This window comes from Pleurodeles waltl, chromosome 9 (assembly GCF_031143425.1).
Source record: "Pleurodeles waltl isolate 20211129_DDA chromosome 9, aPleWal1.hap1.20221129, whole genome shotgun sequence".
In the NCBI taxonomy this organism is placed as follows: Eukaryota; Metazoa; Chordata; class Amphibia; order Caudata; family Salamandridae; genus Pleurodeles; species Pleurodeles waltl.
The window spans coordinates 305,886,133-306,030,311 of NC_090448.1; the positions used below are offsets into that span (position 1 = coordinate 305,886,133).

At 43.1% G+C, this 144,179-nt stretch overlaps 2 protein-coding genes across 2 annotated transcripts; one reads left to right on the forward strand and one right to left on the reverse strand.

Annotated features, from left to right (window-relative positions):
- Positions 1-23,122: 23,122 nt before the first annotated feature.
- On the reverse strand, positions 23,123-67,428 carry LOC138259206 (zinc finger protein 271-like). The gene is made up of 5 exons (XM_069206779.1): positions 67,233-67,428; positions 51,621-51,825; positions 37,738-37,872; positions 34,211-34,418; positions 23,123-25,399 (listed from the first exon to the last, which is right to left on the reverse strand). Exons 1-5 carry the CDS (start codon positions 67,319-67,321, stop codon positions 23,559-23,561), a joined length of 2,478 nt encoding a protein of 825 aa, XP_069062880.1. The 5' UTR covers positions 67,322-67,428; the 3' UTR covers positions 23,123-23,558.
- A 470-nt stretch (positions 67,429-67,898) lies between these two features.
- MPG (N-methylpurine DNA glycosylase) lies at positions 67,899-68,913 on the forward strand. The gene has a single exon (XM_069206780.1). The coding sequence runs from the start codon at positions 67,920-67,922 to the stop codon at positions 68,754-68,756; it is 837 nt and encodes a 278-aa protein (XP_069062881.1). The 5' UTR covers positions 67,899-67,919; the 3' UTR covers positions 68,757-68,913.
- Positions 68,914-144,179: the final 75,266 nt, after the last annotated feature.

Sequence of the window (144,179 nt, forward strand, 5' to 3'; positions counted from 1 at the left end):
TCAATAGATAACCTCACAGACTCTAATGTATCAATTCAAAGGGCAAATTAGGCTAGATTGAATAATCGCAGGTTCAAATTAAAAAAAGTGTATTAATTTGGTAATGGAACCCAATCGAATTGTCCCCGTTAAATATAAAGGAAACAAATGAACCTCAGGCGACTTTGTTGGAGGATTTTGATTAATAACTCAAATAATGCAAACCTATTATCAACAAAGAAAATGGAAGATAAATATATAACATACAACACATTCAATTGAAACAAAGAAAACAAATGACAATAATAATGACTGGTTAAGTTTACCTAAAATAACCTCGATGCATAGGTAACCTTTTTTTTGGTTATCCTACAAGGAAAAATTCCAACTCCCTATCAGTGTTAAGACCAGACTCCACGGCCTTCAGTCTCATAATCCAGAGTGCCTCTCTTTATCGCAGGGCTAGTTCCCTATTACCACCCCTCGGATCTTTGGGGATGTGTTCTAACCCAAAAAATTCAAAACTCTTATGATTAGTCTGTGAGTCACAATTCATTATATGTGTCACTAATGGATATTTCATATCAATATTCTTAACCGCTCTCATGTGTTCACCAATTCTAATCTTAAGTGCACGAATTGTACTACCTACATAAATCTTCAGGCATTTACACCGTATAATATACACAACAAAGGTGGTGGAATAATTAATCATTGAGCAAATCTTAATTTGTGTTTTCCCATCCGAAAACTCTTTCACATTGTGGCAGGCCCAGCGGCATACTCCGCAACCTCCGCATCTGAAAAAACCGACCATTTTCGTGGAAAGCCATGTTGTCTCAGGAGGATTAACAGTAAAACTGGGACTCAATATGCTTTTTAGGTTCCGACCCCTCCGAAATGCTACTGATATTCTTTCCGGCAAAATATCCTTCAGTGATTCATCCTGGGACAATGAAGTCCAATGTTTGTTCATGCATTTTTGTAAACTGAATGAAGCATCATTATAATCTGTAATGAATCAAATTGTATTAGATTGATCTGTCCTCTTAGTGGTGCTGATCTTCTTTAATATATCATCTCTCTTTAAGCTTTTAGCTCTACGATTGGCCTTCTTAACCAATTTATGCGAGTAGCCCCGTGCTAGAAATCTTCCACCCATGTTATCTAACTAATGGAAAAAATCTTCATCTAAGCTACAGTTAGTCTTACCATATTTTCCACAGTTGAAAAGATGTGGAAGAAACAATGTATTGACTTCAATTCCTGACCATACTGGCTCCTCTTCTGAGATTAACGAAAAGAGGAAGCAATTGAATTATTGTTTAAGAGACCACGACAAATTGTACAGAAGCTTCCCGTGTTCCTAGGAATCTAATCAACTAGTCGGCGGGCATATCAACCATACCTATAGCTGGTCTCCCACCATGGTCAAAAAAGGAAAAAGAAGTATAAATATGGCATGGCTGGCACCTAGTGCGTGAGGCTGTTCAGTTTTAAGAGTAGTCAGAACCATCAGCCCTCTAAAACTTCAGGGTCAGAAGTAAGCTTCTATTCTGTGTAGGAAGGCAGCCTCTTTCTAGCCTTGTTACCCCAACTTTTGGCCTATTTGTGAGTATATGTCAGGGTGTTTTTACTGTCTCACTGGGATCCTGCTAGCCAGGGCCCACTGCTCATAGTGAAAATCCTATGTTGTCAGTGTGTTTGATATGTGTCACTGGGATCCTGCTACCCAGGACCCCAGTGCTCATAAGTTGGTGGCCTGTATGTGTTCCCTGTGTGGTGCCTAACTGTATCACTGAGGCTCTGCTAACCAGAACCTCAGTGTTTATGCTCTATCTGCTTTTAAAATTGTCACTGCAGGCAAGTGACTGATTCTACCAATTCTGATTGGCACACTGGGACACCCTTATAATTCCCTAGATTATGGTACCTAGGTACCCAGGGTATTGGGGTTCCAGGAGATCCCTATGGGCTGCAGCATTTCTTTTTCCACCCATAGGGAGCTCAGACAATTCTTACACAGGACTGCCACTGCAGCCTGAGTGAAATAACGTCCACGTTATTTCACAGCCATATTACACCGCACTTAAGTAACTCATAAGTCATAAGTCACCTATATGTCTAATCCACACTTAGTCAAGGCTAGGTGCAAAGTTAATAAGTGTGAGGGCACGCTGGCACTATCCAAGGTGCCCCAACATTGTTCGGGGCAAATTCCCTGGACTTTGTGAGTGCGAGGACACCATTACACGCTTGAACTACATATAGGTCAACACCTATGTGTAGCTTCACAATGGTAACTTCGAACATGGCCATGTAATATGTGTAGGATCATGGAATTGTAACCCCAATACCATTCTGGTATTGGGGTTACAATTCAATGCATCCCCGGGGCTCCAGCATGGACCCCTGGTACTGCCAAACTAGCTCTCTGGGGTTTTCTCTGCAGCTACCGCTGCTGCCAACCCCCCAGACAGGTTTCTGCCCTCCAGGGGTTTGGTCAGCCCAGTCCCAGGAAGGCAGAACAAAGGATTTCCTCTGAGAGAGGGTGTTACACCCTCTCCCTTTGGAAATAGGTGTTAAGGGCTCGGGAGGAGTAGCCTCCCCCAGCCTCTGGAAATGCTTTGAAGGGCACAGATGGTGCCCTCCTTGCATACACCGGTTCAGGGAGCCCCCAGCCCCTGCTCTGGCGTGACAAAGAAAAGGGGAGTGACCACTCCCCTGTCCATCACCACCCCAGGGGTGGTGCCCAGAGCTCCTCCAGTGTGTCCCAGACCTCTGCCATCTTGAATGCAGAGGCGTCAAAGCACAATGGAGACCTCTGAGTGGCCAGTGTCAGCAGGTGACGTCAGAGACCCCTCCTGATAGGCTCTTACCTGGTTAGGTAGCCAATCCTCCTCTGAGGGCTATTTAGGGTCTCTCCTGTGGGTTTCTCAGTAGATAACGAAGGCAAGAGCTCACCAGAGTTCCTCTGCACTTCTCTCTTCGACTTCTGCCAAGGATCGACCGCTGACTGCTCCAAGACGCCTGCATAACCGCAACAAAGTAGCAAGAAGACTACCAGCAACATTGTAGCGCCTCATCCTGACGGTCCCCTCTCACCTTGACGAGCGTGGTCCCTGGAACACAGGAGCTGCATCCAAGTGTCCCTGACAGTCCAGTGGCCCTTCTGTTCAAATTTGGTGGAGGTAAGTCCTTGCCTCCCCCACGCCAGACAGTAATCCTGTGTACTGCGTGAACTGCAGCTGCTAGGGCTTTTGTGCACTTTTGCAAGACTTCCTTTGTGCACAGCATAGCCCAGGTCTCCAGGACTCCGTCCTGCATTGCCCAACTCGCTGAGTTGGACTCCAACTTTGTGGGACCCTCTTTTGCTGTGCTGAGACAACTGTCGTGCTCAGATCTTCTGAACACCTGTTCAGGTGCTTCTGCTGGTGCTGCCTGCTTCTGCATGGGCTCTCTGTGTTTCTGAACCCACCCCCCTATGTCTCCTCCTCCAATGGGTGACCTCCTAGTCCTTCCTGGGCCCTGGCAGCACCCAAAATCCTCAACCGCCACTCTTGCAGCTAGCAAGACTTGTTTGCGGTCTTTCTGCGTGGAAACAACTCTGCATCCACCAGCATTCCGTGGGACATCTTCTGACCAAAGGAGAAGTTCCTGGCACCTTCCGTTGTTGCAGAATCTTTGGCTTCTTCCACCCGGAGGCAGCCCTTTTGCACCTTCATCGGGGGTTTAGTGGGCTCCTGCCCCCCCTGGACACTTGCGTGACTCTTGGACTTGGTCCCCTTCCTTTGCAGGTCCTCAGGTCCAGGAATCCGTCTTCAGTGCTTTGCAGTCAGTTGTTGTCTTCGCAGAATCCCCTATCTCGACTTTACTGTCTTTCTGGGGTAGTAGGGTAACTTTACTCCTACTTTTCAGGGTCTTGGGGTGGGGTATCTTGGACACCATTAGTGTTTTCTTACACTCCCAGCGACCCTCTACACACTACACTAGACCTGGGGTCCATTAGTGGTTCGCATTCCACTTTTGGAGTATATGGTTAGTGCTGCCCTTAGGCCTATTGTCTCCTATTGCATTCTATTGTGTCCTACAGTTTTGCACTACTTTTCTAACTGTTTACTTACCTAAATTTGGTTTGTGTGTATATATTGTGTATTTTACTTACCTCCTAAGGGAGTATATCCTCTGAGATATTTTTGGCATATTGTCACTAAAATAAAGTACCTTTATTTTTAGTAACTCTTGAGTATTGTGTTTCTTATGATATAGTGCTAAGTGATATATGTGGTATAGTAGGAGCTTTGCATGTCTCCTAGTTCAGCCTAAGCTGCTCTGCTATAGCTACCTAAGCTGCTAGAACACTTCTAATCTACTAATAAGGGATAACTGGACATGGCACAAGGTGCACGTACCACTAGGTACCCACTATAAGCCAGGCCAGCCCCCTACATTCTGTAACACACCATAGTTTCCCTATGACAACTTTGACTAGTAGATCGATATTTCTTGAAGGGGCAATTGATGAAAGGAGGCATTTCCAACCGCTTCTACAACTTATGTTATCAAGCATATTTTTTTCATTTGGTTCATATACAAAAAAAGTAAAACAATTTACTTTTTTTATTGGTTAAGTAATTGGAAAATGTTTTTGACCATTACTGTGTAGACCCTCTGTATACGACAACATGCCTTGTTGTAACACCAAATATTAAGGTTTTATATTGCCAGGGCATACATACAATACAGCAAAACAAAATAGAAAGCACATAAGTGATCCTGTTAGTTCAATTCAAAGTTATTTGAACACAATATTAACATTGCAGCACAAACATTCTCAGGAAAGCAAGATTTGTGAATTTTATATTGATTCACATTTGCAGACATTAGGGTCATGATATGAATGGTGCAGCAGGTGCAGTGACACTGGGGCCAAAAGTTGTCAGAAGTCCTCTATACCGCAAATATTGCAATATTTTACTACTAAACAGGTAGAAACAATTGCGGTTACCTTGCAGTTAAAAGGGGAATGATTTGAATGGTGCAGCAGGGGCACTTTACTAACTCCACATTACTATACTCTAATACAATGCCATATTGAATAAGGAACAAATTATGAGTTAGGAACCCTTGGATATTAATTCATTATATATCTCAACATAAACAACTATTAACGGTTTATCAAATTCAAAACAAACATTATTATAACTTTTTTCTAAGATTTATAATCCAATAAGATAGAATGCAAAAGAAAGAAACAAAGGCATAACCTATTGGCTATGCCAATGCTTGTTGCAATATGTTATGGGGCAAGTAAGTTTTCAGCACCTCTGAACAAATTACTAATATGTGTTCCATATAGGAAAAATCTATTTATTTCTAGTACATATTTTTACTAGGTATGTTGACTTACAAATTTGCAAGTGTTGACAAAGTTTAATTGAAATGACTAGAACTACAATGATGCCTTATTTTTTTTTCTAATAATATTGCAATGTAATTTTGATCAATCTCTTTTATCTTACATACGTAATCAAATAGGCTAAAGTGTAATGTTTTTATTAATATCTATATTACACTATGTTGTGAAATGTGATGTTTAATTTTGTATGTTCTCATTTACATGATATTTAATTGATTTGATGGTTTCTATCTCACTATTACATTTTTTTCTCTTTAAATGTTTAATATATGTTAATATATGTGCTGAATAGAAGATCGTTTGAAAAAAATGAACTCTGCAATGTTCATATGATGACTAATGCTATTATTACTACAAAGTTATTTAATTTTCAACTCATTACCAGGCTAGGCCTTTGAATGGTTTACTCACATTTCTCAACTCCATTGTGTTGAGCAGAAAGTTTGGTATATTTCATGTCTGTTCCATTGTTTTTTTAATATTTCAGAACAACATTTTACTTGGTATTTTGAAGACATTTTGTGTGTGTATTAAACAGTTAAGTAACTTATTAACAAGCAACTGAAAGGTAAAATCATGATATCAATTGTCTTTCACCTTTTAGGTTGCTTCATTGTTTCACTCAAAATCATTTGATTTACAATCAAGTTTCTAAAATAAATCATATGTTGCATCAATCATAGGCCCAACACCGAGAGCAGGTGGACCTTATCTGGCCTAACACCAGTAGACACCTTCACTGCAGACCAGGAACAAGCCTTCAGTGAGAATTCTACTCCAAGTCCAGATGATGAGGAGCAGCTTGGTCTATCTGGTCTACCGGGGCAGACAGCTCCAGCGAGTTACACTCATCCCACACCTCCACCTCCGACCCCAGCTATTACATCTTGGTCCTTGGATACCTCCACTTCCTGTGTCCAAAGGTCCACCACCCAATCTTTTTTCTCCAATCCCTGGTTGCTGTTAAGCCAACATTACCACCACCTCCAGCTCAACCAGGACCCAGTGAGATGGGGCACACTGGGTCAAGGGCACAGCGTCGTGTGGGTAGGGGCCATGGGAGGGAAATATGTGGGCCAGCAAGATCTTCACTGTCACCCAGGCCGCCATCGACCAAGTCTTGGGAGCTATCAATCAGTCCTAAGACATGATGGGCCAGGTCCCTCAGGGTCTACAAGAGGCGCAAGATACACTGCTGAAAGCAATGGGAGGACCTATGACACCAGACTACGAAGTCACTCCAAGTCCAGCTCAGCCAGTCCTCCCAACATGTGAAGCGTGTACGCTGCATGCATAATTGTGGTGGCCTATCCCCACCTTGACGAGGGGATAAGTTTACTATTTAAATTCCATTTTATTTAACTAATTCTTGTTACAGCAATAAAATGTGGCTTCATCATTAAGGTTGACAAATAACCAACGCACAAAAATTGTTCTTGAAGGTGTACGTTTTTGCAAAAAAGTGTTTCATGAGGTGTTTTTTTGCACTGATTTGTTGAAAAGATAACATTATGTATTTTTTCTTTCATAAAGGTCTGTTCTGAGCAGATACATGCCTGCTCAAAATAAATGTAACGTTTTTTGTGACATTTAATGTGGGACATTTGTACCAATGAAGGCAAAAAAATCTATTTAGTGTCAGGTGCGATATTCCTTCCAAATTGTGAACGTTATTACTTTCCCCCTATTACAAGTGACATAGCATCAAACCTATGATACAGTGAATGTTTCAGAAATTACAAATGAGATTCAGTATTTTGAACAATATGTATCAAACAAGTGAGCCAAAAAGTCAAAACACATCAGTAAAAATGGTTTATAAATTGTTACCATATTGCAAATATGTTACTAATGATGTAGACATGTCTATTTCTGTAAATGTGTCAATTTTACATGATGTCTTGACTGTTCAAAATTTTACAATGCACTTTGAGAAAGGGTTATTCCATTACATGCATGCAGGAGTATCCCATCTGCAAAAATCCAAATCAGGCAAAAAAGCTCATTGTGAATTTTTTAAAACACATTCAGAAGTGTGAAACAGTTCCTGGGAATAATAGGAAATAGATTAGTTATGCTCAAGTTTAAAAGGCTTGAAGCAGGTGAAAATAAGAAAGATGTTGAAAGATTTTGATGACACGTCATGATCAGTTATATTTACACAGATACACTAAAATTATAGTATAAGTCTTTATAGCATCTTCAAGAGCAGACAAAGGGGACATTGGTCAAGAAGGGGAGAAGCAGCTGGCCAATGTGTTTCAACTGGAGAAACGTCTGAGACCAATGGACACACTGACATGGAGGGTGAGGGGACTGGAATGGAGGCTACCAGCTCATCATCATCTTTGGAGGCCTCCACAAGTGACCAGTCCCTAGTGGTGGTAGACCCTACAGGAACTGTACCAACATCATCATTGTCCTCAACCCAGAAACCCATCTCCACCCTCCCTCTTACTCTCCACCAAGTTGGCCAAACCCAACCCCCTAAAAGGGCTCGGGCCTCCTTCACCACAGGTACCTCACATCCGGCCTCTGTCATCCCGACTGCGCTGAGTGAGGAGGCTATTGATCTCTTATGCAGCATCTCTGTTTATATCAAATTAATGAGTGAATAAATAAACAGATATGCATTACACCTTACAAAAAATAAGTTAATTCAAACGTAATTGAGTACAGAAATTGCACTAGACAAGGAGAAATGTTACATTGTGTCAACACCAGAGCAGTATGCGCTCTATTGCCGACAAAAATGCAAAAAACCCAGCATTCTCAAAACAACGTAATTTATGCATTGTGCTGATATGTTGTGGTTTAACCTTTTGCATTGCAGAGTTCAATCCTGAAAACTTATTTTTAATATGCTTACAAATACTGTTCCTTTGCAATGTATTGCTGCAGGTTTTCAGAGTGTGTTAGGGTGTGGCCCCTTTCCAGGGCCTTCCAGAGACTTTCCCTGCAACATGCCTGGGCGTAGTTCTGGGCAGGGCCAAGACTCTATAAAAGAGAGCCAGCCCAACTCCCAGTGCTCACTATTCGGAGGTCCCAGTGCAGAGCAGCAGCTTCTTCCTGAGCTCCTGTCCCGGCGGCCTATTTGGATGTTCCAGTCTTCTGCCCTTCATCCTTCATTGGTGATCATTGTTCCAGGCGGTAAGACGGTGGTTGGACTATTCCGACACCGTTATTGAGAATTTTCATATTCTTGGTTTAATTCTTAAATGAGGAACAGACTACTTGCGTGCTACCATTTCTTGACATTTATATGGTAGTTTACAAATAGGCAAGACGTGCGATTTGTTTCACAAAGGTTTGACTTTGTTATTCATTGAGTGCTACCATTTCTTGACATTGACATGGTGGCTTAAGAATCGGCAAGACGCGCGATTCGTTTTATGGTGTTTAAACATTGTTGTCCATTGCGCGCTACTATTTCTTGACATTTACATGATGTTTTACGAATTGGCAAGACGCGCAACTCGTTTCATGAGGATTTAACTTTGTTGTTCATTGCATGCTACCATTTCTTGACATTTACATGGTGGCTTAAGAATCGGCAAAAGAAGCGCGATTCGTTTCATTGTACTTTGATCTTGTTATTTATTGTGAGCTGTTATTTCTTGACATTTACATCGTGTTTTACGAATCGGCAAGACGCGTGATTCGATTAATGATGATTTGACTTTGATATTCATTGCGTGCTACCATTTCTTGGTATTTTACATGGTGACACTCAAATCGGCAAGACGCACGATTCTCTCCTCGAGTTTATTTCATATTGCTTATTGTGTGCTACTATTCTAAGATATTTATTATGTAATATTCGAGTTGACAAGTTATGTGGTTTGTTTCCTGAATCCATATTGTGTTATTCATGATGCACAATCCTTTTATGGTGTTTACTATATATATATATATATATATATATATATATATATATATATCTGCAATATGCGCAATTTGTGTTGAAACATTTTAAGAGTACACAGAAGGCCAGAGTTCCTAGATGCAATATTGTATGGTCCTAGTATACATTCTTAAAACAGAATTTATATGACTGGTTTAAAATTTAGTCAGAATGTTTTTTCTGATTCTCATGTAAAGGAAAGTACTTGAATAGGAAAGTTTTCATTTAATTCATCTTGATTCCCTTACACGTATCCGGCCATCTTGAAACTTAGTCATTTTAAACTTAACTCTTAGATTGTTCATGTTTTCAGAGTGACTAGGCTTAGAATCATAGTCTAGTATTGATTTCAGGAGATATAATTTTCATATTGTGTGTTCTAACCTTTCTCTTACTACAGGTCTCCTTCCCAGCTGTTCCCTTCCTAATCCCCTCTTCCCCTCTTGAACTCTCTCAGTCTCTGTGATTTATCTATCAGAGTATTGGAGCTGTTCAGTGGTGGACGTGTTGGGAACGTGCACAGACCCCGAGGATCTGGTGACTCTGACAGAATAGTGAGCCCACAAATTATTATCCTCCTGGCTTGTGTATGTTCTCAGCGTGGCCAGGCTAGACGAGTTAGTCAAGGTTATCACCCAGCTCCAAGCAGAGGTGGTATCATCCAAAGAATTGACAACTAGTTTAGCAGAGAAAGTGAGTCAGTTGCAAGATAAGGTAGAGAACAAGGAACAAAGTCCCACAGGTGTGTCTTGGCCAGGTACTTCTTCTCACGCTTCTGGAAGTAATCCGATTTCCCTAAATGTTCCTTCTGCAATTCCAATAGCTCCCCCAGAACGTTTCTCAGGTGACCCTTTGGAAGCGCAATCTTTCCTGGTTCAAGTGGAACTACACTTCACCTGCAGACCAAATACTTTCCCTGATGCCCAGTCCAAAGTAGCTTTCTTGTTATCATATCTGTCTGGGGATGCAGCTACTTGGGCAATTCCTCTTGTGCGTAAAAATAGTCCCTTGTTGTACAACTGGAGAAATTTTGTTCGTGAATTTGAGAGAGTTTTTGATCGTAGAACTGTAACACAGTCAGCAGATCGTGAATTATTAGATTTACGCCAAGGGAATCAAGACCTAGTGTCGTATTTAGCCAACTTTAACTGGCTGGTTGCCGAGACATCCTGGCCTGAAGAAAAACAAGTGGTCTTGTTTTACAAGGGACTCAAAGAGGAACTAAAAGATATCTTAGCGCAAATCGACCCACAACCTATAGACTGTCAAGAATTAATAAATCTTGTCTTGAGACTTGATCATCGTTTAGCAGAACGTAAAGGAACGTGCAAAAAGATTGAAAAATATTCATGGCGCGTTCATGATAACAGAGACTCAAGAACTCTGAAAGAAAGAAAGCCAGAACCGATGGAAATTGGAACCATCAGAAGACCTTTGACCAAAGATGAAAAGGACCTACGCAGAAAAAATGGACAATGTCTTTATTGTGGGCGAAAAGGTCATTTTGCCAAAGATTGTCCAATCAAACCAAAGAACAAGCAAGGTCCAGGTCAGAAGGTCGCAGCCAATGCACCAGTTGAGTTGGAAAACTAAAACACCCGAGGTGCAGAGAAGGGTTGCTCTTGGGTATCACCGTGGACCCTTCACAATCTAGACATCTTAAACTGGAAATAAGAGTTCAGGTCAAGAAAAAGATCTATTTAAAAAAAGCTCTAGTCGATTCTGGGGCTACTGGGAACTTTGTTGATGTCCAATTGGTTTGTGCATGGGGGATCCCATGTATTGAAAAGAAGACCACAGAAATCATCCAGGCAGTCGATGGAAAACTCTAGACTGGAGGTCCGGTAACTCTTCAGACTATCCCCTTGTCGATGATTTGTGAAGGTAAGAATCAAAGAAAGAAATATAAAGAGAAAATCATCCTTGACGTGATCCATGCTCCCCAATATGGGATTATCCTCTGCTTGCCATGGTTAACTCATCACAATCCGGAGATCAATTGGGCAGAACGAAAAATCGTGTTCTCATCTGCGCTATGTAACGAACAATGGGGGTTATTCCAACTTTGGAGGAAGTGGTAATCCGTCCCAAAAGTGACGGTAAAGTGACGGATATACCACCAGCCGTATTACGAGTCCATTATATCCTATGGAACTCGTAATACGGCTGGTGGTAAATCCGTCACATTTGGGACGGATTACCACCTCCTCCAAAGCTGGAATAACCCCCAATGTCTCCAAAAGATTCAAGTACCAAAAGTTTGCAACTCTTACATAGCTACTGCCGCGGAGAAAGAAATTCAGCTGCCCAAACAGTATTCATCTTACAAAGATGTATTTGATGAGAAAGGAGCAGAGACTCTACCTCCTTATAGATCTTATGACTGTCAAATTGATCTAGCCCCAGGTGCGATACTTCCCAACTGTCATGTATATGCCCTGTCAGAACATGAAAATCAACATTTACGAAAATACCTAAATACATTTTTGGAGAATGGCTTCATTCGCCCCTCTAAGTCTCCTGCAGCTTCGCCTTTGTTTTTTGTTCAAAAAGCTAATGGAGAACTTCGAACTTGCATCGACTATAGGGGTTTGAACAAAGTCACCATCAAGAATAAATATCCTTTACCTCTAATTCCGGTCTTATTGGAACAAGTAAAGAGAGCAAAAATCTACACGAAGCTTGACCTTCGAGGTGCTTATCATTTGGTCAGAATGAGAGAGGGTGACAAATGGAAAACATCGTTCAAGACAAGATATGGCCTTTTTGAATACACCGTCATGCCTTTTGCTCTATGTAATTCAATTTTTCTTGAATGACGTTCTTAGAGAGTACCTCGACATATTTGCCATAGTCTACATCAATGACATTTTGATCTACTCAGACAATGAAAACGAACATGTCCAACATGTCAAGAAAATTCTTGCAGCCCTTTGAAAACACCATTTATATTGCAAACTAACCAAGTGTGAGTTTCATGTTACCACAGTTGAGTTTTTAGGGGTTATTCTTACCCCTCGAGGTATGGTGGTGGCAGAAAAGAAAGTAAAAGCCATATCTGATTGGCCCACCCCAAAGACTGTTCGTGATATTACAATGTTTCCTGGGGTTTGCTAATTTTTACCGGAGGTTCATAAATCATTTCTTCCAGACAGTGGCTCCAATCACTAAGCTATTAAGAAAGAAAGAAAAGTTTGTATGGTCCCCAGAAGCTTATCAAGCCTTCTCGACTTTGAAGGAAGCTTTCTCCACTGACCCAGTCTTGACTCATCCTGATGCGAATCAACCTTTCATAGTGGAAGCTGATGCTTCAGATGTAGCAATAGGAGCCGTCTTATCACAACGAAATAAAGACACTGGTCAACTTCATCCTGTAGCTTATATGTCTCGGAAGTTGAACGAAGCTGAACAGAACTATGTCATTGCTGAAAAAGAGCTTCTGGCGATTTGTGACGCCTTTAAAGAATGGAGACATCATTTGTTGGGTGCCAAATACACTGTCACAGTATATACTGATCATCGTAATCTTCAATTCATGAGTTCCGCCAGACTTTTGACCCCTCGGCAATTATGCTGGATGCTTTTTTTTGCCGAATTTGATTTTGATTTTACCGGCCTGGTAAAGATTATCGCAAGGCTGACGCCTTGTCCCGTCAAGAGTCTACCACGTTGCCTGCATTTCAAGCCTCCAGAGCTATCATTGCTCCTGACAAGGTTCTATGTATCATAAAAACTGAAGATTTCTTTGAAGAAATTCACAACTCTTTCACTGTTGAAAAATGGCAAACATGGGCCCAAGCAGATCCCAAAAGGTCAATCAAGCAAGGTTTACCCTTTCATGACGAATGTTTGTTCGTACCCACTACCAAACTTCGCAAGATAGTGTTTCATTGGTTGCATGTTATACCTACGGCAGGTCACCCAGGTACTCCTAAAACTCTTGAACTGATCCAACGCTATTTTTGGTGGCCTACCCTAACAAAAGATATAAAAGCAATGGTAAACAACTGTGAAGTTTGTGCTCACATTAAAACAAGTCATTCAAAACCAAAAGGGTTGTTACATCCACTTCCAACCCCAAGTCGTCCCTGGGAGCTCATTTGTTTAGACTTTATTACCGGTCTGACAGTGGTTCAACAGCATTCAGTAATTCTGGTGGTAGTAGATAGTCTCACGAAATATGGACATTTCATCGCCTGTAAAAAATTGCCCACTTCTAGTGAATTGGCAACTATTTTACTGGACAGAGTGGTTCGTTATCATGGACTGCCAAAGGTTATCCTCTCCGATCGGGGGTCACAATTTTCCTCCAATTTCTGAAAGACATTGTGTAAAACACTCCAAGTGACATCTACGCTATCTACTAGTCACCATCCTCAAACAGATGGTCAAACAGAGAGACTAAATCAGACTTTGAAACAATACCTACGTGCCTACGCTGAAAAGGCACTTTATTCTTGGAGATCTATGCTTTGGTTAGCTGAGTTACCTTACAATAACTCATTCCACACTTCTATAGGCGTTACACCCTTTTTTGGTTTATTTGGCTATCATCCTGACACCCTGCCCATCACAATTCCTCAAGAAAGTTCTCTTACTCCAGCTGTGTCAGAAACCATTCAGCATTTACATCAAACCCAGAAACTGATTCAACAGCATTCAGAAAAAGCCAAACAAAAAGGCATTATGACAAGAAACACTGTGAGGGACCGCAATATCAACCAGGTGACAAAGTGTGGCTTTCCACAAAACATATAGACTTCAAGAAGAAGCACATGTTTAACCCCAAATTCATAGGTCCTTATACTGTCCTTCAGCAAATCAATCCAGTGACCTATAAACTACAATTGCCCAGATCCTTACGGATTCATCCAGTGTTCCACACTTCCCGCTTGAAAAAGGCAGTCCAATAGGTCCACCCTCATGCAGCTCCTGTTCTAGTACAAGGGGAAGAAGAATACGAAGTCAAGAAAGTGTTGGATTCTAAACTGAGAGGGCGTAATCTATGGTACTTAATCTCATGGAAAGGTTATGGTCCTGAAAGTAACTCATGGGTTTTCCGCATCTGATGTTCATGCTCCAGTACTTGTGAGACGCTTTCATCGTCTTAATCCAAGCAATCCAGGCCCTAGAGCGCGTCTGGGAGAGGGGAGTACTGTCAACACCAGAGCAGTACGCGCTCTATTGGCGACAAAAATGCAAAAACCCAGCACTCTCAAAACAACGTAATTTACGCATTGTGCTGATATGTTGTTGTTTAACCTTTTGCATTGCAGAGTTCAATCCTGAAAACTTATTTTTAATATGCTTACAAATACTGTTCCTTTGCAATGTATTGCTGCAGGTTTTCAGAGTGTATTAGGGTGTGGCACCTTTCCAGGGCCTTCCAGAGACTTTCCCTGCAACATGCCTGGGCGTGGTTCTGGGCTGGGCCAAGACTCTATAAAAGAAAGCCAAACCAACTCCCAGTGCTCACTATTCAGAGGTCCCGGTGCAGAGCAGCAGCTTCTTCCTGAGCTCCTGTCTCAGCGGCCTATTTGGATCTTCCAGTCTTCTGCCCATCATCCTTCATTGGTGATCATTGTTCCAGGCGGTAAGACGGTGGTTGGACTGTTCCGACACCGTTATTGAGAATATTCATATTCTTGGTTTAATTCTTAAATGAGTAACAGATTACTTGCGTGCTACCATTTCTTGACATTGGCATGGTGGCTTAAGAATCGGCAAGACGCGCAATTCGTTTTATGGTGTTTAAACATTGTTGTCTATTGCGCGCTACTCTTTCTTGACATTTACATGATGTTTTACGAATTGGCAAGACGCGCAACTCGTTTCATGAGGATTTAACTTTGTTGATCATTGCGCTCTACCATTTTCTTGACATTTACATGGTGGCTTAAGAATCGGCAAAAGAAGCGCAATTCGTTTCATTGTACTTTGATCTTGTTATTTATTGTGAGCTGTTATTTCTTGACATTTACATCGTGTTTTACGAATCGGCAAGACGCGCGATTCGATTAATGATGATTTGACTTTGATATTCATTGCGTGCTACCATTTCTTGGTATTTTACATGGTGACACTCGAATCGGCAAGACGCACGATTCTCTCCTCGAGTTTATTTCATGTTGTTTATTGTATGCCACTATTCTAAGATATTTATTATGTAATATTCGAGTTGACAAGTTATGTGGTTTGTTTCCTGAATCCATATTGTGTTATTCATGGTGCACAATCCTTTTATGGTGTTTACTAAATATATATATCTGCAATATGCGCAATTTGTGTTGAAACATTTTAAGAGTACACAGAAAGCCAGAGTTTCTAGATGCAATATTGTATGGTCCTAGTATACATTCTCAAAACAGGATTTATATGACTGGTTTAAAATTTAGTCAGAATGTTTTTTCTGATTCTCATGTAAAGGAAAGTACTTGAATAAGAACGTTTTCATTTAATTCATCTTGATTCCCTTACAGGTATCCGGCCATCTTGAAACTTAGTCATTTTAAACTTAATTCTTAGATTGTTCATGGGGCAAGGTGATGCTTATATGCCTTATAAAATTCAACAGGGAGCCCATCCATTCCTGGTGTTTTATGGGTGGCTGCACCTAGGATTGCTCCCTTAATTTCATCTGTCAGGAGGGGGGTATTAAGGTCTTCTCTCTTAGCAGGCGTTAATGTATGGAGAACAACCCCCTTTAGGAACCACTTATGTTTTCCTGCCAGGGCAGTTGGGGAAGATTGTAGACCAATGCCATTGTTAAGCATAAGAAGCACATCACTGAGGGAGAGTGCTGCATCTCTCAGCCGGAAGATAATACCACTAGCTTTACCAAGAAACTCCTGGTTATGGGGAATGTGCTCAGCCTCATCCAGGTGAAAACAAAGACTTGGAGGCCAGATGTTGCAGAAATAACTTATGCATACTGGGTCTCCCTAAATCCATGGTAGACTATATGAAGATCTTAGTTAAGATGTTCTGGGAGTAGACCAATTCTCACCCTTTTTCACAGTGGAGTGAGTGCATCAGTCCCTGGGCCCTAGGGTCCCGCCTGCTACACCACCAAGCCTAATAATTGCCCTGATGTTCAACCTTCGTGACCGAGATGCCACCCTGAGAATCACCTGAAAAAAACCAGGACCTTAATTACAAGGGCTCGAAGATTTCGATCTTACCTGACTGCACCCTTGCGATGCAAGAGGCACTCCACTAATAGGTGTCCTTAAAACAAAAGATGCACCTGGCTGGAATCCAATATACCATGTTCTACTCTGCACACTTAGGACTTACATATGGTGGGAAAACCCACCTTTTCACTAAGTCTCAAAATGTTGAGCCGTTCATCAAGAAACTATTCAAGGATCCACATACACCTTCATGAAAAGGAATGCAGGTGAAGGGCATCAAGGACTGTGAGCTCATCACGACAGAGACCACAGCAAGCTTTGGTTTTGTTTTGCATCAACAGATCCGAACTGCATGCTGAGACTAGCTTACTGTACCGGACATTGATGACTGCCTCTACTTCTCATTCCAATGCTTTAGCTGGCAGTGTACTCCCATGATGGTGGTGTCGTATGGCCGGCACTTCAGTCTCCCCCATCAGGCTCACCCCACGTTTGTAGGCATGTCTTATGTTTGAGATTTTTTTATTGTTTGTTGGGTTTGACGATGGGTTTGACTGGTGGTTCTTTTTGGGTGTATTCACTGGCAGGTTGGAGTGGATGGTGGAGGGGTGGTTATGTTTTTCATGGCAGACATACCAACTGGCACTTAGTCACTGCACTTATGGGGCATTTGGAAATCTGTGACTCTTGCATGCAGCTGACTTAACTCCCACATGGGACACAGGGTCTTCATCACCTCACTTATACACTACTTATCCCGCTGTCTGAGTGCATGTCTTAACCAACTCCCTTCCTCTCCGTCTATTGAGCTGGAATGTGAGGTGTATACAGAGGTGGGGGCTGAAATCCAGCAGTACTTTCGAGTTAGTGCAGTCTACTGGTATAGTATGGGAAAAGTTCAATAGTTACATATGTGGTATATATGCTTAGCAAAGTGGATTGTACTGCAATATACGAGGGCCCTGATATATTACTGGAACCAGCTAACTATTACACTGCACTGTATGCGTCCCGTACCCTTCCCACCATTCGGCGAGGAATACACACAATACTTTCACTGGGTCGCTTTGGCCTGGATGGACAGGCCGTACAGACGCATCCTTGAGGAGTCCATTTCCCTAGAAGAGGTCCAATCACCTATACCTGGGCTTCCTACAGGCAAAGCACCAAGAGGAGAAGGTTTTCCGTCTGAGATTTATAACTTTTACACAGTGTTACTGGCCCTGCAACTCCTGCAGGTGTATAACAAAGCAGTCAAGCAGGGAGAACTCCCCTGCACGATGAGGGAATCTATCCTAATCATGTTACTAAAACTCGGCAAACCGCCAGATTACCCTGACTCTTATCGACACTACCACTTATAAATCTAGGTGCCACAATTCTGGACAAAATATTGGCTAACAGACTCACTCTTCTGATAACCGGTATGGTCCTCCAAGACTAGGTGAGGTTTATACCAGGCAGGTCTACGGAAAATACATTGGGAACTCTATTCGCTCTATGCACCAGCACAGCCCGATGCAGGAGGCGTTGTCAGTCTTCTTGGACGCAACCAAAAGCTTTGACTCACTATGGTGGCCATACCTCTTAGTGGTACTGTCGAGGCTAGGCACCCCACAGCAATTCATACACTGGGTGAAATTATTATATACCTCCCAACTACTTGCATATACATGGGAGCCCTTCCCCCAATGCACGTGGCACCTGACAAAGCTGTCTGTTGTCCCCTCTTCTCTACTCTCTAGCTTCAGAGCCCCTGGCCTGCACCATACGGCAACTGCAGAGGTGTTTGGCATTCTCTCCCCAGAACCTCGTAGTGTCCCTATAGGCACAGGACATCACGCTATACTTGACAGACCCAGCTGGCAACCTCACCTCAGTTATCAGAAAATGTACTCTCTTTCTTGATGTTTCAGGGGTATCCATAAATTGGAATAAGTCCATGATATTTCCATTCACACCAGCTATGACCCACGTACTTGGGCAACAAAATTTGTGAAGTATTTGGGAGTCTGGGTACACTGAGACAAAGATGTTGTGGTCCTGGGAAAACTACGGGACCACGATGACTTTCACTAAGGAGAGTGTATCTCACTGGAAATCCCTTCTGCTCTCGCTGATGGGACGGACTGAGTTAATAAAAATGGTTATTGTACCTAAACTCCTTCATCTATTCACCAATATCCCTGTTCCCCTCACCAAACATTTCTTTTGCAACCTCAAACCACACATACCACACATAATTACATTGTTCTGGAAGGGATGGCAACCCGTGGTGATGTCGGAAACATTGACTTTGTCATATGATAAAGGAGGGCTGAAAGCTCCGGACTTTGAGTTATACTATTTGTGTACGCATGCACACTTAAAACTACTTTTGATATAAACCCCCACAACGTATGCCACACATCACGATTGAGATGGACATTGCTCATCCCCACCCTCTTGAGGGGCTGATGGGCTAGGCCCCCCGCTGCAGCTGGGTGGAAATGCACATGATTACCAGCACTCAGCTTGGACTGGGATCCCTGACCCGGTTCCCGCTCTTATCACTCACCTCTAATTTCACACTCCTACATTGCTTACGGGCGTAGGGCCGGGTAACACTGTGGGACGTCTTCCTCTGTCATACTGTCAAACTGAAGTTGGCGAGGTCAACCAACCCCACTTGATATCTTTGTGTATCGTGCTCTGTGCAAGTGTATTATCCCACCTTCCCTCTGGACCCCCCAGCGTCAGCTACATTCTCCATGTTTCTGACAGCTGCCTCAGTTAGGCATATGAGGATTAACCCATATTCTTCCGTTCAGAAGGAGACCCCATTGCCACATTGTAGGAAAGTATCCTCTTTCTTGGTATGGTTACCCCCATATTCTGCCTGCTGTCAGTGTGTTTGACTGTGTTCACTTGGATCCTGTTATCCAGGACCACAGTGATTATGCTCTCTCCCTTCTAGCTTGGTAACTTGTACCATTTTCAACCCACATTTGGCATACTGGTACCCACATGTAAGTCCCTAGCATATGCTACACAGGTACGCAGGGCAGTGGGGTACCAGGTGATCCCCATGGGCTGCAGCATGTATTATGCCACCCATAGGGAGCCCATGCAAAGTGTTCTGCAGCCCTGCCATTGCAGCCTGCGTGAAAGAGTGCATGCACCCTTTTTCACCTTAGGTCACTGCACCAGGTCACCCTGCCCTCTGGGCCCTTATAGCCCAGAGGGTAGGGTGCAACTACCTGTGTGTGAAGGGAACCCTGCACTAGCAGAGATGCCCTCACGAACTCCAGTTCCATTTTCCTGGACTTCGTGAGAGCGGGGATGCCATTTTATGTGTGCACAGGACATGGGTCACTACCTATGTCCAGCTACGTTATGGTAACTCCAAACCTAGGCATGTTTGGTATCATACTTGTTGGAATCATACCTCAATACTGTTGCAAATATTAGAAGTATGATCCCATGCATTCTAGGGGCTCCTTAGAGGACGCCCAGCATTGATACCACCAGTTTAATTTTCTGAGGTTTCCTGGGCAGCGCAAGCTGCTGCCACCACTCAGACAGGTTTCTGCATTCCTGCTGCTTGACCTGACCAAGCCCAGGAAGGCAGAACAAAGGATTTCCTTTGTGAGAGGGAGGTAACACCCTCTTCCCTTTGGAAATAGATGTCATATGGATTTGGAGAGGTAGTCTCCCCAAGCCACTGGTATGCTTTGAAGGGCACATTTGGTGCCCTCTGTGCATAAATCAGTTCACACCGGTTCAGGGACCCCTCCAGTCTCTGTTCTGGCACGAAACTGGACCATGGAAAGGGGAGTGACCACTCCCTTGTCCATCACCACCCCAAGGGTGGTGCCCAGAGCTCCTCTAGAGGTTTCCAGGGTTCTGCCATCTTGAATCCAAGGTTGGCAGGGACCTCTGGGAACATCTGAGTGACCAGGCCAGGCAGGTGACGTCAGAGCCCCTTCCTGATAGGTGGTCACCTGGCTATCTAGGGTCTATTTAGGGTCTCCCTCTTGGGTGGTTCCTCAGATTCGGCTTGCAAGATTCCAGCAGGACTCCTCAGCAAACTCCACATCGATTTCTAGCCACTGGAACCATCACTGGACCCTCCAGGAACCAACAATCTAGATCCTCGTAGAAGACTCTAGCAATATTGTTTCCACAGCTCCTTCCAGCTTCTGCAACATTTCCCCGGCTGTGTATCCTCTGAGGGCGGTAAGTCTTCAGTCTGCACGAGAAGGAAGAAGGAATCTCCCTTGGGGTGAAGGAGTCTCTCGTCCGCATCCGCAGGAACCTGCTGAAACGACAACCTGCTGCGTGGATCTCCTCTCATCCTGAGCTGAGGGGATCCTGGTCCTCTCTGCTAGCTGTCCATCTTTGATGGAGGTAAGCCCTTGCTTTCCAACGCAGGACTGTACCCTTGTGCACCACATCTCTTTTAGCTGCAACGGCTTGTTTGCAGCTCCTCCAAGGGATCTTCAGGCTACATATAGCGCCAGTCCCCAGCACACCTTCCTGCGACGCACAGCCCTTTGCATGGTTCTCCTGTGGCGTGGGACCCTTCTTCAGTTGTGCTTGCTGGGTTCTTCTACAACCTCTGTGTCCCCTTCCTGTGGGACTCTTGTGAGTGCCGCCTTTGCTCCTGTGGGCTCCCTGAGTTGCTGAGGGTCCCCTCTAGCTTCCCTTCCTGGGCTGAGCCCTCCTGGGTCTTGCTGGTCCCAAGCAACACCGCTTTGCGCAAACCACTATATTTGCCTCTGCCAAGGCTTGTTGGTGGAATTCCCACACCGACACCTGTCTGCAATCTTCCTTCCAGCGTGGGACATCTTCTCTGGCTCCAGGGCTGCAGTGCTACCTTCTCTTCATCACCGTCGACCAAGTACGGTTGGGTGGGTAGTAGCTCCTAATCCTCCTGGACTCCACTGTGAACCTTGGACTGCATGTCTCCTAGATAAGCCTTGGCTGCTCATCCACAGCTACCTCTAGACAGCCTGGCTCCTAGACACAGTCTACACTTCACTATGAGGGGGGTAGCTGGACCTGGTATAAGGTGAAAGTACCTTAGGTACCCACCACACACCAGGTCGGCTTCCTACACACATCTTAGGGCCAGGCGCCAATGGGATTCAGATCTTGGGGAGACCCTCTCAGATGAAGATTGGACACACAATCAAATGTATCCAAATGAAGCATAATACAACTGCAGTTTGGCAGGTGTGTCCCTTAGCAGTCCTCAATAATAGGTGTTGCAATAATCTAGGTCCAAAGGTATGCAAAAGTCAACCACTGTGGAATGTCAGTACTTTGGAAAAAAAGATAGGACATTCCTAATCAGATTAAAGTGAGGCAAGCAAGAACTGCACACTGCACTGACCTGGGTCATCATGGCATAAACTTAATTCAGAATGCCCATAACGCACATCACCTTCTGCAGTAGAGCTGGAGGAGAGCTCCTAATAGTAGATAACAGGGCACAGTTCCAGAAAACTTACATGCATTGAACAGCTTAGTCTTACATTTAATTTGACAATGGTGTGGCACATCCATTGCTAGGAGTCTTAAAAAAACACTTTTGCCCAGTGGGAAATAGCATGCCTTTAAGGTTGGGTAATGAGCTGTGCACCACTGATATACAACAGGGCCCTGCAGTCAAAAGGGCTGATTAGCTGGCAGAGTGGCGCTAAACAACATTCTTGAACTGGAGGAGCCAGGAGGAACCCAGCATTGCACTGCCATCCTCTTGGACTTGAAAAGCAGAAAGGGATAACATTGGGATGTGTCTTTACAAGAAGGGATTGAGCCATTTCTATACAGCACCTTTGAATCCAATGCTGGCTAGTCTTAGGGATGGTAAAGCATGGGCCACTGGATCATCATCACCCAAGATAAGTTGTTCCATCACTAACCCTGGCCAAACCCCCAATTGGTAATAATCAAAGGCTGAGTAGGTTCAGAAAATTCCGAAACCTTCCTGGCTATCAGTTTGTCTTGAACTTTACAAAAGGCCAGTAGTAGTGCAATTTAGAGCTATTCGATAGTGAGTCTACCTCCTCACTACTAGGCCTCTTGAAGTCGGTTACCAGGACAAGTGCCCTGCACAGAAAAGAGATGCAAAAGGACTTACATAGCTCAAATTGTCTTTTTTTCAGATTTTTGTTTTTCCATGCTAAAGGGGCAATGTTGTCAGATCATGTTTGCTTTGAATGCAGTGTTTTTCCTGCTTTCAGTGAGCTGTTTCCTGACACACTACATTCAAGGTGCTCTCCCTCTTTAGAGTCTATATTTATATTTTCCTAGAAAACGCAATGGTTGGCGCCTCTATTCTCAACTAGATTAACTAACTTGCTCTTGAGGAGTCTGCCATTTAAATATTTGCTAACTTCACATTTTAATATTTGACGATCAATTTGTAGTGAAAATATTCATTTGACACTGTTTGCTTTCAATGTCTTTGTTCTATCATTACTTCAATGTATTTAGGCTTACCATTTTTCTACCGGTGTTCCAAAACACATACTGTTCTCTTTCATACCATCTTCAGATCTCTCCGTTTGGTAGATCAAGAATAATGTTTACATTCTTTTGCAGTTTTGGAAGCTTTTGAATTACTTCATTACTGTTTTATTGCTGAATCTCTGCAATATTTTTTTTTCCTTAAAAGTTCAAGTCATGGTAATTTTACACGTGTTATTCTATTTACTTTATTTTACACATTCTGTAATTATATTATTTCTTTTACCAGACTTCTACTTAGATGCATAAAAAGTAAAACTTTCTGCATGTACAGATTGTATTCACATGTCCATTCTGTGTTAGTCTTTTAAATAAGGTTATATTTTTACATATACTTTATGGCACAAAAGAACGTCATTGTTCAGAAGGTGCACGTTAGAACAACGTTATGTAGGATTACAACGGAACACCAAATCTCTCTACTAGCAAATGTTCACTTAATTCATTCCAGCTCCAACACGTAGCTTGTGGATTTTTTTCACTGGCTGATGTTTTCCGGTCATTAAGAGGATCTCCATTGTCAAACATCATAGCAGAAGGTCTGACACGGTTACAACCATTCACAGACAGGTTAGTGCAATGATCAGTCGATGGTTCCTCAACGCAATCAACGTGGGTTTATTGCTTTCATAGTTTTGCTTCTCCTCATACAATATTTTCTCTGATGCATAATCAGATTATTCCTATGACTGAAGCATTTCTTACATACCGTACAGATCAACATCTCTCCAGAATGGATTTTCTGGTGTCTGACCAGTTGTGACTTGTGAATGAAGCCTTTATTGCATTCAGAGCACCAATTACGTTCAGATGTATGCCTACTATGGTGAACAACATCGGAATTCGGCGAGCATCTTTTTTTATAATCATTGTAGTTATTCGAGCTCTCTCCCATATGCATTCTGAGATGTCCAGCAAGAACTGACTTTCTCCAAAATCTTTTATCGCATGCAGTGCACTGATAAGCCCTTTCTCTGAAATGTGTCCGTAGATGCCCAGTAAGAAAAGACTTCTTCCAGAAGCTCATATGACATTCAGTACACTGATATGGTTTATTTCCCAAATGTTTTCTGTGGTGTACAGTAAGAATTGACTTCTTCATGAAGATTTTTTCACACTCAGTACATGAGTATAATTTCTGATTTTTCAGCAAGTTTGACCTTAGTGAATGCCGTTTTACATTATTTATATTGCGGGAGTAATTATCACTTTTATCAGATTGTCTTTCTTCCAGGATTACCTGATCTACATTAAACTGTTCTGTATTCACAAAACTACTGTTCAATCGACCAGTCTTTTGTCTCTGGATTAGATTACCTTGTCCCCATTGCTGGCTTCTATCGTCCATTTGCTCAGAAGAGTTGTGTTGCTTCTTTAACCATACCTCTCCAGTTGGAGGCTTATCCAGCAGTCTTCCTTGTTTGTTTATTATTCTTTTGACACCCTTTACAGATAATCCATCTTCACTTTTTATGAATTTGTCACACAAGGGAGTTCTTTGAGATTCCATCTGACCAATGAAGTTTGTCTCTGTGTCTAAATTTAGACTTTGGGCCAAAATGGGTGTGACACTTAGATCTCCACGTGCAGCTTCTGCCAAGTCTCCTAAACACTGAGGCTCCATTTCTATAAATGTGGCTTCACCTTGCTGATTTACACTAACCAGAAACACAGCTGCCACAACTGGGTGATCTGTGAGACTTCTAATAGTTTCCCTCTCTTCAAAATCATGAAGATCCATCAAATAGGTCACACCCTCTTGATTAATGCTGAATGGAACTTTAGGTGTGGTTCGAGCAAGCCCTGGGTTGGGACTGGTACTAAATGCTCCTTCTGAGACAGGATGATCCGGAGTTGCCTCTAAGTCTTCTTCTTTTACCAAAGAAACAGTCTCATGTCTGGTAAGATTTGAGCTCTGGCTGAAGGTCTGCCCACATTTCATGCAAGGATATTGCTTTTCTTTTAAATGCACACGCTGATGTACAATCAAGCTTGCAAGCATGCTGAAACCTTTCCCACATTCACCACATACATATAGTTTCTCTTTTGTAGGGATCCACTGTCTTCTTGGTATGGTTCCTGACTGTCTGGAATTGTACCTACTTTCATGACCTGGATTTATAAGCCTTCCAGTCTCGGTCCTCGGATTACTGATAATATTATTGCCACATTCACTGCAAGTGTCCATGTTTTCGTCTTTGTGTATAACTTGTTGCTTAGTTGAGGATATTATTTTGTGAGTACTTTTTTCATGCTTAACAGACTGGTTGAGTACTATTTTAGCAGTGCTTCTAGACTTTCTTTGCAATTTACCACTTTGCTTGTTTAGTTTTTCAAGCTCTAAATAGGAGAAGACCTCCTCGTCTTTTCCTGAGGTCTTGCCTAAATCCAATTCAACAGGATTCGCTGTATCACTTGTATCGACATCTACGCACCCTAGTGCTCGCTCTGTGGGATAAAAATAATGTTCATATATTAGTTCATGAGTAGATGAAGAAAATGTTAAACTATAGTCATAAGTGCCGAAAAGTTACCAAACAAACAATTTTTCGAAAACAAAATATGCACATTCGAGGAATAGGACATACTTCAATCTACAGATCACAAAGAACACAGACAGTGGAAATACACACTGCTAAATGATCTGTTTCATTCATGTTCTGTCATCTACTAGAGGCAATTGCTTAGTGTACACATTGCTTAATGCCTTATTTGTGTACTGGTCTCTAGTGTTAGGGACTTCTATGCCTCTTTAAACATGTGAGAATACATCAAAAACTGCTGGAATTATGATCAGTTTGCTCAAATCAACCAATTCTTTTTTAATCAAAGTAGATTCATACCTTCTGAAGATTGGGATGAAGTCAACCCCTCAAAACAGTTAGGCTACTCACATTTTACACATGATATAAAATATACAAGATATATAGCCTTTGTTACCCTCGTTAATGAATTTATTAATTAATCTAACAGTTGCATTTTTTTAAAACTTCTTATAAAGTGGATAAGCACAGCATATGTAAGATCTCTAACTATGCTGATATTTCGTAACATATTCATTCATAATACCAAGAACATGCAACCAGTGATTTGTTCTTGTTCTCTGAGCTCAACGTGAGGCGCCCATGCACCTTCTACATACATGACCTGGCAAGAATTTAGTACAATATCCAAGAAGGTACAGAAAAGGTCATGCAGCTATTGTGCTAGGACGTTTTTAGACAATTAGGAAGAGAGCCGGCAACGGCTTATTAGTTTTCTCCACCATGCAGGTGATTGGTTAACTGATAACACAAATCAGCTAGCTAAGTCCATCTATCATGGCTGATAATCATGAACTAATATGCTTAACCCCTGAAAAGTCTTTGACACACTGAAGGACCTGTTCAGTTCCGAGCATCTCAAGGATATCCCCTGCGTTCAAGAGAAAGCCATCAAAATGGGCTAGTTTGTGTCTACACCTAAAACTCTTAACATGTCTCTCCTATTATGTATTTAGCAAATATGCGAAGGTAAAGCACTGAATTAGACTCAATTAGAACCAAAATTTGCAATGCTGGACAGCTGCTACTACTAAAGACGAGATCCCTAAAGAACACAAGTGTCTTTTAAGATAAACCTAAGCTGTTTACAGATCAACAGCATTAAGACAAACCGTAGTATTGTACCCCGATCTTGTCTCTTCAAACAAGGTCAATCACTTTTCTGATAAAAAAGCATTTAGGAACCATCACTCCAGTGTAAAAAGGTTAAAGCGTGGTGTTGTCCTTCAATCAATCTCTCTCTAGGGGGTTAAAGTTTAATTCTGTTCCGTAAAATAACATGTTCCATCTGACTATGGATAATGATAATATGAATGCATTATATCAAAACAGTCATAAAATATGTGACAAAACTGCAAATGGCATAAAATGCCTGGTACTACTTCCAGTAGGCCTTAGCTACTGAATCGCATGACCAACACTAGGAAGAGTTTGCAATGAATCCTTCTGGAAGCTCTGACTAAATTCAAATGTATGTGCTTCATGGTAGCACTTAGGGCCAGCTGTACAAAGCATTTTTCTAGTCGCAAACAGCCGATTCACAGAATCGGGCCATTTTGCGACAGGAAAAATGCCTTTTCTAATGTACAATACTTGATTTGGGGCCAAATGTAGCATTTATCTGAATAGCGATTACCTAATTGCGATTTTTGTGTGAATCACAATTAGGCAATCACTATTTGAATATATGAAACTCCAGGCATTCATTTAGCGATTTCCAATGGCTCACAAATGCAACCCATTACGAAATGCTAAAATCACAGGAATGGTGGCCTACTGGGCTCAGCAGACCACCATGTCTGTGACTGCTTTTAAATAAAGCTATCATTTTTTTTAAATGCAGCCGTTTTCCTTAAAGGAAAACAGATGCAATTAAAAAAGAAAAATGAAAAATTTTATTTTTATTTTTTTAAGAGTAGGAAGTGGTCTGTGGGACCACTGCCTGCTCTTAAAAAATGTTTTCGCAAGCATTCACAAAGGGGAAGGGGTAAAATGTGAATCTCGCATTTCGGTCACAAAACATTCCTACATATTGCTTCACTTCGGTATTAGGAAGGGACTCCTTTGTCATGCCCCTTCCTAATACGGAATTGGTATGTATTCGCAATTCCAAGTTCCAATTTGGTAACAAGTTACTGAATCGCAAATTGGAATTCATACATACCAACAGGCATTTTTGTGGTTGCAAACAACCGCAAAAATGCATGATATAACTGGCCCTTGGTAACTTGTTACTGAATCACAATTTGGATTTGCAATTCGGTATTTGGAGGGAGCCTCATTTGGCTGTGCATTGAGTGCCCTTTTCAAATACCAAATTGGTATGGTATGTACACAGAACACTATTGACTCTTAAAGAATGGAACATCAAATTTTCATTTTTTTTCTTTTTAAACGCATCTAAGGCCAATAGGCTGCTTTAATAAAAGCAATCACGGACATGGTAGTCTGCTGGCCAGCATCCCTGTGATGACTACGATTCTTAATGGGTCGCAAATTGCGGCCTTCCACATTAATATTCATGAGGTAGATTGATTTGCAAACTACTGGGAATTGCCATTTAGAAATAAAAGGTTTTATACGTTAGTAAAACTGATTTCCTAATAGCCATTTGCAAGTAATCACAATTAGAAAATGGGTATTCCTAATGTTAGTGCATCTGATCCTTACAGACATAACCCCTTTCAACTCTTACTTAAGAGGCATAACCTATTCCAAGATTCTATTGGCTGCACAAGGGATGGGAAGGTATCATATGTCAAAATTATAAAACTGTGGGTAAGATGTACAAAGCTGTTGATCAGTCAGAGACACTCCGATTTGGAGTTTGGGACATACATTTTTGTTTAGCATTCTACTTAACCTGATTCAGGACTCGGAAACATTTTATCAACTGCATAAATGGGTTAAAATAATGGGTTAATATAATGACTAAAGAAACTCCATTTTAAAAGGGCGTGTTCTAGGTGTTCCTTTGTAATAACAATTTCCATCCATATGTATCAAAGATTTAGGAACAAAATAGAAGTCGTAAACTGTTTCAAAATCAAAGGAGTCCCTTTACGACCCCTTCCCCTTTGTGAAAACAGGCTGCATTTACAAAAAAAGTTCACTGAACGGCAATCACAGACATGGTGATCGGTTGTCACCAGCAGACCACCATCCCTGTGATAACCGCCAAATCGTAGTAAGTTTCAAATTGCGACCTGCCTCATTATTATTCATGAGGTAGGTCAGATTGCAACCCAGTACGATTAGTATGTAGACTGGTTCTTAGAACTCTTTACTGGTCACAAAAATACTAGTGGAAATTTGTGACCAGTATTTTGTGACCAAAAACCTGTACATCTAGCCCTATGTTATCAATAGCATGGAAGAGCCAAAAGAACAGCGGACTAGAGAGAGAGATTAGGAAAGGTAACAGTCAGGAACATGGTGAAATATTAATTTAGCAAAAATGACAAAGGAATCAGAGCCCCCTTTTCCCAAAAGCATCAAGAATAAGCTTTAAAGTCCTATGCCGAAGGTGGTATACCAAGGTCAGACATCCCAGAATTTCCTAATTTATGGTGAAAATAGTGTAGGGAAATGAGGACATATGTTCACGCCAAGTGGTTTTGCTACCAGAGGACCAGGAAAACTGGCAGAAGATCCTATGGAAGATTAAGAAAATGCCAGGTTTTTTCTCACAAATGGACTAATTGCGCATTTCAACTATTGAAATTGTGGCAAAGAAAACAAAAAGTTACCTTTAACTGCTGCCTACTGGTGAAACTAGAAACTGTTTCTGTAGCTTTTAATTTCAAAGCTTTGTTCTCTGGCATCTCACAGGAAGATGTGTGACATTCATGGCACCACTATGCATTTGTGCTAATGGCAATGCCTTTTTGAAAAACACAACACAAATGGTGTGTTTTAGGTGGAAAACTGACAGGTGCATTGTGAGACGGAGAATGTTTGGAAACTGCCTGTGAGGTAACGGTATTGCCATGAGGGTAACTTTATTGAATTAGTACCTGTCTCTTTCCCATTCACAATTTATTGTAGCTTCCACAGCAAATGAGAACGAGAAAATATGTGGTCTGTGTTAGACAGCTAAAACCCAGGCAACCAAATTGCAAGGATATATATTTGTTTAAATGTTGCATTATTCTGGAAAAAATCCCCAAACACACATATCATGTCTTCAGAATTCCACCACCTCTGCTGGATTTCTCACAACGAATAACAATAGGCAAAGACAGTATTCGTCCAGCAAGGGTCAGTATTCGTCCAGCAAGGGTGAACTTAGCAACGATTGTGCCAGCATCGTTCCCTTTAAAATGGTACAAAGATTTGCTCTGTAGAGCTTAAGCTTCTGATTCTGTCAACATAATACATGCAAGGTGTGCTTGAAGTCCAGATTACACGGTGTCTCTTCAACCAAGAAAGCACAAAACAAAGAAAAAAAGTTCAAAGAACAATTTCCACACTCAGATGGAAATCCTAAAGTACCTTTTAAATCCAGAAGTGATTAGTCCTGAGGACCAATATGTTCCTTTAGAAGCTCGCTTACTTGTTTCCCTGGCTGAGGTTTTGGATGTTCTTCTGTATAAGAAGCTTTAAGACATTTTACGCCAATCACTAAGATTTATGCTTAAACCTTTTTGGTGGCAAGCTGAGGTCCCGGGAGAACATGGCTTGAGCAAATGCACCAGGCCCACCACTTGGCATTGCCTTTTACCTGCATCATTGGCCATGGGGATTTACTCCTCATGCCTGCAGCAGTATGCCTCTAATGGTTTAAAGTAAGTCTGAGTGTCTACCTCCACCCCTTTCTCACCCAGATGAGGCAAGAATGTCATAACATCGTTCACCTGGCAGGTAAGCCTATAGATGTTTTTCATTGTTGCTAAAAGACAACTTTTTAGCTACTTACTTACATGCAAAGTCCTGGTGGATGTCTTCCTGATAGCTGCAAGGATCTTTAACTCTATGAGAAGACACCGAGGTGTGAAACATAAGCCCCTCAGAAACCATGGCCTGAGGCTCAGCAATGGTATGGACAGGTACTATCCTCTCTCTGCTTCACTTCCTCCATGGCCAGGAGATCTTTTCTCGGGTGGAATTAAATGCAGTCCCTTTGAAGCATATGAAACATGTTAGGAAGCTAGACGCCAAGGTGAATCATAAGGATGGCAGAGTGCACTGGGCCCTCTTGGGTCTTATAGAGGAACACAGAAATTATATAAATTGCTCTAAAGCAGTACATGACATTTAATTTGGCATCAGGCAGGTCCTAGTGATTTATGCTTCAAATTATCAAAGCGCAAACTGATCACATTTGGGATTCTGGTGAGAGGCAAACACATTTAAAGATATACTACTTTAAAACTATAAGAGGAGGTTTCACGCCTTCCTGAACAATTACCTACTTCTGTGCCACTGGAATTTTTTTTAGCTCAGACTGACGGTTTGGTGCTTTCCATCTCTTCAATTTGGGAGACCAGCAGGAATATACCTTCTTGCACGAGGCACCCACGTTTTCAGCTTTGGCAAGTAGAAAAAGGGCTATGGTATTTTCTGTGTGGCTTTTGACATCAGGGTTTCAACATCATAAATGTTTTTCCAGCTCCAGAAAACCATTGCAGGAAGGGGCATCCCAAAAGGTTTGAGTGCTCCCAAAATGCTCACCCACCCCTTCTTGGTAGACACAATGGTGACCAAGACCGCAGACTCTGCTCTATGACCCGCACTGTAAAACACCAGCTAGTAAACTGAACATATACACACTGCATATGGTTCAGTTTAAATGAAACATGCCTAATGCACCTGTTTACAACACGTGACCTGATGTCACTGATGGTACCTGGTAACACAAGCATTTGTCCACAATCCTGCTCTTTCCTAATAGACAGTGGCAGGCCATCAGAGTTGTGTGAACTCCAAACTTTCCTAACTCATCAAAAGGTGGGGTGAGGTCAGTGAGGCTTGTTGTCCCCAGCCTCTTTGTGATGAGCTGGGAAAGGTGTACATTTGCTGAGTGACGCACAGCCTCTGGAAACACAGGGCTCAATCCCAATGCACCGAGGCTGTGTTCAGTTAGCAAGGCTGAAACATGTCACACATAGGTGTAGTTCTGCAGTGTCACAGACCACTGTAAACTACGGCTGACAATTGATTTGCCAAGCAAAACCTGTGAAGGAGGCACATTTGACATACTACACAAGGTTCAGGTTAAACGAAACATGCCCAATGCACCTGTTTAAAACATGTGGCATGATGCCTCTATCAACAAACTGCTAGTGGTGTAGACTAAAGTACAATACTTGTCCGTTAATGTGCTGTGCAATGCTCTCTTTTAGTGCCTATGGTATTTAAAATGTAAAACTCTAACAAAAACGAAGAGACAGATTTAGAGTTTTGACGATGGCTATTCAGTCACTAACGTGACGGATATTCCATCCATGTTATTACAAGTGTATTGTGTCCTCTTGTAATAAGGTCGACAAGGGTAGCCATCGCATTTGTGACAAAGTATCCATCTACCAAACTCTAAACAAGATTAGATAAAGGAAATCATTGTGGATACTTGCTAACCTTCTAGGATGGCTCATGTAAGATTAGATGTTGGAAAAAAACAAGTGTATACAAATGCATAGGTTTGACCTTGTCCAACATGCGTACAAATCCCATTCATCGAAAAAGACCTATTCACCCTCGGTTTTGCAGAGATAGTGACAAGGCATGTACGCCGGCGTCCACATCTTATGTTCCCTTGCACTAGATCCTCTCTTCTCCAAGTCTGTGAGGCAGTCTCTCAGACGAATTTGTAGAACTAGGTTCCATCAATATGCAGCATGTGCACAGTACCAAAGACAGTAATGATGATCAATTTTACAAGAGAGCAATTTGCCAGTGCCTCTGATAATATGCATCCCATCAATGACAAAGGCAATAACATACATCAATGATCCTAGGCCCTAAATACATCATTGGTTCTATTCAGTTTATGCATCAATGGCCTTAAGTATTGTCTAAGTGGCAGTAAATATATGTAGTAATTAACCCACACCAGAAAAGAACACTGAAATAAACAAACAAGTGATGAGTGGGGTGATTCAATTACTTTCAGCCCTCTCAGCCACTCGTATTTTATCGGGCTGCATCCAAGTCCATTACTCTTTAGCCCACACAGCCGCCTAAGATTAGAACCCGCCACATGCACGTCAGCCTTGATCCTGCTCCAAAATGAAACATCCTGCCCTATCTGCCAAGACAGGTCCTCTCTGAACCGAAAACACAAGCAACCCAAAACTGGTTTTGCCCTGGTTGGGGGTCTTCACTCAGGTGCCGCATGGCTTCAGCGGGAGAGTGAGCACAGGATCCACATCTGGGCATACCCATTGTACTTAGGGCGTCAAACTGAAGTAAATAAATACTTGATGAGTATTCGCTCTGGGCTGCACCCCTGTCCATCATTCTTTTGCCCAAAATGCCGCCTCAGATTAGACACAGCCCTATGCAAATTGGCCTTGATCCTGCTCCAATGGGAACAGTCTAGCCCAAACTGCCAAATCAGGTCCCCTCCAACAGAAACACAAACAACACACAACTAGTTTACACTTGTTGGGGCACTTCATTTGGGTGCAGTTTAGTTCCAGTGACAATGTGAGCACAGATCCAAGCCTGGGCATACAAGTCATACTTAGTGTGTTGCACTGAAGTAAATGAAAAAACTGATGTATGCCCCACAGAAGAACAAACATTAAATGCCCAATCAGTAAAAAGCTGAAATGGCCCTACACACTAAAAAGCATCAACAGCCCTACAAAGTAAAGAGTGCTAGTTTAATTACTTAATACATTATTCTGAAAAAACAACAGGGGAAAGGAGGGCAGTGGTGGCAAGGTAAATTAGTAATTTCAAGAGCAATATGATGCAGAGGCCCACCCAGCCTCTAACTGCTGAACATAGGGAGCATGTTTGGGACTGGAACGAGAATATCAGAGTATCTATCCTTACAGATGGTATGAAACACTTTAAAGAAAATACAATTCCACCAATTAAAGAGAACTAAGACTGTATCATCCCGTCCAGTAGTGTTCATGGCAAATAGGAGTGATCAAGTATTGATATTTAGGGCATGCCAATGAGAAGTGGGAAAGGACACCAGGAAACCAAGAAGCATTTGGAGAGCTATAAGTTACAAGGGAAGAAAAGCATGCTACTGCTGACAATTAGTACAGTTTCTCTATGTACCGTCTAAAGCCTTGGTATATTCATCGCATAGATACTAGGCAGATGGACTACTTATGTATCTTTTAGATCCCTCACACTTGTTATTTTATTTGGCCGGACTAAGTGAATAGTGCAGGCATGGAGAGCAGAAATAACAAGAACATTTCACTAACTAAACTCTTCCACAGGTGTTTCAGGCACGGTTCTTTCTGCATGGGCTTCCGTATAAACTAAGAAACATTTAGGATAAATCTAGATAAGATTATTGGAGCTGTTCTTATCGTTGTTAATAACGGCTATTGATCGGTTATGTAGCTTTAATTTTTGTTATTTCTGTCACTGAAAAAAATAAGGTAAACAATAATATTTATATTTTGTGCTCAGTGGTTATCACCTGAAATTGGGATACAATGTGTTGTGCACACATACCCCAGAAATACAAATGCTGTATCTAGGCAGCAAACCACTGCATATGCAATGAAAACATAAACATTACCAGGGTGCAGTTGCTGTAGATTAGCTGGTTTATCACTTAGTCCTTCTTTCCCCAACTGCAGCAGAAGATGGGAAACACGTTTCGACAGACGTTTCTCGAGCTTTATCAAATTTCCTAACTTGTTCCACAGCTTTTGTTCCATTTGCATGGATTTGTCCAAGGCCAGTTTCAGAGATTTGGGACTGCTGGCACAATAATAATTGTGATCCTATAACGAAAAGTAACTATTTAGTACTGTACATAACACTTATGAGATACTACAAATAAAACGTATGGTGCTCAGAAACTGTGTCGACAAGATCTTCTGCAAGACTTCCGAACGCACAGAAAGCGGAGATCAATTAGACCATGACATGTAAGAAGTGTATGTTGCTAGCATTGAGCGCATTATATTCCTTAGATTGTGCTCCTGTGATTCTGCTTCAGCATACTGCAAGTGCAGTGAAATTGATTGCTACCACCCATGCCATTTAAAAGCTTGCACCACTCCCTAATCCCTGCACGGTGCTGTACAGGGTACTGGTGAAAGCCCGGGTTGCGCACTTGACTACCTTGAGGAATAAATGGGCTCCAATTCTGGGCAAGGCCTTACTGACATGCAATGGCCTCGGTGCTAGAGCAGGTCACAATAGCATCCAGGAACCAGGCGGTTCCTCTCAATGCTTTTTGAATGTTGATGCAGGGCTCAGTTAACATGACAAAGCCGTTAGCCAAACTTTTTTTTTTCCAAACGAAAACCCAGAAGCTAAAATAGCCCCGTTCCCACGGCAAGGGGGGCATTAGACAGTTTTTACTGACCCTTTCCCCCAGTGTTTTCCTTATGGTGGCAGGCAGTGAAAAATAACATTTAAGCCCACCCATCTAGATTAGGTCAGCCCCCGAAGCCCCTTACTCTGTCGAGTGGTGTGAATAAGGCAAAGACAGGGTAGTCTCCGCCATGGTTACACCTCTGGTCTGCCTGTATTCCAATTCGGTGGGTAGCCATAATCTTGGCAGTAAGGATACTGAGTCGGGCTGAAGAATCTTTACCATTAAGATTTAAATCAGCCCCATAGTTTGATGGGTTTCTGTGGGTGTTCTAGGGTTTTCCTTTAAGCCACAGATGACTTGATCCAGTCCAGTAGGCTTTGTCTGCTGTAGCCTTCATGTCCCGAGTTGAGACCTACTATGACTTGAATTAGTTATCCTCCTCTAAACATGCTTGCAACACTTTCAATGGGTAACAGGTCTTCTCATCTTGGCTTGTGCAGGGATTTTAAACAGTGTCTATCTGTCACTCTTGCCTTCTTGTAATGGGGTGTATTGCATATATTTAAGTAGTATGCCAGCCTAGGTAGCCACCAAGAATAGCCTTACTATAGAATGTGTCTTGTTTCGCAGCATAGCAGTTGTCTTCACACAACACACAACGAACTTGCATGTATGATATGTATACACAACACTACCAGTATATTAAAGTAAGGCTTTGTATAGATTGGAGATTAAGAGACACACCCAAGATTGTTTAAATCAATGTTGTGCTTCTGAATTACATAACCACACTATATTTGACAGGTTTAAAATATTTAGGTACAGTGAGATTGTGTGGTTTGCTCCGTATTGCACTACTTTGGGTGCAGAATCAAATCCATGATTATAATACAATTCCGTGGTTGTGGCAAAATGACTCCACTTTGCATCTTTTTTGTTATGACACATTTTATTACATTTTGTTGTAACACAGAAAGGGAGACAGTTAACATAATGCGTTCATCATTCCAGGTAATCCAGGTCATTGTAACAACATATTATTTGTGCGCAATCCTCACCGCCACACTTCACAACAATGTATAATACAGATCATTTTGTGGCTGAGAAGCATTGGAATTCAGCTTTCAGGGCCCATGATCCTCCCCTTTGTATCTTAATTTTCAGGGGGCAATTTCTCACTTGAACCTCATCACAGCAACACTGAGTGCAGTAGGAGCTAGCAGGGAGGGATGAAGGGCAATCTTTAGGAGAAGCGGCCTCATGACGTACAGAAAAAGAGGGAAGGCACGCATATGGGGGAGACGTATGGGGCACTAGAGTCCCAGAGATTCACTGTGGCAGGGACACGCTACTCTGTAAAGCCCAAAATAAAGAAGGAGAAAACAAGCTCTTAGGGTACTGCCACACTTTAAAAAGAACTGCATCACATTTTCTTCGCAATGGAAGGTTATGGCTCCTATTAAGTAGGACTATTAGATTGAGGCAATCAACATGAACACTCTGTAGCACGGCTACCCAGGATGCTAATAGCTAAAGATGTGCTGCATAGATGAATCTGTCCTGGGCTCATATTAGAGGACTATCACCTCTTATGAATGAATATGTACGCTATGGTTGGGTGTGCTTCTACTCTTGCAACATTTCTGAGTAACGAAGTGATGCAAAATTGGGCATATTCCTAAAATGAGCACTTTTTTTTAGAATAAGAAAGGCTGCATAGTTGTATTTGGAACTTTGTGCGTGGTGGCATGTGCTGTCCTTAGAAGAAATGGTTGTTAACTATATATGTCAAGACAGAGAGAAGAGAACCAGGGGATAAAGAGAGCCAGGAGAAGTAAGGAGAAAGCAAGGAGAGTACAGTGAAATGACAGTGAGAGAGGAGGCTGATACATAAAGACCAGGGAGAATAAAAGATGAACAGGCGAAATGGAAATGTACAAGCTCCCCTGTATACTTGAACTTAAATTATTATTGAATTTTCACAAATATTTTGCTCTGATGTGCTTTAAACATACTATTTGCAATTATCTGTCCATGATGCGCCAGGATGAAAATTATTCAAACCATATGTAAACATGTATTTATATCATATCATATCATAACCAATGTTACGGGTGCAGCACAATTTAAAACATTCTATGACAAAATTCAAAGGGTAGCAATCTCCCAAAGACACATGTACAGTTACAGCTAGTTTAGACAAATGATTCTGCTCCACTATTTGCCACTAACATTTCAAAATATTCCTTTGAGTAGAAAAATATTAATATTCAAAACAATACAACAAATTATGTTTTGTTCCTCACAATATGCATGGTTTCACTAAATAGAATGGCACGAGAACAAACTAGTTACCCCACTTTCTCCCATACTGCCGTTATATAGTGCTGGTTTTGCCCCATAAAAATATATATTCCTTGCTAGGGATCTGTGCATAGTGTCTTGTCTGCCTTTAGAAGTGTTCCTGTACAACCTGTAGATTACATCATTAACCCTTCCAACTGGTAAGTCCCTGAGGGAACATGTGTTTTGGCAGAGCACAGGAGAGGAGGCCAAGGTTCAGGTCTGTAATCGAATTAGAGTGTTAAAATAAGAATTCATTAAAGTTAAGTAATACTGGTGTTTGCTCCACGTTATAGTTAGAATGGAGTAGTATTGTAAGATAAAGGTGGAACATTCCCTCAATAGGGTATTTAAGGCGATCTGAGAGCCCACCTGCAAAACAATGATCCAATTATGACCAAACACTTGTCTTGAAGAATTATGGAAGGATTCACCTGTAAAACTTTGCCAGACGTTGCTTCTGAATGTTGGCTTGATGTTACACCTTCTCCACTGGTACTGAAGTTGGTGAATGACTCTATAGCCACCTCTATTGAATCCTGTTCAGCTTTAAATGAAGGACCGATATTCTGTGTGGGGAGGAAACATTTATTCACATAAATAATCACCAGATCTTGGAAAATTCAGGAAAACATGTGGCACTGCTTGCTTGACAGAGAGAAAAACCTATAAAAAACGCTGAAAAGCAAGCATTAGTATTACTGACAGACAAGATCTTGTTCTAAGGACGCACATTCAATCTGCATATTTTCTTGAATGATTGACTCTGCAAGATATTTTTTGTACAGTGTACACTGCAGCTGGAACTTTCTGCAGATGTGTGAATTTTCTAGAGAAGCTGAAATGTAAACAAGCATTTGCAATGCAATAGATCTCCCATTTTCTTGAGTTAGAGCTTTTGGCATTGCGAATTCATAACTGGACTTTTCTTGCCACATAAATTGGTCAACCCTGTCTTACAATTTCATCTTTTCCTGCCATGTTTTAGTTGTCACTGGCGGCTACTGACATCAGAAATCACAAGCGCTGACGAGAAATGATTTCTTTTTATTTTAACAGAATGAAGTATTGCAAGCGTTCATGCCTCGCAATTCAATAACGCTCTAATGAAGTTAATAACAGCAGAGCAGACTGAGAAGATTTATGGGCCCAATAAAAGAGATAGGAGATAAGCAATGCCCTGTCTTGGATGTCCTGAGTGCTGGCAGGGAGGGTCCCTGGAGGAGAGACTCCGGATTCGAGGCCAGGTTTCACATCATTGCTTCTAGGTTTAGCTACATTATACCAGAAAGGGAATATTGTGGCCTTCGTGAGCTGAGAGCTAAAGGACGGGGTGTTTCTTTTGTACAATATGCACATCTTCTGCCTGCTAGCCCAGTGTCTGCCAGTCAGATTACCTGAGCTTCACTCCCCAAGCATCTTACTGTGTTGTGCTTGGTGTCACCTCCGAACCTGATGACTTTTATGGAGTCCGTCTAGTGGCAGGCACCACAAATACACAAAAACTGGACTGCTGATACTAGCTGCTCCCTCTGCCTTCCCTGAGCCTTATTAAAGCCAAAAGTATAGGCTCTTTCCTCAGTGGAAGAGTGTTCAAGCTACTTTTCAAATTGTTATTGCACTTGGAGTAAACACAAAGAAAACTACATGGCAACACATATTCTCTATATTTTTATCAGTGATATATGTATAAAAAAACATAATGATTAATCCTTCTCATTTTCCCCACACTCTCCCACTTATAAAATGTATTCCCATGTAGAAATGGTAGAAAACCTAATAAAGAGCCTAATGATTTACAGTGTTGACCCGTTCCATCTGAGAGAGATATGTGTCACATGCAAGAGCATACTGGTTGCTGTTTTTCTCAAGGCTACGACAAGGAGAAAGTCAAGTCAAGTCAAGTCAGGGTGTTGAAAGTGGCAGTCTCCTGACTATGAAGATCAAGAAGCAAGAACTAGCTGTCTGACACATTTTTCAAGGACGCTTTGAGGAACTGAACCATAACGGAGTGCAGAGGACCTAGCAACTGAAATAATCTAGAGATGGGACGGGGGTGGTGGTAAGACAGCACTGAGCGACTCATCTACTATCTGACTTTGGGAGAACCTGTTTCTGCTTGTTTCCAGCCCCAGAGGGGCTTTATGATTAAGTGGCTCAAGCCAATCGCCTTGATTCTTGAACTATTGCACGTTTGTTTATCGTCTTACAGTTCTAGAGGCATGGAGATGTGAAGACATGGTTGGGGATGGACCTTAAATGACATTACTGAAATCCAAATAGTACAATCTCTTGGTCCAATGGGTGTTCCCAGTAACACAGGTATCCCAAAGAAGGGTGGCAGACAATACCTGTTGTGATGACAATGTTAACAGAATAGGAACCTCAATACTGAGAACTTGGAAGTCGTGAAGCACTTGGATCACTACCAGCCTACGTCAGCTCATAACCATACCTCAACAGAACCAAGCCTTGAAGTTATCTAGTCACCCATGTTGATATTAGCATTGTAAAAATAAAAGTAAAGGTTAATAAATAAACTAGTCAAACATTCGAATTTTGATAAAGATATATATACATATGCGACAAAAGGAAGACATGTTACTTTCACTGTGGTAGGATACTACATCTGCCAGAAGCGACTGTAGGACTTTAGTTCTGTGTGTGAATTCCTGATTAACCATACAACTGTGTGCTAATTATGTTAGCAGAGCTTAAGGAATACAGCAGAGCATGGAGCCACAACCACAAAAAGTACTCAGTATATCTATGTAGCTCATAGTCTTGTGTCAATATTATTGTGTGACAAAAGGGCACCAGCATGGTGCTAAATTCTCCACGTTGGTAATTTATATTTTTTTTCTGTTGGTTCTGCAGTTATGAATAGTTTGTTGGGTCTCCCTTCTGTATCCTTTGGAATTCTCTGTCAAAAGTCAGGAGAAATGCATATGAATAATTATAAGTGGATGCTTTGGGCCTTCAGATTCCCTCTCTTTTCCCTTTTAGCTACTTAAATGATGGGAGGGTGATGGACAGTATCAGGTCACAACCATTTACAGGTTGGCAGTTGACCATCAGGTCCCATTTATCCTCCTCAAAATTCCCTTTCCGGTGTCTAGCCAAAAGGCACAGGAGCGCTATACAGGGTCAAAGACAAGCACAAAGTTAAAAAGATATAGAAGAAGTATCAATCACTGCATTTGTAGCGGGGTATGGACGGTTAATACATTGTAAAGAACAGCTCTTTATATAAGCGTTCTTTAATACATTTGTCATCAATTTAATTACTGCTTGTGAACATATAACTATTTTTAAATTTTCTAACAGCTTCTGAACTATTGGAAATGGAAAGAATAACTTGTTATTAACATTTTTATTGCCAAATGTTGATCTGATAGGTCACAAAGTGGTAACATTCCGATTCTCATTATTGTGGCGGTCACAACAGCTGTGTAAAAGTGTTGTGGCTACTGAAAGGTACTTCTTACGTGGTTTAATTTGAACTTTTTTCTGCTCTTGGAAGACTACCATAAGCTCACAACACCATACTCTTACAGTTTCTGAGGACCTCTTATATGGTGCTGAAGACTACTGGCTTGACCCTACTACCACATATAAATAGCTGTCTAGCTTCAGTGCGGACGATTTGGAATCATGCATGACTTCTTACTAGTGAACAAATGCTTGAAATGTCATATTAGGGAGCTAACCTCAATTTGTCTCTCTATCTAAAACATTAAAATGGTCTTACATCTACAAGCAGCTTTCCCCCCAAAGCAGCAGGAGCATATCCAACCACCTAGTCTTCCAGAAATTCTTATATCAGGGGGATATCATGTAATAAAGACTATAAAAACCTACCCCCATCTCTGATTAATATGATTCACTGGGTGGAAATGAACTCTCACAAAAAGCCAGACTCATCCCTCTTTGACCACATTCTTTATACAACACCATGAGAATACATGTCTAGGGATTTTTTTTAAATTAGGCTGCACTGGCACAGGAAGTTCCTATACGCACTCATACAGGCTGCATCATACAGTGATTCAGCATAAAAGCCTGAAAATTACTACCTGCCTTACTAACAAAAATGGATGACGGAAATTCAATGACTCTAAGACCAGAATGATACTCTTTGTTAAGCTAAATATGGGGAAGCTACCTTACGGTGTCAAAAGGATATGACGGACAAACACTTCCACTTCAGGTTGCTTATCAAAGTCACATCAATGTTTAAACTGTATTACAAAGTGGAGCATGTCCTCAAATTAATCCAGTCGCGCTTTGACTATTGTAGAAACATATAAATCAATTCTCAGATAACAAATGAAAAAAATACAAGACTGCAGAGCATGACTGGTCGTTGGTAAGAAGTGAAGTGGCACATTAACCCATCCTCCTTGAATTTTGCTGGCTGCTCAACGAACAACAGTTAATCCTCAAGATGCTCTGCACTGCCTACATCTTGTTATTGGGCCTGCGGTACATGATCAAATGCAATGTATTAGAATGTGCTTTCTTTCTGATTTACACGCAGTACATACTTATCTGAAAAAAAGTTCAACATGAAATAATAGTCTGCCAGAGGAAAGTCCTAAACTGGTTGCAAAGAGCCTAAATGTTTACCGGTATCTGATAACTTCTGGAGAAGTGAAATAAAATGCCAAAGCAGTTTTGAAGCCCATATTATGCAACATCTTTTTCTGGCATACAGCCATAGTATGTAGAGGGGAAATCATTGAAGGTGCTGGCACATAACTGTCTGATCCATTTTTGGCTAATCAAGAGAAGTTAAGGAGTAGATTTGTCCACTCTCAGCTCTGCACTGTCAAACGCATCAGTGAAAATCTGGAAATAACACACACTGTATCATTTGAAAATAAAGTAACATATTCTCAGTAACAATTCTGTATGATTATGCAAGCTCCTATTAAGGGTTATGCCAGGCAAAACTATTCCATCAGGTATGAATGTTTGTGGCATTGGCATAGCACGAATCTAGCATAAATGCAGAAGAGTGGCTTACAGAACAAATGGCAAAGATACAGACTTGTGTCTTCTGCTCTTTCCTAAATCAGTGCAGGTTTACAAAAGTTAGATACACAGGGGTGCCAGTTGTAAAAGTTTTGTAGGTGATGTGGCTGTTACTCAATATGGTACTGGCAGGTAGGATGACCTTGTCAAGAGGAGTACCGGAGGGGGGATATAGTGTGTAGTATTCAGGTCATGGAACTCGATGTAGCCACCATCCAAATGAGTATGAGAATGGAATTGCACTTATAGGGAGAAATGGTTTCACTGTCTTTAGTACAGTTAGCCGTTTTCATTTTCTAGAAGATGTGTTTCCTGGGAATGAGGCTGTTGTCTGTCCCAATCTCAATCCCAGTGATAACAGGGGCTGGAAATATGTATGTATTCATTGTGTTGAGCCAGGTGTGGACTAGGCGTTACTTGTTCCTGCAGAAATAATGTTTTGGGGTGCCTGAACTTCAAGTGGGACAGCCAGTTCTGATTGAGGTGTGGGCAATGTTTTAGGCATTGGATGTCTGGAGCAGAGGAAACGTTTGAAAGGAGTTGTGCATCATAAGTGTATTTGTCAATTGTGATGCTATTAACAGAGAATGGGCCTCAAAGGCTTCCATATAAAAGGTTGAAATTGACAGGGGACAAGAAAGAACATTTAGAAACACCTGAGTTGATAGGTATCTTCTGGGACTTGCAGAAGTCCATGTGGCGTCATGGATCATTAGCAGGAGAACCAGTGAAAGGCATAACAAGTTCAACCCATTCAAAACGTTAAGAGTGTGAATGGGGGTGACCGACAGCAATGCCAGGAGACAGGGATCATCTATATTAGTGGTGAGGAGGGTGATTTGTTGTGTAGCTGTTCCCTATAAAATGTTGGCGGATTTGTCCAAGTCCTGTACAGCAGTAGGAGTAATGGGTGAAGGAGTCATACAGATATAGGTAATTATGGATCAGTGCTATCTCCATTTTAACAAGCTGTACCCGGCCACAGCAATACAGTTGCAGGGCGGCCCATCTAATTAAATCATTCTTAGTTTTTGGTATCTACAGTTCAAAATTATCTACTACCATTCTGTTCAAGCCTCGGTTTAGTATTCCCCCTAGATATTTTATTTTGGATTAAGCCACTTGAAATTATATCCAACAAATGAAGCTCTGCTCACTCCCTTTTGACAGCAGCAATACTGCAGTCTTCCCCTAAATGACTTTACGTTGCAACATAGAGGCAACGCTATCAATGGCAAACATCAATGGAGGAAGAGATAATCCAGGATCAAGCAAAGGCGAACAGGATGTCATCTGGATACGACTTGATCTTGAATGACCCTGCTGCAGTGTCCACACCCGTAATATCTCTGAATTATCAGTTAGCAGCCAAGAGGAATTGTAAAGCAAGAAAAAATCACAGTGGAGAAAGGGGGCAACATCTCCTACTACCTCTGAATATGGCAAATATGTCAGATAAGAAACCTCTGAAAATGCTTGCTTAAAGTCATTTTACTTAGCATATGAAATGATTGCCAAGGCCATCTCGTTACAGTTCCGAAGAGAAATCCAGAATCAACAAAGTCTAAGGCATACGCCATGTAGAGTGAAGCTGCCACTCCATTGCCGAAGTCATCTTTAACCTGCCACATTTTGTTAAATAGAGTATCTACATGGTTTCTTGATGATTGAGCAGGAATTAATCTGACCTGGTAATACTGAATAAGGTTAGAAATTACCTTACGCAACCATTTCACCATGGTCTTAAAATAGCCATTTATTAGAGAGATAGGGTGATAGTGAACATAAAATGTCGGATCTTTCCCAGGTTTCAGTAGAAAACTTACTAAGGCACTGTTACATTTTGAGCAAGAAGGAGCCAATCACTTTGACTTGTTTCAAGGCACAGTAGGGCAGGATTTATGATGTTACTGATTTTGTAGAATTCGCCAGGGAGGTCACTGCTGTCTGGGGTCCTAAATGTTTCCGTACAGCAGAAGACTTTGATATCTCTTCGGTCTTTAAACACCAAGCACAAATGTTTACCTTCAGCCGTCAAGGTGGTTACCTTCTGGTTCTGAAGAACATTTCATCTGCAGCTAGAGCTGCAGTCTGTGCAGAGTGGTACAAAAAAGGATGCAAAAGTGTTAGTGATATCCACAGGGTGAGCGACTGGTGAATGTGATTGTCAAAGAAGATTGATGGGATCACAGACTGTACTTCCGAATGTTTTAGTTGGCTATCAAGAGACGCTTGTTATTTCACCTTCTTCACAGTGCTTGCTACTTCAGCAATAACTCCAGACTGTACTCCGTCCTACAGGTAAAAAGGGAGTTAAGGTCACATTTGTTTTCCTCCAGTGTCAGCCACGCATCAAATGAACCATTCTTATTGTAGAGCACAGTCAGGTCTTGATATCATTCTTCAGGGGAATTTGCTCCAATTGAAGATTACTTCTCGGAATAGCCAACCCTAACATCATGCGACCCTATACTGCAGCTTTCCCTGTCACGTACTAAAACTCTTTATTAAAAAGTCTAGAAAAGCATTCAGATTGCCTTTTAAAGCATCCTTCCCAGAATCCAATTTGAGCTTGCACATATTTATTCCCCATCTGACAGAGAAGCGACATATCCTAGATCAAGTCCCAGCACTACTGGTGACTGCTGGCATATGCCTCCCTTAATAACAGAACAATGGGGCTCCACATGGAGTACGTTGCCAGACCAACAAAATAGTTGAGACGTAAATACAAGCCATGCACATACAATACAAAGGTGAAGTCTTTACCTATACAGTAGAGCAGTCACCATGAGACTTGCAGACAGTGGTCCCTCTACAATAAGCAACACTGCCATATGATTGGTATTGACCTTATCGTAGAGACCCATCTTGCTGAGGATCAAGTATGGGGTCCCCAGTCACTTTTTTGGACACGTTGGCCTCAATCAGCAATCTGGAATCAAAGCCAGGAATGCAGTCCTATCAATGTAGGCACACAAACAGATCAGAAGACAAGTGTGGTGCCCCTAGAGTCAACCATAGCAAAGATGTAACAGCTCTCTAGGCTACGCTTCGCTTTCAAGATCTTATAAGAAAAGGATTTTCTTACCGGTGAAGCCACTCTTAATTTTTGAGTGTGCTAATCAGGGCACATTTGTCGATCAGGCAATGGATACAAATTGTATAACTATAATGAACCACTTTGCTGGCTCATTGTTTTTTTAGCATTTCAGATTCAGCAACAGATAGTTGGGTTTGCACTAGATTCTCATTACACAAGGTGCAAAAGTTCACATATTTAAATGTGCTCTCATGTGTGTGAAAAAAAAAATATTGCCTAAGACTGCACAATTTGAGACCGGTTTGTTGGTAAAGTGTGTTATAGTTAGGTTGAGTAGATTATTCAAGTCACTAGACCTGCAGTCTGGTAACATTTTTATGATTTTTTGCAGCCTGTTATAGATAGCTTCACCAGAGACATTACTATTATACCAGAGGACCTCAAAGGCAGTATGGGACCCACAGAGGGATAGATTAAACAAGTGCACGAGCCTACCCTAAATCTTTTATAAAAAAGTGCTGAGGGAACTGGGTCTGAGAAACATTTGGAGGAAATTACATATAGATGAGGACTACACATTCCTCTCCCACATAAACCATAGGTACTTGTGCACTGATTATATAGAGTAATGCCTTAGCATCAATGACAAATACAGCTTACACAGAGATGATTATGTCTCAGATCACATCCCCATTCAGGTAGATCTCCATAGGAGACCCAGAAAAAGAATATGGAGGATGCATGCAGTACAACAGACAGAAGAATGGAGAGGTGGGGAAAAGGTGTGTATGGGACGTCTTCAAGGCGGCGATTAAGGGGTGTGTGGCCAAGCCCCCAACATGGCAGACGCATTTTAGAAACGCTGTGTCTAAGGCCCATACTATCCTCCAAACTCCTGCAGCAGAGACTGCTCCGAGGTCACCATCACACTGCTGTTGGCTACACCAGTGATGGCTTACTTCTATGTAACCCCTGCAACTTGTCCTTGGTTGCCAGACCAGCCTGGTTCAGGTGGGGGCAGAAAGGGAGGCCTGCTGCCGAGGAAAATGGCGGAGCTGGTACAAGACGGGCACTAGGGCTGATCCCCACTTCCTGAGTGTCTGGGTGGGCAGCCAAGTGCAAGTGAAGAGTGGCTGGCAGTGGAGGCTTCTGCCTGTGGGTACTGTGGAGGGAGGAGCTATGGGTGCCATTGCAGTGGTCTGGGCTTGCTGATTCCTTTGTGCTGCCACTGAATCATCCCTACCAGACATGTGCTAAGAAATGCTTGGTGCAAGGGTGCTGTGTTAGGATAATCCTGTGTGAGAGCTGACAGAGAGGAAGAGGTGGTGTAAGAGCAGGCCTCCGGATGCCACTGAGCAGAAAGACAGCCCTTTGCGGTACCTGAGTGCGTGGCTCCTCCTAACCTCGGAATGAAAGCCTGAGTTCATTCCTTCTGCTACCTGTGTGATGTGACTCAGTTCTGGCTACAAACATGCATCTACAGATGCCTGACATCCTAGAGTGAGGCGTCTGTCTGCAGAGCGCATTTGGGACCTGAGGACTTGGCAGCTGTCACACTCCTTTCTGCGTGCGTGGATATCTTGGTGGACTCTCCCACTTCTGTAGCTTTACTACATTTCTCTTACCCCCTTTTGGTGAGCGGTGGCCAGCCAGGTGGGGGCGCTCACAGCTACGATTGTCTTCACTGCTTGGTTGAGTTTATCAGATTCCCCGCCCCGCACGCCCCCCCCCACTCTCCCCAGATGCAGAATTTCCTATTGTAGTCTTTACAGTCCTTAAACTTCTGACTGGAGAGCACTGTCAATTGTTGCTGCCAATAGCTCCCAAGCACAGAAAGATAGACAAAAATACTCAGCCACTGATGTCTCCCTCGGCTGAGATGGACTTTGCGGCAGCCATGGAGTAGGAGGACAGGCAACAGATGAGGCTGCAAGCTCCAGATTCAACAGGCTATACATGATTCTAGAGACAAATATAGGGAAGGTGGATGCTGTTGAGAGAGTAAGTGAGGCAGAGGAGTGAATCTCTAAATTGAAAGACACAGTACGAGAGCTTAAATCAACAGTGACACCACAGCTCATATCTGAATCCAAAGCCCTGGCCACACGAGATGCCGAGGGCCGTTCCCACAGGACAAACCTCAGTTTTGTAGGTTTCCCAGAGGGGGTCGAGGGCATGGACCCTGGTCAATCCCAAGCCAGGCATTCTCTCAATGATTCCTGATTGAGCAAGTTCACTGTGCCTTGGGGCCACTTCCACTCCTGGCCAGTGGGACACACAATAATACGAGGCAATTTCAACCTCTTTGTCAATGTAGATCTAGAAAGGGTGGGCCCATAGCTTTCACTACCACCAGTATGAGGTCTACTGGAGTTTTTTGTGAGGAGTCTGGGCTTCTGTAAAATTTGGCAACACTAAAACTTGACCAACGGTGGATACATCTTCTTCTCCAGGGTACATAAATCCCTTTCAAGACTGGATTACTTTTTTGTACCATACATGCACCTTGCTCAAACACAGATATCATATCCCAGGCATCAGGGACTCTTAGACCACATTCCACCACAGCTCCATGTTATGAGTGACAGCTCTCACTCCCTCCAGCCTTGAAAATTTAGCAAATGGTGGCTAACTAATAAACTCTTTAAAGAAGCACTTAGGGCAATGTCAGCCCAGTACTTCCAGCATAACGCAGGCTCAGAAGAGTCACCAGGCACACTATGAGGAGCCTATGGAGGGGTGTTGAGGGGAGACATAATCTTCAAAACAGTATTTCAGGAACACGAAAAGCTTCACACATTGAGGGAGTGGTGGCAGGCGCTGAGGGTGATTATCTATGGAAGCAATGTCCATCAAACCTTCACACACTTTAATAGTGCCACATTAGACCTGAAGTAGACCCAAGTTGGCGAAGCAAAGAAACTTTGGCAGGCTTTGTAGAGGAGGCTCAGAATCACCTGACATATATCCCAGAAATGTTTTTAGCTTATTTTACTAAATTACTCACTATATTCATATGGGACAGGGGCCCAACAAGGTGGAAGTCAATGTATGACATCGGCCCAGTGATGGTAGACGTAGCTTTCTGTTACAGAGCATCCTGTTTTCTGGTTCTGAATTACCCACTATGGTATAGTAACCGGCTGCCACAAGTCACTGGCATGGAGGGATTTGGGGAAGTTGGGAATTTCATCTTTGGGTCAAGTGAGCACTGCCAAAGGGGTGAGATCTTTGAAACCCTCTGCACAAAATTTTGACTCAAGAGGTCCTGATTCTTCCGCTATGTACTGCTCACACATGCACTAGGCCCTACCTTCCAAACATGATAGACCTTGCCTATAACAACCCACAAGAGGCTGTTCTGATCACGTCCAGTTTGCCCGATCATGGTCAAGTCTCCACTAAATATTAAACATTTCTTATAAACACTCCTGCCATGACTTGAGGAATAAATCGGGGCAGGAGCTTGGTCCACTCGACAACAGAGAGGATAGTGGCATGCATGGCTCCTCAAGACGCTGCAATTTCGGCACATTTTATACTCTTCAATTTAAATACTTCCATCGTATATACCTGACTCCATACCGCCTGTGTCTTTTTAATAAAAGCCCTACTACAAACTGCATTCTTTGTGTAATAGAAAAATGGGATTTCCTTAACACGACATGGAGCTGTAGTCCATTCTATCCCTTTGGGACTCTATCCAGGATGCTTTGGGTGCTGCATTGGGCAGGCCTTTTGAATTGACTTGCAAGATTCCCTTGCTGAGCAAAGAGGAAGATGAAGGATACACACACACAAAAATTATGCTGCTTAGAACGGGTCTTGCAATTGCTAAACAAGACATTGCCCAAAGTTAGGGACAAATCGATCTTCCAACAGGTTCAAGGCCTGGGGTAAACATGGACATATGCTGCATTCATAAAGAAGGTGGTTTATGAGACCTGTGGTTGTCCTCAGTAGCAGTCCAGAGTATGGGATGGTTGAATGTGGTAAAGAGAGGGCTAATAACACAATATGTGAAATGTAATGTAATCATGTTGATCATTATACCAAGGCATATAATGTGCTCCCTGGGAGGGGAGCTTATAGAGCACTGGCAATAGGACATTGTACATGTCTCTTTTCATTCTATCTGTGATAATGGCATTTATGACTCCTGGTGAACAGTGGTTACGTATTGCTTAGGTTTCCACAGTTGAAAATTCCATTTAAAAAAAGGTGGTGATTCAGAAAGGTATTGCCTTCTCAGTACACTTCTAAGCAACCTGAAGATAAATAGAGGAATAACAGGAGGCACAAATCCAATATAAGGTGCATCCTAAGGTATCCATCCCTGTGCCAGCAGGTGAGAACACTTTAAGGGCAATTGAAGGTTGCATACACCAACTGGGCTGAAGGCACCCTCTTTCAGTTAAAACAATTGGCATATGTCTCCAGAGACAAGATATGGACAACATTGGTAGGGTTGTGGAAAGAAAAACAGGATAGGAACTATATTAAAATAAGTACAGCAACCAATGAATGTTTCTGATACATAAGCTAAAAAAAGTAGAGTGCTGCAGAATTTATGCTTCCCTGTATACATGAGACACATGCAGCTAGAAGGTGTTCAGAAATATCTCAAATAGACAGTTTACCTCAAATTACGACCCTTAAAATAAAGAACTGTGGGTTCCCACGGAGGAGGAAGAAGTCGGAAAGGCAGTAAAATCGCTCAAGGCTTGTAAGGTACCAGGCCCTGATGGGCTTGTTGGAGCCTTCTATAAAGTATATGTCAGGAAACTGATCTCTAGACTAACTAAATTCTTTAACTGTTGTGTGTAGGAGGGTGTTATAGCACCTTCAATGGAAGAGGCAACCATTACTCCTCAAACCAGGTAGGAACAAAAAACTATGCTCATCCTACAGGCCTATAACATTTCTTAAAATAGACACCAAATTATGTACAAAGATATTTGCAATGAGGTTGGAGAGGATACTGCCAGAACTCGTACATTCGGTCCAAAGTAAGACTGTAGGGTCACCAGATCCAATGCAAACTGCAAAGGGCAGTCCATCTGGTCAAAAAGGAAACCATAAAGAAACACCAGCGATACGGCTGGCTCAAGATGCAAAGAAGGTGTTTGATCGGGTGGACTGGACCTTCGTACGGGGAGTGATGTTGGAGATGAGACTGGGTCCCAAACATGTTAGCTTGGTGATGGATAAATTACAAACAGCCCTGATCAAGAGTCTCCTTTAATGGTGGCTTATCACAGCAAATTTAAGTGGGCAGGAAGATGTATTAAATATCTGGGTGGCAAGCTCACTCTGGCCATTTGAGACCTTTTCAAGGTGAATTACATTTCATTTAAGGAACACCTCAATAGGTGGGCACCCTTGTCTGTCTCTTAGATAGGGTGAATACGTAGAATTAAAATAAATGTTTCTCCAAGAGTTTTATACCTAGGGTAAATATTGGTACTGGAACACTTAATAAGTAGTGTAGAGCATATTCATTTAAATTTCGAGGTTAAATGGAGAGCACAATTGGAAGTTCTGTGGGTTGGGGCATCAAGTTTCGTATGCCTCTTTAAATAGAAAGAAGTGTTCATATTGACATACCATATTCCTCTCTGTATTGACTTGAATGAAGCTACTTGCTTCAACGAAGCAATGTTGATCTCTCTATGTTCTGCGGGTAGCAGACGAGGGACTTATGTTACTGATAGTAGAGGGTCTTCAGATGCATTGTATTATGTAATACGAGTAGTGAATGAAATGGATCGACCAAAAATAATGCTGCTATAATGAGTTGCTCTGTTTCTTGCTTAAAAATATAATAAAAAGACATTGACCAAAAAAAGTGCTATGACTAAGGTTTTCAGCCCAGTGACATTCTTAAGGCAGGAAAGACCTCTACGGAAGAACTGCAGACTTAACCTGTGTACTTCCTGATGATACATCTGCTATCTTTGAACTCCAATGTAGATTGTGTGAAGTTCTGTGACAATTAGCAACTTAACCTTCTGTGCAACCTATATCATTTTTTGTAGCTTCATTTAATAATCATGTGATTACAGTAGAGACATGTGACAAACGCAGACTGAGAGCACAACACAATCCCAGTCCATACTGACATAAACTTCTTGCACTTCTTAGGTGTGCGACAATCAATTGCTAATATGTAAATAATGGAGTTATAGATAGTGAAAACAAGCGACACGTTCACTGGTTTTGTTATTAATCACTCACCTGATCTTTTTTCGGAAAGTCAAAAATTGTTGGAATAGCATCCTTCCGAATTCGAACAGCTTTTCCAGTTGTATCAAAGCAGCTTTCAGTAAAATGTACAGAGCAGACACAGCTGCACGCTGTGGGTTTCCAAGGCTTCTCTTCATCTCCACTCCGGCAAACAGCTGCTATCCATTGCTGCCTTCTATCAGGATCATTTGGGAATCTATAACAAAACAATTAAGGATTTGCCTACCATCACTAAAGTAAAATAAACAGCTGCTGCTGCAATTCCAAACATCTCCACCTATGGTAATGCAGAAACAATAAACTGAAGTGAAACAAATGAAACAATGGAAATGAAAAGTACGGTCTTACAAGTATATTGCAGTAGACACAAGACAGCAATTTTGTATCACGGAAACACAAAACATACACAATAGAAACATGTGAACGCTACCAGCAAATAAGTAGAAATAGTACTATGAGAATTGATTTCATTCAGTTATACGTCATTGTAGACAGTGCTTAATATTACATTTAAATGACCACTACCCAAATAGCAATTAAATGTTGACCTTTAGCTATTGAGCTACTTTACATTCCTGAAATGTTACATCCGTAAAATTCATGGTCGAAATGCTGTTTGAACTCGTAAGGCTTTAACATTTCATAACTGGAAAGGGTTTTCACTTTAGACTGCAAGAGCATTTTGTTTAGGTTTTTTAACAGAAGCAGCTCAACAGTCCACTGTCCTTTTCAGAACACATTTTAACAATCTTGTAGAGGATTTCTTCTTTAAGTCCCAGGCAATTTCATGGCTGGAGGCACATGACAACTGTATACCCAACTTACCCAACCACCCTGTCATTCCCGCTATACCTAACATTTTTTTTGTCTTAACTACCTACCAAACCTTACCTACCATATCTAATCAATCATATCTGGAAAACTAATTTACCATACCTTCCATAGCTAACTTACCATAATTATCATAAATAGCTTCACATATCTAACCTATCAAAACTACATACCATATTTTACCTACCATTCCTAACTATTGTTCAGAACAAATCACACCTACCCTACCATAATATACCTAACTTGCCTGAACATCTTCAATGTAAATATCCTAAGCATGTCCTTTTGTGTGAAACAACTTTTGTGTGAAACAACAGCGTGCAGAAATGCCTGAGGGGCCTCTAATGGTAAGCTTTGGTGCCGCACCAGACTACAGAAAGTAACTATAACTAACTCAAGGGACCTCTAGTAATGGCCTAATGTAAAACAGCTTGCACTGGGAAAGTACTGATCGCAGCTTCTGAAGAGCAGGAACATTTTTACTCCATTGCTTCTTTACAAACAGCAACACCGAATAACTCTGCCACTGCTTGCTCACTTAGCACTCAACACTCCATAGAAGTACATGTGTTTCCTTGCTCTCTCGTCGATTGTTCCATAGCCACTCCCCCACTTGCTCTTTTCTACTCCCTAATTCTGCTTTGATTTTTTTTTAAACAAGGGCTCCACAGCTGTAAAGTGCTATCAGACTACCCTGTTACTTGCTTTCTTATTTTTCGCTGGCACACATTTAGCCTTTCAAGTTGTAATTTACACTTTGACATGCCACCATGATAGAAAGTTAAATGAAAAATGACACAACGGCTGCTGCAAGTTACACTGCAGGTGCGAGCGTGTGTCATGAAGCAGATAAGTCCATGCCTTAAAACGCTTGTACTCTCATGCATCAAAATGCATGCATGCATACGTGCCTTGACGCATATATATGAGCTTTGTGATGTATGCATATTCATCAGTAAACATCTTGGAATTAATTTACTTTTATAGAAAACCCACTGCAATACTTCCAGTTAATCATCCACGTGCGTGTGGCTGCAACAGAAGACATGTTTGCATGCAAATCCCAGCAAGAAAAGTACTGTCAAAGCCAACAGCTTGGCCTTTTAGAGAGGAGACACAATGGAGTTGCCAGCGCTTATTACAGAGATCAACGATTCTGCGCTCAAACTGGTGGTGCTGCCCTTAGTCAGCTCACATCTGGGGATTCTTTTATTATCCCAGGGCTCTCTTTTTGGGAAGTAAACTTTTGGCAAAAACTTGCTAGATGATACTAGAATATACTGGCAGAGTAGGCTGCCACCTACCTTTCTGCCACACTGCACAACAGTGACGCCCTTTGCAATCACATGAAGCTATGGGGTCTGATTTAGTTTTGAATACCAGTGTTTAGAATCACAGACTGCCTCTGACGTGTTGATGCCGCCCCCGCCCCTCTGATAAGTTCTTCACCATCTCACGAGTACAACAGCAATGGACTTACTCAGAGGGATTGCCGGGTTCCAACACTGTAGGAGCTCAGGTAAAGTGACCTATGCAGGTAAATTCGAAAGCTGCGCTCCAGGGGCTGATTTACGTTTGAACCAATCACAGAGCGTCTCAAACATGATGATGCTGCTGCCCCTCTGATCCACTCTTAAGCACCCCTTCAAGTACAATTGACAAACTTCCTCGAAGGGTTCATCAGAAGTCCAATAATGTAGCCACCCAGATACTGTAACTTGCGTCAACAGCACTTTTCAAACTGAGCCTTCCATGTTAACCAGCACATTAATAACCTCTCACCAACTTAATTTCCAGAAGACGTCAATATAAGTAAACCACCCCTAACAACCATACCATTGCATCAATGCTACGCAGAGGGCAAAGTAGCCTTCAAATTATTCGTCCATATTACTGTTTGCATGGCGTACAGGGAGTGGCGTTGAGTGGAATAGTGTAGACTGGAGTTGTGTAGAGTGGAGATGAGTGATGTAAAGCAGAGTACAGTAGAGTCACATACATGGGAGTGGTGTAGAGATAAGCAGTGTCGAGTGAAATGGCATATGGTGAATTAGTATGGAGTAACATAGATCGCAGTGGCGTACAAGAAAGTGGCACAGTGTGGACTTGTATAAAGAAGAATAGCGTAGAGTGGAGTGGGGTAAAGTGGAATGGTGTAGAGTGGAGTGGCATACAGTGGAATATTGCAGAGTGGATTGGCGTACAGTGGAGAGGCATGGAGCAGGGTGGCATACAGTAAAGTCGATTTGAGTGGAGTGGAGTGGCATACAGTGGAGAGGCGTAGAGTGGAACAGCACACAGTGTAGCAGCATACAGTGAAGAGCAGAGGCATAGAGTGGAGTGGCGTAGAGTGGTGTAGTGTGGCATAGAGTAGAGTGGCGAAGAGTCAAGTGGCGTAGACTGGAATAGCGTACAGTGGGGTAGCATATAGTGGAGTGCTATAGAGTGGAGTTGCATACATTAGAGTGGCACAGAGTGCAATGGCATAGATTTGAATAGTTTAGAGTGGAGTGGTGTACAGTGGAGTGGAGTACAGTGAAATATAACAGAGTGGAGTAGCGTAGAGTTGAATACCATAAATTAGAGCAGTGTAGAGTGAAGTGGCGGAGAGCAGAATGGCATAGAGTGGAGTGGCATAGAATTTGAGTGGCATATAGTAGAAAAGGGTAGAGCAAAGTGGCGCAGAGTGCAGCAGGTTAGAGTGGAGTGCATTACAGTAGAGTGGTGTAGAATGGAGTGGCATAGATTGGAACTGCGCAGAGTGAAATGGCGTAGAGTGCTGCAGAGTTGAGTGGCGGAGAGTGTAATAGCAAACAGGGAGTGGCAAAGAGTGCAATGGCAGGTCGTAGAGTGGACTAGCATGGAGTGTCATTTTGTAGAGTGGAGTGTCATGCATTAGAGTGCATTGGCCTGTCGTAGAGCAGAGTGGCATGTCGCAGAGTGGAGTGGCATGGAGTGTTATAGAATGGAGTGGACGTCTTAGAGTGAAGTTGACTTTTGGACAGTGAATGGAGAGGTGTGGTGTGGTGCTGAGTGAGGGTTAAACATTACTAGCTAGAAAATGGCTGAACTGATGTAGGTGAAATGTTCTAGAAATATAGACTATGGGATGGAAAGGGACCTTTTTGGCAGTAGATCTAAATCGGTTAAGTACTTTTAAAGTTATAGGGCCTGATTTACAAAGTTAAACTTACACTTTTGTGGAGGTTTACAATTGATTGCTATTAACAGAGGTATTTTACAAGCAGTATCTGTACAACTGTGGACTCTCTGTGAATAAAAATATACAAAATTTAGGCCCTCACAATGACTTTGGTGGTCTTGAAAAAAGACGGCTGAAGCCGCGGGCACCACAATACCGCCAATGCTGGCGGTATGCATGGCACCCTATTTTGACATTTCCGCGGCCCCGTGTAAAAGTCACATCAACACTGAAGCCAGCTCATAATAGAGCCGGCGGCAATGTTGATGTGCAGTGGGTGCAGCAGCACCCGTCGTGCATTTCACTGCCCGAAATTCGGGATGTGCAGAGGGTGCAGCAGCACCCGTCGCGCATTTCACTGCCCGAAATTCGGGCAGTGAAATGCGCGATGGGGCTGTGCCTGGGGGCCCCTGCACTGCCCATGGCAACTGCATGGGCAGTGCCGGGGCCCCCAGGGGCACCCCGAGTCCCCCTTACCGCCAGCCTTTCCATGGTGGTGTTTACCGCCATGGACAGGCTGGTGGTTGGGGATTATGACCGCCTGGCGAAAGCCTGGCGGTATAATAGAGGGGCCGGCAGTATGGCCGTGGCTAACGCGCCACGATCATAATACACTGGCAGAGCACCGCCAGCCTGTTGGCGGTGTTACCGCCAGTGTTCTGCTGGCCGCCAGGGTCATAATGACACCCTTAATTTTTTTGTGCAGAGACTCTGCAGTGGTAATGCCTTTGTGAGAAGCACACAGAGGTAAACTTTCACAAAAGTGTAAGCTTATCATTGTGAGTCTGGCCCATAATGGACAAAAAAATAGTGATATATTGTGCCTCAGTGTAACGCAGTAATTTCATGTTACTTGTGCTGTGGTACATCGCGATGACAAAACAGTATGTCCTTGGGTAATGAAAAGCTTTTCAAAAGTAAAATGCAGTCATGTTGCTTAGACCACGGATAGTCTACAGTGGGGGTTTTAAATGCAAATATAGTGTACTACTGTATCATGAGTGTATAAGAAGGAATGAAGCAGTTTAGAACAGCATGTAAAGGAAAAGAAAATAAGTTTTATTACTTAACATATTTTTTTAAAGTTTACACTGTATCTACGCTAGCACCTAGAAATTACATTGGTCGTTAGCAATGTCAATAAATAAAAACACAATGCAGTACACTACATTTGTGAAATATAATATAGTACTGTGTATTTTTAATTTGTTTACAAAGTTAATTTATTTTACACTGTAGTACACTATATTTGAGAAATATGGTGTAGTCCAGTCTAGCTTAAGGTTTTTACTTACTTATTATTTTTAAACTCTGGTACTCCATAAAGGTTTTTTTTTAATATAAAGAAATTAAAGTACTTTTATTTACCTTTACATGCTTACTAACTAACCAAAAGTGCCCCAATCCTTTCTATGCACTTATGAACTACCAATACACTATATTTAAACTTAAAACCCACAAAGAAGAGTAAGTATGTGCTAAACAACATGCCAGCATTCTTCATCTATAAAGGCAATCATCAATACACTGCTTTGTCATCCGCAGGTACTGCGGAATACCACCAAAATACGACGTTATACTTTGGTTTAATACATCCCTATGAACTGAGTACGTTATAAGTTTTAAACTACTTAACAAAATTACATCTACTACCAAAAAGGGTCATCTACTGACCATACTCTATATTCCTCCCAATTTTAATTAAATCCATTCAGCCATTTTACTGTTATGGATTAGTACAAATCTATGGAAAATGCATTGGTGGAAAAACACATTTTCATCCCCTTCTTTTATTTTTTGCCCGCACAGCATGCGCTTGTGAAGTATTTTTTTTTTTAATTAACAAAAAAGTCTTAAAAAGGGCTTAAAACCTGCCCCTTACATACCTGAACTTACTATTGGCTTATTCCACATTCACTATAATATACTGGCTTCTGATTGGACAGCACACCAACTGCTCTGACTGTCTGCTTTGACTTCCTGCTTTGTCGCCCATGCCGTCATGTGGAGTCTGGACAAAGTACAGCTTATTATCATTGCCAGTAACTGCTGTCCAGTGTCCTTTCGCTAGCTAGTTGTCGTTTTGCAGGTACATTTGTTTGGGTTACGGCCAGCACGCCATAGGTCACATTCATTTTCTAGACACTGGGAGATAAAGTAGTTCACCCAGAAAAACGGACAGTTTAACCGATGCCCCAACCTGGTTCCCCAGTGCCTAATTTAGCAACTCTGGCATTAATGCCAGATCTTAAGTAGAGGGTGGGACATCAGCAGAAGCCATGTGAAAGCTCTGCTCCTTATGGGCTCGAGGTTCCAACAGGACCTCGAGCTGAACAAGGCTTCAGGCTCGCAAACCCAGTGCCTTCCTCAAGAGCTGTTATTTTCCATTGAATGTGAATTCACAAACCCTGGCTAGCCAATCAGTTATTCTCTTATCTCCTTTGATTCCTAACAAGTAATTGCTTCTTCTTTCAACATCCTCCTTTATAACTGTAGATGAACAAGACAGCACAATACGAACTCAGCACGCAAACGTTTTTTACAATATTAAAGAGAGAAATGCAGTTATAGTGCACATGCGTAGAACTACAACCGCTAGCAAGCGCATGCACGTAGAACGACAGGTGTAGCAGAAAGATAAACTTCTTACTACTCCGCACAAGCGCTGAACAGACATTTATGCAGCTGTGCGCACACGCTTCATGCCCTGACTTTTCTCCAACATACTTTAGAGCTGCATGCAGACCTCTGCTCTGGTGGCAGAGTGGGATTAGGGAGCTGCATAGAGGGCATAAACAGGATATTGTGATGGCCGCCCTGCTCTCTGGAAACATCAGGACTCTGCGGACAGCCTTTAGGGGGCTGAGCTGCGGACAAAAAAATCTCTGAGGTAAAAGTAACAAGTGTGCCCTAGGTGATGACACACGGGTCTGGGGTCAGAACTCCTCTTACAACAAGAACTGTAAGAGGCAAGTACCTGTGCACAAGAGGAATTAGGGTGCATGTGGTTGTCGAGGAGAACAGCTTTGCCAGAATCAATGTTTGTTTTCTTTGAAACCCCCCCTTAATGAATCACTGCGGAACTTTGCATCATCTGCAATGAAGAAAAAGCAATAGGATTGCAATGTTTCCTGGAGATTTGTCAAATGATGGCAAACGTATTAGCAAGCAAGGACATCCTATTTCTGGGAATCTTAACTATAACTACAGAATGACTACTGACACTCTCTAACTAGTATGTATGTGTGACAGTCGTCACTGTGTATGTATAGTTAGGATCTAGTTACCATAGGAATAACATTTTTTAGTTGAATTTGCACCTTCTTTGGCACTTCCTGATGAATCTTTACAAAACTCGGCAAAAAAAAAATCATCCATGTCAGCTCCTTAATTGAGAGTTTTAGGCTGATCCATCAAGAGAGAGCTAAGTAAAAAGAGCATCCCAAAACACATTTTCTCCATGCAATTTTCACAGGGGTTTTTGAACCACCCTCAGCACAAAAAGCTGAATGGAATTACAGCAAATTTGACAGAGAGCACGCTTATTGTGATTTGGTGTAAATCAAATCAGTAGTTTTTAAGAAATAAAGATTCAAAATGTATGTATATCTGAACAAATGGATAACTAATGCCTTTTCCATGCACCATTTATCCACTTGCATACTACATCACTTACAGCATGTGAAATCATAGCATTTATAATAACACTTATGACTTCTCAAATTACACTATATGTCACAACACAGTGCATGGTAGAGTGGTGAGTTATAGTTAGTGTGTCCGTAACAAGCTGAAGAGTGTGGAATGAGGTCCACTACTTAATAATTTGAAGGTAGAGGAAAGTTCTAACTATAACTTTAGATTTTTTAAAGTTTGTGTAGATTAAACTTGGTTTGCATAGTGAAGAAAAGTTTTCCTAACTATACTTAAGCCTTAACCTTTTTTTTTTAATTGAATTTCAAATGTTTTTTAAAATGTTTAATAATAATGTGTTTGAAATAACAGAGTGCAGTGTTGCACGTGGGGTGGGGAGTTATGTGGAGTGTCATACAGTATAGTGGAGGGGAGTGTTGTAAAGTATATTGCCATAGCCTGAGCTATTGTAGATTAAACTGAAGTGGAGTAGAGTGTGGTAGAGTAATAAAGTTTTATATAGTGTAGTGGCATGGTGTCTCATATAGTGGAATCAAGTATTGTAGCCTGAAGCAGCGAGTTGTACAGTGGAATGGCATGTCAAACAGAAGAGTAGGGTGTTGGAGACTGCTAGAGTGGAGTAGAGTATTTTACAGTAGAATAGGGTGAAGTAGAGTGTCATAGAGTGGAGTATAGTCGAGTTAAGTGTTGAAGAGAACAGTGGAGGAGATGGTCATAGAGAGAAGTGTTGTGTTATACAGTGGAGTGGGGGATCGTAGAGAGAAATTGGGTGGTATGTTGTTGCGTGTCATTCAGTGAAGTACAGTGTAGTACAGTGGCATAGAGTGGATGGACATAGAGTGGAGTAGAGTGTCAGAGTGGCACAGAGTGTACTACAGGGTTGTAGAATGGAGTTGCATAGACTGGAGTAGAGTGTCGGACAGCGCAGCGGAGTATAGTACAGTGGCGTAAAGTGGAATAAAGTGTAGTAGAGTAGAATATACTGGAGTGGAGTAGTTTAGAGGGGAGTAAAGTGTTACAGTGGAGTGGCGTGTTGTAGACTATAGTGGCGAGGAGTGCAGTAGAGTGGAGTGGGGTAGCATACAGTTGAGTAACGTTGTCATAAATTAGAGTACCGCGTTGTACAGTAAAGTGTACTGTGATGTCATACAGTACTGAAAAGTGATGTACACTACAATAGAATGGCTTAGACTGTTGTTGATTCTTTAGAGTGGAGTGGTGTACAGTACATTGTTGTAGAATATAATACAGTGGATTGGCATACAGAGTGTAGAGTACAATGGTACTGAGTAACGTAGAGTGGAGTGGCGCACAGTGGAGTAGCATGGAGTACTGTATCACAGTAGAGTGGAGTAATGTGGGTGCAGTGGCATACAAAGAGTTGCGTACATTGTTGTATAGTGGACTAGAGTATCATAGAGTGGACTAAAGTGTTGTAAAGTGGCATACAGTATAGTACAGTGTTATATAGCGGAGTGAAGGGGTACAGACAGGAGTAAAGTGTCGGAGAGTGGCATACAGTGTAGTAGAGTGGAGTTGCAGAGGGTACAGTAGTGTGTGAAACAGTGGAACTGCGTACAGTGGATTGTTGTTTAGTAGCGTAGAGTGAGGTAACATTTCGTACAGTGTAGTCAAGTGGAACAGTGTAACAGAGTGTGGAGTAAAATACAATAGATTATATTGGTCTGTCGTAGATTAGAGTGGCATGTGTTGGAGTGTGCTGGTGTAGAGTAGGTTGTAAACTGTTATAAATTTGAGTGGGGTCTCATACAGTAAAGTGCAGTGCGTGCTGTGTTGTACAGTGGAATACAGTGTTGTACTTTGGAGTGTATGGGCATAGAGTGGAGTAAACAGTTGGACAGTGGAATGGGCAGTGATAGAGTGGAGTGGAATGTCGTAGAGTGCAACAAGTGTGGTAGACTTGTATATAGTGGAATTATATAGAGTGGAGGAGTGTCCTTCAATGGAGCAGCATAGAGTGGAGTGGCATACACTGTAGTGGCGTTGAGTGGATTACCATAAAGTGGGGTAGCACACAAAGGAATAGCATACAGTGGAATACTGTATAATGAGGTACAGAAGAGTGGGGTGGCATACAGTAGAATAGTGCAGAGTGGTGTGGTGTACAGTGGAGTTGGGTACAGTGGATTAGCATATAGTAGGGTGGCATACATTTAAGTGGCGTAGCGCTGAGTCAAGGAAATTGTTATAAATTGGTATGGTGTCTCATATAGTAGAGTGAAGTGCTGTGTGGTACAGTTTTGGAAACTGTTGTAAAGTGGAGTGCAGTGTTGCAGTGTACAGGCATAGAGTTGGGGCAAATGTGGACAGTGAAGTGTACGAGATAGAGTGGAGTAGTGGCACAGAGTGTGCTAAAGTTTTGTAGAGTAGAGTTATATGGAGTGGAGGAGAACACACTGGAGTGTTGTAGAGTGAAGTGGCATAAAGTGGAATAGTGTACAGTGGAGTAGCTTAGACCGGAGTGGTGTACAGTGGAGCGTGTAATACTGTATAGTGTAACAGCATACAGTGGACTGGCGTAAAGTGTAATAGTGTGCAGTGAAGTATCACACAGTGGAATGGCATACAGTGAAGTTGCTTAGCCTGGAGTGGTGTATCGTGGGGTGGGGCAGTGTACTAGCATACAGTGGAGTGGGGAAGAGTGGAATACCATGTAGCAGAGGGGAAAAGATTAAAGTTGCGCACAGTGTAATAGCATAGAATGGAATGGCATACAGTGGAATAGCGTAGAGTGGAGTTCAGAGGTGTGGCGTACAGTAGAATAGAGTAGAGTGAACAGCATACAGTAGAATAGCGTACAGTGGTGTGGCGTAGACTGGAGTAGTGTACAGTGGAGAGGGGTAGAGAGAAGTAGCATATAGTGGAGGGGCCTGGGATGGAGTGGTGTTGAGCGGAGTGGCATCCATTTGAATACTATAGAATGATGTGGCATAGAGTGCAGTGCCATACACTGGAGTGGCATAGAGTGGAGTAGTGTACAGTGGAGTGCCATACAGTGGAATTGCATAGAGCAGAACACCAGATACTGGAGTAGCGTATAGTGGAGTGGCGTATAATGGAGTGGTGGACTGAAGAGGCATTAAGTAGAGCTGCATACAGTTTAATAGTGTAGAGTGAAGTGGCGTAGAGTTCAACGGTGTATAGTGGAGAAGCATACCATGGAGTGGCATATAATGGAGTGCTCTAGACTGGAGTGGCATATGGTAGAGTGTAATAGCATACAGTGGAGTGGCATACATTGGAGTGGGGCCCAATCAAATAACATAGAATGAAGTGGTGTACAGTGTAGTGCCATGCATAACAGCATACAGTGGAATGGCATACATTGGAGTGGGGTCCAATCAAATAACATGGAATGAAGTGGTGTAGAGTGCAGTGCCATACACTGGAGTAGTGGAGCAGCAGTTAGTGGAGTGGCACACAGTAAAACAGCTCACAGTGGAATGATGTAGAGTGGAGTGGCATACAGTGGAATAGAGTAAAGTGGGGTGGCATACAGGAGAATGGCAAAGAGTGGAATTGCATATGTATAGTAGTCTCATACAGTGGAGAGGCAGGGATGTAGAATTCCTATATCTTGACGCCCAGCTCCTGCAGCACAAACCTTTTGGCTGCCAGTTTACAGGAAAGGGACTGTATGTAGTTGAGGTAGTATATGTGTCCATATGTTAATGGTGTTGGAACTTGTACTTATAGCTTATTAATGAAAAGCCTATATTTTTAGGGTGATCGCTGTAAATAAACGTTTTGACGTTACTGCACTACTGACAGTGGTTCCACTAAAAAAATTAAACAAAACAACACATGTTTGAAAAGTTTAACAATATGAGGCTAAGTATAATACTCCCAGAAAGCTCGCTGATTAGATGCAAATATTTGCAGAATCCTGTAAGCAAGAGTGATGATTCTTTCCTTTCAAAATAAAATGTCTGGAAAAAAAATGCAAGTAGGGAAAAAAAACATTTTGCTCTCTATGAAATTTTAGGTGCTATTTCTTTGAAGCATCACTTAGTAAAATGTGCTGATGCATGCAAGTATTTCCCAAAAATATTCCCAGTGGAAAACCAGTGTAACCATTTTCAACAAGATTATGGGAAGCAAGAAAATAAACAACCACTAGCAAAGTCATTCGATCCAACGTGTGTTGTGAGTCTTTTGGTTTCGTCAATGCGTGCCTTGCTTTGACACTGCTTTTGTAAAACTTTATTGGTGTGGGAGTTGCCAGGCCCTCACCATTGTAACAAACACTGGCAAAAAGCAAAAAAAAGTGTTTTGGTCTCAAAAAGAACAATTTGCCACAAGTGGTGTAACAAAGGCCCTGCAGCCACTACAGTGCGGGTGGACCCCTCCAGGGGGCCACCTCTGCACAGCACCTACCCAGAGTAGGACTGGAGGGGGAGGGCATGAAAAGGCAGCCATATTGTTTTTACTTCACTTTGCCAGTGTTCAGTGTTAGGGCCTTAGATATAGGTAAGTAGTAAGTCCCTACCTATTGGCACTTTATTTAAGTGGTATCAGGTCGGAAATGTATTTATAATGTTTTATATATTTTTAATTAAGGTTACGTCCATGTACCATGTTAGTTTTGCAAAATTTATAAATTCCGCGAAAATAACTTAGGGACCGATGTCACTAAGTTTAAATGCCCTATATCTTAAAACATACTTAACTGCTGTTCTCAAAAAGCATCATCTCTACACCATAATGTATAATCCTGCCAAATTTCATATAAATCCATTCATATATTGTTGAACTACGTCAACTACAATAGTCTATGGAAAATGCATTGGTGGAAAAACACATTTTGGAACCTCTTTTTATCTTTGCACTCCTTGAAGGATTAATCGCATAAAATTTACATCATCTAAAAAATGTCAAAAATGCTATAGATCTGAAAGATTTTGTGGTGATTCGTCAACGTTTTGTCAAACAGGTGGAAAGTTATTAGGGAGCTAATATCTGAGGAATTCCTATCCTTGGAAATACTAACTATAACTACAGACAGGCAATCAGATTTAACACGGTTTCTTTCTTTTTATCTATTGTATTTGTTATTTATTTGCTTACTGGTTCACATAATCATGTGACTATAAATGTGTCTTTTAGTTGTTAATGTAGAAATAATGAAACTTTACATAAGCAGTCTATTTATTTTTTTAGGCTTCCTTGCTACTTTTAGTGGTGTTGTGGTACAAGATATCACTAAGTGGAAAGGACCGATAAAACTTAAAAGATGCTTACTTTACTTACCTACAGTACCCAAAAGAATCATTTACACAACCCAATATCTAATGCTGCCAAATTTCAGCAAACATCTGGCTGGCTGTCTTCGCACTACGCAAAATACAAAAGTCTATGTAAAATGCATTGGGTTTGAGGCCCTTTTGGAGGCCGCCCTTTTTTCTTTACAAATACTGCAAGAGGGCCGTGAGCAACTGAGAGGGAGTGCAGAAAGCAACAGACAACTTTGACGTTGGGTGAGGGTTGGAGAGAATTACAACAAAAAAAAAAATCAAGGATGGTGCACCTAGAAGGACGTGCGATGGGGTCGGGTACGGAATTAAAAGCAGCCCACAAGGAAGACAGCAAGTGTGGATGAGCGAGCAATAAGGAGCATACAGGGGTGTTTGGCAGGCAAGAACTGAAAATTAAAGTGAGCAAGAAAACAATTGTACACTCATGGAATGCTTAAAGAAACTAAAATAAATATGAGTAGTGGAAGGATACAAGCCAATTCAAAGGATAGTAAATAGGCTATTCTCTAAGAGAGGAACAAACAGGTGCCCTCTTGAGCCCCAGGACTGCAGTTGTTTTCATGTACAAATACTGCAGGCGTAGTGTTGCCGTAGGGCAGTTGTTCCCAGCCTGTGATCCGGGGACCTCTGGGGGTTCGAGAAGCCTCCTCAGGGGGTCCGCAACTGCTTAGAAAATTAAATAATATTAACAGTTTAAGTGCTCAGCTTTGAGTACTGACTCAGTGGGGGGTTACTGGGTTCCACAGAAGTCAAAACGTTGGGAACCACTGCTCTAGGGTCTATTTAAACATCCTTCTCAACTTCCCGCTGGCCACATCCATTTGAAAGAGAGGCCCAATCTAAACTCTTCTTTGCCTAATGAGGTGCAAATTTGCAGGCTTTTGTGCTGGATAAAGAACAACAGAAGAAAACCATTCTGAATAAACAACATATATAAGGGAAAACGCTCAACTATCTGATTTAATCATACAATGCTTCTTGTGTAATTGCAGTATTTGAAAACTCAATCAGTAATGATGATCACAAAATATTTCACATTCACTCCATTAACATGTCCAAGACGACATATTCACTATATAGTCTATTTTTATTCTTCATTCCTCTTCACAACATGTCATAGATGTACGCCAACCCAGCCAACGTTTTTAACCCCTTAAAGGGACTTCAGCAGGGATCAACTGTAATGAAAATTCCAGGTAAAATGCCAGTTGTATTATTTCTGTCCTCTTAAGATTCACCTTATTAATAGTCTCCCTCTGGTCCAGTGACAACTTCGTACCACTCGCTATTTCGTCTGACAGCATGCATCATGATTGATAGTAGGACTAAATCAGATAGTGAGTGAGTGTCTTTCACCTATTCACGTTGTTTCGGAGGTTTAGGCAGTGGAACGTCTAGGGTTCTTGATTTTAGTTATGTACGAGTGGCCTGGAGTCTGTGCGATGGGAAAATGCCATTACAGCCTTTCTTATGTGTAGAAAACACATTTGTATTACCAGCAGTTTTTACTGTTAAAAACACACCCAACACATTTTGTTTGTTCTCTAAATGTACTCTAAATATGTGACACCAGGTTCAACACAAAACAGCGTTACTTTCAGCCATTTCTAAATTCAGTGACGCGCTGATAAATGGAAAAAATACATGTGACTTATAAAAAGGAAAACAAACTAAATAATCGTATTTTCACGTTTCGTTGTAATTGTGTTAACTTGTTTTGTAAACTAAGCCCCTTCAATTCTAACTGGGTAATATAAGGCATCACTTATTGTCCCATCACTTCATGTGACGCCATTGTAAACTACCTGCACTATTTTTCTTAGGACTTGTGTTCCGGTGATTCAATTAAATCCTAGGGGTTGTTTTGTTTGTCAAGCGGGTGAACAGAAGTCAAAAAGCGGGTGAGTCGACAAATATGCATAAACGTAAAAGAAGAGGCACGCTGACCTGAAGACACCATCATCTGATCACAACTTTCTTTTCTCAAATAACAGTCTAACCAAAATAATAAAGCCCACATTATAGGGGAGAAAAAATGTGCCTCTTTATACTATCCAATACCTTATCTTGCAGAACACGATTATTTAATGAACAAATTCAAGCATTTAGAATATCTGGTCTCAACCAAACAGGATATAATTAGAAGTACACTTTCGCATTCTTTGAAAACAAAATAAAGAGATGTCTTAGTCGGGATAGCCACGCGGTTTATTACACAATTTATAGTAATAATAAACTCCTTATTTTAGATGCAGGGCGTTTCATGTACGCACATTAACATGTAACTTGTAGGGTACAACTCCGAAGGTTACAGTGTACACACATTAGTCGCTGTCATAAATTAACGCAAACAACGATGTGGACAGTGACAACAACCACAAACTAATCTACGATCATTATCTCTGCATAAACAATAAGCAACAAACTAACATCCCCTTATGAAAAAACACATTTTCCCCGGCAATTAATGAGTGTGAATGACAAACGTTTCCAAAATCCCTATTACGTGTACTTTATCTAATTTTAGGAATTGAACTTGGTTTTGCACTACTCTTGCTTTCCCTTAACTAACTCATGGTGGATGACGCAGGCGAACAGAAAGACGTAACGTCAAATGATACTTAAAGCGTTGGAACTTACCTATGAAAGGTGATGGGCCTACCCTGTGCATCCAAACATTTGGATTTACAGCGATTTCTACAATTTACAGCCACGCAATATTGTGGCATTTCAAATCGTTGCTAATCCCACTACAAATCAACGAGCAGACGGCATTTACTGCGTAGAAACAACTTGCCAGGTCAGTGCAGTCACTCCCCTAACCTAAGATGGCTCCTCCGTTCGGCCACTATCTTTCTTTGTCATCTCTATGATAGTGAACGGGAAAAGAGAAGATAGACTACTTTCATCCCATTCAAATATGGCTACCGTGTTATATGAAATGTGCACAAGACAGTTACTTGTACTAAAACGGTGGCTGGATTTTACTAAATATTCGTTGTTCTATGGGCTAACCAACTCTGCGTATTTATTCACAGAAAAACCCGGGATCAGCAGTTATTATGTGGCCATTCATGAGATAACATTTCGTAATTGTCTAGGAATTTGTTTAAGTGATTTGTGCATTATCCCATGTTAAGACGGTGAAGCCTGCTTCACGTTCGCCGCCGTTGCTTTCGTCTGCTCAACCACTAAACGACAGTTATTTTAGGGCTTCGTTATGAGTTAAATTTCTGTAACAAATGACAGTGTTTGGAAGAGCAGATCCGGCAAGTCTCCTTTCCATGTCTATGAATACATGGGACGTTAAAATAATGTATTTTCAAGATGGCCGCGCCCCTCTCTGCTTGTCAGAAATTGTCAGCGCGAAGGGGAAGAAGTACGGTGCACTTGCAATCCGTACCAGTTGTGTTTACTGAGGCTGGCGGAAAGTCGGATCTCCGGCCTTCGAATACCCTTTGCTCCTCGACTCAGAACGGGGATACTGTCTGCCTACCAGTTCCGCGGCCAGTCATCAAGCCTTCGCGATTCGGACCCGAATTTTTTGATCGTTCGTGCATCAACCTCGCTCGTGCTCTGTTAGGGCAGGTGCTGACACGAAGGCTGCCTGGTGGAGATGAGCTGCGCGGCCGTATTGTGGAGACGGAAGCCTATCTCGGTGGGGATGACAAGGCTTCGCACTCCGCGAGCGGAAGGCGTACGGCAAGGAACGTGGCCATGTTTATGGCACCGGGGACAATGTATGTTTACCAGATATACGGTGTTTACTATTGCTTGAACGTGTCAAGCAGGGGCGACGGGGCTGCTGTGCTGCTTCGGGCGCTGGAGCCTCTGCAGGGCCTGGACTCTATGCGGGAATCCCGGGGTGCGCGCCGTAAGCAGAAGACTTGCAAGCCACTTCGGGATTGGGAACTTTGCAATGGACCCTCAAAAATCTGCCAAGCTTTAGCCATAGACAAGAGCTTCGATCGCAGGGACCTGACTAGTGATCCCGACGCTTGGGTTGAACCGGATCAGGACCCGCAGGCCTCTATAGTGTGCGCGTCGCGTATCGGGATCGGCAGCTCGGCCGGAGAGTGGGCCACCAAACCCTTGCGTTTCTATCTAAGGGGCAATCGCAGCGTGAGTGTACGGAACAAAAGCGCCGAGCAGAAGAGCAGATAGGAAGCAGCGCTTCTACAGGGAAGATAAATCATCTAATGTACTGTGAAACGTCAAATAATTCATAATGTTGACCATGGAGGATCCAATGAAAATACAGTTTACAGCTCTACTGATTATATCGTCACTATAGGAAATAATAAAAAGTTACCATAAGGGGTTCCATTGCGCTGTGAATATGTCTAGGCCTCTTCAGTGAGTTCTGAGCTTAAGGCGACTGAATTATCTTTACAGATAACCTAAAATATATTTTACCAGGCTATAGTAATTATACTGATCTTTCAGAAATCTAGATTTCTCCCACTGTGTCTCTAGAGATCTCTCCCATGCCGCTATAGCAGCCAGCCGGTACTGAACCTTTTGGGGAGCTATAGTAGAGCAACATGTGTACTTTGGTCTCAGGCTTGTAAACACGATTTTTGCATAAACCACCCCTCCCGCCATATCCCCCATAAAAGGTAAGTAATTCTGTTCCCTTCTATTTTTCTGACTGCTGATAACTACTGGATAGTTGACAAAGTAAGGGCTAATTAACTAATACAGCATACTGATCGGTTTCCAGTCAAATTCCGTGATGTGACTCTGAATCTTCAGACTCTACAATTGGAAGCAGGCACGGGACCGCTCCACGTAGAAATGTGGAGTGTTTTGTTACCGATGTATTATGCTCGGCATCTGCCATTTTCACGTTCTGGTTCAGAACGGCCCTCAGGTTGGTTTGATGCCACAGAGAATTGCTTTTGCATTGCTATCACAGTTCTTTAAATTCTTATTCTACTTTTTAGAGGTCATTCCTGAGCTGCATTTACTGCTGAATTATTCGGGAAAAGATTGGAGTACAATGGTTTCCAGTATTTCGTTGCATAATCTCAATGTTACATTTGAAGATCTGTGGATTTTTTTAAAATTGTTTGAACAAAATGTCACCTTCTATACAATATATTTGTTGTGCCATATAAGTGTTGTAATAAAGTAAAGATTTTTTTTTCATTGATGCCATGTTTCACTTGAAAAACCGAAATCTCTTGCATATCATAAATTATTGGGTTGCATTCAGAAAAGGCCACAGGGCTTGAAGGAAAATTAAAACTGCACTTGTTTTTTCTTAAATTGCTAATTGAGTATGGCAGCGATTAGGCTCTTCATAACAAACGTAAAGTGGAAGACAGGATGGAATAGCTTTCAGGGTCATCTGGGTGTGAATCTAAGGAGTTAGCTCAGGATTTAGGACAAAGGTTATGGGAACTGGTTCTAGGAATATATGGCCTACAATTTTTACTCTGCTCCCAAATCTGTCTATTGGGGCCCTTAATCTCCGGTGTCCTAGGGTCGTTCTTTATAAAAAGACTCAATCCTGACCACCAAATGAACCCCTTTAGCACACAATTCTTAAGGGAGCAAAGCAGAACAATCCAAACATTACTCCGGGAAATGGTGAACGGTGACAAAAAACTCAATATAGCACCAAACAACATACACTAAATCATGGCCCAGCGAGTGATTTTTCTTGAGGTAGGAAAAGTACCTTATAAAGGGCTCAAAAAACCCAGTCGCATTGGCTAGTCTTATTTGATCAGGTTGAGCTTTTTTAATACCTATTTGTCCCTTCTCGCGAGTTGACGCTGAACAGGTGTTCTGTTCAGTTGAAAAGAAAAGGGGCAATACAAGATGCTTTTAAATCTTGTTCTTATGTCACATGTGCTCTGTGTTCAGAGGTCAAAAGGCAGTTTTTCTTACGGTTAATTTTCCTTCTGGATGCGGAGTTCCAGGACTTTGTAAGGTGAACTGTGTGACCTGCCGCTTAGAATGTAAAATAAAAGGATATAGGGTGTCAGGTTTTTCCTAAGGCACAACATTTAAATGGCTAAATTAACTGCGAACATGTCAAAATATATTTCAGTAGTTGTGCAAGCGCAAAGCACTCTGCCCCGTGCTGTATTCTCTCTTTGAGCTTCTAACCACGCCCATGTCACATCAGTCACTGTCATTCGTTCGTGGGCTTACCTTTTATAATCCGCTTGCTTTCATTTGTGAAAGGCATGCATACGTCATGCCTTTTCCGGTGTTTAGCCCACCTACACAGCACCGGTAAACTACTGAAACCAATCGAGGCTCGCTGTTTTCAGCATGGTTTCTGGGCTACTTTATCTTTTTATTTTCCACGCAGCACGATTGCTCACGGTTTTTCAGTTTTCAATTTCAGCACGATCACGCTGCACTTTACATAGCTCAATCGCAGTTAAGTCGCGTAGATTATTTACGTTACTCGACCTGCAGGTCTGGTAACATTTTTATGATTTTTCGAGCCCTGTCATAATTATACTCCATACTACTCCTTTAATAACCCGTTTCAAGGTATCCGTAATTTGAGCAGAGTCATCCATTGTTAGTCTCTTTGGGGAATATTGAGTTTTTACTCAATTAATGTCTGTTCCTTGCCAAGATACTAGTCAATGTTCTGAAATTTCACCACATCCTGAGAACCTGACTTTCTTACAGAGACATGCTATTGGCAGGCCCAAACACCGCTTTGGCTATCATGGAACGGTTTTCTTTGCTGCTTTGCTATTGTCCCAATATGCCTGTTGGAGGATTGGATATTATCATCTTGTCTTTCCTTCAATGTGCCACCGACCTACTTTCATTCTTCTTTGTCAAATGCTTTTATTTAGCCTCCAAATCAATACCACAGTTTCCTTCTTAGAAGCTCTGATTTTCTCACCAACCCCCCACACTTATCTCGGGCTCATGCACTTAGATTAGTTCTATATTTCTGGGCCTTCTGGCTCAACTGTATTAAAGGCTGAACATTTCTTTAATCTTTGTGACCTCCATTTCCACTTGGGAAATTTGCAATACCTGGATTCCTTGGTTCTTACTGAGGACATGAGAGCCTTCAGTTCCCCTTGGATATCTTGGTATCTACTCCCTTAGTGGCCCACCTACTTTACGGACTAGGTCCACAGGTGTAATTCGTACACATTACACCCCTAGTCCTCTCTGACTGCTCTAATATTTCGAAGAAACCCCTTTAGACTTCAGCTAAGATGTCTCAGCAGCTGAAGACCTAACAATTGGATTTCCTATATTCTTGTTATCATCGCCCTCTTTTATCCCATCATTGTCATACATCTCCGATGTTCCAAAGTAATGAGATAAGCTATAGGCTGCCAAACGTCATTGCAAATCACATGACCACAGATAAAGAAGCGCTTACTTGGGAAATGACAAACTGGTGCTTAAAACTGTGACCAGAAATTACTCTCATAGGATCAGGTCACTGCTCTGTTGTTGTTTTTTTTGTTTTTTTTTTTCAGTGATTCGAAGGACCGCTCTGGTATTACTTCTTGAAAAAAATGTTTGCAGTAGTAAGTGTCCTGCAGCTGAAAGCTTGTAATAATTTCATCATGCCTTTTCAGGTTCTATGCTCAAACCTTTCTTCCTCTTTTTCAAATAAAATTGCAAAGATTGAAAAATACTTTGATAACTCTTGCCATCGTCATTGGACTTTCTTGATTCTGCTGGTCTACTCCAAATGGTGCATCCCTAGAAGAGTTCATCTAACAATCTGGAATAGACATTCTCAACGCTGTAACATCCATTTGGTCTGGTTCCCCTCCTCCCTTTTATTTCTCCTTTATCTCATTGGCACCAATAAGACTATGCAACAGCTTTTTGCATTCTGCTCCTGGACTGCTGAAAATATGCCTTGGTTAAAATAAAAATATCCACGTAACTTTAGCACCCTGCCAATGTCTCACCTATGTTTATCCAGAAAAGTGTTAAAGAAACAAGTTAACTAACGGCTATCTTACTATAAAGTCCAATTCCTTACTGGACCTTTTTGACTCCGCACACAGAACTGAAAAAGCACTGTTAGCTGCCCCTGACAACTTGTGGGTGATCTCAGATTGCCACTGCAACTCTGGTTCCCCTGGGCATCGGTGCAGAATTTGATACAATACCTTGCTTTGGCCTGCTTTCTCATCTATTCACTGTTGGCATCTGCAAACAGGGCCTAAAATGGCTGTGTTTTGTATTCTAGAATTCAAGCAGTATTTTCTCCTGATTCAGCTGCCCTGTATTCCCCGTTTCCTGCTGTGTTCTAAAGGGCTCCTCTTTTAGTCCTTCTCTTTTTCTGTGTTTAAATTTCCCCTCTAGCTGAATTTTTGAGCTTTTTTTTTTTTTTTTTTAGGTTTCGCCTACACAGCACTTGCGCTGTGCTTGCAAAGTCTTGTGTTAATAAAACAAATTATTTAAAGGGACTTGGAACCCGCCACTACCTCACCTCTTATTTACCTGAACTTCCCCTTTGTTCATTCAAACATCACTTCAACGTCTTTTGAATGTACTTGCTTTTTATTGGCTAGCAGGTCACTTCCTGCTCATCTGCTTTTGCTGTCGCATGGCCGAAGTACACTTTCCTGTGATTGGTTGCTTGTTAGTGTTTGTACGTGAAAAGATGAATTGAATGCAAGACAATTCACATTGAATGTGCTCTTAATGTTGTTTTACTTTACTTAATAATTACATTTCTGATGAATAACAGTTGTAACAATTACATTTGTGTTAATTTCTTAAATTACCACTCTCACTTTTTTAACCGGTTCTGTGCCTTGGACGAGATGATCTCGTCCAAGGCTACAGTTCCCCTGTGCCTTGGATGAGATCATCTCGTCCATGGCACAGGGGAACTTGGGGGTGCGCTAGCGCGCCCCCCGTGCACCCCCCTTCCCCCCCCAAGTCGGGATGGAAGGGGAAGACCTTCCCCTTCCACCCCCGACCCCCCCACTGTGACATCAGCGCGCGAGTGCGCGCTGATTTGTCACAGGGGCCTCCCTAGTCGCGCTGGAAGCTCTGCTTCCAGCGCGATTGAAAAAGAAATGCAAAAGCATTTCTTTTTCAATCACTTGGGAGGCCCGGAGGGGCTTCAAAGGGAAGGAAAAGTATTTCCTTCCCTTTGAAGTCCCTCCGAGTGTTTCAAAAGTCGGATTGCTTGCAATCCGGCTTTTGAAACCCCACTAGACACCAGGGATTTTTTTTTTTTTTAATTGAAACAGACACAAGGGAGCGACCCCTTGGGCAAGGGTCGCTCCCAGGGGGGGCATTTTTTTGAGAAGGCCTTTTCTGCCCCCCCTGGGGGCAGAAACCTCTAGGCACCAGGGACCACTTATTTTTTTTTAATTATTTTTTTTATGTTTCATTCCTTTTTTTTTTTGGTGGGGAGCGACCCCTTAGGCAAGGGTCGCTCCCGGGGGGGGGGGGGGGGGCTGGGGGGGGGGACAAATTTATTTTAGGCCATTTCTGCCCCCCCTGGGGGCAGATCGGCCTATTATTAGGCCGAACTGCCCCCAGGGGGGGCCGAACCCTCAGGGCACCAGGGCAAATTTTTTTGTTGTGTTTTTTTTTTTTTTTTTTTCGAGATGGGGAGCGACCCATCAGGCAAGGGTCGCTCCCCTGGGGGGCAAATTGTATTGAGGCCATTTCTGCCCCCCTTGGGTGCAGATTGGCAGATTTTAGGTCAATCTGCCCCAAAGGGGGCAGAAACCACTAGGCACCGGGGATTTGTTTTTTGGCGCCAATGTCACGCAGGGGGAGCGACCCCGTAGGCAAGGGTCGCTCCCGGTGGGGGGCTGGGGGGGGGAATTTATTTTAGGCCATTTCTGTACCCCCCCCCCTCCCGGGGCCGGCTGAGCTAGAGGCCAAACTCCACAGGTAGGCACTTTGCAAAAAACACATCTGTTTTCTGTGAAAAAATATGTTCTGTCCACGTTGTGTTTTGGGCCATTTCCTTTCGTGGGCGCTAGGCCTACCCACGCAAGTGAGGTATCATTTTTATCGGGAGACTTGGGGGAACGCTGGGTGGAAGGAAATTTGTAGCTCCTCTCAGATTCCAGAACTTTCTGCCACAGAAATGTGAGGAACATGTGTTTTTTTAGCCAAATTTTGAGGTTTGCAAAGGATTCTGGGTAACAGAACCTGGTCCGAGCCCTGCAAGTCACCCCTCCTTGGATTCCCCTAGGTCTCTAGTTTTCAGAAATGCACAGGTTTGGTAGGTTTCCCTAGGTGCCGGCTGAGCTAGAGGCCAAAATCTACAGGTAGGCACTTCGCAAAAAACACCTCTGTTTTTTTCCAAAATTTAGGATGTGTCCACGTTGCGCTTTGGGGTGTTTCCTGTCGCCGGCGCTAGGCCTACCCACGCAAGTGAGGTATAATTTTTATCGGGAGACTTGGGGAACGCTGGGTGGAAGGAAATTTGTAGCTCCTCGCAGATTCCAGAACTTTCTGCCACAGAAATGTGAGGAACATGTGTTTTTTTAGCCAAATTTTGAGGTTTGCAAAGGATTCTGGGTAACAGAACCTGGTCCGAGCCCCGCAAGTCACCCCTCCTTGGATTCCCCTAGGTCTCTAGTTTTCAGAAATGCACAGGTTTGGTAGGTTTCCCTAGGTGCCGGCTGAGCTACAGGCCAAAATCTACAGGTAGGCACTTCGCAAAAAACACCTCTGTTTTTTTCCAAAATTTAGGATGTGTCCACGTTGCGCTTTGGGGTGTTTCCTGTCGCCGGCGCTAGGCCTACCCACGCAAGTGAGGTATCATTTTTATCGGGAGACTTGGGGGAACGCTGGGTGGAAGGAAATTTGTAGCTCCTCTCAGATTCCAGAACTTTCTGCCACAGAAATGTGAGGAACATGTGTTTTTTTTTAGCCAAATTTTGAGGTTTGCAAAGGATTCTGGGTAACAGAACCTGGTCCGAGCCCCGCAAGTCACCCCTCCTTGGATTCCCTTAGGTCTCTAGTTTTCAGAAATGCACAGGTTTGGTAGGTTTCCCTAGGTGCCGGCTGAGCTAGAGGCCAAAATCTACAGGTAGGCACTTCGCAAAAAACACCTCTGTTTTCTCCCAAAATTTTTGATGTGTCCACGTTGCGCTTTGGGGCGTTTCCTGTCGCGGGCGCTAGGCCTACCCACACAAGTGAGGTATCATTTTTATCAGGAGACTTGGGGGAACATAGATTAGCAAAACAAGTGCTATTGCCCCTTGTCTTTCTCTACATTTTTTCCTTCCAAATATAGGAGAGTGTGTAAAAAAGACATCTATTTGAGAAATTCCCTATAATTCACATGCCTGTATGGTCACCCCGGAATTCAGAGATGTGCAAATAACCACTGCTCCTCAGCACCTTATCTTGTGCCCTTTTTGGAAATGCAAAGGTTTTCTTGATAGCAATTTTTTACTCTTTATATTTCAGCAAATGAATTGCTGTATACCCGGTATAGAATGAAAACGCACTGCAGGGTGCAGCTCATTTATTGGCTCTGGGTTCCTCGGGTTCTTGATGAACCTACAAGCCCTATATATCCCCGCAACCAGAGGAGTCCAGCAGACGTAACAGTATATTGCTTTCCATAATCTGACATTGCAGGGAAAAGTTACAGAGTAAAACGTAGAGAAAAATTGATGTTTTTTTCACCTCAATTTCAATATTTTTCTTTTTCAGCTGTTATTTTCTATAGGAAACCCTTGTAGGATCTACACAAATGACCCCTTGCTGAATTCAGAATTTTGTCTACTTTTCAGAAATGGTTAGGTTTCTGGGATCCAGCATTGGTTTCATGCCCATTCCTGTCACTGACTGGAAGGAGGCTGAAAGCACAAAAAATTGCAAAAATGGGGTATGCCCCAGTAAAATGCCAAAATTGTGTTGAAAAATTGGGTTTTCTGATTCAAGTCTGCCTGTTCCTGAAAGCTAGGAAGCTGCTGAGTTTAGCACTGCAAACCCTTTGTTGATGCCATTTTCAGGGGGAAATCCACAAGCCTTCTTCTGCAGCCACTTTTTCCAATTTTTTTGAAAAAAACGAAATTTTCACTGTATTTTGGCCAATTTCTTGGCCTCCTTCAAGGGAACCCACAAAGTCTGGGTACCTCTAGAATCCCTAGGATGTTGGAAAAAAAGGATGCAAATTTGGCTTGGTTAGCTTATGTGGACAAAAAGTTATGAGGGCCTAAGCGCGAACTGCCCCAAATAGGCAAAAAAAAGGCCTGGCACAGGAGGGGGAAAAGGCCTGGCAGCGAAGGGGTTAAAGAAAAGTCATTTGTATAATTGGGAGATGTTGAATTGTTGTTCTCTCAGTGACTTACCAGGTTGTCACAAGTGCGGTTACCTTGCAGGCAATAGCATCATGATTTGAATGGTGCAGCAGGTGCAGTGCCACTTGGGCGACAGTGTGTCAGAGCCCCTGCCAACAAAGATTATTTTTAACTTTAACTACTAAACAGGTGGTCACAAGTGCAGTTATCTAGCAGACACTAGGGTCACGATTTCAATGGTGCAGCAGGTGCAGTGGAACTGGGAACAGAAGCTCTAGGCACCCCACTAACCACTTACTGTTATATTTTTACAACTAAACCAGCCGTCACAAGTACTGTTGTCCTGCAGGTACTAGGGTCATGATTTGAATGGTGCAGCAGATTCATTGGCACGGGGGCAAAAGTTGTCATAACTCCTCTGAACACCAACTATTGCTATATTTTACTACGAAACGGGCAGTCACAATGGCAGTTATCTTGCAGGCAATAGGGTCATGATTAGGATGGTGCAGTGGAACTGTGCCCAAAAGGTCTAGGAACCCCACTAAGCACAAATTAGTTCTAAAATTCACTTATAAACAGGCAGTCACAAGTGCAGTTATTTTGCAGGCATTAAGGTCATGATTTGAGTGGTGCAGCAGGGGCACTGGGGGGACAAAAATTGCCATAGCTCCTCTAAACAATACATTTTGCTATATTTTACTACTAAACAGGTATTCACAATTGTGGTTAGCTTGCAGTTAAAAGGGACATGATTTGAATGGTGCAGCAGGTGCCAGCAGACTTGAGTCTCAAACCTGTTCCAGCAGACTCCGTAAGAAATCTAGGAGTTCTAGACGGTAATCTATTGATGACAAATCAAGTAGTTGCTTTCTGCTTTTCCACACCTAGTCTATTACAGAAAATCTTCTCTTATGTCTTGTAAGTCTGTTGTGCACTTCCTGCCTTGATTGTGGCAATGCCCTCTATCTTGCCATATATGCCAACCTGACTCATCGGTTGCAGGTAGTACTAAATTCACTGACTCGCCTACTTTGTCATGGAGTGTCATAGTGCAGTACTGTGTCATGGAGAGTCATAGTGCAGTGGTCCAGAGTAGAGTGGCATAGACTACAGTGATGTAGAGTGCAGTGACAGAATGCAGTTGTGTAGAGTGCATTGGTGTAGAGTGGCGTAGACTGCAATGCCACAGAAAAAATTGTTTCATAGAGCGAAGTGGCATAAAGTGGAGTGTTGCAGAGTAGAGTGCAGTTGCCTAGAGTGGCATAGAGCGTAAAGGCATAGAGGAAAGTGGTGCTTAGTGCAGTGGTGCACTGCACTCATTGGCATTATACTCTACGGTACTGCACTCTATGCCACTCGACTCTTCCCTGCACTGTATGCCACTACACGTTATGTCACTATACTCCCCTCTGCATCACTCATCTCTGTGCCACTCTACTACTCTGTTACTCCATAGCACTCTACTCTGCTGCACTCTCTGTGCACAGGCATTTAAAAAATCAATTTTCCCACTTGCTATGGTGGGTCAGATTTTATCAGGTCGAACTAAATTTAGAACGTACTCGCCTGTTCTGGCGAATTGACAAAGAACAAGCATTCTGTGTTCTGCTTTCTCTGAAAGCAAAGAATCAATAAAATGCCTCTAAATCTTCTTTTTAGCTTGTTGCATTTGCTCTGTTTGGAGAAAGAGATCAGAAGTCAGTTGACTTCTCTAGCTGCAGAGTTCAAGGATTTTGTAACGTGAACTGTCTGACCTGCTGTACAAAGAGTATGAAATGAGAGGCTGCATGGTATCTGATATTTCCTAACACACAACATTTAAATAACTATGTCAACTGTACAAACATTTCAAAAAATATTTCAGTAGTGTGAAAGCACATAAATGTATGTGGGATGAAAAAATATTTTATTAGGATAAAAACAAATCAGAACACTCTACTTGGTGGTGTGCAAATGCTAAATGTTTTCTGAATGCTTTCATAGATTATTTTCAATACACAGTATAGTTTAAGTAAAGCTACAAATTCATGGGGAGCTTTTTGGCCTTTTCAATGGGAAATGTACTGTCTGTAAATGACAGTGTGCTACCACATCATGCTTTAGTAATGTATTTGTTAAAAGTGGATGTTTAAACATGAACTAACAATCACTCCTGCCCCTGACCTGTTGACAATGCCAGTAAAGAGGCAAGTTGGGGATCATGTGTACCCTATGTGGGCTAGGTTCTTCTTATTACACATGGAACAAACATTTAGTGTATGTAATCGAACAAATTAGTGGTCTTGTATAGTAGAAATGCTGTACTCACATATTCGAAGGTGTGCTCATATGTGAGAATGAAGAAAAAGGCGGCTTTGCAAAGTAAAATATTTGCCTAGGATTACACAATTAGAGGCCAGTTTACGGGTCAAGTACGTTTCTTACGTCCAGTAGATTATTCAAGTTACTCGACCTGCAGGTCTAGGAATATTTTTATGATTTTTCAAGGCCTGTGTGCACCACTGCACTCTACTATGCACTGCTCTAATCTACGCCACTGCATTGTATGCTACTGAATTCAGTGCCACTGCACTCTGCAAAACTCTACACCAGTCCACTCTCCTGTATGCCGCTCCAGTGTATGGCACAGTATGTGACTCCACACTATGCCAATCCAATTAACAACACTCTCTGCTGCTCTGCTCTTCGCGTCTCCCCTCTGTGACACTCCACACCACTCTTTATGCCCACAACAGCAGCCCTGGTGATGAACAACACGCTAAAACACATAATCAAAGCCAATAGCTTTTGCACAGACGGGACCGTTTAGATTTGCCAATGCTTGTTTTGTTGGCAGGCAATACCTCTACAACAATTCAGTTGCTAATGGTCTCATGTTTTTTCACTTCTAATTTATTCATTGTCTGTATCCTCAGATGTATTAAGCGGCTAAGCGTAGATTAAGCCTTTATAAATGCAAGCACGCTGGATGATGCACAACATTAGTTTAACTAATGTATTTAAAGGTACAATCAGAATAATTGCTATGACAGATTCAAAGATCTTCATTCCCCAAAATCCCAGACCAGACGCCATTCATGTGGAAATGAATACTTATTTCGGATTTCATGTAGTTTCTTAATACTGTCCTTCATATGGTCTATCTATGGTTCTTGTATGGAAAGCAAGTTCCTGGGCAGATGTTTACAGTATTCCACCTACTACTACACAGCATCCCCTTGTAAGATGCTAGAAGGTAATTTAGAGTGATTTCAAATCTGTAGGAGCATATGTTTATGTGCATCTAACAATATTTAATGAACCCTAAGGAAATTGTTAGATTGGCTACTTCTGGGGACCTGGGGCCATATATACCAACACATTTTCCCATAGACACAGAATGAGTAAAACCCTTTGATACATCTGGCCCTTAGTATTGTATAATTTCTCAAATAGCCTGACCTACACTATAGTTGTAAGAAAATAATCTGTTAATTTCAGAGATTTCAAGATGGCCCAACTGTGTTTGGAAATGGTGGACACAAATGTCTGGTATTAGTGATGACATAACCAGCCAGGGAATAGGCTTTCACTCAACATATGAAATGAGTATATTTTTGATGACATTTGTGCACTACTATGCCAGAGGGATGTTGATGTTTATAAGTGAGTGATTCAGTTGCTGGTCTCTAAATCAATGTCATAATTGCTTTGACCCTCATAGACGATTCAGTTGCGTGTTTTACAACGCTCTCAAATTTACCCCAACTCTGATATGGCAAGATGAGTAATATTTGGGTCTGTAACAGCCAAAGTGGTGGTTTTTATTCCTTTGAGAGACTGGGGGAGATGCTAGTACATTTTGGCTGACTGTGCCCATGATAGAACAAATCAAGGCAAGTTTCATTTTTGTTGAGTGACACTTCAATTGGAGGCCTTCTTCCCGATATGAACTGGCAAGTGATGATCCAGCAGGAAGAAAGATAAATTGTTTGGTATTTCTCAAACAACAGGTGTAAGAGTTTTCACATACAGTGTCTTCATTCAATGACCAGTTCAGTAGAGATGTGTTTCTTGATCATTTCTCATTCTGCAGCAATGATATATTTCACTGAGAAACACAGACTAGGGGCAGCAGCAAATATAGGAGGCCATACCCACAAAGCGATACAGTATACAGGAGAAGGCTGCTTTCCTTAGGCAGGAGTGGTGACGATGGGCACAGCATTGCATGGCAGTTGAAAAAGGTGGGCACTGAAAATTTGTGTGTCTGGCAGTTTGCAAGGCAGCATCTGAAACAACTCTAATAGATGGACCCCGGCCTGGGGCTAGAGAGAGGCTGGAAGTAGCCAGTAGTCTAGGGGATGTGCAGCATGCTTGCACTGAGAAGAGTTGATCCACATCTTCAGCCCATACAACTTAACAGCTGTATTGTTTGTGAGCAGGATCTGGTAGGGATTGAGGTAGCAGAGAAGTATTCATTTGGGTGCATAGGAAGACCCAATCCCCATGCTGGAGGGAAAAACAGGCCTCAGTCTGACTATCAAGTAAGACAGCTTGGACCTGAGCTTGGAAACTATAAAGACCACATATGAGTTTTATGCACTATCCATCATCATTCAAGTGTAAGTCTAACTGACCTTCAAAGACTGGAGAATGTGAAATTGTGCATTGGGTTTCCCTTGCTATTTTATAAGGTCTCAGCTTAATTTTTTGTTTTAGCACGACACTAGCGTGCCGTGATGGGCAGAACATCGAGCCATTTCATTTGTGTCTCAAAACACATCCTTGATATCTTGTGCTTAAGACTATCATTATTGCTTTCTTCCTTACCCGCTGACTGTGGGTGATCGGTGCAGTGAAAATTCTGATCTAACCCTAGAGCTTTGCAAATAATCTGCACTACAGATTAAATGAAGTGTGTTCCTTGGTTGCTCATGAGGCAACTCGGCATTCTGAATCATGTGATGAAGTCCTGAAGTAAGCATTTTGCAATTGTGGTAGCATCTGCTCTTATGTATGGCTAAGACTTCACATAATACGACAACAGACAAGTGACACCAAGAGCATAAGAATATGAAGCACATCTTTGGCATCTAGATAAAATCCATCTGTAGTTGTATAGTGAGGCCCCAAGGAGGTGGATGAGCAGTGGGATTGTCTTGATTCCTTTTTTAACATTATGGAACTGACAAGTGACACAGGACTGGGAAATGATTTTGGGCCTTAGAGTAAAGGAAACATGCATTCCATTGTATTGCTGTGGCATGAGTCGTGCCATCCCCACTGATAGGGGTGTCTCTTATTACAATATTAGAAGGCTTGGAAGTAGAAACTTTGGTGCGACAACAAAGCTAGTGCTCTTTCCACCATCCTCAAATTCTGTTGTGCATTTCGCTTGATCCAATGCAGTTTCACAATCTCAGAGCTTCATTTCTGGAACAGAGATCATTCTTTCATAAAAGTTACAGGAAACAAATCATTTAGGTCAAAATGCATGACAACATCCGCATTTTCACACATTGCAGCTTGCAGATGAATCAGCTAGGACATTCCCTCAGGCCACCATGGCATGAGTATATTGATGGGCATTGCACTTAAATAAAGCAATTTGTTTCGGTAAAAGAACATTTAATACATTTTGTACAGATTGACTTTAAAAATAATAATTTTTAATAGAGGTCCCAGTGGATATCAGGAGCTGCCTTTGCATACAGGCGATCCCAAATTCATGCATCACTCTAAACACATACTTTTGAGTCCTGTGTACACAGTTACAATAGACCGGCATGAGTAAGTGTGAGAAGTTCAGCCACTTGAGCAGATTTAAAATTAGGAATCAGCAACTTTCTCCATCTTGATATACAGCTAATAAAGTGTAACCTGCAACCAGGCACCTTCATCTAAGATAGGATCCATCAACAACGCACATCAGTTTGCAATTGAGAATGTCAGTGAAATCAATATATGACTTGGTGACACAGGCAGTGATAACAGATCAATTATGGGGGTTCTCCCTCTCCAAGGGTCAGCATTAGCGACAGAGAATTGAAGAGGGGGCAACAAGCAACAGTAATATGAGAAGCAGACAACAGTAATATTTAATACCTTGAACATCTGACTCAGCCTCTACCAGAGATGCTGAGATTTGGTGGTGGGAAGAAGGGCGACTACAGCATGACGCCATGGAGCACTGCAACAGTCAGAGTGGAACTTACTGCAATGCTTTTATCATCTTTAACATGATGAGCAGTGGCAGGCACAAAGCAGAAACTTGGTGGAATAACAGCAGCAACGGGGTCCAAGCTGCAGAAGAATATGCTACCTACAACTTTTTTCTGAACCCCATTGTCTCAGGACAGCAACACAAATACAAACCCATCGCGTTCATGACAGAATGAAGTAAATGATTTAATAAAGTCGAGGAGCCCCATAACAGGGGTACAAATGGCTTTTTGTCCTCTCTTGACAGGGGCTTTGCCACAACCCAGGATCAATTGTGTACAGTACCCAAGCACACCCAAGAAAGTACATACCTCCTAGATGGTCACTAGTTGGGGGTCTTCAACATGGTCGGCAGATAGGCGGCACTCACCTGCAGGGATTTCATAGCTGAGATATGATACTGGGGGCAGGGGTGGTCAGCAGGTTCTTTTATGAAACCCTGTACCTCTTTTCAGCCAGTTTAGTGAGGAGGCACAGTGAGTCTCCCTTGTAGAAGTGTAAAGTACTAAATGCTAAAAGCAAGTCATCAATATATTAAACCAAAGTAGAACCCTGGGGTAAAAAAACAACATATCCAGTTTCTTCTTGAAGGCCTAGAAAATGGTGACATCGTAAGTCCTTATGGGAGCTTCTACTATGAGTTGAGACACTCAAAATAACAATATGAAGGGAAATTAACTCCATATATGGGAACGGAGAAAAAGGTGGACCAGTGGTCTACTGTGACACTATTGGCCATTTGCGGGGATGCATGAAAGGATGGTGTCAGAGTTGGAGACCTCAAGGAATGACCACATTATAGCTTGAAAAATCCTGCACAACCCTGTACGTACTGGCCTTACTTTCATTTCTGATAGAATCGTGGTTTTATACTGGCTAACTACAGGCACCAACCACCCCCTCTGTAATCAAATCTGCTATCACAGGACAAGCCCCTCTATTTGCCTCAGGTTTGAGTGTATACTGAGGAATTATAGGTAGCTTATTCCGCTGGTCAATCTTGATTTTCAAGGGTGCATTGAAGTTATGAATTCCACATCATTAGTCTCTGTGGACCACGGTGTGCATAGTAACTGAAAGCGAATCTTTTAACTCTGGATATATCTCATTACTCACAGTAGGTAGGTTAACAATTAGTGTTTTCAGATAGAAGTGGTAGTACCTCATTCTCACACTGATGGAGTAATAAGATAATATCTGTGCAAATTCAAAACACATCCTAGAAATGGGTTCTCAGGTTGGCAGTGGTTTGCACCCTGTCCAAGTAGGGACCCTCACTCTAGTCAGGGTAAAGGAGTCACACAGCTAAGATAATCCCTGCTCACTCCCTTGGTAGCCTGACACGAGCAGTCAGGCTTTCCTCAGAGGCAATGTGTAAATAATTTTTTGTGTTTATATACACAGACACACACACTAACAGTGAAAAAACTACAAAAGAACTCCACACAAGTTTAGAAAAATATCCAATATCTATCTGAATAAAACAAAACCAAAGTGCCAAAAATCCAAAATATACCAGTAGAGATATCACTCTTCAAATGTTTAAATGAGTTCTAATCCATAGGGATCGAGGGTTGTATCTTTTTAGCACAAAGTACCTAGGATGTGTCAAAAACCAAAGCGTTGGTTCCTTACTGCACAGGGTAGGTGATGCCTCGATTCTTTCCTCGCAGGAGAGGCAATCTGTTGGTTCCTTATTGGCAGGGTAGGAGATACGTCAATTCTTCCCTCACAGGAACAGCGATGCGATGTGTTGTTTTCTGGACATGCAGCCTTTGTTCCTTACTCGGTGTGAAATTGATGTCCCGGGTACGATGTGTGGAAAATCTAGACTTGCTGTGTTGATGGCGCAACGGTGAAGCAGGCGCTTCATCGATACTGCAGTAACTGTGTTGATTTTTTTTTTTTTTTTTTGGCAGCAGCAGCGAGTCAGTGTGTGGATTTTCCTCTTCAGGTCACCAGCTTACACTTCCAAGGGCCCAGGGACTGGGGTTAGCAGCACTTGGCAAGTCTGGACTCTCAGCAGAAGAGCCCCTGCACTGGCAGATGAAGTCTTTGATGCCCCTGAGACTTTGTAACAGGAGGAAAGCTCGTTTCAAACCATAGGAGAACCTTGGAAAGCAGGATGAGGAAAGCAAAATCCAGTCCTCTCACTCCCAGGACAGAAGCAGCAGGCCAGTACAACAAAGCAACAGGCAGAGCAGCAGTTCCTCTAACAACATCCAGCTCTCCTTCCTGTCAGAATGTCCTCAGTCCAGAAGTGTTCTTACTTTGTGGGGGGTCAGAGTTCCAGTACTTATCTCCATTTCTGCCTTTGACATAGGCAAATGTCAAAGAAAAGTCTTTGTAGTGCACAAGACCCTGCCTTTCCTGCCCTGGCCCCAGACACAATCCAGGGTGTTGGAGACTGTTTTGTGTAAGGACAGGCACTGCCCTATTCAGGTGCAAGTGTCAGCTCCTCCCCCCACTCTAGCTTAGGAAGACCCATCAGCTCCCTTGTGTGACTTGTCAAGAGTGAATTCACAAACAGCTCAACTGTCATCCTAACCTAGACATGTATTCCACAGCCAGGCATAGGCACAGAATGGTTAAGCAAGAAAATGCATACTCTCTAAAATTGACATTTTCAGCTTAGAATTTAAAAACCAACTTCAACAAAAGATGTATTTTGAAATTGTGATTTCAGAGATCCCAAATTCTATATCTATGAGTTCTCCCAATGGGAAATTGCACTTGAAAGATATTTCAAGGCGATCCCCATGTTAACCTATGGGAGAGATAGGCCATACAATAGTGAAAAACAAATTTACCAGTATTCCACTATCAGGACATGTAAACACGCCAGTACATGTCCTACCTTTTAAATACACTGCATCCTGACCCTGGGGCTTCCTTGGCCTACCTTGGGGTGACATGTAGTCAAAGGGAAAGTTTGGGCCTGGCAGGTCCGAGACATGTTTACAGCACAATCAGTGCTGCAGGCCCACATTTGATTTACAGGCCTGGGCACACATGATGCACTATACTAGGGACTTACTAGCAAATCAAATATGCCAATCATGGATAAGCCAATCATTAATACAATTTAGACAGAGAGCATTTGCACTTTAGCACTGATTGTAGGAAAGTACCATCTTGCCTGGCATGTTACCCCCATTTTTCACTGTATATATGTTGTTTTAGTTGTATGTGTCACTGGGACCCTGGTAACCCAGGGCCCCAGTGCTCATAAGTGTGCCTGAATGTGTTACCTGTGTAGTGACTAACTGTCTCACTGAGGCTCTGCTAATCAGAACCTCAGTGGTTATGCTCTCTCATTTCTTTCTAAATTGTCACTGACAGGCTAGTGACTATTTTTACCAATTTACATTGGCTTACTGGAACACCCTTATAATTCCCTAGTATATGGTACTGAGGTACCCAGGGTATTGGGGTTCCAGGAGATCCCTATGGGCTGCAGCATTTCTTTTGCCACCCATAGGGAGCTCTGACAATTCTTACACAGGCCTGCCACTGCAGCCTGAGTGAAATAACGTCCACGTTATTTCACAGCCATTTTACACTGCACTTAAGTAACTTATAAGTCACCTATATGTCTAACCTTTACCTGGTAAAGGTTAGGTGCAAAGTTACTTAGTGTGAGGGCACCCTGGCACTAGCCAAGGTGCCCCCACATTGTTCAGAGCCAATTCACTGAACTTTGTGAGTGCGGGGACACCATTACACGCGTGCACTACATATAGGTCACTACCTATATGTAGCTTCACCATGGTAACTCCGAATATGGCCATGTAACATGTCTATGATCATGGAATTGCCCCCTCTATGCCATCCTGTCATTGTTGGTACAATTCCATGATCCCAGTGGTCTGTAGCACAGACCCTGGTACTGCCAGACTGCCCTTCCTGGGGTTTCTCTGCAGCTGCTGCTGCTGCCAACCCCTCAGACAGGCAGCTGCCCTCCTGGGGGTCCAGCCAGGCCTGGCCCAGGATGGCAGAACAAAGAACTTCCTCTGAGAGAGGGTGTGACACCCTCTCCCTTTGGAAAATGGTGTGAAGGCAGGGGAGGAGTAGCCTCCCCCAGCCTCTGGAAATGCTTTGTTGGGCACAGATGTGCCCAATTCTGCATAAGCCAGTCTACACCGGTTCAGGGACCCCTTAGCCCCTGCTCTGGCGCGAAACTGGACAAAGGAAAGGGGAGTGACCACTCCCCTGACCTGCACCTCCCCTGGGAGGTGTCCAGAGCTCCTCCAGTGTGCTCCAGACCTCTGCCATCTTGGAAACAGAGGTGCTGCTGGCACACTGGACTGCTCTGAGTGGCCAGTGCCACCAGGTGACGTCAGAGACTCCTTGTGATAGGCTCCTTCAGGTGTTAGTAGCCTTTCCTCTCTCCTAGGTAGCCAAACCCTCTTTTCTGGCTATTTAGGGTCTCTGTCTCTGGGGAAACTTTAGATAACGAATGCATGAGCTCAGCCGAGTTCCTCTGCATCTCTCTCTTCACCTTCTGATAAGGAATCGACCGCTGACCGCGCTGGAAGCCTGCAAACCTGCAACATAGTAGCAAAGACGACTACTGCAACTCTGTAACGCTGATCCTGCCGCCTTCTCGACTGTTTTCCTGCTTGTGCATGCTGTGGGGGTAGTCTGCCTCCTCTCTGCACCAGAAGCTCCGAAGAAATCTCCCGTGGGTCGACGGAATCTTCCCCATGCAACCGCAGGCACCAAAAAGCTGCATTACCGGTCCCTTGGGTCTCCTCTCAGCACGACGAGCGAGGTCCCTCGAATCCAGCGACACCGTCCAAGTGACCCCCACAGTCCAGTGACTCTTCAGCCCAAGTTTGGTGGAGGTAAGTCCTTGCCTCACCTCGCTGGGCTGCATTGCTGGGAACCGCGACTTTGCAAGCTACTCCGGCCCCTGTGCACTTCCGGCGGAAATCCTTCGTGCACAGCCAAGCCTGGGTCCACGGCACTCTAACCTACATTGCACGACTTTCTAAGTTGGTCTCCGGCGACGTGGGACTCCTTTGTGCAACTTCGGCGAGCACCGTTTCACGCATCCTCGTAGTGCCTGTTTCTGGCACTTCTCCGGGTGCTACCTGCTTCAGTGAGGGCTCTTTGTCTTGCTCGACGCCCCCTCTCTCTGCAGGTCCAATTTGCGACCTCCTGTCCCTCCTGGGCCCCAGCAGCGTCCAAAAACGCCAAACGCTATTGTGTATATATATCTTGTGTATATTTCCTATCCTCTCACTGAGGGTACACTCTAAGATACTTTGGCATATTGTCATAAAAATAAAGTACCTTTATTTTTAGTATAACTGTGTATTGTGTTTTCTTATGATATTGTGCATATGACACTAGGTGGTACTGTAGTAGCTTCACACGTCTCCTAGTTCAGCCTAAGCTGCTCTGCTAAGCTACCATTATCTATCAGCCTAAGCTGCTAGACACCCTATACACTAATAAGGGATAACTGGGCCTGGTGCAAGGTGCAAGTACCCCTTGGTACTCACTACAAGCCAGTCCAGCCTCCTACATTGGTTGTGCAGTGGTGGGATAAGTGCTTGAGACTACTTACCACTCTTGTCATTGTACTTTTCATAAGAGAAAAATATACAAAACAAGGTCAGTGTATATACACATAGCCAAAAAGTTTTGCATTTCCTCTTTTCACTCTTTTCTAAGTGCTGAAAAGTACTTCTAAACTTTCAAAAAGTTCTTAAAAGTTTAAAAAGTTTTTTCTGTCTTTCCAAAAAGTTCTGAAAACGTTTTTCTCTTTGTCTATCACTTTAACTCTCTCTAAAAATGTCTGGCACAGGCCAAAATGTTGAACTGTCCAAACTTGCATATGATCACCTTAGCTGGAAAGGAGCAAGGAGTCTCTGCATAGAGAGAGGTTTGAGTGTAGGGAAGAATCCTTCTTTAGAACTGTTAATTAATATGCTTAGAGTACAGGATAAGGCCATAAGTGCCCAATCTGTAGAAAAAGTAGCTAATGGTTCTCAATCTGATCCAGGGACTCCCCCAGGAAAAGGTTCAGGAAAGAAACTTCTCAGCCTGCCCATTACTAGACAGTCTAGCATAGTTGGTACAGAGGTTGAATCACACCATACTAATGGTGTGCTCTCACATTATACTGGTAGCCAAGCTGTTAGGGTGCCCTCTGTAAGGGACAGGTCTCCTTCTGTTCATTCCCATCATACCTCTGTATCTAGAAATGTCCCTCCCACCCACCCTGATGACAGATTGTTAGAAAGGGAGCTCAATAGATTGAGAGTGGAGCAAACCAGACTGAAGCTCAAGAAGCAACAGCTGGATTTGGATAGACAGTCTTTAGAAGTAGAGAGGGAAAGACAGAAGTTGGGTTTAGAAACCCATGGTGGCAGCAGCAGTATTCCCCATAGTAATCCTGCAAAAGAGCATGATTTCAGGAATCTGCACAAGATAGTTCCCCCTTATAAGGAGGGGGATGACATTAACAAGTGGTTTGCTGCACTTGAGAGGGCCTGTGCTGTACAGGATGTCCCTCAAAAGCAGTGGGCTGCTATCCTATGGCTATCATTTAGTGGAAAAGGTAGGGATAGGCTCCTTACAGTGAAAGAAAATGATGCCAATAATTTCCAAGTTCTTAAGAATGCACTCCTGGATGGTTATGGCTTAACCACTGAACAGTACAGGATAAAGTTCAGAGATACCAAAAAGGAGTCTTCACAAGACTGGGTTGATTTCATTGACCAGGCAGTGAAGGCCTTGGAGGGGTGGTTACATGGCAGTAAAGTTACTGATTATGACAGCCTGTATAACTTGATCCTGAGAGAGCATATTCTTAATAATTGTGTGTCTGATTTGTTGCACCAGTACTTGGTGGACTCTGATCTGACCTCTCCCCAAGAATTGGGAAAGAAGGCAGACAAATGGGTCAGAACAAGAGTGAACAGAAAAGTTCATACAGGGGGTGACAAAGATGGCAACAAAAAGAAGGATGGTAAGTCTTCTGACAAGGGTGGGGACAAATCAAAAAATGAGTCTTCATCAGGCCCACAAAAACACTCTGGTGGGGGTGGTGGGTCCAAATCCTCCTTTAATCAGAACAAGGAAAAGAAACCATGGTGCTATTTATGTAAAATAAAAGGCCATTGGACAACAGATCCCAGTTGTCCAAAGAAAGGCACCACAGCTCCTACCACTACAACCCCTACTGCTACACCTAGTGTCCCTACTAATAGCAGTGGTGGTGGGAGCAAACCTACTAATAGCCAATCCAAGGGAGTAGCTGGGCTCACTTTTGGTAATTTAGTTGGGGTTGGTCTGATTAGGGAGACCACAGAGGCTACTTTAGTCTCTGAAGGGGCTATTGATTTAGCCACTTTGGTTGCTTGCCCCCATAACTTGGAGAAGTACAAGCAACCAACCCTAATAAATGGTGTTGAGGTCCAGGCCTACAGGGACTCAGGTGCCAGTGTCACAATGGTGATTGAGAAACTGGTGCACCCTGAACAACACATACTTGGACACCAGTACCAAGTAACTGATGCTCACAACATAACACAAAGCCACCCCATGGCTGTTGTAAATCTCAACTGGGGGGGGGGGTATCTGGTCCAAAGAAAGTTGTGGTAGCTTCAGATTTACCTGTAGACTGTCTATTAGGGAATGATTTGGAGACATCAGCTTGGTCAGATGTGGAGTTGGAGGCCCATGCAGCAATGCTGGGCATCCCAGGGCATATTTTTGCTTTGACAAGGGCTCAGGCCAAAAAGCAAAAAGGACAGGGAAGCTTGGATCCTGGAACAATGGACCAAGTGCTCCCTAAAGCTAGGGCTAGTAGAAGCAAACCACTTCCTACTATCCCTCCCTCTACAGTGGATTCTACTTCTGAGGAAGAAGAATTCCCTCCCTGTGCAGAACCTACACCAGAGGAGCTGGAAGCAGACACTGCTGAGCTTTTGGGTGAAGGGGGGCCTGCCAGGGAGGAGCTGAGTGTGGCACAGCAAACCTGTCCCACATTAGAGGGTCTCAGACAGCAAGCTGTCAAACAGGCTAATGGGGATGTCAGTGACTCTCACAGAGTTTACTGGGAGGACAACCTCTTGTACACTGAGCATAGGGATCCTAAACCTGGAGCTGCCAGGAGATTAGTGATTCCTCAGGAGTACAGAAAGTTCCTCCTAACACTGGCACATGACATTCCCTTAGCTGGGCACCTGGGTCAAATTAAAACTTGGGACAGATTGGTACCATTGTTTCATTGGCCTAGGATGTCTGAGGACACAAAAGAATTTTGTAAGTCCTGTGAAACCTGTCAAGCCAGTGGCAAGACAGGTGGCACTCCAAAGGCACCCCTTATCCCACTGCCTGTGGTTGGGGTTCCCTTTGAAAGGGTAGGGGTTGACATAGTTGGCCCCCTTGACCCTCCTACTGCTTCAGGCAATAGGTTTATCTCTGTGGTAGTGGACCATGCCACAAGATATCCTGAAGCAATTCTTTTAAGGACCACTACAGCTCCTGCAGTGGCAAAGGCCCTCCTGGGAATATTTTCCAGGGTGGGCTTCCCAAAGGAAGTAGTATCAGACAGAGGAAGCAATTTCATGTCTGCATACTTAAAGGCCATGTGGAAGGAGTGTGGTGTAACTTACAAGTTCACAACACCCTATCATCCACAAACAAATGGACTGGTGGAGAGATTTAATAAAACTCTCAAAGGCATGATTATGGGACTCCCTGAAAAACTCCGCAGGAGATGGGATATCCTTCTACCATGCCTCCTTTTTGCCTACAGGGAGGTACCCCAGAAAGGAGTGGGCTTCAGCCCCTTTGAACTTCTTTTTGGACACCCTGTTAGGGGTCCACTCACACTTGTAAAGGAGGGTTGGGAACAACCTTTAAAAGCTCCTAAACAGGATATTGTGGATTATGTACTTGGCCTCAGATCAAGGATGGCTGAGTACATGAAAAAGGCCAGTAAAAACCTTCAGGCCAGCCAAGAGCTCCAGAAGCAATGGCATGATCAGAAGGCTGTTTTGGTTCAGTACCAACCAGGGCAGAAAGTGTGGGTCTTGGAGCCTGTGGCCCCAAGAGCACTCCAAGATAAATGGAGTGGACCCCACACAATTGTTGAAAAGAAGGGTGAAGTCACCTACTTGGTTGACTTAGGCACTGCCAGGAGTCCCCTTAGGGTGCTCCATGTCAACCGCCTGAAACCCTACTATGACAGGGCTGATCTCACCCTGCTCATGGCAACAGATGAGGGACAGGAAGAAGACAGTGATCCTCTACCTGATCTCTTCTCTTCCACAGAACAAGATGCTCTTGTGGAAGGTGTAGTTTTGGCTGATTGTCTTACTGCTGAGCAGAAAGATAATTGCATAAATCTCCTAGGACAATTTTCAGAACTCTTCTCCATTGTGCCAGGCACCACTTCTTGGTGTGAGCACACTATAGATACTGGAGACAGTTTACCTGTCAAAAGTAAGATCTATAGGCAGCCTGACCATGTCAGGGACTGCATAAAGCAAGAAGTTCAGAAAATGTTGGAACTAGGAGTGGTTGAGCACTCTGACAGTCCATGGGCTTCTCCTGTGGTACTGGTACCAAAACCAAATTCTAAAGATGGAAAGAAGGAAATTAGGTTTTGTGTAGACTATAGAGGTCTCAACTTGGTAACCAAAACTGATGCTCACCCTATACCCAGGGCAGATGAGCTTATAGATACACTGGCATCTGCCAAGTATCTAAGCACTTTTGATTTGACTGCAGGGTATTGGCAGATCAAATTGTCAGAAGATGCTAAACCTAAGACTGCATTTTCTACCATTGGAGGACATTACCAGTTTACTGTAATGCCTTTTGGTTTGAAAAATGCACCTGCCACTTTTCAGAGGTTGGTGAACACAGTCCTGCAAGGGCTGGAAGCTTTCAGTGCAGCATATTTGGACGATATAGCTGTCTTTAGCTCCAGCTGGGATGATCACCTGGTCCACCTTTGGAAAGTTTTGGAGGCCCTGCAAAAGGCAGGCCTCACTATCAAGGCTTCAAAGTGCCAGATAGGGCAGGGTAAGGTGGTTTATCTGGGACACCTTGTTGGTGGGGAACAGATTGCACCACTTCAGGGGAAAATCCAAACTATTATTGATTGGGTTCCCCCTACCACTCAGACTCAGGTGAGAGCCTTCCTAGGCCTCACTGGGTATTACAGGAGGTTCATTAAGAACTATGGCTCCATTGCAGCCCCTCTTAATGACCTCACATCCAAGAAAATGCCTAAAAAGGTATTATGGACAGCAAACTGTCAGAAAGCTTTTGAGGAGCTGAAGCAGGCCATGTGCTCTGCACCTGTCCTGAAAAGCCCTTGTTACTCTAAAAAATTCTATGTCCAAACTGATGCATCTGAATTAGGAGTAGGGGCAGTCCTATCACAACTTAATTCTGAGGGCCAGGATCAACCTGTTGCTTTTATTAGTAGAAGGTTGACCCCTAGAGAAAAGCGTTGGTCTGCCATTGAGAGGGAGGCCTTTGCTGTGGTCTGGGCTCTGAAGAAGTTGAGGCCATACCTGTTTGGCACTCACTTCATTGTTCAGACAGACCACAAACCTCTACTTTGGCTAAAACAAATGAAAGGTGAAAATCCTAAATTGTTGAGGTGGTCCATATCCCTACAGGGAATGGACTATTCAGTGGAACATAGACCTGGGAGTAGCCACTCCAATGCAGATGGACTCTCCAGATATTTCCACTTAGACAATGAAGACTCATCAGGTAATGGCTAGTCTTATTGTCCTTCGTTTGGGGGGGGGTTGTGTAGGAAAGTACCATCTTGCCTGGCATGTTACCCCCATTTTTCACTGTATATATGTTGTTTTAGTTGTATGTGTCACTGGGACCCTGGTAACCCAGGGCCCCAGTGCTCATAAGTGTGCCTGAATGTGTTACCTGTGTAGTGACTAACTGTCTCACTGAGGCTCTGCTAATCAGAACCTCAGTGGTTATGCTCTCTCATTTCTTTCTAAATTGTCACTGACAGGCTAGTGACTATTTTTACCAATTTACATTGGCTTACTGGAACACCCTTATAATTCCCTAGTATATGGTACTGAGGTACCCAGGGTATTGGGGTTCCAGGAGATCCCTATGGGCTGCAGCATTTCTTTTGCCACCCATAGGGAGCTCTGACAATTCTTACACAGGCCTGCCACTGCAGCCTGAGTGAAATAACGTCCACGTTATTTCACAGCCATTTTACACTGCACTTAAGTAACTTATAAGTCACCTATATGTCTATGCAAAGTTACTTAGTGTGAGGGCACCCTGGCACTAGCCAAGGTGCCCCCACATTGTTCAGAGCCAATTCACTGAACTTTGTGAGTGCGGGGACACCATTACACGCGTGCACTACATATAGGTCACTACCTATATGTAGCTTCACCATGGTAACTCCGAATATGGCCATGTAACATGTCTATGATCATGGAATTGCCCCCTCTATGCCATCCTGGCATTGTTGGTACAATTCCATGATCCCAGTGGTCTGTAGCACAGACCCTGGTACTGCCAGACTGCCCTTCCTGGGGTTTCTCTGCAGCTGCTGCTGCTGCCAACCCCTCAGACAGGCAGCTGCCCTCCTGGGGTCCAGCCAGGCCTGGCCCAGGATGGCAGAACAAAGAACTTCCTCTGAGAGAGGGTGTGACACCCTCTCCCTTTGGAAAATGGTGTGAAGGCAGGGGAGGAGTAGCCTCCCCCAGCCTCTGGAAATGCTTTGTTGGGCACAGATGTGCCCAATTCTGCATAAGCCAGTCGACACCGGTTCAGGGACCCCTTAGCCCCTGCTCTGGCGCGAAACTGGACAAAGGAAAGGGGAGTGACCACTCCCCTGACCTGCACCTCCCCTGGGAGGTGTCCAGAGCTCCTCCAGTGTGCTCCAGACCTCTGCCATCTTGGAAACAGAGGTGCTGCTGGCACACTGGACTGCTCTGAGTGGCCAGTGCCACCAGGTGACGTCAGAGACTCCTTGTGATAGGCTCCTTCAGGTGTTAGTAGCCTTTCCTCTCTCCTAGGTAGCCAAACCCTCTTTTCTGGCTATTTAGGGTCTCTGTCTCTGGGGAAACTTTAGATAACGAATGCATGAGCTCAGCCGAGTTCCTCTGCATCTCTCTCTTCACCTTCTGATAAGGAATCGACCGCTGACCGCGCTGGAAGCCTGCAAACCTGCAACATAGTAGCAAAGACGACTACTGCAACTCTGTAACGCTGATCCTGCCGCCTTCTCGACTGTTTTCCTGCTTGTGCATGCTGTGGGGGTAGTCTGCCTCCTCTCTGCACCAGAAGCTCCGAAGAAATCTCCCGTGGGTCGACGGAATCTTCCCCCTGCAACCGCAGGCACCAAAAAGCTGCATTACCGGTCCCTTGGGTCTCCTCTCAGCACGACGAGCGAGGTCCCTCGAATCCAGCGACACCGTCCAAGTGACCCCCACAGTCCAGTGACTCTTCAGCCCAAGTTTGGTGGAGGTAAGTCCTTGCCTCACCTCGCTGGGCTGCATTGCTGGGAACCGCGACTTTGCAAGCTACTCCGGCCCCTGTGCACTTCCGGCGGAAATCCTTCGTGCACAGCCAAGCCTGGGTCCACGGCACTCTAACCTACATTGCACGACTTTCTAAGTTGGTCTCCGGCGACGTGGGACTCCTTTGTGCAACTTCGGCGAGCACCGTTTCACGCATCCTCGTAGTGCCTGTTTCTGGCACTTCTCCGGGTGCTACCTGCTTCAGTGAGGGCTCTTTGTCTTGCTCGACGCCCCCTCTCTCTGCAGGTCCAATTTGCGACCTCCTGGTCCCTCCTGGGCCCCAGCAGCGTCCAAAAACGCCAAACGCACGATTTGCGTGTAGCAAGGCTTGTTGGCGTCCATCCGGCGGGAAAACACTTCTGCACGACTCTCCAAGGCGTGGGGGATCCATCCTCCAAAGGGGAAGTCTCTAGCCCTTGTCGTTCCTGCAGTATTCACAGTTCTTCAGCCTAGTAAGAGCTTCTTTGCACCAACCGCTGGCATTTCTTGGGCATCTGCCCATCTCCGAGCTGCTTGTGACTTTTGGACTTGGTCCACTTGTTCCACAGGTACCCTCAGTCAGGAATCCATCGTTGTTGCATTGCTGATTTGTGTTTTCCTTGCATTTTCCCTCTAACACAACTATTTTGTCCTTAGGGGAACTTTAGTGCACTTTGCACTCACTTTTCAGGGTCTTGGGGAGGGTTATTTTTCTAACTCTCACTATTTTCTAATAGTCCCAGCGACCCTCTACAAGGTCACATAGGTTTGGGGTCCATTAGTGGTTCGCATTCCACTTTTGGAGTATATGGTTTGTGTTGCCCCTATCCCTATGTTTCCCCATTGCATCCTATTGTAACTATACATTGTTTGCACTGTTTTCTAAGACTATACTGCATATTTTTGCTATTGTGTATATATATCTTGTGTATATTTCCTATCCTCTCACTGAGGGTACACTCTAAGATACTTTGGCATATTGTCATAAAAATAAAGTACCTTTATTTTTAGTATAACTGTGTATTGTGTTTTCTTATGATATTGTGCATATGACACTAGGTGGTACTGTAGTAGCTTCACACGTCTCCTAGTTCAGCCTAAGCTGCTCTGCTAAGCTACCATTATCTATCAGCCTAAGCTGCTAGACACCCTGTACACTAATAAGGGATAACTGGGCCTGGTGCAAGGTGCAAGTACCCCTTGGTACTCACTACAAGCCAGTCCAGCCTCCTACACTGATCAGCAGTGGTAAAGTGCCCAAAGTCAGAAAAAATGAAATTCAGCACAGGATCAAAAACAGGAGGTCAAAAGCCAAAAAGAAAGAAGAAAGGGGAAACTACGCCAAGAGCTGACAGGTCTAACACGTGTCTTCGCTACCTCTGCTGCAAAGTGGGGAGAACTACCAAACCTTCTCATTAAGGCAAAGGAACCTGGACAGACCATCGGATGGGCGTGTTCTGTTCCAGGGTGGTGTTCCACCGTAAAGTCCATTCCCTGTAGGGAGATGGACCACCTCAGTAATTTAGAATTCTCACCCCTCATCTACTTTAGTCATCTGTGGTCTGTCCAAACCCAGAAGTGAGTGCCAAACAAGTAGGGTCTTAGCTTTTTCAGCACCCAGACCACAGCAAAAACTCCCCTATCTGTTGCGCTCCACCTCTTTTACCAGGAAAAAGGCTACAGGTTGATCTAGGCTCTCTTTCTTTAGCTGTAAAATCACGGCTCCCACACGATGCTGTAACGCATCTGTCTGCACCACAAATTCCTTGGAGAACCCTGAGCCTTGAGTACGGGTGCTGTGCACATGGCCTCCTTCAGGGTGTCAAAAGTGATCTGACACACCTCTGTCCAGATCACCTGATGGGGCTGCTTCCTGGAAATGAGCTCTGTCAAGGGGGCAACAATGGTACCTTACGCCTTGAGAAATCTCCTATAGTACCCGGTGAGACCCTAAAGGGCTCTCACCTCTGTCTTGGTCTTGGGGTGGGTGCCCAAGCCAGAATAGTGTCATCCTTGGCTTGTAGGGGTGCCACCTGGCCACCCCCTTCCTGGTGTCCCAAGCACACCACAGACCCCTGCCTTTTCTGGCACATACTGACGTTGATTGTGAGGGCTGCACCCTGCAGAGCCCTCAACACTTCCTGTAGGTGGTACAAGTGGTCCTCCCAGCTAGAGCTAAAGATAGCAGCGTTGCCCAGGTAGGCGGTGCTGAAGTTCTCCAACCCAGCGAGGACCTAGTGGAACAGCTTCTGGAAGGTGGCAGGTGTGTTCTCCAACCCAAAGGACATAACACAGAACTGGTAATGCCCCTCTGGAGTTGAGAACGCTAAATTCTCCTTGGGTCCCTTGGTTAAGGCAATCTGCCAGTACCCAGACGTTAGATCAAATGTGTAGAGGAACTTAGCAGTTCCTAACCAGTCAATAAGCTCGGGGAATAGGGTGCATGTCAGTATTAATACCCTAATAGTCAACACAGAACCTCAGTTCGGGTGTGACACTGTGTAAGGCAGCCTTGGGGGACCAGAACCACTGGGCTGAACCAAGGACTGTTGGAGTGCTCAATCACCCCTAACTCCAGCATCCTAGTGACTTGCTATCTGAAGCTGTTCCTCACTATACCAGTTACCCTGCTTAACAGATAAGCTGTCCCCAGTGTCCGTGTCATGAGAACACTATTGGTTGACACCAGGGGTGAGCGAGAACAAAGACGCAAACTGTCCCAGTAACTGGCAACAGTTCCTCTGCTGCTCTAGGGTGGGAGTAGCGGAGAGGTTCAATCCCTCCACTGATCCATCCTGCTCTTTGGAAGACAGGAAGTCAGGGAAAGGTTCAGTCTCCTCTTCCACCCAATCACCCGTGACCAAGAGCATGGTCAACTCAGACGTCTCGAAGTGCGGCTTGAGGCAGTTCATGCGCATGACCAGCAGAGGGTTCTTAGGAATCTGCATATCCACCAGGTAGGTGACATTACTCTTGCGTTCGTTCACCTCATATGGGCCAGACCACCGATCCATCACCCACACTTTCTTGCCAGGCTGACATTTAAACAGATTTGTATTCTGTTCGTACCAACGTTTCACATCCTCCTGGCTAGCTTCCAGATTCCCTTGGGCAAGTTTCCGGAAACAGCTGTATGGTTCCTGAAGGCCAGCCTATAGCTGAATACATCCTGGGGTGGCTTCCTAGGAGCTTGCACACAGCCCTCCTTCACCGAATTGAGAGGCCCTTTCATAGGGTGACCATACAGAAGTTCAAAAGGGATGAAACCAACCCCCTTCTGAGTTACCTCCCTGTAGGCAAACAGACATGGTAACACGACATCTCACTTATGTCTCATGGGTTCTGAGAGACACACAATCATGCCCTTCAGGGTACGGCTGAACCTCTCCACGTGGCTTTTATGTCCAAGACATAGAATTGGTACCCCGGTCAGTTACTACCTCCTTGGAATAACCGACCCAAGTAAAGATCACCATAAGTTCCCGGGCCACAGTGGGCGCAGTCACTCTCCTTGGAGGAGTAGCCTCCGAATAGTGAGTGGCCTGGTCCAACAGGATAAACCTGTTGCCCATGGCTGTCTTGGGATCCAAAGGCCCTACAATGTTGATGTTGACGTGCTCAAAAGGGGTGCTCACGACAGGCAACGATTGAAGAGGAACCTTGCACCTCTTCCCAGATTTGCCACTCGCCTGACAGGTTTGACAAATCCTGCAGAATGCATCTGAGGCCTTCCTCATTTGGGGACCATAAAAGTGGGTGACAAGCCTGTCAAAGGTGTTGTCCTGCCCACGAATGACCTGCCAATGCCACATCATGAGCCAGGCCCAGTAGGAAGGCTCTTAAACACTGGGGTACCACCAGCACATGAGTTGTCCCAGGCTCAGCAACGTTATGGCCCACTATACAGGAGATCATTCTCCCAGTAAATCAGGTGAGTTCCAGAGGTGTCACCAGCTGCCTGGGCCTTAGCCTGTTTCTGAAAGTCCTCAGGAGTGGGGCATGCTGTATGTGCTGTGCAGAACTCCTCCCTGGTGGGGCCTCCTCCGTGCTGCCAATGGGTCAGCTCAGGTAGGTCCCCCAAGTTCAGCCACTTCTTCCACTGTAGGTTCCGGAGCATCCCCCTCAGGTACAGCATCCTCCTGGACTTTGGGAATCTCACGAGCAGGTTTCCTTCGCTGCTTGCCCCTCCTCCTTGTGGCAGACACCTAGGCCACTGTTTCAGGTCCTTCTGCTCACCCTCTCTGGCGGCCATGGTCTGTGTGATCATGCACACCCACTCTGACAATCTTAACATCTCCAAGTGCAGGCTGAGCTCCTCCTTCTTCCAGACGGTATGCTTCAGGTCCTTCCCTAGCAGACAGTCAACAGGTATGGATGGACTCATAGCTACCCTTAAGGAACCTGAGACTACTCCCCCCCCCCCTCCACACCCATTCAAAGAGAACCTGAGCTACCAAGCATTGGCAGTCACTGTTGTCTACTGCTACAACCTGGACCACATTAAGGACGTATTATCAACCAATTTCATGTGACCCTACGAACAGGTTACAAGTGCAGATTTGTTCATTGATCCATGAAGCAGTATCTAATACCTGGATATCTCAAAAAGAGGCTGAATTCTTGGATACTACCAACCCATGGATCCCTTACTTTTACTGCCTTCCCAAAATTCATAAAGACATCACACCCCACCAGGTCACCCTATAGTTTCAGGCATAGGATCAATACTGGAACCTCTTTCTACTTTTTGTGATAATTTTTTGCAGGCCTATTGTCAGAGAATCCTCTACCTTCTTAAAAGATACCAAAGACGCTCTTAACTTAGTTCAGTCAATCAATGATACAGATATAGTGCAAGCTTTGATTACTTACGATGTTGAATCACTATACGAATATTCCACAAGAAGCAACACTCAAAGTAATTGAGACAGCTTTACTTAGCAAACCACCGAGCACAGCCACTCCTGTTAATTTTATTATGCAATGTGCCTCATTGGCTTTAACCGAAATTCCTTTTCAATTTGAAGATCAGCTTTACCACCAGATTCGAGGGACCTCAATGGGGAGTACGTTTGCTCCAAGTTTGGCTTGCCTGTATGTATACCATTTTGAACAGTGTTTTACACTTAATATGACCAACCCTTTTTTTTAGAACATCAGATTATGGCGACGATATATTGATGACATCCTTGTCATCTCCCAGGGAGAGGTTCAATTAGTTGATTCCTTTACTAGTTGGGTTAATACTCCTGACCCCTTTTTGAAGTTTACCTCGACAGTTTCCACGACTAGAGTGATGTTTTTTGGATAGTACGATCACTATTGATAAAGGTAAGCTCCATACCTGTACACACCACAAAATGACTGATCGTAACAGTCTCCTAATTTATGAGAGTTATCATCCAAAAGCCCTGAGAGACAATTTGCCATATGGCCAATTTCTGCGACTACGCCGGAACTGCAGCAATGTTTCTTCCTTTGAAATTGAAGCCAATGATTTAGCCAATAAACTTCATGAATGACATTATCCTTCATAGATCATTAATTCAGCTCGTAAACGAGCCCGGAACAACAATCGGGAATCTGTATTGACCTCCGTATCTAGAGAAAGTCCACCTCGACTGACCTGTGTTACCACCTTCACTCCTGTATCTAATACTCTTAAGAAAGTTGTTAATAAACTATGGTCTATCCTCAATATTCAAGTTGTAGCCATTCCCAAACCTTTATTTGCTTTCAAAAGATCGTCCAACATTAGAGATGCAATTGTTAACACCAGACCTTTGAAATCCACCAGTGTCTCAGATCAGAACACATTATGGGGACTCGCTCCTGTGAAGGGACATTTCCCGTGTGCCAATTGCAATGTATGCCCCCTTAGCAGACGCATGAGTACCATTGCTGTTGAACTAATCGGCCTTTGGCATTTATCAAGCCACACCAACTGCAACTCTCGTAATTGTATCTACATGATCAGTTGTCCATGAGGCTTACAGTATATAGGTATGACTTCTAGACCGGTCAAGATTAGAATTAATGAACACCGGAGCAACATTAGATGTGGACGGATGACGACGAAATTGAGCATCCATTATCGAGAGGTACAACATTCCCCAGATGGTATGTGGCGGAGTGTACTACAGACGGTGAAGTCCTCAAACAAGTCTTTATTGGAAGTTGAACAACGTTGGGTTTTCAAGCTGGGTACCCATATCCAGGGATTGAATGATGACATACCCTGGATGAATATTGCAACCATATTTTGTTGACTTTTATTGCATCTTTCCTAGTGGTGATTCGGCCAGACATCTACCCTGCAACAATATTGATGTCTCTTTACATTGAGTTACCGCAACACAATTCTATATTTGTTTTATTAGATGAATTTCCGATTTACATAAAAATATATTTTTTTGAACTTTGGATTAGAGTCGAGCTTAACTATATTCTTACAACTAAAGTAAGTTAGTTTTCTAACGCTTATCAAGAAACATTTGTTTTCCCTCTCATTAGTAATTTGTTCTCCTCTTTTGGTTTATCTTATGGAGAATACATGTGGTTGATTTAATCGAACAGCAGCCTGGAACTTTGTTTCTCTACATGGACTGCTAAACCAACGAGTCCATTTTTACGATAGTTAGTCACTTTCTGATTTATAGGCATTATTGGTGCATTTAATTTTATATTCATTTCTATTTCTGAACCCCCTATTATTTCTAGATCATTATTTTCTTTTGTTGTCTATACAGAGGGAGCCCTGTCTTTGTTTTTACATTGAGGGCTACCCACAATGCTCCGTCTTACTCCTGGTCGGTTCGGTCCGTCTTCTCTTTTCTTTCTTTTTTGTGATGCGGCATTGGAGGGGGTCACCAGGACGTCCTGGTTTACTGCTTTTGATAGGCTGCTGACCTTTACAGCCCTCCCTTTATGAACCCCGCCCTGTCCTCACTTATTTGAGCCAAGCTCTTGTAGTTCGAGAAACGCATCCAGGGAGTTAATCACTCTGTGCGACTAGCGCGCTGTTGAATATTACGGCACATTAGTAATTATTGCTTTACTTTACCTGCCTTTTGAGAAGGGTTCTGATTGTTTCAGGTGCAACGGTATTTCCATTTCTTTTGCGGTAGTAAAGGCGCTCTTGCCTTTTTCAGGCTGTAGATTCAGCTTGTCTTGTGTTGGGGCACGTTAATTTGTGTCGTTAGATTTTGCAATCCTTTTTCCTTTGTATAGCCCATATGTGAGATAGATAGAGCACTGCTATATCAACCCTTTTGTTCTCTCTTCATAATACAGTGTATTATCCAGGATTATTTATGTATTTAGTCCTTGCCACAAGAGTATTAACTCCTATATTAAACATTACTCTGGCATACCTCTGTTAAACTTATGCGTTATGTACAATCTATCTGGATCAGTTTTTCTCTTTATACACTATTTTAGATATCCTGAATGATTTCTGGCACATGTTCTCTGTGAAAGTAGTTCTGCCTCAGATTACGGCTGGTAAGCAGTCATTTTATTGAACCACCAATATTGTGTGATGTGTTGTCACAGTATTTTACTTCCAGTTTAGTCCATGTCATTTTTATTTTTATTTTCTTTTTTTCTACGCAATGTTTGTGATTTGAGTAACAAATACTCTGGCACACATTTGTGTTTTTGTTTCTACAGGTCACCAACAATTTTGTGTTAGTAAATGCTGTCCGGTAGTGAGTGAACATTTTTTTTTCACTCCTGTTCCTTCTTTTTGCACGAATACATTGTATTCATATGTTTGATGTTCTGGAGAAAGATATTTGTTCTAGTCTTGAAGAAATCCTTCACTGCATCCTTGGGTATCCACACTGGAGAACTGCTGCCACCATCTGTGCTGGACCTGTTCTTTAGATCCAGCTCCTTCAAGCTCAGCTCTTGAGCTAAAGACATTTTCTTATTTCCATCATGATTTTCTCTTTCTCTGCCTCTCATTTAAACCTGGCTGGTTCCAACTGAAGCTCCATCTCATGCTTCAGCTTGAGCTTCTCCAGCTCCATTCAAAGCTTCCTAGCCTTTCGTCTATCCTCCAGCTCCTCTGGGGTCAGACCTCTTGAGGAAACACAGCTGCTTGCCCTCGAAGGTGCCTTCTTCCCAGGCAGATTCTGACTTTCCACAAAACCATTGTGCAGGTTCTATTCCTCTCCCGCCACAATAGCATTATCCTTCCCTGTGTGCTCATCAACCTCCTTTGCTGTCAACCAGGTCGTCAGCGGCTTTTGCAGCTCCTCCTTTTTAGTGAGGCCTTCAATAGGACATTTGAGCTCCTTGCAGAACTTTGTGAACTGAGGCACTGAAGAGGTGTCCAAACTCTCCTGCTCAAACACCAAAGCTGCAGCTCCAACTGATGGCTCACCGGACATGATTGTGAATGAAACGCAAAAGTTGCTAAAACAGAAAAATCAAACCAGTTTAATGGTCTGCAATACGGAAGTAGTATACACTAATCCCTATATGTAAAGTACAAATACAAGTCCTATCCTCACTGCTGATCACCAGTGTTAAACATGGGGTCTCTAGTTGGCAGTGGTTTGCACCTTGTCCAAGTAGGGCCCCTCACTCTAGTCAGGGTAATTGAGTCACAGTCCCTTGTTACCTTGGCATGAGCAGTCAGGCTTATCTCAGAGGCAGTGTATAAAATATATATATATATATATATATATATATATACATATATATATATATATATATATATATATATATATACACACACTCTCCCTCTCCTCCCCAGAAGGACTCCACAACAGTTTAGAAAAACAGCCAATATTTATCTGAATAAAACAAGATAAAAATAACTAAAATCCAACATATGCAAGTAGAGATATTACTTTTCAAAAGTTCAAATGAGTCTTAAATCATAGGGATTAACGGTTGAATCTTTTTAGCACAAAGTACCTGGGATGCCTTAAAAGGCAACGTGATGCGTCAATTCCTTACTGGCAGGGGAGGTGATGTGTCCATTCTTTCCTCACAGGAAATGCGATGCTTTGATTTCTGGACACACAGCCTCTGTTCTTACTGCGGTGTGGGGTTGACGAGAAATGACGTCCCATGGTGAAGCATGGAAAATCCAGACACCCTGTGTTGATGGAACCACTGTGAAATGGCCGCTGCATTGATTCTTCAGACGCGGGACAGGCACATTATCGATTTTTCTGCCATGCACTTGCCCGCTCAAACCGGCAGTTCAAAACTGCTCACACAGACACCACAGTGTCAGGTCTGAGACAAGGTTACAAGACTACTCCATTGGTGGCAGAATCAGTGCTGCAGGCCCACTAGTAACATTAGATTTACAGGCCCTGGACACCGATAGTGCACTACACCAGGGACTTACTAGCAAATCAGATATGCCAATCATGGATAAACCAATCACTAATACCATTTTGACAGAGAGCACTTGCACTTTAGCACTGGTCAGCAGAGGTAAAGTGCCCAGAGTCCTAAAGCCAGCAAAAACTAAATTCAGCAGATGATCAAAAACAGGAGGTCAGAATCCAAAAAGGCAGGGCACCCACGCCAAAAGAGCTGACAGGTCTAACAACACATTACTATGTAATTTGCATAGGATAGCATGCCCCAACAGCTTAGCTGATGGGCTAGGCTTGGGTATGAAGGAATGTATAACAGTGATGAGTCCACGGGAGACAGAAACGGGCTCAAATATGTGATGGGGAATATGCTCGTTGGTAATCCTGACTGCATCCGTTGACATACCTGAAAGAGGTAATGAGGGAAGGTCAGAGAGTTTTAGGGCAGAGCAGCTGCCACCAGTGCCAGTAAGACAAGTGGTGCGTTTACCATTAATAAGGCAATGTACTAAGGGACGTTTCTAATCTACTGGAAATAGGCTATTCAAGTCACAACAGGAATTGTTCAGCTGTCCTAAAAACTCAATATATGAATTTTTCTTAACTTGGTGAAGTTTAAGTAGGTCAGCAACACCTGGCACAATTGACAGTTTTTGGGCAATCACTTTTCCAATGCCCCGATTGCACAGAGGCAAAGCATCATCCTCCAGTTCCTGTGGCTTCTTCGCTGTCCCTTCCCACTTTGCCTTCCCCTTTACCTCCTGTTTCTTCCCCACTTTGGTCCCACCCCTTTCCCTTCACCATCTGCAGCATATTTTGTAGTTTCAGCGACATCATTCCTGATTTAACGGTATCTTTCTTTCAACATTATCTTTCTTTTTTGCAAATGCACACTATTTCTGCTACGTTCTTGTTTTGCCATCCATTACACATTGTCATGAACTGGCTTCCTGTGTTCAGTAGCAAACCCAGCAAAAAGTAGTTCCTGTGTAATCTCCACCGGACGGGCAATACCCTGTCATTTCTGGGATCCACCTTTGACCATTCTGACATTTCCACCACTGGTCGCTAACCTCACTCTGTATCCTAATGGCAAACACATCCACCCATTTTGGCCTCTACGCTTTGAAAACACTTCTATTCCTCGCAGAACTGGGTAGGGTTCTCTCTTACGTTGTGAAACTTTCTTAATACTCTTTGTCAGTCGGGATCCTGTGAACATGGTAGTTCCTCAATAGGAAAAGAGTGTCTGGACAGAATAGGATAGATCCTCCTCGTCACTAGAATTGGAGGAGGATATACACCTCTTAGCCTGTCAACCTGCTGTTCATTTTAAACTTTCTCGGATGACAGCAGGGCTGCTCTTTTGGGAGTTCTTTATGCCCCACAGGCACAGATCACACTTGTGTTCTGCACTGATCCACCCATATGGAATCAGCTTCTTGTTTAGTCACTCTTAATCCTCTACCAGGCTCTTTGCTGTCTGTTAGTCCCATCGCTGCACACACGCTTTATCTCCTTGTGCTCCATTCGCCGACTGTACCACAGTTGCTGCTGCGTTGCTGGGTGCATCTGCAGAGGCAGCTTAGGCCTTCTCAGATGACATGGGGAACATGTTCAACAAATCCTCCACTCTTGGGTGTTTATCTTTCTTCCTCCTGTGGTTCATTGATCTGGGGAAATAGAGAGGGAGGAGGCAGATCACTAAGAGCACTAGCCTTAACTCTGTTTCTAAGACCTATTGAGTACACTAGTTTTTTTTCCTGGGTATTTTCATACCACACACTTGGTATTCATGTTTTTATTTTTGGACCTTCTCATGTCGTAAAAGGAGCAGCTACTGTGCAGCATCTACCTTTTTGGGGTCTCTTATCTTCTTTTAAGAATTGCCTAATCTCTCTATGTCAAAGCTGCCATGTTCACGAAAGGATTTCTTCACATCCACTTTAATGAGCCCCATCCACTCTTAGATATTTGCATGTGGTTTTACCATACTGGTGATAGCTGGTGTGGACAAGATTCCATTTCAGCAGGGGCTTGCTATGTTTAGATTTTCCAGCCCCAACACTGTTTCTTATCATTCACACACACAGGAGAAAGTGTCAGCTGGCCTTGTTTCTGCAGCTCATCCCATGTGAGTGAGGCAGAGAGGAATGAGGAAACAGAGTAGGGATACCCTCAGTTGCTTCTCTAACCAATCATGTAGAGGAGGAGAGGAAAGGTAATAAATACTGACACCCAAAGATTTGTTAGTGTTTGGGGGCCCTTTGGGGATGCACCGAGAGGAGCAAGCGAAGGAGTTGAAGCAGCTAGATCGAGGGGGCTCTTTCTCACACACCTTAATCCTTTAACGGTCTGTACTTCAGGTCCTAGCCGACCTGCCTATTTTTCCTGTCCCCACAATATTTGTAGGTGCTTGATTTAAACCATGGGTTGTTACACACTATCCCTGGACTCCTCTGATTCCTGCCTACCCACCTAGTCTATTAGCTGCAAAACACCTTTTGTGCAGCTTTAATACATTACAGACAGGTACAAGAAAATACATGCGGTGCAAGTAAACAAGAGTAACGCCAAAAGAGCAGTTAGACCATATCTGCCTTTGGTTCGGCGTGCTGTGTGGCCGAATCACCAGGTACAACAGTGTGCTGTTGTCTATATACCAGCACATAAATCTCCCCCTTACCTTTAGTCCCAGGGGTCATCATGTGGAGATCAGTCCAGAGCTTCCCTGTTTGACTAACATAGTTCCTGTCATGCAGTGCCCCAGGCTGTAAAACAAAAAAAAAACACTGGATAGCTTACCTAAGTCTAACATGTGTTTAATGTAATTTATCATTTAAGCAAGTAAAAATAATGCAAAGCATTTACCAGTTCAATTGACTGTGGCTTCATCCTTAATCAATTGGAGCATGTAGTGCTTAAATCCATACATTTTTGCTTTATTTTTATACAGTGTTTTCTCAATACACGTAAGTGGAAGCAGGAACATGTGGCTAAAATAAAACTGATAGCTGCTAATGAGCAGGTGCCAAAGAAAGACAGTTGACACTAACAATCTGACTCTATTTTGTTCTGAAATCCTTGTTCTGCCCTCAGGTACTTGGAGAGTTGGGCAGATGTCTTGCAACTGTACAGCGATGGCTCAGGCCTAAACAAGGCCCCTCACAAAAACAGGACAGCAAAACTCACCCTAATCAAGATGCATTGTGTGGACAGAAGTGGAGTAGTTCTGGTGGGTGTAATGGGTTTTTGGAGAATTGGACTAGAGCTGACACTTTAGGCCCGTGCATTGAGATCTGCGAGCTACAACAGCGATGAACATAAGAGAAAGTACTTCCGAATTATATCTATGATGGGGTACAGTATAGTTGGCTTTAATGTTGCAATTCAAGATGTTGGCCAAGTGACCCTGCGTCTTGGGCAGTGGCTCACTCTTAACCATCCTCCTCTTCACATGCTTGTTTTATTGGGATGATGAACCCAAGGATAGGCTTCCAGTGACACCTAGCTAGGTAGTAGTTTAGCATGGATTGAACAGCAATGGCTCACCACAGCTTCAGGTGAGTAACTGTTTCCTTTGAAGCTTTAATCCTTCAACAGTTCCTGGAGCTATTTATGCACTTTAAGGGGCCTCTGCGTGTTCCTACTTCCCTTCATTTGTCAAATTCCTGCAGAATAGGTGACCAGTTGGATGACCAGTGTCAAAAGTCCTTAGTCCTTGATTTGGTCCTTTCCTATCATGAGTGATAGGCCTGCCAAACAAATGGGAGACTGTCTTTATTGGGAGAAGTGTGGAGGCACTGGGTGGTAGGAATTTTGTGGCACCCCAACGATTCTGGAATTTTTGTGTTCAGACATTTGAGGGACATTTATGTGGTTAGCCAAAGTTTCAGATTTTCAGTGCATTTGTGTGTAAGAAACATCATGGGATCCACACAAGCCACACACTTCTGGCGCTCCTGTGTCTATAGGTTTCAGAAATGCCCAGGGTTCAGAAATACCCAGGGTTTTTAGGGTTCCCTTGTTGCTGGCTGACACTGAGCCTGAATAGGGCAACCTTTCCACCATGGCAAGTGAGAGGAAATTGTGACTAACCGTCTCTTTATTGGCCAATAAAACTATGCCCAAAATAATCAAAATTCAGACAAAAGTCTGTTGTGGTTTTAGGGCTGGGGAGTGCTGCCTGGCGTCAGGTCAGACCTGTCCCCATCCCATTTTCTTTTTTAAATGTTCCTGTCATATTTTTGTCAATTCAGAAAGGAAGGTTTTTTTCTGCAATGATTCCTTCTCCTGACATGGTAAAAACCATAGGCTGTGTGCTGAGAAGCTTCTTCCCTCTCCATATGTCTGGACAAAACACCAGCTTTAAAATGAGAGAACAATGATTTTCAGAAAAGAAGATACTCATGTCCAACTAAGACTGTAATGGGATATAAAGACCATTCCAAATAATACTTGCCCTGGTAACAGGTAGCCTCAGCAGTATCCCTTGCCAGATGCTGTTGTGAAATATAACTTTTCTTTTACTGAGTAACCCTTTCTAAGTCCTCTACAATCACCTCTCTTGTCTTGCTAGATGATGCAATAAAATGCTCCACTCAATATACTTTAGGAACGTGTTGTGGGGTTTTTGATGTACTGGTATTGCTGAGCCTGACATGGAGTGCTGACATCAGGCTGGCTAAGTGAGTGAAGCATTGTCAGTGTATAAGGCAAAGTGCCTCCCTAACAAGTAATACCAAAGGGACTTGACAGCCCATTTAAAAGGAAAACCCTTTTATTTCCAGAATAGATTCTGGGGGTTATTACAACTTTGGAGGAGGTGTTAATCCGTCCCAAAAGTGACAGTAAAGTGACGGATATACCACCAGCCGTATTACAAGTCCATTATATCCTATGGAACTCGTAATACGGCTGGTGGTATATCCATCACTTTACCGTCACTTTTGGGACAGATTAACACCTCCTCCAAAGTTGTAATAACCCCCTATGTCTGTTATTGTCTAAAAGGGGTATAGCATGCGAAAATACACAGGATGTTGAGCATGAAGTTGATCTTGTGTAAGCGTAGCCCCCACGTCTTTGCTGGTAGAACCAACTCAGATGAAAAGTGTGAATGAAAGCCACCAGATATCAAAATTAGTTCAGACAAGAGGAAAGATCGAAGAGTGCAATATTAACTGGTTTTAGTTGCTGTCAAATGCTAGATATGCTCACAGTGGGCCACTCCCTTTTCTTCAGCGCTTCTACTTTTTCCGATGGATACTGCCACCTCTAAAGGGTATAGAGCAAATGTAGTAGTTGGAAGCTGCTAAGACATCATTTGAGGTTGCCTGAGATTGACTTTGTAGAATAGAAATAGACTTTAGATTTTATATGCATTCCAGGACTTCTAGGTGGGCTGCACCACATGCTTGATGACGTAAATGTTTGGATAGGAGGCATTGAAACATAGCTGGTGTCCCATGCAGGCCAAATGTCAATACCTGAAATTGGAATATCCCCACTGCTGTAAAAATAAACTTACGACTGTAAACTGGATATAATGTGAATTGCTGAACCCTTTTTTAAGATCCATGGTGTACATCTATTTAACCTGCTGTAGTTCTACGCATTAGCCATTCTGGACACTGTGTAGGCATCAAAAGTGGCTATACTTCCCACTTTTCTGAAATCTCTCTAAAACCCGATTCATATATCCTGTTTTGCTACAAGGAACCTGGAGAACACATATAGATGGTTAAATTATATATATGCACACCAGTTACCTTTTGAACAACCAAAGCCTTTTGCTGTGGTATTATTTGATAATGAAGATGAAAGGTTGTAATACCTTTTGTTTGAATTCGGTGTTCCCCTAAAGTAATGGGCCTAGGAGTAACAGAATTTTCAGACTACCTTTTTGGAAAAGTACTTATTCGCTGTCCTGTTCAAGGCTGAGGATAGACTTCACAAAAAGGGTTTTGCCTCATTTCCTCAAGGGAGGGCCTTGGATCTACAGACTTATTGATAAATCAAGTTTTATCTAATCTACCATGATACCTTACATAAATAGGAATCTCTGCAGGAATCTGTTGATGCCAACATTTTATTAGTAATAAGTAAAACAGCTAATACTTTACCCCAGGAAATAGGATCCTCAGCAAGATTTTCTTTCTGTTGCTGTACATTTTAGTTAAGCAGCAGCTTCCCCTCAGATACGTATAAAATTGTTCTAGAGATAGATGACCTACTATAACATAGTCTTGTTGCTCCCTTGGCCTATTTTCCCATTGCTCCAGTTTAATGTCCATTTAGTGTTTAGGGTTGTCAATAATAAAAAAAAACAATTCAAGGGATCTAAAACCAGTATACCCTTGAGTACTTTTGCTACAGAACCTAATCCAAGAAGGACTCCTGCTCAGACCTTAATTCAAGGCAGTGATTTTGCATAATAATTATTTAATGGATATATTGTAACATTCAATGAGTCATTAACTTTGTGGATGTTTTAAAATATTTAATTTGCTGAATTTCATAGACCTGTTCTTTTGCTTTGCTGAGGACATGAAGATAGTTCCTTGGTCTGCTATTATATCCTTCAGTAGGTTTACTAGGATGAAGAATTAGAATCACTAATACAATGGGTGGTTAAGCCTCTCATGGGAAATGCTTCCTGAAATCCCACTCCTGAGTATAATACAACAACAACACCATATCACTGACGTCCCAATCATATCTGAGGAAGTTACTTTTCTAGCATGTTGTTTTGCTTTACTGCAGACTAAGAAGAAATGCACGAATACTGAAAGGAATTTCTGTCAGGCAACCCTCTCAGTCCGAGAAACACATTTATCAAGGCACTCTGCAAGGTTTTGCATAGAAAGGTCAATGGTGAACAACCCGGGTGCACATTCAAAGAATATCACTGCAGTGAAAGGAAAGTGTGCTGCTTTACTTTAAACTGAAAGGAAACACAAATTAAAGGAATTCCAACAATGCAAAGCTCTTAGTCTGAGTAATACATTTATTAAAGTACTGTTTAAGGTTCAAAAAGAGGAGTTGTGTAGGTCAAATGCAGCAACACAAATACTCCTCCAAAAATAATCACAGCAATATAATAATAATGCTCATAAAAACAAACAATGAAACTACACTACTTTAATCATGGATTATATATCTGCATATACAGTGATTATATATTCATACATGATGCAAAGCTAGAAATAATAATAAAAAATAATACTTCACAATGGGGCTTGCTTACTTCAACTCTTTGCCAGCAACAGGTTGTGTACCCAGTCAACCGTGGAGAAAGAGACTTCTACCCTCAAGGGAGTAATGTCAATCAGAGTGTCCTCTCCTGCCCAAGTTCAATCTTTTTTCCCACGCCAGCCTGGTATCAGCCTCTTATATACTTTAAACAAGCAGGAGAGGAGAATTCTAGAAATCCCACCCCCATTTGATGAGTTGTTGCTCAAACGCTGGCTACCTCAGGTCAGTTTTTAAAAAAATAATTTGAGACTGGCCACATCCCAAGGTGCTTTCTCAAAACAAAGCAGTTTCTTGCCGTACCATAAACATTCTCCTGGTGCATCCTTATCTTCCTTTCGCTCCCCAATATTATGTCCTAGCCCTTGGTGAAAAGAGAACACGTAGAGTGAAAACATGAGCGAAAAACAGATTGCATAACTTGTGCGCAGAAAAATACCTACACCTTCTGCACATCTAGCGTGGCAGTGGCTAAAGCTAAATTAAGCACAGGATGGAGTTGTAATCAGATTGGAGCTGGTGGTCACCAATGTGACGGTGTGGAAAGCTAAGCTAAGCACAAAATGGAGTCAGTGGTCAAGATGGAGCAGTGGTTAAATCCAGATATCATTACACATGATCACCCCAATATTTCTGACTGATACTGATGGTAACTGACCCTGGTTGTGCCCTGGGCTCTCCCAGGTCCAGTGTTCTGAATAAAGGGTATATGGTCATATGATAATGTTATAATTCCAATTGGCAATGACAGATCCTGTACGTCCCTAGTAATTAATAGGGCAAGGGCGATTCAAACTACCTGTAAGTCCCTAGTATACAGTAGGGCCTGGAAGTTTAGAGGCCCAGTAGATTTTCTGCACTGGAGTGTGCATTGCTCTCCGCCTGCTGTCCTTTTTAAAGGCAAACCTGCTTTGCAGACTGTTTAAAAAAGTAAAATATATGCAAATTCGACTTTGAATTAAAGGTACTTCCAAATTATTAATCTACTTTATTGTGACACATGTCACGCCCAAGGTCTCCCCTAGATGCCCCAGGGATGGGATGCCATGTAACTATAAGCAGGGGCATTGTAAAATATGTTTTATATGCTCTGATGAGGGAAAAACTGCACCTTTTCATTTCCCCCCATTGTAGAAAGTCAGCTCCATAGGCTATAATGAAAATATGTTTCATAAGCCTAAGTATGGCTAGGAAAAACAAAAAATGTCATAAGTGGACTCAAATGAATGGTAATGATAAAAGCAACAATTTGCCATTGTTAAATTTGTCATACCGTATACAGAAAATAAGTTATAAGAGTTTATTTTCTGTATCCAAATTCCAGACTGCTAGGGGTCTCTCCTGATTGGTCAGCCCTAACATGATTAGCCAGGCTGTTTTGATTAGATTACAACAGGCCTGCTCTGAGCAGAGGTTAATTGATGGAGGGGTGGTAGGCAGACGGTGAATCAGACAAGGAAGGGGGCTGGGTTAATCAAGCTGAGGCTTCAAAAGGATACAAGTCAGAAAGTAATGTAACCAGGCCTGCCCTCTCACCCCTGTACTCCACAGATAGATTGTAGGTTTAAGAAAGGAATTTGCAGATGTCCAGAAGAGGAGTTGATAGAAATGAGCTACACATGGGGGTTGGTTTAGCCAAGTCTTGCTCCTCTGGAGGGAAATCCACCATTTTGGAATGTCAAAGTGCAGAGTTTTATGGGACAAGAAAATGCCACACTTTGGAGGAAGTTGTGATACCTCTGTGTGGTGCCCTGCAGCTGTGGTTGTTTTTCCATCTGAAGTAACTTCAGAGATGCTGGGATGCTTTTATACTAAAGGTTGGCACCATGATGCTGTGGATATCCAAATTATGCCAGTGAAAGCATTATACCAGGGAAGGGCATTTGCATGTCTTGGATACTCAAAATAAACCTAGAGTGACGACTCTTGTGCTTGGGCCAATTTTTATACAGAGGGTGGGGCATGGTGCCTTGAAAGCAACTGCACTGACCTCCTGGTCAGCATCGGCTGCCCTCCCCAGCTCCTCTGGCTGCCTCTGCCTTTTGCCTGGGACAAACTGAGAGCCTCCTGATTCTCAGTTTGAGGCCCTTTACCACCGCAGGCCCATCCCTGCGCCTCATTCCTGGGGGTCTAGTGGCCATCACAAGTAAGTATTTTCTCTCTGTCTCTCTTTCACTCTTGCTTTTTCTGCCTTCTCTCACTCGTTTTTTGTTTTCTTTTCCATCTCCCCTCTTTTCCTCTGCCCCCCTCCTGCGCCACTCTGGCCCCTTCGGGTCCACCCACCTCCCCGCGAAGCACCTTTCCTGCCCTCCCAGCTGACCGCTCCCCCCTTCTTAATGGTGGCCGCAGTGAGGCTTTGCCGAAGGTGCGCAAAAGGCAAGTCCATCTGCGCCCGTCTGCGCCTGAACCACGCCTAGGGCCAAGAACCCTATATCTCTGTTAAACCACCCCCTGGTCTGCCTCTGTTACTACACCAAGATCCTCCTCCACTTCAACACTGGATGTTTCAGCAACTGCTGCATCATCTCCCCCAAGGACATACACGGACCTTTCACCTGCAGGAACTGCAACTTCAGCGCCAGCCTCCACACAGAGATACCAACAACCTCCACAACCCCATCAACTGCCTGCTCCTGAACATCCGCTCCCTCCACAAACACACCACTGAACTCTGGGATTTGAACGACACCTCCTGACCAGACATCGCCTTCCTTACCGAGACGTGGTCCAACCACCCTCGGGACCAGACATCGCCATCGCCACAACAGATACAGCATCCTAAGGCGGGACCGGCCCTCCCGCCCGGGCAGAGGACTTGCCATCGTACACAAGTCCTCACTTTGTGACAAGGCCGGCCCAGAAGAACAATGCACCACCATGGAACACCTTCATTTCCTAGTCCACTCCAACCACAACTCCTCCATCTATGGCACCCTGGTGTACAGGCCACCCGGCCCCCGGCCAGCTTCAATAGACGACGTTGTAGACATTGCTACCCCCCAGGCCTTTGCACCAGAATACTACCTCCTCCTCAGTGACCTGAATTTCCACCTCGAGGACCGCGCCGATCCAAACACCACCATTTTACTCGACAGCCCCGCCACCCTCGGCCTCAGGCAGCTGGTCTCCGCACCACACATCGTAGGACACACACTGGACCCCATCTTCACCTCAAGCAACCGGATCACCATCGAGACCATTTCCACCTCAGAATGGACCGACCACCGCTGCATACAATTCACAATCACCGCACCCAGCAGCCGCACCCCCAGGGCCCCTCACAGGAAATTAAACAAAATCACCAACTAGCAACTCACCTCATCTCTCGCCAAATCCCTTCCTCCTCCCTCCGATGAAGCAACACAGCAGCACGCAATCTCAAAGCATGGATCACCAAATGAGCCGACACTCTATCCCCCTTCCAGCTGACATCGGCCAAACATGTACCTAAGAAAGCCAGCTGGTTCACCACCGAACTCCAAGAATCAAAGTGTACCAGCAGACATTTAGAGAAAAAATGGAGGAACAGCCAAACCAGCGAAGACCTCGCCTCCTTCAGAGCTGCAACCATGCTCACCGCCGAAAAATCTAGAACGCACTCCAGGAGCGCATCAACTCCTCCACATACAACTCTAAGGAACTCTTCTCAAGTTCACGCATTCCCCCCTCCGAAGCCCCCAGAATCCTCCCGTCATAGGACCTCTGCGACAAACTCGCCACCTTTTTCCACCGCAAGATCCAGGACATCTACGACAGCTTCCTCCCCGAAAATCCTGGCACCGGAACCTGTGACCGACCCCCTCCTCCCCCCCAGAACCCACCCAGACCATCCACAGCTGGTCCACGCTCACCACAGAGGAAGCAGTCAGCATCATAAAGATCACCCACTCTAGAGCCCCCACGGCCCCCTGCCCACACCACATATACATCAGAGCCAGCCCATCCATCGCCCGAGCTCTGAAACACAATGAACTTCTCCATCAACACTGGCATCTTCCCCAAGGACTGGAAACATCCCAAAATATGCCCTCTCCTGAAGAAACCTTCAGCCGACCCATCAGAACTAAAGAATTTCCAGCCCATCTCACTGCTACCCTGCCCCCCCAAAGTACTGGAGAAAGCAATCAACGCACAACTACCAAATTTTGTTGAGGCCAACAACTCCCTGGACAGCTTCCAGTCTGGCTTCTGCAGCAACCACAGCACAGAGACAGCCCTCCTGGCAGCCACCGACGACATCTGATTACTCCTAGATCACGGCCACACCACAGCGCTCATACTCCTCGACCTCTCAGCAGCCTTTGACACAGTTTCCCACAGCACTCTACGCACCAGACTCTACGACATAGGAATCCGTGGAAGAGCCTTGTAATGGATCCACTCCTTCCTCTCTGGGAGGGCACAGAGGGTCAGACTCCAAATCAACACACCCAGAACTAAAGGAGTCAACTGCGGAGTCCCCCAAGGATACTCACTGAGTCCCACACTGTTCAACATATACATGGCTCCTCTCGCAGCCATCGTTAGAAGCCACGATATGAACATCATGTCATATGCCGATGATACACAACTCATCATTTCCCTCACCAAAGACCTGGACATGGCCAAAAGGAACTTCCACTCAGGAATGGAATCCGTCGACACCAGGATGAGAGAAAGCTGCCTCAAGCTCAACTCCGACAAGACTGAGCTCATCAGCTTCGGAAACACCACCTCAGCTTGGGACGACTCCTGGTGGCCCTCATCCCTCAGCGCCCCACCTGCACCGACTGAGCACACCCGCAACCTAGGCATCTTCCTCAACTCCTCCCTATCCATGACCCACCAGGTAAACGTAGTCACCTCCTCCTGCTGGCACACACTCTGCACACTTCTGAAGAGCTTCAGATGGATCCCAGCAGACAGTCACCCACGGTTTAGTCAGAAGCAAGCTTGACTACAGCAAAGCCCCCTACGTCGGTACTTCGACTAGATACATCCAAGAACTACAACTCATCCAGAACACCCCTGCCAGACTCATCCTGGACCTCCTGCACTGAGAACACATCTCCCAACACCTGAGGACCCTCCACTGGCTCCCAGTCGAGAAACGAATCACCTTCAAGCTACTCACCTAAATGTACAAGGCCATACACAATGCAGGACCAGCCTACCTGAACCACCATGTCTCCTTTCACTCCCCCGCCAGATACCTCCGCTCTGCCCAGATGGACCTGGCCACCATCCTTCGCATCTGTCAAACCACGGCCTGAGGGCGATCCTTCACCTACATCGCAGTGAAGACCTGGAACAACCTCCCCCTGTACCTCAGACAAAGCCCGTCGCTCACCATCTCCATTAAGAACCTCAAGATGTGGCTCTTTGGATGAGGAACCTCCCTCCCCCCCCCCAGCCCATGAGACCCTCATGGGTGAGTAGCTGCGCTTTATAAAAACTGATTGATTGATTGAAGCCAATAATATGCCAAAAGCGAGTGGGGTGGACACCATCATGCCATGGCTGAGGAGGAAGAATCCACTCTAGACATAAGGGAAAACAAGGAAGCAAGAGTAGAGTAATGACTTCATCTAGGCCACTGTGGAACCACCCATACCTCAGGAAGCTTCTTCCTTTTCAAAATGACCAATTTGGGAAGTCATAAAGTAGTTCTCACCTTCAGCAACAACTTGGCATTGTGCAAGGCCATAGAAATTCCTGTTACTACACCAGCCTCCGCAGAGGCAATCACGTTGATGCAGGGAGTTCCTGAGCTCCCTAACCCCATCATAGCGATCAGTCATGAGAAACTCTGAACACGATTTAGAGATTTGGCCTGCTTGAAGGTTGGTGACCCTTGACAGGGCTTGAAAAATCTACTCAACCACTATGGCGAGTCATAAATGATCAGGTTGAGCTATTTTTAGAACCTACTCGCCCCTTCTTGCGAGTGGACAAAGCGCAGATGTTCTGTTCAATCAGAACTGAGTTAGCATTAAGATGCCTTTAAATCTTATTCTTTCTTGTCACATTTGCTCTGCGTTCAGAGACAGGTCAAAAGTCAGTTTGTCTCCTTGCAGTGCAATTACTTTTCCTTGTCACTGCAGAGTTCCAGGAATTTGTAAGGTTAACTGTCTGACTGTTGTGAAATGAAAGTCTGTTGGTATCAGGGTTTTCCTAATACACAACATTTATATAACTAAGTCAACTTTACAAACATTTCAAAATATATTTCAGTAGCTATGAAAGACCATTTTGTACTTCTGTGTTATGAAAAAAATATTTTATTATGATGAAAAAATTCAGAACACTTGGTGATGTGCAAATGATAAATATGTTTTCTGAAACCCAGTTTTCACAGATTATTGTAATACACTATATAGTTTTATAAGTAAAGACACAAGTTAGTGGAATAGATTTTGGACATTTCTTGGAAATTTACTGTCTGTAAATGACAGTGCGCTACCACATCATACCTTAGTAATATACTTATTAAAAGTCGGTGTTTAAACATAAACTGAGAAACACTCCTGCCCGGATGGCAAAGCTATTAGTAAACTAAGAGGCAAGTCATGGACCATGTGTACCCTATATGTGGGTTAGATTTACTATACATGGAGCAAACATTTTGTGTATTTAATCAAACAAAAGAGGATTTTTTACAGCAGAAATGCTGAACTCACATATTTGTGCACTCATGTGAGAATGAAGAAAAAGGTGACTGTAAAATACAATATTTGCCTAGGATCACAAAATTTGAGACCTGTTTCCGTGTCAAGTACATTACAGTTAGGTCAAGTAGATTATTCAAGCTACTCGACCTGCAGGACTAGTAAAATGTTTATGATATTTCAAGACCTGCTTGACACACAAAAAAGCAAGAGGAATGCTGTGTTCCGATAGAACGGTTCAACTAGCTGAGTTTGTGATAACACACAACCTTATTGCCCTGTTTTTAAGCAGATGTCCCACTTATTGGAGGAAATACTAGCCAGCAAGATCATTTGAACTGCTTCGAGTTGCATCCACTTGGGAGAACATGCTCACTCACTTGGTGACCAATGTCATGGTTGGTTAAGTGGTGTTTCATGTAGTGCAGCATTTGTCAGAGCGACCTTTTGGCAGTAAAGAAAGGCAACAGTGAACACAACAAGGGCTTAATATATTTACCCTGCTGGGAAGAGGACAGTCATAGGAGTACAAAGGAATTATAGTTGTCCTTCCATTTTTTTAAACTTAAGGACAGCATGATTTAAAGTTGAGCTTGTGCAACAGAAGAGGCAGAGGCAAAAAATGTCAGACAATAATCTATTATTAAAGTATTAAAAGAAAACACAATACCAGTACTTCACCGGGGAATTTTTATGGATTACTTCCCTTTGCTTTGAAGAATATTTTACACCTCCTACCAAGAAGACTCAAGAGATCAGTGTCTTTGACTAGAGTGAAGAGACTTGCAAGAACAGAGGAAAGGCATGCAGTAACCAGTAGGTAGTAGCCACTCATCCAACAATATTGTCATCTAGCAGAACGATAAGACTTACTGCAAGTCAGGAATCAAATATCTGTTTATAGTCATCTTTCATATGTTTTTAGAATCTTTGTTCAACTTTCCTAGTACTTCCCTTCCCTAGTCTGACTGTTTCTGAAGCAATCTGAATAGAAGCATATATTTTATATCTTTACATTGAACTAGAAAATAAAATTAATCATATGGAAAAAATGTGATTCCAAGTTCATGTTTATATAATCAATACTAATGGTTCAGTAGCTTTCCATATTCCTTATACGATTTAGACACTAGGGGTCATTATGAATGTGGTGGTAATCACTGCACCGCACAGGATGCGGCCCATCCACCCACCGCCATCTTGAAAGCACCGCTGACGACGGCAGAGACCGTCTTCGTGGCCGGCGGAAGGCCCAACCCGACCATCATATTATGAACACTACACTGCCATCAGTTCCAGGGCGGGAATCACCACCACTCAAAGCCTGGCGTAAATGAGCCATATAAAGGGAAACACTCACCGGAGGTACACAGAACACGCCAACGCTGACTTGGAGCGAGAGTTGGAAATAATGCCAGTGCTTCTCCTTGCCACATACTTCCGGCAGACGAAGACGACAACGGTAAGTACCGCAGCCTAGCACACAAGGGAGGAAAGGGCACAATTACACACCCACCCACACTGCAGCACACACCCAACCACTCCCACCATCCCAAGCCATACACACCCTAACAAAATGTACTTACCAGACACAAGCCAACAAACACCTGCACCAATGCACATACCCGTGCACACCACACACCCACAGTGAAATGCTGCACAACGGCTCAAATAAACAGCAACAGAACTGCTGGGCAACAAATTTTAAATAAAAAAATACAAACTATTCACAAAAGGCCATTGGCCAGTCCAAAGTCCCGGTCGGGCAAATATAGCCCACACTTGGCTCCCACAATGGAAAGGAAAACTCCACTGAGAAGGGGCATCAATGGGCATCAATGGGGCAGCCAGGCACCTCAGGTTTCAAGGGCAGCGGGTAACAGGAGTGGGGACTCAGGTTTGGAATGGGGGGTCTTGCGCATTCTGGAGGTGGAGAGGTTTTGGGCTTGCCCTTGGGAGGAGGAGGAGTGGGCCTGGACCAGGAGGGTGGCAGAGGGACCAGGGGCAACACAGGCCTCCTCCTTCTCTGGGAAAGGGGCATGGGAATGGGTAGGTCGGGCTGGGGGAGGACTTGGATGAGGAAGGAGTGGGTTTCTGGAGCCCAAGGGAACGTTTAGGGACAAGAAGGGGTGGGCCTGTGTGTTCGAACAGGTCAACCTGGGAGAGGGAAAGCTTTCAAGGTGCAGCTGGAGGGTTTTGGACACAGGTTTGGGAGTGGAGGATGAGGGAGTGGTGGTATGAGGTGTTGGTCTGCTGTGCTTGGATGCAGGTGCCTGTACAGTATGCCCATGTGTGTTGAGTGGATGTCTGGGAGCGTTTCTGTGTCCTGGGAGGAGGGGCGGTGGACACAGTGGGGGAGGTGGATGTTGCGGTGTCTGCCTTGGAATGTTGTGTGTGTGCCTGCATGTGGTGGGATGTGTGGTGCTTCTGTTTATTTGCCTGCTTCTTGGGTGTTGATTTGGGTGCATGGCTGGCTGGATGTGTGCTTGGGATGGGAGAAGGGAGTGGGGTGCTGGAAGGGGTAGAGGTGGTGGGAGGAAAAGACCAGGGACACTGGTTGCTGTCAAAGACGAGGCCAGACATGGTACCGTGAATGCCTTCCAGGAATGTATTGCAGTGCTGCACCAGGGATGCCAGCCCCTGGATGGCATTCACAATGGATGTGTGACCGACAGAGATGCTTCTGAAGAGGTCAATAACCTTCTCAGTGAGGGCAGCAGGGCTAACGGGGCATGAGATGAGGTGCCTGGGGCGAAGTAGACGCCCACCCTCCTGGGTGAGCGGGCACGCGCTACACGCTGGGGAGCTACTGGGAGGGCAGTGATGGTATGAGGGTGGTGGAAGATGACAAAGAATGGCTGGGCCCAGTAGGGTCTGCCACCACCAGGGAGCTGCCATTGGAGGAGGTGTCGGAGTCACTACCTCCAGTGGTAGTTGCTTCCCCCGTGGTACTCCCCTCGCCCTCCAACCCACTGGTCCCCTTGGCCTCGGTAGACTCTGCCTCCTGGGAACCATGGGCTGCAGCATCTCCACTTGCCGGTGCCTCAGCTCCCTCGCCAGATGATACTAAAGCACACAAGGACACGAGCACGGGGGGACAAAACAAGAAAGAAGATGGTTAAATCTATATCAAACATATCTGTTGGCACACATATACCCCACCCACCTAATGCACTAACCTGCAGCAGACAAAATAATTCACCTGAATGTGCCCCTGACTGCTAGGCAAGATCCCACAGTACAGTACAGTACATGACCATTTTGGCCCTCTACTCTTATACATTTTGCAATGGGATACAATGAGAGACGATGCCAAGACAACAAATCTGCTATTCTGTGAGGCTACATCTAAACCAATAGCCCAAACAGGGGACCCCTCACAGGCCTATCTTCCCAGCCATATCTACCTAAGGACACTATCCCATGGACGTAGATGGGGGCAGGACTGCAGGGACACACCTGTCTATGGCCCTGGCACTACACTGCATGCACCCCATGGCACCTAACTACACTCAGCATAGTAGCATCACATTAGTGTAGGTACTCACCCCCTTGTGGCTGCCAGAATCCTTTCTTCTGATGGGCGCTGACATGCACAGGACACACAGAGTAAAGAAACGGACGTCAGTGTGGGTGCCTCATACACAAATGTCATGCCAGTTCGATCTGACATGGCCCATGGAGACACACATATTGACAATAGCCAAGACAACAACTGCCAGACACATTACGGGTAAGCATCCACACAGCCAACAAAAACGCATACAGGCATCCACCACATTCTCACACATTCATGGAGGACAAATAGCAACTTACCTGAGCCTCTGGTTGCCCATACAGCTTTGCATACATAGGTAGGACCCCATCCACCAGCTTCTCAAGCTCCTCCGCGGTGAAGGCCGGGGCCCGTTCCCCTGTGACACGTGCCATTCTAAGGACCAGAGTCAGGAAACAGCAGCTCACACAGTGAAGTTCCGTTCCTCTCGAGGGGCAGGAGTCAAGTGGCAAGGGCATTGCAAAATGGCAGTATTTCCCGCGACGGTGTGCACCGTCACCGCCGGAGGTGATCTTGATTGGCCCTGCTTCCCCATAGACGCCAATGTTGTCCAAGGATGAAGTGCACGGCGGTGAACACCGTCTACCGCTATGGCGACTAACGCCAGCGGAATGAAGTCACTTCCTACACTACACTACCTGTAGGGCCTGGGGCTGCCATTTTGCATACACCAGGCCTTCATAGTCTGTCTGGGTCCTAATCCATGACTCCAATATTCTGTCTCCCCTTTTTCGAGTAATGGTATGATTAGTGATCCTCCTCATGGAATCATAGTGGGAAGTGTGCCTACACTGTGATGCAATGCAATATACACACCACACCAGACATTACCCTGACAGGATCACCAAGTTCTCTGCATCTGTGTGAGGGACAATAGTGTGTTGCATCTACCAGATGAATTGTGGAATATTGCGATTGAAGTGTTTATGGCAACTCAATGTGTCTCTATTCCCCTCCCCCCCCCCCCCCCCCAGAGGTACAGACCCATGTAGCGAGGGAGGGCCCCCTCTGTTTACAGACCCCTGGTTGTCTGGCCACCATGGAGGAACGTCACATCATCATCACTTACCGCCTGAATCTAGCCACTATCCTGGAACTCTGTGCCCAAATAGAGCCTATTCTGATGCCAGGAGTCACCATGCCATCCCTACAACTGTGCAGGTACTAACTGTGCTACATTTTCTGGCCAGAGGCTCATTCCAATTGACAGTGGGCATGGCAGCCGGTGTATCTCAGCCAATGTTCATCCTCATCCTGTCCAAATTCCTGGATTCCTTTGTTTAAACCTGCAAAGTTATGTCCAGTTTCCCCAAAGGGGTGAACTCACCTCCATCAAATCTGGATTCTATGCTTTTGCAAATATCCCCCATGTGATAGGTGCCATTGATGGTACCCACATAGCCCTCATCCCCCCAAGAGTAAATGAACAGGTGTACAGAAATCGTAAAAGATTTCACTCCAATAATGTCCAATTGGTGTGCCACACACGATGGGACAATTACATGGGGACTGAGCTTGGCTCGTAGGTGAGTGCATGTGACACTGGATCAGTTACATAGCTGACAGGCAGGCTGTATGCAAGTAGATATTGTGTGTTTCAACCCTCTTTCGCCCACTTTTCCAGGGGATTGTGGCTACCCAAACATGCAATGGCTCCTGACACCTGTGAGGAATCCCAGAACAGATGCAGAAGTCCATGATAATGCAGCACATGGTCGCACAAGGAGGGTGATTGAGAAGACCATAGGACTCCTGAAGGCAAGATTTTGCTGCCTGTATTTCTCTGGAGGATCCCTGTGCTATGTCCCTGACAAGGTGTATCAGATAGTGGTGGCTTGATCCATGCTGCACAACTTTGCTCTGAGGAAATCTATCCCACTACTGGATGAGGTGGATGCTGTCCAACCACCCTTGCCACCTCAGAGGATGGATGAGAGTGATGGTGTCGCATAGGCTCTCATTATTCTAATGAGACTACTGGATTTTGAGCAGCAGAATCGCCTGCGGTGTGGGAGACTAAGTCTAACCCACTGCGGTGACACCTGTCGCTCCAATCCGGGTTTTGCTCCGGCTAACTAGCAGTGCCTCATCTCTACCGCAGGATAGAGATGACTGGGCAGCCGAGCGCATGACATATTTGGCTTCTCAAGGAAGTCGTGGTCACTCGGATCTCCTCCGGTTCTCTCATTTACATTTCGGTCTCATATATAAATGACAAACAGAAGCAGTATATGTTTCAATAATGAGTTTAATAAAACAACTGCATCTCAGATAGCAAAGCGTGAGCTGCAACAACCAGGACGACACAACATGACAGTATTAAAATTGTGACGAGAAGAGTGGAGCATAAAAACAACGCTATCATATTGTCACTATGATCAATGGACTAGCTCCTACCTAGGCTATGATAGAGCACAGCATGTTAAGCTCTAATTCTGTCTTTCAGGTTCCCCTGGGAAGACATCAACCCCCATACCTGAGCAAAGGTCCTGTGGTCTGTGTTTGCATCTGTAGCAAAGCATTCAGCAAATCAGCATGCAGTCGCGGTTCCCTGGCCGGAATCTCCCTCTAACGTGGAAGGGACAAGGAAGTGTTTTATAATTACACAGCTGATGTTCTGAGAAAATGTCCCTACGTAAGGATGTATGTTTTCTACGAATGTTGGAGACTAAATTTCTACAACGTTCACCGGCAATGTATCGTGCTGTAGCCTTGGAAGAAGCACAGAGTGATCAAGAATGTCTTGTTTGAGAACAGAGTGGTGGCCTAGGCAAAAGCAGTCTGATAAACGAAAAATAAAACAAGACCATAAAAATGGTTATTGTAACAATAATAAGACGAAGCTGAATAAAATATATCTAGGTTAAAGTGCACAGCGGCCTAGTGTGTTAAAATAACGCGCATGGAGCTATAACTAAAATGGCTTCACAACACCCTCCCCTTGTCGGTTGAAGGTGGTTCAAAGCCTAAAAACATATAAAGTTGTTACTAAAAGCTCAGCCTAAGATATATATATATATATATATATATATATATATATATATATATATATATTTATATAAAAGCAATGTTAATGATGACAAGTCGAAGGGACATGTGAGCATGTAAAGGGACAATTTAAAATATGAGCATGTGGCATAAAACCGAATTTCAAAAAGCAAAGTCAATTTTGAAAAGTTCCAATCCATTCTGGGACCAGAGAGGACAGGAGATCTTCCACTTCGGCCGATGTTAAAGTTGGAAGGTCATCGCCAAGAAGGATCAAGGAGCAGTTGTGTTCCGTAGCCTCAGCCAAGGTGGCATTCCGAGTTGTGCCCAGTGATGAATCGTGAGCTATATCCTCCAGGAAGGGCAACTCATAAGTAGCTTCTCAATGCGCATGTCCGGTAATGAACCCTCAGCGAGAACATCAACAGATCAGCGTCCAATGTAGGCAAGCGCTGCGTTGAAAGACAGACTTCCAGTGCATGTTCGAATGAGCACCAGACGCACTGAAACACATGCTGCACACAATGCAAAACTGGTCTGAATGACAAAGACCAGCCACACTCCAATTGCACCAGGAGTGTTGCTCCAAAATACTGCATCATGCGTTCACGACACAGCTGCTCTGATGGGAGCGCCATCATTCCTCCTTGTTGCGGTGGGACAGCCATTGCGCATAAAAAATAGCAACAGAAAGATACCAGCTAATAAAGCGATTGTTATCGGAAATCCCCTGAAAATACTAGAGAATATTGAGTGGATTGCTGATGGTATTAAACCGAATACGGAGGATAAGGTGTGAATAAAACCAGAACCAACAGCTTTGAAAAAATGAGCGATTCCAGTTGTACTGGAAGCATTAAATATTCGTCCCACGAGTTCACCAAAGTGTCTCTTAAAGTTTGTATTTAAAAGGGACTGTATTTCTGCTGACAACCTTGCCACCTGTCAGGATACTTCAATTCGATTTCCTCAGAAGCAGAAGATAACTCCTCAGTCCCGACCCGAGCTACTCACAACGAATATTAATCCTTCGTGCTGAGTACCCCGGAGGGGGAAAGGGGAATGGGATGGTAGAGAGACTGCCACAGAGATGATGAACGCCAGTACTCAGTCTGCCTCTTCACATCTAAGATTGGATACAGCACCTGCAAGAGTCACAGTCGCAATTACTAGGGACATAAAACATCAGTTTTTCACTTTCTACTCTCAACACTTAATTCTCTTTAATTCTATTATTTCTTCACTCACCCTGAGTTCTCTGTAGCCTTGCTTCTCTCTATAAATGAAAGCTCTTCTTAAAAAATGTTTATTACTGATTCTGGAAGAACTTCTCAACCTTTGTTAGAGATTGGTTTTATGTTGCTATATATATATATATATATATATATAGTTGATGATAATGCGTTCTTCAAATCAGCTGACGTTATTTAATTTCTCCTGTCTTATTGTGACTTCTGTCAATAATTGTATTTGTAAATGCTTGTTTATTAAAGTTCGTTTCTCCTTTCTTACTTCGACATTTGTTGATAACTTGTATTTGTAAATGCTTGTTTATTACAGTTAGTTTCTCCTTCCTTACTTCGACATCTGTCGATAACTTGTAGTTGTAAATGCTTTTTTATTTAAGTTCGTTTCTCTTTTAAACTCTATTTTGGTTTATTACCATTGAATTTGTAAATGCTTATTTGTTAACAGTTCGTTTCTCCTTTAAACTTGCCCTTTGTTTATAACCTTGACATTTGTAGATACTTGCTCTTTTAAAGTTCGTTTTTTCTTTGACTTTAATATTTTAAACAAGAACCTTGTAAACATTAGGTTTATTCATACATTAACTCTGTAGCCTTGCCGACTTCCACGGGAACGGTCTACTATCAAACTATTCGAATAAACCTTGACAATACTTATCAGTTTTCTGTAATATAATCTTCAAATGTAATTTTACCCCACAGGAGTTTCTGTTCTGAAGCGTGCTCTCTCTCCACACAGCTGATTCCTGTCAGACCTCAGGTGAAGTGCAAGGCTTCCAGCTGGAGAGCTCGTAACCTAGCAACCAACCGATTGCAAGACTAGAACTGTAACTAACCTTCAGGACTCACAGCGGCCATCTTGGATCTTCTCTTCTTGATTCTTCCTTTGAAATAAGCTCAAGATTACTCTGCAAACCTTCTTCCAGTTTGGGCTTTGCTGTCTCCACTGAGGATATCTCTTTGCTTTTCTCATGCACTTCTTTGATTTGACTTGGCAAGTTTGTGTGGTCATGACAGTACTCCCCCTCAAGGAACAGTTCTCCAATTTAGGTTTGCTTGGGTAGGTTCTATGAAAGTTTCTCACTAATCTTGAAGCATGTACATACTCGTGCGGCTCCCAGGATCGTTCCTCTGGACCATAACCTTTCCAATCAATTAGATAATAAAGCTGGCCATTACGGATTTTGGAATCTAAGATTTGATTGACCTCATACTCTTCTGCAGAGCTAATCTGGATAGGAATTGGAGGGGAGTTTTGACGTAAATTTGGAGGACTGTTCTTTAACAAGGAGACATGGAAAACAGGATGTATCTTTAGATGAGCTGGCAACTGCAATTTAACTGCCACTGGATTGATCATCTTGTCAACTTTGAATGGGCTTATAAATCGTGGCTGAAATTTGCGATTTCCTTTGAGACGTAAATGACGAGTGGATAACCAAACTTGGTCTCCTTTTGAATAAATGGGGATCTCTCTTCTTTTTCTATCAGCCTGAGTCTTATATGAGTCTTTTGCTTGAATTATGTTTTTTCTAGCCCTAACTAACGTGGTCTGCAAATCCCTCACCATCTCTTCTACTGCAGGCACTGAATCATCTTCTTTACCCAACATTACATTAGGATGTCTACCATGTTTCAGATAAAAGGGGGTGAACCCAGTGGTGGAATGTACAGCATTAATATAAGCAAATTCAGCTGCCCACATCAACTCGGGCCATTCCTTCTCTTTATCAAGTAAATTGAGTCTTAAATACTGTTCTAACTCTTGATTCACTCTCTCTGTTTGTCCATCGGTTTCAGGATGGTAACCTTGTAGAGTAACGAGAATCAATTCCTAATCTTTTACTAAAGGCCTTCCAAAAGCGAGAAACAAATTGGGACCCCCTGTCTGAAACTAGAATTTTTGGGATACCATGGGCGCGTACTATGTGTTGTGTAAACAACTCTGCAACCTGTGGGGCTCGAGGGATTTCTTTCAAAGGAATGAAATGCGCCATTTTAGTGAAAGTGTCTACAAAAACTAGGATAGTGTTTAAACCTTGGCTACTAGGGAGGTCCACTATAAGGTCCATAGTAACAGTATGCCAGGCATGGGGTGCAGTGGGCAAAGGTCTTAACAGACCTTGTGAAGCTGTTCTATTTGATTTCCCTCTTTGACATTTGTCACAAGTTGACAAATATTGTCTTATCTGAGTTTTCATTTTTGGCCACCAAAATTCTCGTTGTATTAGATTTTGAGTCTTTTGAATTCCTTTGTGTCCAGCCAATTGATCGTCATGATAAGCCTGAAGAATTTTTTCTTGCAGCTCCACAGTCGGAACATACAGTGCACCTTTAAAGTATGGCAAACCTTTTTTGATTTCTCTTCCTTGGCCTTCTTTGGACCACTTCAGCATTCCTTCGAATGTTAAGTTTTCTTGAATTTCTTTGGTTAAATTTTCATACAATATGGCAGATATGAACTTCTCTTGTGGAATAATCAATTCTTTTTCTGGAGGCTCTTTAACTGCACCGGTATCAATACGAGATAGAGCATCTGCCTTCCCATTTACTTTTCCTGGTCTGAAAGTGATAACAAAATCAAAGTCTGCAAAATATAGGGACCAACGCAGTTGTCTAGCTGTTAGAGTTCGAGCTGATTTTAAAAACTGTAAATTTCGGTGGTCCGTGTAAACGGTCACTTTATGCTTAGCTCCCAAAATGTAATGCCTCCACTCACGAAAAGTTTCTTTGACTGCCAATAGCTCCTTATCCGCAATTGAATAATTTATCTCTGGTGGTGTTAATTTTCGAGAGAAATAGGCCACTGGATGTAATTGACCTGTATCTTTATGACGCTGGGAAAGGATACCTCCTATGGCAACATCTGAAGCATCTGCCTCCACATAATATGGCTCATCTGGATTGGGGTGGAGCAAGATTGGAGCTGAGACGAAGGAATTCTTCAAAAAATTAAAAGCATTTTCAGCTTCTTTTGTCCACTCAAACTTCACTCCTTTCTTCAACAATCGAGTAATGGGTGTAACTGTTTGAGAAAAATTGGATATGAATCTTCGATAAAAATTAGCGAACCCCAAGAAACTCTGGATCTCTTTGACATTGCAAGGAGAAGGCCAATGTTGCACTGTCTTTATCTTGGCAGGATCCATACTAACTCCTTCTGGTGACAAAATGAATCCTAAGAACTCAACTTGTTCCACATGAAATGCACACTTCTCCAATTTTACATAGAGATGGTTTTCTTGCAACCTTGTGAGGATGGATCGAACATGGGAAATGTGCTCCTGTAGATTGTCGGAAAATATTAAAATGTCATCTATATAAACCACGGCAATCCGGTCGAGGAATTCTCGTAATATATCATTAACGAAATGCTGGAAGGCAGCGGGAGCATTGCATAACCCATAAGGCATCACTTGATATTCAAATAATCCGTATCGAGTCCGAAAAGCGGTTTTCCATTCATCCCCTGAAGCCACTCGAATCAAATGATATGCTCCTCGCAGGTCCAATTTGGTGTAGATTCTAGCATTCTTTACTTGATCTAATAAAACTGACACTAAAGGCAGTGGGTATCGATTCTTGATGGTAACCTGATTGAGGGCTCGATAATCAATGCAAGTTCGAAGACTCCCATCCTTCTTTGGGATGAAAAATAGTGGGGATGACACTGGAGATTCAGAAGGACGAATAAAACCATTAGCAAGATATTGATCCAAATACTCCTTTAAATGTTGATTCTCTGCTTCGGTCAAAGCGTATATTCTGCTACATGGCAATATCGCACCTGGCTCCAGTTCAATTTTGCAGTCGTAGGGTCGATGTGGTGGCAATTTCTCAGCCTCCTTTTCATCAAAAACGGCGACTAAATCCTCATATTCTTTTGGGATTTCTGCTGTCTTTAGTGCACAGACCATTGAAGAGTGTGATGATAAACAGGCCGCTTCTGACTTGGTGGACACTTCCACTCCATCATGAAAGCAATTCTCTTTGCAGTAAGAGGAATTCATCTTGATCGTTCTTTTGCTCCAATCAATTTGTGTATTATGTTCTGTAAGCCAGGGCAGACCCAAAATGAGTTGAAATTGTGGAGCATCTATCAAATTAAAGATTATCTGCTCCTGATGTCCACCAAAACCTTGCATTTGAATTGGTTCGGTCTCATGGGAAATGGGTCCTGAAGAAAGATTGGTTCCATCCACAGCTCTTATTACTTCCAAAGTAGATTTCTTGATAAATCGAATACCCATTTTACGAGCGTATTTGATATCACAGAAGTTGCCCGTAGCTCCAGAGTCTACCATAACTGAGATCCCTTGAATTTCCTTCTCAAGGGTCTTAACTGATACTGTTTGTACCAAATGTGGCGCTGCGGTTTGTAAGGTATTCGCCACTCGTTGATCTAAAGGAGTTGTCTTGGGTTCTGCTTTCATCAGGGCAACTCCCTCTACTGATGAAGCTGGCCTTTTCCCAACTGAAGAGCTTTGGGTTTCTTGGGACAGTTTTTAACAAAATGCCCAGATGCACCGCAATATAAACATAGTTGATTCACTCTTCTTTTCTCTTTTTCTTCCTTAGATAAAGGACCTCGGATGGAACCAATTTGCATTGGTTCTTCTATCGTTATCCCTTCTCCGGCTCTCGTATGATCATTTCTTACACGATCAATTCTCAGGGGAAATGGTCGATACTCTCTTCTCTTTTCTGCTCTTCGTTCACTTAACCGGTGGTCAATCTGTAACACAAGATCAATTAACTCCGAAATTTCGGTGGGTCTATTTGGAACTTGTGCTAAGGCATCTTTCAATTCATCTCTTAGTCCACGATAAAATATGGCGGCTCTTTTTGACTCCGGCCAGGCAGTCTCTACAATGAGTTTATTGAAATGAGCCAGATAGGCTACTAGATCTTTATTACCTTGCCTGATTTCCAGTAGTTCCTTGTCAGTGGCTTGAGCTATAGTTCGCCGATCAAATATTCTTAAGAACTCTTCCTTGAAATTTTGGAAATTATATAAAACAGGATCATTTCTGGAAATTATTGGCATGGACCATGCGGCCGCATCTCCTGTCAGATAAGACAATATAAATGCCACTTTGGACTGGTCTTCGGAAAAAAATGACTGGTCTTCATAAAAAATGCAATGAGCATTGGGTCAGAAAAATCTGCGCCTTATTTGGATCCCCACCGAAGCGCTCGGGTTGAGCCAAAGGAATAATAGGGGAAACCGCATGAATTACTTGAGTGGATATACCTGCAGACTGTGAAGGGCTAGGGATTTGTGAAAACACAGATTCATTTGATTTAGCGGTGTTCCCTAACTCATTTATTCGCTGTTTTATTTGGACTGTTTCTTCTATGGTGTTATTTAATTGTTTCTGTAACCCTTCCAAAACGGTGGCTAATGCTTTTATATCAATTCCTTCTGCCATTCTGCTCAGGAGGAAATCTGTTTTTTCCCTAAAATTAGGGTGATGGCACTTCAATCTGTCAGGACACTTCAATTCGATTTCCTCAGAAGCAGAAGATAACTCCTCAGTCCCGACCCGAGCTACTCACAACGAATATTAATCCTTCGTGCTGAGTACCCCGGAGGGGGAAAGGGGAATGGGATGGTAGAGAGACTGCCACAGAGATGATGAACGCAGTACTCAGCCTGCCTCTTCACATCTAAGATTGGATACAGCACCTGCAAGAGTCACAGTCGCAATTACTAGGGACATACAACATCAGTTTTTCACTTTCTACTCTCAACACTTAATTCTCTTTAATTCTGTTATTTCTTCACTCACCCTGAGTTCTCTGTAGCCTTGCTTCTCTTTATAAATGATAGCTCTTCTTAAAAAATGCTTATTACTGATTCTGGAAGAACTTCTCAACCTTTGTTAGAGATTGGTTTTATGTTGCTATATATATAGTTGGTGATAATGCGTTCTTCAAATCAGCTGATGTTATTTAATTTCTCCTGTCTTATTGTGACTTCTGTCAATACTTGTATTTGTAAATGCTTGTTTATTAAAGTTCGTTTCTCCTTTCTTACTTCGACATTTGTTGATAACTTGTATTTGTAAATGCTTGTTTATTACAGTTAGTTTCTCCTTCCTTACTTCGACATCTGTCGATAACTTGTAGTTGTAAATGCTTGTTTATTTAAGTTTGTTTCTCTTTTAAACTCTATTTTGGTTTATTACCATTGAATTTGTAAATGCTTATTTGTTAACAATTTGTTTCTCCTTTAAACTTGGCCTTTGTTTATAACCTTGACATTTGTAGATACTTGCTCTTTTAAAGTTCGTTTTTTCTTTGACTTTAATATCTTAAACAAGAACCTTGTAAACATAAGGTTTATTCATACATTAACTCTGTAGCCTTGCCGACTTCCACGGGAACGGTCTACTATCAAACTCTTCGAATAAACCTTGGCAATATTTATCAGTTTTCTGTAATATAATCTTCAAATGTAATTTTACCTCACAAGAGTTTCTGTTCTGAAGCGCACTCTCTCTCCACACAGCTGATTCCTGTCAGACCTCAGGTGAAGTGCAAGGCTTCCAGCTGGAGAGCTCGTAACCTAGCAACCAACTGATTGCAAGACTAGAACTGTAACTAACCTTCAGGACTCACAGCGGCCATCTTGGATCTTCTCTTCTTGATTCTTCCTTTGAAATAAGCGCAAGATTACTCTGCAAACCTTCTTCCAGTTTGGGCTTTGCTGTCTCCACTGAGGATATCTCTTTGCTTTTCTCATGCACTTCTTTGATTTGACTTGGCAAGTTTGTGTGGTCATGACACCACCTGAAGTGCGTAGGTCTAGCGTGCAGATGTAAGGGCCACATGCTTTTGAAAAAATAAAGCCTTGAGTCTGCTCAACTTGTCAAAATTCACATCTGAAGTAGCAATGTGAGGCCAAATGTCAGCTACCTCTTTAATTTTAGCTGGGGGAAAAAGTACGTTCCCGCAGCATGTAACGACCTTAGAGACAGAAACAACGTAAATATTCTGGCTCGCATACCACAACAGTCTTCACCATTGAGGAGGACGTAGCTGCCGTTTGAAAGCACCTGGAACGTAGGTCTAATCAAGGGGGCTGGGACTCCATTCAGATAACAATCTAAGTTCGCTGCAGAAGCGTTACACACCCCATGCAAGGACAGCTGTTTACAAACCCTTGAATGGCTGACTGAAGTCTTGCATTCACTACCACTAAGAAAGACTTCTTTCATGCCACTGAGACATTTGTACGAGAAGGGCAGCCCCCACACCTCATGGACGTAACTATCTCCCAGCCTTTCATGTCTGCTTACCGGAATGTGTTTTAAACAGGAGGTGAATTGAAGTGTAGAAATAGGCAGATTGATGACCCCGTGTATTAGCCAATCAGCAGATGGTATTTCAGCCACAGTAAAAGGCAATTTTTCTAATTTCTCAATATTAAGCATGACATAAGTCGCTTCTTTCTTAGCCATCAGTTGTTGTTGTCGCGTTAAATTAAAGGAGGAAAATATCTCCCTCGCACTGACATGTTGCCAGGGAACGCCACCCGCCTTCAATGTTTGAAGTGTCCAACCCAACTGCATAATGGACCTTAGCTGACTTTGTCCATGATATAAGGAAGACATATCTGTTTGTATTATGTCTATAGCAGAAGAAACAATGTTATTTAAAGTGTATATCTGGTCGGACAAGGTATTAATCCCATTATCCACAACAGCTAATGCCTTTTTTTTTTAATTTTCCTGGTCTATTTGCTGTAAGCGGGCAGCTGCTTTCTTGTTGGGACAGCTTCCAAATTTAATTATATACTTCATATAAGAAACACTTTCTACAATGTTTTCTGGGGCCTAACAGGAAGTCCTGTAAATGAGCGTTATTAGACAGAAGACTGAGGTGTTCTCTAACCGCATCTAGTGAAGATGTTCTTAACCATTGCTGGCACAACTTTCCTACACTATATGTCGTAACTATACCCCCATGTTCAAATGATATATATATAGCGAGGGTCCGACCTACTAGTTCTAAAACCCCCGAGGAGTTGATAAAACGTTGATGACACCCATTAGTATCTATTGGCCACAATAACCACCCGCCAGGACATGCCAGTGAAACATTAAATGTACCATTCTGGATCCATTCGTCGAGCTGATCTTCAGTTGCATTTGTATATTTTTGCCATTTATAAAACTTTGCAGGGGCAGGTATACTGGGCACGTTTAATTCTTTAATTTTAGCTAAGCCTAAACAACTTGTTTTTTGTACTGTTTCATTTAAGAATATCATTTGTACAGGTATGAGGCATGCTCTAAATAAAGGTTCTTTCCCCTAATTTGATTATATTTAGTTCCCCACACACTTTTCAGATCAATCGATTTCAGCCAATATTCATAGCCTTCTATAGACAGCCGGGAAACAAAGGATCCTGAATATATAAATTTAGTATTCGTCAATAACATATGTATATCTTTAGTAGGTGGTACTTTAAAATAATATGACTCAGCATTTTTTACATTGTGCCCAGAAAAATATGCCAACTTTTCAGAACGTGTTTTGGAACTCCCTTGTGGTGGAGTCGGACAATGTTCCCATTGTGTATAATTAAAAACAGTTTTGGGGCTGCTTGCTCTATGTATGAAATGGTGCCCATAATAATTATTGCAAAACATATCACCATAATTTTCTTTAGATTGATAAACATCTCCGTTTTCAAATACAGTATAATACTGCAATTCAGTCATCATAGAATCAACTGTTTTCACATCCCAATCATCAGAAAAAATGCTTGGTATTATTGTATCATTCATTGATAGTATGAACACATATGGTATTTGAATAACCTCTGTGGGACCGTATATATCAAATATTACTTTATCCCAAACAGTCCCATCAGGAATTGGTACTGCCGAAGGGTTCACAAACGATAAGTCTCTTTGGACCTTGTGTAATGAAAAGTGTGTTTTTAAGACCTCCACCAATTCAACTGTTGACGTTTCAGGGAGAAAATGACCATGTATTAACAAGAAGAAAGTGATAACAAAACCAATCCAAAGTATGAAAGCTAGGATAGTCAAATAAAGCCATAGATAGTTCCATGGAAAAATAAAATATGTTTTTTTAAGCCAGTTCGTTAACTTACGTGCTTTTGATAATTCAGGTGTTGAAGAGGCGAATGAGTCTGAGACGTCATCATTGAAGCCAGCACAATATCCAGAAGCAGTACCTGCAAAGGCTGGAGCCGTGGTCATTGGTGGAGTTGGTGTTTCCCGTGGTGGTACACAATAAATAACACCATCCGTTTGTGTTGAAGTTGAATCTAATCGGAGAATTATTTCTGTATTGTTCGATGTTAGTGGAACCAATGCAAGATCATCTTCCACCCTCCCCAAGCTCGGAGAGGTGTCAGGGTTGCTGTTAACAACTTGTAGAGGGACTTCTTGACCAGTAGTGAGAGGGATTTGGGAACTACTGGATGTTCCTCTTGGTCAGCTGTGCAGGATCGGCCACATGGTGTAGTTTGACATTGTCGATAGAGGTGAAACAATTTTCTTTGGCACCCACCAACGGTGGTAGAATTACAGTTCTGGTATCGTGTATCCCCAATACCGGGACTGGTGCTCGATAGGAAGGGACAAATTCCTTTTTCAAACCAACTTTTTCACGTACCAGTAGGTGTTACAGGCACATCCTTGATTCCTGTAGAGGCAGCACTGATAGAAGAATTATCTTCACGGAACTGTTGCAATTCCTGTAAGACAGTGACACGTTCATTTATGTCAAAAGTTGTTTCTGCTGCCTCCACGCCAGGACCATCAAGATCCGGAACATACATTTGAGTTCTGAAGAGGCACTCATATGAAGTACGACCCACCAAGGACCTTCTAGGCAGATTATTAAGTGCTCTCTGGACTCCATATAGGTGATTAAGCCAGCTACGACCCGTACCTAAAACTCTGGCTGTTAAGGATTGCTATAAATCATGGTTTAATCACTCCACAACATTATTTCCCTCAGGATGAAATGGAGACGAGTACTGGAGTTGTACCCCCAACGAAGCCATGGGGTCACTTGAATGCCCTTGAGGCGAAAGCAGGGCCCTGCTCCGAATGGAAAGCCGTAACTGCATATGTACCGATAAAGACTCGTAAATCTTTAATAACAGTCCGAGCGTCAGCCGAGTGTTGTGGCCACACCCATAAAAATCTGGAGCATGAATCAACAGTGAAAAATATAATTTTATGCACTATCCGGTGTCAGGGGACCGCAATGATCCAAGTACACAAATTGTAATGGTTTGTTTGAAATCAAGAGGGGTGTCTGCGGCGGGCGTGTGGCAGTGGAAACTTTAATTTGTTGGCAGATGTCACAGCAAAGGACATACTGCTTTGTCTCTTTATAGAGGCCGGGCCACCAATAACACGCTTGTAAGATTGAAATTGTAGCCGCCACACCAGCATGGGCAGATGCCATTCCCTCATGGGCTGCTTTAATCAATTGTGATCTTATATCTCTATTGGGAATGTCTCGTACCCCTATGCCTGGTATCTTAACCTCAGAGTTCAGCATACCTCCCATTCAGTAGGAATATTTGTCAGGAAATCCTTTTGGATAGGGCGTACCATCGGCCGTAGCTGTCACCGCAGCCCATATGTCTGCGTCCGGTTTTGAACTCAAACGAGTCACTGCAGCTACAGCAGCCACAGCCACTGCTGTTTTTGCGGCTTCATCAGCCAATGTATTGTCAGCAACATGTATCCCAACGCGCTGGTGTCCAAGTGTATGTACAACATTGACATTTGGTAGCGTCGCTTTCAGATCTGCTACTTTACCCCACAGAAGTCTGTGTTTAATGGTGTTTCCTTTGTAATCTCTGAACCCATTCTGGCGGCAGTAATGCAGATATTCATTGAAGGACTGGACACAATAATATGAATCACAAACATTCAGCGTAGGCTGTGCAGGATCCGTATGTTCCAGTGCCATCAACAACGCTTTTAGCTCTGCCAATTGTGCTGTGCAATCTCCCAGGGTTTGCGTAAATGTATGTAGAGGACAAAATGTATCATAGTCCATGTAGTCGCTTACGACAGCGCAAGCAGCAGAATATTGGTGTTTTGTGCGAATTGCAGGTTGTGCTGAGCCATCGGTGTACATGACTCTATGATATTGTTCGATAGGCAATGTATTTGCCGGAACTGGGTATTCAAGTTCATACTGCAAGAATTCTTGGGTTTGTAACTTTGGGTCAAAAATATAATCTACATCAGTGGCTGTCAAAGACGTAGCCCATTGTATCCAACGTGGATGTAATGCTTTTGCATTAGCAACGCTGGCTTTTGTAACAGCCTCCAGGGCTGGGATCGGAGAAACGACAATAATGCGTTTTCCTTGGGCAAGAGGTTGTTCTTTAATGACAGACATCTGTACAGCAGTGAGTATTTTCTCAGTGGGAGCAAAGCGTTGTTCTGCCACTGAATATCATCGTGATTTGTACGCAATCAGGACTGTTTCACCTTCATTAAATGACACATAAGTGAAACCGATGGCACCAGCTATTACTCTGATGATCAAATGTGTTCTGTTGTCCCTTGTGTGTAAGTGTTGTGCTGCAAGCATGTCTGTTTGCAATTCTCTAAGAATGCATGTATGTTCAATTGTCCAGAATTTGCTTGAGAAATCAGGACGTATCAGATCATATAAAGGTTTTATGCGTGTAGCATAATCTGGAATGTAAGTTCTGCCAAAATTTAGGAAACCTAATAGAGATTGGAGTGTTTTAATCGTATTTGGGGGTTGTAACTGTGCGCATTTTTCTAAGAATTGTGGCGCTAGGCTCTTTCCTTCACTTGAAAGCTCATATCCCAGAAACAGGACGCTGAGGAAGGCGATTTTAGTTTTTTTAAAATTGAATTTGTAGCCAAATTCAGCAAATCCTACAACAATGCGGGCTACCCGTCTTAAATGTAGCAATTCATCATCCGTATGATAGATATCATCTACATAGAACAATGCTTCAGGATCAATCTCGTGCATGATTGCTGTCACACGAGCAGCGAACATTCCTGGGCTGTTCTTATACCCCTGAGGTAAACAGCAGAATTTTTACTGGGAGCCTAGTGCACTGAAACTTGTTAAGTCTCTACTCTCAGGCGCTATATTCTGGCAGAAGAAACCATTAGAAATGTCCAGTGTTGTTTTGTATTTTTTATGCACTATATTGTTCATAAGTGCTATGTGAGTTTTGTATAGCGTAAGTGCGTGTATGACTGTTTAAGTGTCTGTAGTCTAGGACTATTCTATATGAATGGTCTGGTTTAGCTACCGGGAATAATGGATTACTCATTGGGGAGACACAGGGTTCAATTACGCCCTGGTACTCTAATTGTGTGAGTATTTCTCTCACAGGTGCTTTTGCTTCATGTTTCATTGGGTAGTGAGGTTGGGGTTGAGGTTTGTTTCTAATCGGAATTAAATGGTAAGGCGATTCTTTATCCCATCCTACGTGATTTCGGTAGAACGCAGGTGCCTGTGCCAAAGCCCAATCAGTGGCATAGGATTCAGCGAGTTCCTCTGGAACGAGAAAGAAGGCTTAATTACGTCTTCTCCATATGGGCAGGTACGGACAAATTCAGGTGGCCAATCTTGTTCGGCCAACAAAACATCATATATGTTTACTACGCAATCCCCAAAAATTGCACCTATTATGCGCTCAATGTCTCTGTCTAACTGTAGCATTACTTTATACACCCTATCAGGCGTGGAGACATGCATATGTGCAGTTTCTACTTGTATAAAGTCATCAGGTGCTTTCACCTCCAGATGCTCTAGAAGACTCTGGCAAACTATTGTGACCTCTGCCGCGCTGTCTAGCAGTGCTAGTGCCCACTTCTTGTTCTTCAAGAGGACCCTCTTCCTGAGTGGCATGTCGGACTGTGACTGCTGCCACTTTTTTCTTTTTGAATTGGGGTTTCTGTTGGGCGGGTTTTTCTCCTTTTTAACAGAAACCTCCGATGAGCATTGTGATTCCTGTCTCGGTTTCACGTACTCTGTTCTTCGCTCTGATCGTCCACCTCTCTCATTTCATTTTTCTGATGAGTCCTGAAAGGAACGAGATTGGCGTGTATCAGTATATTGATATCTATCAGGCATTTTTATATTATCTCTATTTCTGAGATTATATCTATTCTACGGAGTCTCCGTACGCGGAGATTCTCCACTTTCTTTTTTAAGAGTTTGTTGTTTTTTTATCCCTGCGTTTCTTATTACCATCAGGTGCTTTCTTGGGAAAATCTTTATTAGATTTGCCCTGAAATTGTGGTTTAGATGGTCTGGCCCCTAAACTGTCTCGACCAATGCTAGAATAGGTCTCTGCGATAATCTTAGGCAGCTTGCGTTCCTGATCCTGTTGCGGAACGTCACGGCCGCATGCGCACTGCTAGTGCACCGCTTCCCCTTTAAGGTTACTTAAAATGATTGAGGATTTTTTTTTTTTTTTTTTTTTTTTATTATTGGAAGGAAACATATAACATATATATTCTTGAGTCATTTTACACTGGAGACTTAAAATACAATACAATACAATACTTTTTCCAGAACAGAACATAGGGTGGAAAAGACAAGGAGAAGACATCACCCAAACATCACCCAGTTAAATCATACATGATACAAAACCTGGCCACCCCTCCAATCTTATCTAAAGATGAAACCCATTAGTTCAAAAGGGGGTGACCCCGATCATTATGGGCCTGTATCCAAGCCTGAAATGGACCCCATATTTCCTTCCCTTTCCTCCTAGCCTGTTTCCCCTTCCGTTCATACAATGCCATCTCCAAATGGTATACAGACAGCAGCCTAGCCAACCATTGTTGCCAAGGCGGGGGTCGTAAATCCAACCATGATGTTGATATACAAATTCGAAACACCGCCATGGCTACAAAAATAAATGCTCTATGTGATCCAGCTATTTCGCCATCCGTTCCAAAGACCATGATCTCAGGTGTGAGAGTAAAATCATATCCCAAAACCTCCTTCAAAACAGATTGAATATCTTCCCTTGAGGCCTTTAATTCCCCGCATGTAGCCATCATATGTATGATGTCTGAACCATACATCCCACATCTTGGACAGTTTATTCCTGACACACATCCCCATTTCGCGAGGTGGGCTGGTGTATGATACAGATCAAACATAGTCTTGTAGTGTTGCGCTTGCAGGGAAGATGATAATAAAATAGTGCAACCCAACTCCAGTGACCTCATGAAGTTATTACTCCCATCTGTCAACTTCTTGCTCCACCTATCCTTATTCTTTTCTAGATCATCTGATTGTTCTACCAATAAAAAAGGATAAATTGACATAATAGTTATACTGGGATTAGCTAGAATGTCATTCATCAGTTGGTTACTTTTGAATCCCTGGGTCCCCCCTGTTTTTTTCCCTAAAAAATCCCTTATCTGTAAATATTTGAAGAAGTCCCTTTTCTCTAGACCGTATTGTTCCTGAAGATCTTGAAACGACTTAACCCCTGAGTTGTCAAAAAAAAAATCCTAACCTGGTTATACCTAGGGTGGACCAATTTGCCATATATTTATCATGAAATATTTCGGGGAGCAATGGATTCTTCTCAATCATGGTATAATAATTGTATCTACCAAATCCTTTCTTTCTGTACCATAATCGCCAACACTTATGGGCCGCACCCAAAACCTTATACCTAGTTTTCTTGTAATATCCAGGCTCGTGATATGTTACCAAGCACCCATTGGCTACTGCTCCAATCTGCAACTCATATATATTGGGGAGATCCGCTTTTATAACTCCTTCTTTATTAGGCCCCCATAACGGGCGCATGCATTGGAAAGCTGCTGCCATTTGATATAATTTTATATTTGGTAAGGGCCAACCACCCCTTTCCCGAGGAAGAGACATAAATTTGCTTGATCTCCTACACTTACCATATGCCCATATTAATCTCATGATTGCTCTATCGATCTCTTTAAATTTTAAGTTAGTAAAGCTCAGTGGTATAGCACGAAATAGATACAACAGCTTCGGTAGGAAAATCATCTTTACCATATTGCATCGTCCTACAATAGTTAAATGCAGGTTGTTCCATCTGCACATATCTTCTCTAAATTTTGCAAGTATAGGATCTATATTTAAATTGACAACTTCATCTAGCTTGGGTGTAATATTAATACCTAAATATACTGCATGATCCACCCTCCGTGTGTCTTTAGTATTTGTGTATTGATTTGCCAACAGCTGTGTTTTAGCTCCATTTAACAAGTATCCAGAAAACCTTCCAAATTTTTTCGTCACTACTTCGTTCTCTCTTAGTGCTGAATCAGGAGAGGGGGTTAGTATGGCTATATCATCTGCATATGCTAAGATTTTAGTATCCCATCCCTGCCTATGGATTGGTGGAATCTTACTGTTTTCTTCCAACTGTCTCAGCAGAGGATCTATATACAAAGCAAAAAGGAGGGGAGAGCATGGGCATCCCTGCCTGGTACCTCTCCTAATTGAGATGCTCTCAGATTGTCCTCCCATTAGTTGTATTCTCACAGCCGGGGATCTATATAGTGCCCTTACTGCTATAATGAATTTCTTCCCTAGCCCATAATGCTCCATAACGTACCACAGATACTTCCAGTTCACCCGATCGAATGCCTTCTCTGCATCCAAAAATGCAGCCGCCATTGGTTCTTTTGCTACTTCCGTAGAGTCAAAAAGTGCTAAAACTCTCTGGATATGATTAGTTGTATCTCTTCCTGGAACAAACCCATGCTGCCACGGAGAAACCAGCTTCTTAATCACCAGCGATAGTCGAACAGCCAAGATCTTTGCATATATTTTGGCGTCACTATTTATTAATGTGATCGGGCGATATGAGGCTGGATTTAACGGGGATTTTCCTTTCTTCTGAAACACAACTATATTAGCCAGATCCCAAGATGGGGGGATTTTCCCTCCATTCTGTACCTGAATATACAGCTCCAACATGAGCGGAAGTAACCGTAGTTTAAAAGTTTTATAAAATTCTAAGGGGATCGCATCAGGGCCAGTAGCTTTCCCTGTGGGCAGATTACTCGTTGCCGTTTCTATTTCTGAAATATCTATCTGCTTTCCCAGGCATGACTTGTCATTCTTATCTAGTTTCACCATCTTAATGGGATATAAGAATTCTAAAATATCTTCATCCGAATAGACTGATGTTTCATCATAAAGCTCCTGATAATATCCATGAAACACTTTTCTGATTCCACCCACTTCTGATATTATCTGTCCTTGCTGATCTGAGATCTCCCGAATAACCCCAGCCGCTGTTTTCTGGGTTGTCCGTATCGCTAACAGCCGCCCGACTTTTTCTCCAAACTCAAACCCTTGTGCACGCTGTGTTAAATATTTCTCTGCTATTCTTTGGGCTGTGACCTCATTTACTGCCGCTTTTACTATGGCAACTTCTTCCTGCGCTCTCCTTATATCGGCTCCAGCTTCTATAGCTATAGCCAGTTGTCTTTCTGCAAACCGCAACTTTGCTTGGGACACTATTATTTTCCCTCCAGCATCCTTCTGCCTTTTAATACTAAAACTTAGTGTTTCTCCACAAATACCTGCTTTGAGAGTATCCCAAACTATCTCCACTGAGGCTGACCCCTGATTAAACCCCAAAAATTCAGTTATCCACTTGCTCATATGTTCACAGTATTCTGGGTCTTTTAGAAGTCCCCTTTCAAATGTCCATCTGCTAGCTTTTGATTCTAACCCATCCAGCTCCACATCCAGAACTAGAGGATTATGATCTGACACCATCCGTGAATATAGCTCAATCCTGGCTTGCTTTAGAAATATAGGAGAAATTAGAAAATAATCAAGTTGTGCTAGTTTCGCATGAGGAGCCAAATAATAAGTATATCCGGGGTCGGGCTTACGCAACTTTACCCAGGCATCCACTAACCCTAATTCTTGCTGAATAGCAACCATTGCCTTATATACCTGAGGTTTACGCCCCTGATACTTCTCAGTCGTGGATGTTAATAGATCCTGTAGTCCCTCCCACGATCCATTAAAGTTAAAATCACCACATATAATATAGGGAGGGGCCCATCCTGTTAACTCGATAGCGAGGGTATCAAGAACTATAGGGTCATCTGTGACTACCCAATATATAGAACATAATGTAAAACTGTTATGACCGTAACTACATTCTACTATTACCCATCTTCCACCTGTATCTGCCTTCTGCCGAGTAAATTTTAATTTATTAGTTCGATCGAGAATTGCCACTCCTTTAGTTCTAGTTTCTTGTTTTGACCAAACAACCACCTTCATGCCAAGCGAACCGAGAATCCCAGAATTTTTTAATTCCACATGTGTTTCTTGTAGGCAAAAAATATCTGCCTTGAAAGTTTTAAATTCTTCGGCCACTCTCCTTCTTTTACGAGGATCATTCAGTCCACATATATTTATTGACACAATTCTAAGTCTAGCCATAGCCCTTTCTTTTGGTAATTTCCAATCCTTTCTCTTTGGGATCCCTCAGTTTTACATATTTAACTACACCGTCTCTTGA

Bases quoted from the DNA above. Each gene is read 5' to 3' on its own strand.
- LOC138259206 (XM_069206779.1), bottom strand. From the start codon at position 67,321: ATGCCACAATATTGCGTGGCTGTAAATTGTAGAAATCGCTGTAAATCC. The intron at 51,826-67,232 runs GTAAGTTCCAAC...GTTTTGTTATAG, and splicing joins AGGCCCATCACCTTTCATAG to ATTCCCAAATGATCCTGATA. The intron at 37,873-51,620 runs GTGAGTGATTAA...CTCCCCACACAG, and splicing joins ACTTTCCGAAAAAAGATCAG to AATATCGGTCCTTCATTTAA.
- MPG (XM_069206780.1), top strand. From the start codon at position 67,920: ATGGCCGCGCCCCTCTCTGCTTGTCAGAAATTGTCAGCGCGAAGGGGA.